Here is a 100,981-nt window from a genome sequence, read left to right as displayed (position 1 = left end):
ACCAAAAAATGAAAATTCATTTACTCACCCTATTGTTGTTTCAAAGTTGTGGAACAGAAAATGATAAATCCTCTCCAAAAAGAGCACATAAAAACAGTCCATATGACTTATTCTAGCAGATTCACAAATTCAAATAAATCCAAATGAAGATGTTTTGCCTCATCGCTTAAATCAGTTTTATGTTTGTATCATTGAGATACAATTATAGTTTTTCTTTTCTTTTTTCTTTTAATTGTAGTTAATGTTTTAATAACTTTGCTGTTTTGTCACATTTAGATTTTTTGTGTATTTAATATATAGTTTTTATTAAAAAAAAACAGAAGCAGAGTGCTACATGGGTGGAGGTAAAAAATCAAATTATATAGCCTTCTTAAAATAGCCTTCTTCAGGATGTCGAGAAGAAGGCTGTTTATTGCAAAAACTCGTAGATCTACTTTGAACCATTTTGTAATGATTTAAGCCCAGTACATTAAAGGCTTTTTATCTTACCACGTGAGTGCCTTGGAAGTATTTTGTCTATATATTAGTTTCCATTCATTTTGATTTCAGTTTTAGTTATTTTAATACAACAAGTTACATGTTAGGTATTATATTTACATTTGTTAATGTACTGTGTGATAACATGAATATTTTTATTAGCTTGTCTTTTAAGGTAAAAAAAAAAAATGCTCTAAAAATATTGTGCATTGTTAAATAATGTGAGTTAATGCATAAATTAATGTTAACAAATGAGAACTTATTGTAAAGTGTTATCAGTTAAAATTAAATGAAAATGAGAAATGTTGCCTTAATTGGCAACTACACTGTAAAAAAATCAAAAGGTGAGAGAACTTAAAGGTTTAAGGCAACCAGCTTCAGCAGATTTTTGAGTTTTCTCAACTTGTTGTTTTAAGTTGGTTTATAAACTATAAATTATACAAAAAGTTGAGAGAACTCAAAAATATCCTCAAAAGACAAGTTGAGAAAACTCAAAAATCTGCTGAAGCTGGTTGCTTTAAACTTTTAAATTTGCTCAACTTTTTTTTTTTCAGTGATAGCTGAAATAAGTTTTATTCTATTTTATTTTACTAATTTATTTCATTTTATTTTATGTTTATTTTATATTTTATTTAACATTTATTGCATTAGTTTATAAGTTAGGCCTATGTTTTTTATGGTTTTATTTTTAGTTTTAGTCAAATAACCCTGTCTTGATTCACTAAACTTAACTTTTTTTACAGGTTTGGGGTCAGTATTTATTTTGTATTTTTTTTTAAAGAAATTAATACTTTTATTCAGCTAGTATGCATCAAATTGATCAAAAGATGGTAAATGCATTTATAATGTTACATAAGATTTCTATTTAAAATAAATTAAAATGTAAGAAAAAGTTTCTTGAGCAGCAAATCAGCATTTCTGAAGGATCATGCAGCACTGAAGACTGGAGTAATGATGCTGAAAATTCAGCTTTGATCACAGCTATAAATTACATTTTTTTTTAAATTCACATAGAAAACAGTTATTTTAAATTGTAATAATATTTCACATTATCACATTATTTTTAATCAAACAAATGCAGCCTTGTTGAGCAGAAGAGACTGCTTTCAAAAGCACTAAACCCGCACAGTTTCTATCAGCAGTGCAGTGGTTTTGGTCTGCAGTACTAAGTGGCAGCTAATTAGTGCAGTATTAGCATTCATGTGTGTTCGGAGAAATTTAAAGGCCTTCTAGGGACAAGTTAGTCATAAACACTGATTCATTTCAGCTCTGTTTCAGCAGGGATGGTGTTCATCGTTTGCTTGTAATTGATTTTTTTTTTCTGCGCTGTTATTACTGGCAGACTGTAGCACCTGCGAGTGCTGCTAATGTGCCATCTTCCCTTCAGATGCTACTTCAGCGATCACTGTTGCCAGCGTAACCGTTTCATAAAATTTCACGGCTCGCCATCTGCTCCAGCCAGACGACAGCTCACCGCACCTCATCAGCAGCTCAAAGCAGCTTTAACACGGCTCCTCTCAGGTGCTTCGCATCGGCTCTTCATATGCGCACCTCGGACTTTCTGAAAGAGAGCAAAAAAATCCTTTAAGTAGATATCTCTGTAGGACATTGATTATTTGATTGATTCAGCAAAGATGCATTAAACTGATAAAAACAAAGTGATGTCTAATTTTACAAAAGATTTCCATTTTAAATAAATGCTGTTCTTTTGAGCTTTCTATTCATCAAAGAATCCTCAAAAAAGTCATAAAATCAACAACTAATGAAGCCTCATTTGTTTATTATCAATACACTCTAAAAAATGCTGGGTAAAATATGGACAAACCCAGAAATTGGGTTGTTTTGACCCAGCATTTTTTAGATATACTTAAAATTATGTTATTAAAAAGATTTATTTATTTATTAGTAAACTGACCAAATCACAATGGAAATTACACACAAATATTGTGTATAAGCAATATTTACCTTGTTTTTTTCAGTTTTATTCACACATTATCTAAAACACACAATTATATATATATAAAACTGTCTATGTATACATATATATATATATATACACATACATAGACAGTTTTATTGTACTTTTTTGACCTTGTTTTTTTTTATTTGTTTTTTCTCCACACATCACGTCTAATTCTTTTTTTTTTAATATAGTGATTAATTTTTTATAAAAAATATCTTTCTGCATTTCACTCTTCTCTAACTTGTTTCCTAATCTATCTTTCTAATAAACCTGGCAAAGTATGAATATTGTTGGCTTAGTGACAAATTGCTTGTAATTTTGTAAGTCTCTTGTGGATGAGTGTCTACTAAATGAACAAATGTAAATTATTTTCTTATTTTTAATAGTCTAAGTCTGAATCTGGCTCAAAACCAACCAGCATCAAGTATTCCAGGGAGCCATAATAAATAACTTGATAGGTGACAAAAAATGTTATGCATTATACAGTGAGTTTAATACAGACACAAAAAATGTGTTGAAATGGCCGTTTCTGACGTGAGATAAACATTAAAAGTAATGGCTGCTTCTGCTGGCACCTTCAGCTTACAATAATATAATAAAAGCGGCTGATCCCACGTGCCTTTCTTTTAATTATTCTTTGTCTTGTTTGTCTTTACCGCTGTTTGCCAGTGTTTCCTGGAAGAGCCGCGGGCTGAGCTGTGTGATAAGATAGATGTGCTTGTAATAGTCAGGCAGCGGGAGTAAAACTAATGATTATGATTATGATGATGAATGGGGAATGTAGGGAGTAAAAACTGAGTTAGAGATGATTGTCCCATTCTGTTGTTTAACACTGGGACTGTATCTGCACTGATTTACACTGAATACATTATGTTCAGTAGGTTTTGGGACCTCGTTGTATTAACTCTTTGATTGCCATGTTACAAGAAATGTTTAACTTATCAAAGCTATCAGAAACTGCTTATTGCTAGTGATGTTATGTTTCAGCTCCAAATATTGAAAGTGAAAGTGACATGACATACGGCCAAATATGGTGACCCATACTCGGAATTCATGCTCTGCATTTAACCCATCCAACGTGCACACACACAGCAGTGAACACACACACACACAGCAGTGAACACACACACACCGTGAACACACACCCGGAGCAGTGAGCAGCCATTTATGCTGCGGCGCCCGGGGAGCAGTTGGGGGTTCGGTGTCTTGCTCAAGGGCACCTCAGTCGTGGTATTGAGGGTGGAGAGAGTGCTGGACATTCACTCCCCTCACCTACAATCCCTGCCGGCCCGAGACTCGAACCCGCAACCATCACTACACTGGCTGCTATTTTATATAAAATAGTATGCACATCATCATGCATTATATATGCAGATTTCATTTTAAACAGTATTGTTGTCACATCACATGGCGTCATTTTGTTGAATGTTTAATTTTGCAAACTTTTAATCAAATATTGAGTCCAGATTAAAAGGATTAAAAATATTATTTACGCAAAAGTTGTTGGTCATCTCTGTATTTCTATGCATACAGACATACTGCTTACTCTGCACAGTACTTCTGAGAGACCTCACTTTGGCCAAATTCTAAAGTGGCATTGCTTGTATCAACTGCACAGAAGGCAATCCCACAATTCATTGCAGCAAATTTAGTGAAAAGATCAGTACAAGATGGCAAATAAAGCAAGAGAAATCTGGAATACTCATTCCAAAATGTGTACTGATTAAAAAAAAAAACAATATAATTCAAATGTTATCAATAATGTGTGTCTTACATATTTTTTTATTGTATTTGAGTATTGCATTATGAAAACTCTTTGTATGATGAGCGTCATTCAATCTGCATGTAAAGTGCTTCATATTGGATCTGAGAAAAATCTGAAATTTTCCATGCCAGGTGACAGTACAAGTATCACAACCTTACCGTCTCTGAACAAACAGGTGTTTCATTTGCATAACAGCACAGCTTGCATGTGAAAATACATGTTCCACGTCCTGCGTGTTCTTCGGTTACATTCGTCAGAATATCTTGAGCTCGACTGATAATGTGTCGCTATTTTCTTTTGATTAGAAAAGAAATAGGGTGCAGACAGCTGGAGTTTCCTGAAGAGAAGAAAGACAAAACATGCTCTTTTTTTACCGTGATTTTATGGTAAAATAATGTTAAAATCATTGTTTTATAAATAAATAGTATCAAACATTTTATAAATAAAATGCATAATAGAAAATACAATATATTATAAACAATTTCATAAATAACAATAGCATGATATAATAGCAAATACAATGTAATCATTTTATAAATAAAATTAAAAAACAAAGTTTTGTTTGCATTTTTATACTTATTATTTTTGTACTATATATTATTATATTATTCAATAGTATTAGTCATGCTATAGTCATTGTATTGCTATTTTTTATTTTTATTTTTTTGCATGCAACATGCATGCATGAGTTGCATGCAATGCTTTGTTAACAAAAACATTTTTTCCCATAATTGCCAAATGTCACTATATTATTTACAGTATGTTTAACAAGATTTTTCTATAGAATCAGCTACATTTTTTGTGCTATTTATATATAACCAAGTGACTAACAAAACAAAATATAAGCATGAATTGATAACATTTGAATATTTGCATATTGTCTGCAAGCATGCTACACACACACATTTAATCTCTTTAATTAAGACGCTAAACGGTGGCTCCCCAAGACAGAGTATTTAAGCCAATTGCAGTATTAATAACCTCATTAATTGAAGAACATAATTGCCTATCAACAGACTGGCTGCTGTGCCGGTTCAGAGGGGAAGGGTTAATTTTCTCAGGGAACAAGTCATGCATTATTTACATACGCCGATGAATAATACATAGTAGCGGGGTAAAAAATAAATTTCCCCCCACTCAGCAAACCTGCAGAAAGCAAATGATTTTAATATTCATGGCTCGCGTGAAAAACAGCAGGCTGCGGGAAACAAGAAAGACTGTGTTTCATCTCCTCCAGCTATAAATAAAAGGTGCACAGGAACAAACTTCATTTATTTAGCTAAACAAATGACTGACCTGGCAACACTTGTGGTAGAAACAAAAGAAACATTAGAGAGATAAATGGCGCCCATGATAATGGGCTGTAGAGAAGGGTGAGCGTGCCTATTAGACACGTATATTATAATGGCAGAAATTCTCAGGAAAACAGTGTTATGAGGAATAAAATGAGCAGAGGGATTTATCATGTGCTCAGAAGAGGAAATTATCATGTAAAATCACACCAGCCACAGTAACACAATCATTATTACACAGCAGTACAGGGTACATGCTAAAACAATACAAGAGTCTGCAGAATAGTGGCTAAGGGAATAGTTCAGACAAAAATGAGAATTCTGTCAACATTTACTCACTTTCATGTCATTCCAAAACCAGTCTTGAACACAGAAAGAGACATTTTCATTAATGCTCATGTTTTTTGTCTATACACTAAAACCAGTAACCAGTTGTTGTGGATCTCCAAAGGGAGCAAAATATATCATAAAATAATGCATTTTAGTCTGAATAAATCATTTAAATGTGCTCTTTATGAAAAATAATAACATTTGAAAACAGAAAGACCATATGAGCTTTGAAACAACAAGAGTGAGAGAAAATAATCATTTTCTACATTTGGGGCTATTCTTCTATTAAGGAATAGTTCACCCTAAAATAGACATTTTCAGAAAATTTACTCCCACTCAGGCTATACAAGATGTAGATGAGATTGTTTCTTCATCACAGATTTGGAGACGTGTACCATTTTGCAGTGAATGGGTGCCGTCAGAATGAGAGTCCAAACAGCGGATAAAAAAAAAAAATCACAATAATCCACAAGTAAATCAGTCGTCTTGTGAAGTGAAAAGCTTTGTGTTTGTGAAAAACAAGTCCATTTTGATGTGAGAGGAAAACAGGAGCACATCGCTATCTTCAGTGCTCCACAATACAAATCTAAAATCAGTGAAAAAGTCCCTCTCCTGTTTTCCTCTCACATCAAAATCCACCAACATATTTGTTTAGAGCTGTTTTGGACTGTTTTGGCTTGTAAACGGTGCAGATTTCTCTCCTGAGTCAGACTTTTTCACTGGAGAATGCAACATTTTGGATAGAGGACTACTATTTGGATATGGATAGATTAGAGGACTTAAAAAAACATGCATCTTTTTACTTCACAAGATGTTAATTGATGGACTGGAGTTGTGTGGATTATTGTGATGTTTTTATCAGCTGTTTCGACTCTTATTCTGACGGCACCCATTCACTGCAGAGCATCCATTGCTGAGCAAGTGATGCAATGATACATTTCTCCAAATCTGTTCTGATAATCTAAATCTTTAATGGCCTGAGAGTCTGTAAACTGTCATCAAATTTAAATTTTTGGGTGAACTATTTCTTTAAATCTCTGTTTTTAGATACCTGGAAATGTCATGAAGACACTAGACGCACTAAGAGCATAAAATGATGAATTTTTAGTGAGTTTGTTTGTGTATACTGTATGTGGTGGAGAGTCCTCCTCAGCATTAATTACCGCATATGACAAGCAACTTGACAGGCGTGTAGAGCTCATTATCCGAGCTCACTGGAAACTTCGCAACTTACGAGTGAGGCAGACCAACCATAGGCCAAATTGATCTTTGCGCTCTCTCCTTCCAGCGCAAAAAAAAAAAAACTTTCCTAATATTCTCATTAATAGGCTTGCGCTCTGCACCTCATTATGTGTCAAACATTAACCAAGGATCCAAAAGTTAACAAAGAGTGGAGGAATTCACATAAGCCTCTCATTCTGTTTTATGAGGATGTTCTCAACAAGGTCCTTTAATCATTACCAATTTTTCCTCTGAAGGAGGATCATTATGAGCTGCTGTGTTGGATCTTGAAGTGAGAAGTAAGAAAATGAGTTGTGAAAACATTTGGTTGTGTGAAATTGTTGAGCCTCGAGATAAAAAAAAAAAAAAAAAAATCATTTTTCATTTAGCACATGTGTAAATTACATCTGTGAACTTGAATATTCAGTGTTAAAATCTCAAGAAAAATGAAAGAGAAATCTAATAAATACAGAAAAATATTTGTATAACCTCCCATAATGAAAACTCATAGTTCTGATAGTACTGTAACTTTAAATTAATAAAATCAGTAATTTATTTTAAAAAATACCTTTTTTTTTAACTTAGCAACCACATAGCAACCCTCTAAAACATTCAAAAATTAAATCCAAATAACATCAAATCACTAAAGTAACAGCACATCTCCTTTTTAGTGATTAATCTATAGATGCACTAAAAGACTGATTAATCCATATTCAGTCACATGCATAATTATGGTGGGAATTTTATTACATTGCTCGATACATCCACATGCATGTCTAGTAAATAAATCAGCTCATGGATTGAAACAGCATTATATTTCTCACATATATAGATAAGTGTATTACTTGTGCGTATGGCATGAAGGAGAAAGAGCAGCTAAATTCTCAATTTCAAGGAAGTTTCCATATAACACATCTGCAAACGAATGGAAATGAAGATGTGGTAATCAGCATAACGAAAGGACTTTTGTGAAGCGTAATCCTCTGGTTTTAGAGAGCGCATGTCCTCCACACTGCATTAGCACACTGTCAGAAAGCAAGAGACGGCAGCTAATGTAGGTCAGATGGTTTACAGTGGAAAAACTTACATATGTTTTGACACCAAGTCAGGATATTGCCCTACGCACTTCAATATTACTGAAACATCATTTTAACATATTTTGAAGAGACTATGAGAAAAAATATGGGACAAATTTGAAATTTAGAAAACAAAAAATAGAATTCCTCTCAAAATTTAATGCATTAGGAAAAACCCACAACATATAGTATGCTTATCATTTACAATGTAGCTTAATCAATAACCTCTCTATCAAAAAGGTTCCTTGAAAATGTGAACATGTGTCCTGCACCTGTAGGCCTGGAAATTGCTTCCATATAGAGTTATTAAGGTTCATTTCCACAGAAATGGTGCACATCATATTTTAGTCTGTAACCTGACAGGCCCCGGACATTTTGAAATGCACTGGCCCACACAATGTCTAATGCATATGAATTTGCGCTCGGGGGTGAGCGGGACTGAACAGACAGAGAATGGTCATGATGAAAGGTCAAGCACCTCAAAGCATTTATATGCATGCTGACACATAGACCATCCAAACTCACACACCAGATCAGCTGGAGAAAATCACTTCATTTTCTTGGAAAAAAAAATTAATAAAATTTTGCAAGTTTTTGCACACATAAATTTTAAGTAAATGTAAGTATTGAATTAAGTACAATCTACTTAACTAAGTTTGGTAAAATTAGCAAAGGAAATAAGTAAATTTAACATGACCAGTTAGAGTTTGATGAGTAATTTTTACTTAATTATTTTAGGTTAAACCTGCAATACTTAAGTACATTTCACTCAGTCATGGCTTCTAAAATGTACTCTATTCCATGCAGCACTGGGAAACCACCATGCTATTAAAGCATGTGATTCACTCACAAACATGTGAGTACACAGCTTGTTATCCTTTTAAGATAATATGTCTACTCAATAGAGTTATTACCTAAATGAACACAGAGACCTCAATACTTGATGCACCATACACAATGACGGTGCCAATCAGTGGATAGTGTTTGAGTAAGAATAGGCCATTTTGAGTAGAAAATCAACTCCAGATGTCACAAAACAGTAAGTTACTAAACCTAACAACAAAAGCGATCATAAAACAGCTTGAATACATCTCAAAAACAGCAAAAAAGTTATTAATTATTCATGCCCAAGTGCATGATGGGAACAACGGGATCATGATTTTGATATTTACTTAAAGAATCCTTGTAAACATAACAAACAATTCCAAGTAAAATATACTTATAAATTCAAACTTTAATTTCTACAAGCTTAATTTGAGTAGTAATATAGAATTTACTTATTTTTTTTAATTCTTGCCTGAACTAAATTGTTTAATGTAGAAATTACATTTGTTTTTATGTAGTATTTACTTCACCAAAAAAAAAAAATTTTTTATCAGTGCAATATTTTTTTATGGAAAATGAAATTTTACCTGCTGCGCTCTATGCTAGTGGCAGTGAAATGTGAGGCAGTATTTGGTTAGACAGCATAACCCAACCCTCCCGTTCCTCACAGATTATCATTTATTTTCAGTTTGGACTGTCATTTTGTCTGGTTGATGGCTCCTCGTGCTCAGTCTCAGGTGCAGGTTGTTGAAATAGCACTCACAATTGAATGTGTGATGTCAGATTTTATCACTCCGTGACTAATAGTCACATTTAAATGGTGGTGGTACATTCAGAGCTGGTGCATAATGCAATGACAAATCTTAATATTTTGTGTATCAAACATCCGCTGCATGCAAATACTGTTTACATATCACAATATTTAAGCATTAAGCAACATAAAAGTGTATACTGGTGCATTCTGAATACTGAATGATAAGCTCAATGGATCATATATTCACAACCAGCTAGACTTCTCTCCCTATCTGTCTCTCTTTCCGTGTTAAGTCCTTATAAAGAAAGAGAACTGTATGTATACTTCATATGAAGATAGAGCACTGGCATTAGTTGTCATAAGTAATTTGTTGACCTTTTCAAAAATGCTTGCATGTAAAAGTCAAAAGTGGGTGAATGAAGCTGTACAATACACTCTCAGCCCATGGCAAAAAACAGATCAGCCTCAGAGACAAAGCACTGCTTACTTGTTGTATATAATAAGAGTGTGTCCACCATAAATATGTATATTATACTGGGATGTTTTGTAGATTTTCCAAATACAACATAATATAGTCAATAATACATTACAATACAGTATAGTCATAATTTCCTGCATGATTCATATATATTCTACTGGAAAATATATTCTAATACACTAAAATATATTCAAATACATATATTACAAATTATTTTCTCTTTATGTATTTTTACAATATGCCAAAAGTGGAAGAATATGCCAGTTTGGCCACCGCCAGCTCGAGAGAGAATATTGCTTCTCTAGAGAGAGCAAAATAAGACAAACCTTTACTGTCATTCACAAAAAGAAGCCAAATCAGAGTTCAGCCGACACTGGCAATGGGCTGCAATGACCTCTGACCTCTCTGAGCCAGACACCGGAGGTGTGATTGATAACCCCATTACAGAGCGAGAGAAACCTCTCACACAAAGTGTGCTTCACCGTGATGCATGCAAGCAGATAAAGCAGCATCAAACTAGCAAACTGGCATTTAGTAAAAGGACAAAACGATGTTTATGATCACATGATCATACGTGACTAATTTAACTTTGCTAGTTCACTAGTTCATTCTAGCTTCAAATTTACTCACCCATCACCTGTTGTGCCAAACTCGTATGCTGTTATATCTTTGGAGGAACCTTCACACAGTTATTTCCCACATCTGTCAAGATAAAAAAAAAGACAAAAGCAACATTAAAGTAGTCCATATGACTTGCACGCACATGCAAGTCTTCTACAATTGCACAATAAATCACAGTCAAGTCATGATTCACAGAAAATATTCCTCTCTGCCAATATCACTCAAAAATCATCACGTGTTTGATTAGAAGTAAGCAATAACCAATTTTCATTTTGGGGTAAATTATCCCTATATAAGACTGTCAGCTTGCAAAAACTAACCAAAACAATGTTTAAACACAACAATGTTCTCACAGAAAAAAAGCACCTTAAAGTACATATTAGTATCTAAAGAGTTCTTTTTAGTACCTAAAGACTACACATTAGTACCTATAAAGTACATATTAGTACACCTTTTTAAATGATACCACCTCAGTAACAGATTAGAGAAAGTAATTTAGTCATCAATTCATCCAGTGTATAAAATATGTATTTGGTAAAAATGTATTTGGTAATATGCATGTGTTTAGAATATATTTTAGTTACTTATTTTTCCAAAATATCTTTTTAGACACATATAAAAACTCCAATGTATGGAAAAAAGTTTATATATGTAACAGACATATTAATAAAACCTCAGGATAGAAAGAAGCTTTTAAAACAAGCAGGAATAAAAATAGGCTGCTGGAAGCCCTAACAGTCCTACATGTGTCAGATAAACAAATAAGAAAACAACAACCTACACACCAACTGGACAGTGAAAACACTATATATACACACACACCACAGCCTCTGCCAATATGACTCCACTTTACAAATGCGGTTTCAATATTCAGCGAAACACTGCTGCTCAAAGTTTGGAGTCTGTGCGATATTTTTAGAGGAATGTAATACTTTTATTGAGCAAGGATGCATTAAATTGATCAAAAATGAGAGTAAAAGACTTTTACATTGTACCGAAAATTTCAATTTCAAATCAAAACTATCCTGAAAATTAAAACGTATCACAGATTCCAAGACACTAAGTAGCAAAACTGTTTTCAGCATTGACAATAATCAGAAATGTTTATTGAGCAGCAAATCAGCATATTAGAATAATTTCTGAGTAATGATGCTGAAAATTCAGCTTTGATCACAGGAATAAATTACATTTTACAATATATTACAATAGAGAGCAGTTCTTTTAAATTGTAATAATATTTCAAATGTTGCTGTTTTTACTTTATTTTCAATCAAATAAATGCAGTCTTGAGGAGTCTTCTTTTAAAAACATTAAAAAATGCAAGCATCATTTTTACTACTCCTCATACTTAATGATTTGATGGTAACGATAACTACTAGATTTGAACAACTTCTAAAAATCTTAACCCACATACATTAATGAAACGCTAGCAACAGAATAACTATATGCCAAGAACTGCTACTGCATAGTATCAAACAGGCAACCACACACAACAGCTTATAATGTGCACACACTTTATCCATTCTCTTTTTATTTACTAAATGCCCTTTTGGGATGTTTTCTTTAAACAGTATGTACATACAGTAGATAAGCTATGAATAGCATACAGGCTGTCATTATTTTGGATGTTTGGACTCATCTAAGTTTACAGACACATGATGAGTTGATTCAGCTGTTTAATAAGACAGACATGAGATAACATGAGGAGACAGAGAGTGCAGCGCCTCACACAGCTTTACCAATGCCACCCTCCTGTGTTCAAACTGCACAATAACAAGAGCCAAAGACAGATGAAGAAGTCAAGATCTGAGCACGCTTTCAGTCTTAACCAAAGGATGAGATTTAACGTCAAGTTTAGTTTAAACCATCTTTATTTCAATCCTTTCACATCTTCATAAGTAGATAAGAATTCAAACTGAAAACTAGAAATGATGTGCGAAGCTCTAGAGCAGAGGTTAAATATAAGATATTTACTCATCCTCATGTTCCTTAAAACTCATATGCAATTATATTTTTCTGTGCAACATGAAAGAGGCATAACATCTCTTTTTTTTTGGAGAATGAGAGTTCTACAGTATTCATTATTCGAAGCATTGTAGTGTTGAAAGTAAAACTTTAAAACATTCTTGGAGACTGAAATAAAACTGCAATAAAAGAAAATATAAATATTAGACAAAAAATGTCAAATTTACAAAATAAAAATGTAAATATAAGTTTAAATGAATAAAACTAAAACTAAAATAAAATAAAGCTAAATAGAAATAAATAATAATAAAAAATTATAAATATAAAAATGACAAAAGTACAAAATGGCAGAAATTTAAACTAAACTAAAATAAAGATATAATATAAATCACATTTTTTAAAAATAATAGCTAAATTAAAATCACAAGCGTATAACAAAATTACTCAAATTGCAACTAAAATAAAATGAAAATATAAAGTAACCGTTAAATTAAAATGAAAAAGGAAAATGACAAGATGAACAAAATTATAAAAATGTGACCTAAAATTTAAATGAAATGGAAAACATAAAAATAAATATAATTATTCAAAATATTAAATAAAACTATTATATTAATAATACTGAAATACCACTGGATCATTACAGAAAACGTTAGTCATTCATCAAAGTTATAAAATTACTAAAACTAAAAGAAAAAGAAAAAAGCTAAAAGGAATAATGACAAAAACAATAAAATGACTACAATTTAAACTAAGGTAAAATATGATGTCAAATCAAATGTAAAATAAAATGAAAACCAAAAATATAGAAATATTATAGAAATAAGCTAATTCAAATTAGTTAAATAATACTGAAATACCACTGGACCATTAAAGAAATCTTTGCTCTCTACCAAAGTTCTGAAATCTCATTTGCAATTTTATTTGCAAATAAATAAATAAAAATACATACAGGTTTAATACGGTAGATGTCCAGCCTAATGAAGGCCTAATTTACAGAAACTCTGCTGAGCATCTGAACGTATAACTTTGATTTCTTGATTTATCTAACACCAGCACACACATCACACATCTGCTATAGAATCATTTATAATTTGGTGGAGCCCTCCGCTCTCATTATCTGATGGCACTGTATTAATGTAATTAAAGTGAGATTATCATGTCGGCATGGCACTCCAGATGGCTCCGTTCACAAGGCTTGCAGATCAGTGGCCAGTGCTGAAAAGGCATTTATGTATTCAGCTAACAAATATCCAACATGGGCTGATGTGTTCTCAACTTTCACATCAAATTTAAGATGACAAATTAGGCCGTGCATGCATGCAAATTACACAGCTCCTCAAACATTAATATTGATTAAACTCCAGTATGCGATTTTTAAAAAAGATGGTGCAGAGATTCACAATCTCCATATACTCCTAGTAAAGCTTTGGGCTCTGTTTACCTGGTAATCCTTCTTAAGAATGAACCGTGGGCTTCACTACACCAATCTCATTAGTTCTCTATGAGATCTGGGGCATCAAGAGCTTTCACTGTTTGTCCTCTGTGGGAAAAACACTCTCTGTCAATGAGATTTTATCTGAGACCCACAATCACAATCCCTCTCTTTAGCACTCAAACACACCTGGATATACTGTATAAAACACAGGGACTATGAACAACAAGGGTTTGCCCTGTGTAATCAGGTTGTGCTTATATCATTATCTGAAAGCTGTAATACCCAAGATCTGATATAAATAAAAAATAGTTTATAATAGTATTATTCACAGTAATAGTATTATTCAGAATATGTAACTTTTGGTCCTTTGCTCATATTAAAATAACATATATTCAGTGGCACAGTCACACTGAAACTACGCTTTTTATGTATTATAATTTCATGTGAAAATAATTCATTAATTACATGTAAAATCTTATTGGGAAAATATTAAATGTATTATTTATTTATGCATATGTTTTTATTTATTTATGAAAACATATCATGTATTTATTCATTGTAGTCACTTATCTTTTATTATTTATTTATTTTTACACTGTTTTTCTCTAAATGTTTTTGAAAACCCCATGCCTTATATATATATATATATATATATATATATATATATATATATTAAATTTAATTATTTTAAAATAAATTATTAATTTATCACATGCTTAGTTTACCTTCTAAATCTTGAATACTCGAGATTTAATCTAACCTGGACTGTTTTGCATTAGCAATAGTATTGGGCTTTTATTCCGAATATAAAACAGACATTGAATGGCAATCAACTACATCAGCAACACACACACACACACACAGAGAGAGCTACCCCTACCTCCTTTCCTTCTCAGTTTCAGTGACTGGTTGGTAATGGCAGCTGCTGAGGACCCCTCAACCACTCTGGCAATTTAAGGAGAAATGCGTCGTTTAAAATGGATTAAGTCATTAACGGGAATGTCAACAGTCCAGTCGTGAGCTGTAACGACAGACAGAAGAGGATCCAGTGGCGTATATCTTTTCAAACCGCAGCGTCTGTCAGTCTATCTGTGTGAAGTGTATTTGTTTGGGTAAGAGAGACGTCGATTAGCATTAGCGCTGTTAGCTTCGCTGTTGCTTTCGCCTGCCGCTGCTCCTCTCGCGCTCTTCCCGCCGCATTCCGTCCCTCTCCGCCCCGCTCTGCTCTGACGCGCTGCCGAGGCTTCTGCGGCCTGCTGCTACCGCTGTGTGCCGCAGGTCATGAAAAGCTGCTTTTGTCCGAAAAGGAAGGACGCTGTGCATTTTACAGTTAAGTCAATGTGGCGTTTAATGGTTGAAATGCTTTTTGCACAAATTTCGAGAGGAATAAGGAATATTGAGGAAATTTGGGTTAGCTTGTTAGCTTCTCTATGCTAACTATAGAATCTCTATGGAGTCTCCTAGCAACCTGCCGGAGAATGCTAAAGGCTAAAATTGGGCTTCAGCCAAATGATAAAACGCACTATAATGCGAATATTATTTATTCATATCATGGACTCAAGATATTACAACAACGTCAAGATAAGTGGTTAAAAATCTTAAAGAGTTCTGAATTGTTCAGCAGGGTAATAAATGTTGAGTAGTTAATGTTATGGTAAAGAATTGCTTTATGAAATATTACTTGTTTGCTTTGTATCTCGCATAATTTAAACAAAAGCGGAGATATTTTAAGATCGTGGAGTATAAGACTATTATTATGGTGATGCATATTTATTATAGAGAACATTTCTTGTCTACATGGACAATATCTAATCTATATGTTAATTAAATTTATGACATGTAGTATCAGATTTCTGTGCATGATTCAGATGTTATGCAGCTTCTGTTCAATTCATTCAAATCACAAATAGCAAGTGAGAGTGTAAACAGAGGTAATTCCTTAAGAAATAAATGATGCCTTATGATTTGGCTCTTTGGAAACGTTGAAATTGGATTTTCAGATCAGATTAACACTAAAGTGCATAATGAATTTGATAAGGCAAGACCTGAAACTGTCATTTTGTTATCAAATACTCCAGCATTAGTTAGAATAAATGACACATTATAACGGCCAGCCAGAGTCTGAATGCTGCTGTTGTTTGAGAGATATTTGGAGCCCTAGTGGGACCAAGAGCTTCTCCATATTTGTATGACAATTGTGGATGGATGTGTATATTTATTTCTATGTATATTTTTATGGCCTGGATTTATTCCAAATTTGTGTCACTGTTGTTGACTTGTTTCATTTTGAGTCGCACCGTTTTGATTTTATCTCAGAAATGAAACTATCCTATAGTAGTTGTCCTAATGTTAAAACCAGTGTTAATGCATTTGATTCGTTTCCCATGACCGTGTTTGCTTCAGCCACCTGTGCAAACAAACATGTTTTCTTAGAGAGGTGGAGTAAACTTGAACAAGCAATGAAACTAACACATGCAGGGCATGTTTTCCTTCTGGTACAGTTGGGAGAGTAGATCAGATTTTTGCTTGCCCTGTAAATTATTTCCACTGGCCCTGAAGCAAACGTCTTTGTCAACATATTTTTAACATTTACATTTAGCAGCTGATTTGATCCGAAGTCGCATACCAAAGGGTAACAAAAGCAGTTCGTCAAAGAGCCAAAAATATTTGTAATATTATACAGTGCCAGGTTTATTAGACAACTGCATTTTAATGGTTTAATTAAATTTTAATTATCGAAAAGCATTGAATTCACAAAATTATGAATATTTTATATTTATTTTTGGCAAACAAAGTGGGATTTACTGTTAAAATGTACAGTGATTAAGAAAAAGTATGCCGTTCATTTGCACAGAGACATGCAGAACATGCAGATTTTATATCTAAATAGTATTTTTACTGTTTAATGTTCACAGACACTAGTCCATATCGCTTTGATTAATTGTACATGACTTCTTTTTATGTATTCATCCAAAATGTCAAATTCCATGACTTTCTGCATTATAGAGTAAATTCCATTTTTGTGATTGGATTCGATTCCAATCCATGTTTTCCGCATTGTGGAAATCATAGGGCCCTAAATATGCACATCTGCAAGCTGAATTGACAGAAATGCAGCAGTGCTCTGATTGGCTGAATGAAGCTTATGTAAACTGGCCCAAACTTTTCTCATGCTGGCTCCGGGCCATCCTTATTGTTGAGCTCTGAAATATCTTCCAGACAGTGTGTTGACAGTGCCAGCGTCTGTGCCATCTGAGGCTGCTCTGTCCTCCTGGCAGATGAGTGATATGAAAGCAGATCTGCCCCTAATATCTGAAGGGCATCTCAGAGCCTGTCCTGCTCATGTTCCAGGAAGGTTGCATCCATTCTTTATGATAATTGCTTTGGTGTGCATTCAGATATGAATATGCATTATATTTACTGTTTACACGTAGCCTGTTGAAATACCAGTTTAACAATGCATGAATTTTGATACTATGCATGAATTTTGCATCATTGTGATTTATCCAATAGGTCTTTCCGTTCAACCTGTCATTTCCTTTTAATTTTTGGGGTGGGGATAGGAAAAAGCTTATTGGTAATACTAATGTAACTCTCCCTGCATTTGATTGTTTAATAGGGCTATATCGATTCAAGAATATGTCCTGACTGCATCTCATATGTTTACATAGATTTTCGTCTGTCTGAAGAAGTTCAATCTGACTGCAGATGCCCCCTGAATATTGCAGTGCGATTCATATGTTAATTTACATGATGTGCATTGCATGTATTCCAAACAAAATGCATGCATATATAGTGCATATAAGTATAATTGTCAATCATGCCTTGATTGAATATAAAAAGAAAGCTGGCTTTTATGTCAGAAGAGCTTTTTTGGCAGTCTCCTCCACTGACAATAATTTTTTTTCCTGTTGATCGATTATTTGAGGTCTACACCATTCCTTTCAATCCAATTGAAATTTCATTTGGATCATCGGGCATAATCGGATCAATTACAGTGTTTGCGTTAAGGCTTAGTTCAATCTGATTGAACCATCGGTCCGATTCTAAACAGACTATTTTGGTGCATGTCAACATTGCATGAACATCATAGATGAAGTTGAGCCATCAGTCCGATCATAAACTGATTATTTGTGTGCATGTAAACGTAGATATTTACATGTGCATTGCAGGTGTTTACATGAAGACTTTTTAGTCCGCTTATCAATCAGATTATAAGAAGATTAGTAGGTTTCATGTAAATGTAAACACTGTTCATTTTAACACTGATCCAGCTTGGTTTAATCTGGTTAGTAATTAGTGACCGTGCTTGTGGCTTAGTAAAATCAGCACGCTCGTTCTGCTGAATCTTGCTGATTAAACTATTGGAGGCCTGATGTGCACACCGGTAGACCAGCACAGCATTCAAAAACACTGTGTTGCTGACCAGCAATGCTGGCCGTATAAATCATATGCATCATAAAGAGAGGCTCCATATATCAGAATATCAATGAGTTATAAATGACTGACTGGCTCAATAATAATAAATGGATGTTGGACGCGTTCCACCATTTACCTCTCTCCTCGGCTGATGGATTCTGCAAACCTCTTTCAGATCCAGACCACATTTCTGCTAACTTAAGTTTGAAATTGTGGCTTTCATTTTAATTTGGTGTTTGCATTATCTTGCATAGGTAACAAGCCTCCACAAGCTTTCATGATTGTGGTTGCCAGATTTCAGGAGTTTAAATCTGCCAATCAGAGCCTTTTACTTAAATTGATACATTTTCTCCTCAGTGGTTTACTTAATCTTCCCGACCTGGCAACCATGCCACTTAACCATTATCATGCAGCCCTACATCGAACATGCCATCTCCATTATCCCAGTCTTCACTGGTTTGAAGATTTTTGTGGCTCAGAATAGCCTTTTTTGGGGTAAAAGCAGACCAGGTTGGGTACATTATAAGTTGAAAAGGTGTCTATGAAATCTCAGTGTTATCAGTCATTTAGGATGTTTTGCAGCCTTGAAGGTTTTATTCAGAAACTAATTATACAATTTCCTTTCCTGTAAGAACTGCATTCCTTCCCTGTTCACGAATGCAGTCTATTCCTGTTTGGTTTTCTCACTGTCGACTCCAGGGATCATCATGTCACACCTCTTTATAACACTCTCTCTTGGCTCCGGCAGAGTTCTCACATGCTCTCAGTTTGATCTCGCTCTCTTTCTTCGCTGCTGTCTGCTGTTTGCCCTGCTGCAAGCTGCTTCCATGCGCACCAGCGATTTGACACAGCTTCTTTGTGGCTTGTTTGGGAGATCGCGGAGGGCAGGCCCGGTTGCCAAGGTGCCTCCGCAGCGCTTAGCTCCATCCAAAGACTGCGTTTCATTTGTATTCAACTACACAACTCCTCAGATGCTCAAACAAACCCTGACTCCAAATCAGTTGATTTGTGAAGTGTCTCCTGATGAAAACAAACGCAGCATGATGGAGACGTTACCAGAATGCCTCCAGAATGTCTCTTGTGTACATCACACACACAATGTTTCCTCAGCTCTTGTTTAATCTGTTGATCTGTGATCATGCAAGTTCCCCTGTTTACATTTTAGAGGGACGTGCAAGTTCTTGTTCATTATGTGCTTTCAGACGGTCTGGAAGTGTGTTTTCTTATCTCAAAGAGAATAAACAGACTTCATTATCAGAATCTAACTAATTATAATGGTCTTGAATTATGATTTTCTTCCCTTAATGTAGTCAGTGTGTTAGATTAGAGGAGTAGTTGATAAGGAAAGGCTATATAAAGTCTTGCTCGACTGGCTCAGTGTTTCATCCCCACCCTCTTGTGCTTTTCCCACTAGACTCTTTTTCTGTTCTCCAGAACATTGTTCTCTGTTCAAACTTGTCTTGTATACAGTGGCTTGGTTTCATTTGTCAGTTTGTCTTCGTGTTTTGGCGGTGCCGTCATGTTTTATTCTGCTCTGTGTTGTCACGCTGAGATGTATTTGGGTATCCGCTTGTGTAAATGTGAATATTACAGTAAGTGCATTCTCTGAAAAAAGGTACAAAAGCTGTCACTGGGGTAGTATCTTTTCAAAAGTAGCTCTTTTGCACATTGTTTACCCTTAAAAGATGCATATTGCTATATATTAGCACATACAAATTACGTATTAGTACAGACAGCTAAATGACAGCTTTTGTACCTTTTTTTTATTTAATTTTTTTTTTTCTGATTGTTTTGATGTTCAAACACCTTTAATATTGCTAATAAAACCATATAGGCTATATTTGGCATTATTTTATGCTCTAAGAGAACCTTTTAAAGTGCCATCAATGCTGTTGAAGCCTTACGAAATTGAAATTAAAAATTGAATCATGGAAAGTAGTTGTTATACAAGCTTTTGCACTTTTTTAAGTATATAGATGATCTGTGTGTTTGGGTGGTTTTAGACAATTTTATGGAAATATGTGGTAATATGTTGTTGCTTATGATGATTCAATTCATTTGTAATATTATTATTATTATTATTATTATCATCCATTTCCAAATCTTCAAATAAATGTTGAGTTCATGCTGCGGTTTATACAGTGGCCGAGAGAGCTCAACGCATACATTTTATTAATTTTATTTGCAGTGCGTTTCTTTGTTTGGTTTTGTTGTGAGCATTTGCAGCGTGTGTGTTGTTTTCTTAATTTAAGAAAACAGAAAATTTAAGAAAGTTGTTTTCTTAATTTACAGGCATTTTTTTCTATTTGTAGTGCGTTGAGCGCTTTCGGTTACCGTAGGTTTATGTGTCGCAAACAAACATCAGTGAAAACACCTACATTTATCCCAGTGTAAAGTAAGGTTAATTTAATAATAACAGCTTTACATTTTTGCATTGATTGCATGTCAATAGCAACTAAAGGGTTCACAAATAGTAATGTTTTCACTTGTAATTGCTTTCAAGTGAGACCTGTCTCTGCAATTGATCACATTGCAGGTATAATTTTAACAGGTATAATGACAGATAAAAATGACACGGAGTACATTTTACTGAAAAATGGAAATCCCCAGTTCATTCCTATGGGATGTTCTGAGTTGTCGACCGTAACCAAGGGAGGTGGAGTCTAACAAAGAAATACATTCATCTGCTTTTGTAGACAAAACAAACACGGATCCGACATGTTCTGTCAAGTGGTTTGTTGTTTAGCGTGTAAATGTTTTAACGCTCCTGTCTCCTCAGAATTCCTCCATGATGCCTGAGGTGAGGGAACTTTCAGACGCCCTGCCAGAGATGCCCATGGACCCGATCACTGGCGTAGGGGTTGTGGCCTCGAGAAACAGAGCTCCCACCGGCTATGATGTGGTGAGTGTTAGATACAGTACACTCATACAGATAATGTAGAAAGTATTTCCTCCAAAGCATTTGTCAAGAAATTACATATGTTAGGAAGTTCTTCTAGTTCCTTTGGGGTTTGGGTTAGTCCCTATTATGCTGTTTCTACATGAGAAGCTATGGCAGTGTTTAAAAACCTAGTGAGCTGCCCACCTCGAAGGCGTTTTTGTCATAGATAAACATGGGATTTTCAGGGACGTTATGAAGCTAATATTAATATTTTACATTTAGCAGATGCTTTTATCCAAATGAGGAAAAGTTTGGGATCAGTAAGATTTATTCTTTTGGAAGAAATTAAGGCCTGGTTTCACAGACGGGGCTTAGACTAAACCAGGATTAGATCATAGATCAATTAGGACATTTAAGCAATTTTTATAAACATGCTTAGAAAAAAAATCATTACTGGTGTGCATCTTGAGACAAAACAAAGGAACTGATAAAGGCACTGTAAGTTTCTTTCAGTTGAAACAGCTCAGAATTATATTTTAGTCTAGGACTAGGCTTAAGCCTTGTCTGTGAAACCGGGGGTAAGACTTAAGATGCACTAAGTGACTGTAAAATCTTGTATATTGTTGCACATTTAAATAAATACTGTTTTTTATTAATTTCAAAATCCTGAAAAAATGTAGCATGGTTTCCACAAACGTATGAAGCCGCATAACTGCTTTCAACATTGATACTAGTAATAAAGGTTTCTTTTGCAGCAAATCAGCATATTATAATGATTTCTGAAGGATTTCGGGAGAAATTATGCTAAAATTCAGTTTTAAATAGTTATTTGAAATTGTAATATTTCACAATATTACTGTTTGTACCGTATTTTTGACATTAATAAATCTTACTGACACCACTCTCTGGGCACAGATGTGCCTTTTTGTACACAGTATATTCTCAAATAATTCTACCAAAATGTTTGAAACAATATTTATTAATTCACAAGGCAGACTAGCACTATAGTTGATACAAGCAGTGTGATAATCTAATAAATATCAGCAAAATAACCCGATATGTACAGTATCAGTGTATGGCCACCCTAAAATTTTGACTAGATAGCCAGCTCAGTAGGTTTTCAAACACTGTTATTCCAACAATGTACAAAGCAGCTATGTTTATGTCACATTTCAGTCTTATGAGGCACATGGTCTTCACTGATGGGTAAAACAGACTTATTTGAGTGCTGTAACATGGCAAGCCTCGTGGAATTGTTGATATGTAATTCAAGAACGATGTTGGATGTGTTCCACTGGGGTTTTAGAGTTGGTATCAACAAAGAGGCCTATAGATCTGCTCAGTTGCAGAAAACCCCTGATCACGGTGGCCTCAGTTCAAAGGCGTTCACAGGAGAAACTCGATCTGGATGTGGGGCGCTTGTTTTCCCAGCACCCGACTTCAAAATGCACACAGCTTTGCAGGCGAGATCTACGTAATCATACCACCAGAAATGTCTTAGGGGACCAACGAGATGTCTTTAAGAAAGTATTTGCGTGCAGTTTCAGTGTTGTGCTCTATTGTAACATCTGTTTTATTTCGTAAGATCTCCCTGAGACTGTTTTCCCTAAACCTTTTGGGAAAAGGCCACAGCATAGCTTCATGATTAATGATGCACCTCATTAATAGCCCGATGAGAATGTCACTTCACACCCTAGAAAGTACACTTCTGATCACAGGCCCAGCTGCTGACGTTTTGTGCCATTAAAACATTTTTGTACCCTTGCATTTGCATGTTTTTTAGTACAAACTCACACATGATCTGGGTGTACTTTGGCAGCAGAAGAGGCAGCGGGGTTGTTATGTTTCCTTTGGCCGTCCCAGTCATTGTCGTCACTTCAGCGCAGAGCTTAACAATGCTTCCTGTGTGGATTGCGAGAGTGTGTGAAAGCGGGGTCTGTTGATAGCACCCATTCCACCCCCAAACATCTTCTTGAAACACAGAAACACTGTAGTCTACCTGCAAAGCATCAGAGGGAGAGAGTAATCTGTTGTTTCCAGCACTAACAGTGAGCTTCTTTCTGTCTGTTCAGTATCAAACTACAGAAGTCTGAGGTTTGACCCTTGGAGAACCTCTAAAGTCTGAGCTCTTCGCTGACTTTTTTGACTCATCACTTATCAAATATCCTTCCAAGTTGACTTTTAATTGATTAAAGTGAATATGGGTTTTTCTGTTTAGTGTTTACAGTGAAATGCCTTAAAAGATAGGCAAAAATTGTTTCAATAATGATCCAATTAAATTATACATTTGTCTAAATATTATGAATCTTATGAGGGTTCTAGGCCTGTGCATCACTAATGATAAATTTAGTCAATTAATGGTGCATTTAAAACCAATTTGGGGTTATTATTATTATTAATATACTTGGTTTTGAAAACGCCATTAATTAGCTAAATTTAATAAAAAAACAATTTAATACAATTTTTTTTTATTTTTAACAAAAAAAAAAACTGAATAAAAAATATTTTAGAACCCTAGAATTATTATAGCCAAGTACAATAATAATCAGGGCTCCAGACAAAAAAATCGAGTAAGGAGCCATTGGCTCCTATAAAAGAAAAACTTAGGCGCCAAATTATTTTTTTAGGTGCCACAGAATAAAAGTGGTTTATTTTATTATTATCATTTTATTTTTCCCCCCTATTTTAACATTTCAATCATTTTGTCATGTGTTTATGTCTTATCTTTACTAGGCTTTATCAGCATTTTAATCCATCTTGTAGATGATCAGGTCGACCGGGGGACTAAGGTTCACTTAAAGTGTTAATTAAATGTATTTTACAACTTGAAATATACAGTCACAAAGAATTGTTTGTTACACAGAATCTGTACCAATATCATGGACCATAACCATAAGTATCACTTGGCAACTGAGTGCAGTGCATCCTATAAATGTTGTCAGATCTTTCACACATTCAGTCTGTTTTTCTTCATTAGTAAAATGCAATTTTATAGGAGTTGAATCATGTACAACAGAATAAGTAAAAATAATATGCAACAGCGCATAAATATAGCAAACCGCTCCTCTTTATAGTTATTTTTCTAGCTGACTGATGAGTTTATGGACACTGAGTGGTTATTCTGAGGTAAATGTATTACAATGCAATGTTTACAAGCTTTATACATTTCCTCAGTTTGAAACACTGAATGAGTTGTACACTGAATGAGTACAACAGTAAGTTGTACTATAGGCTTTCTTATTGCCCACCTTTTGATCATGTTCATTTCATACTATAGTAGTAAATCGAAATATATAATGGGTTCACTTGCTGCTTTAACTGAGGTGCTAAAGAGATCGCGCCTGAGCATTAAGTGCGATACTCTCCGCTCGCGCGATCCGGACGCATACACGGACCGTGTGGACTCGGGGTGCTGGTGTTTATATTACCCAAAGTGTGCGCTTGTGGTCCGCATTAAAGAGCACCCAAACCGCATCATTTGAATTTCGTAGCATTTTAAAGCTGATACTTTGTTTATTAAAAAGTAAGACAGCACAAAGCTTTTTGCGATTACTGGATGGCAAGTGCGCTTCAAATAACAGGAAGTCTATGCATTAACAGAACACAGCATATAGACTAAGATCTCGATAAGAAGATCTGTGATATTGAAATTAGCTGATAATTAATAAAATTATCCATTGCTTTCATTGACGTGAACTCCGTTATATTTGCATATGAAGCGGGAATTGAAGAACGGATTTATATCCGTTTTGCGAAGACACATTTATGTGGCCAAGTGTAAATGGGGAAACGTTTTAACAAATCATATAGATATCCGATCAGAGAAAATGCATGAAGTGACCAGGTGTAAACAGGCCCTTTCAGGTCTCTCTCACTGCGTTCAGCAGACTGTGTGCGGCAGAGACGAGGACTGTTTGAAACTCTTTTCAGTAAAACTTTGATGCGCATCGTCTTATGTAAGTTTAATAGTGAACATAACAAAAGATGTGAGCGCAAAACAATCGGGAAAAAAGTCCTTTCATGCAAATTATATATAGTCGCCAGTGGCGACCTCAGCAAAAACTTCACTCGCAAATTAATATTTTTGGTCGCAAATGCGACCATTTTAGTCGCAGTTTGGAGCCCTGATAATGAATGCTGTGAAATGAATAAACAAGGGAATAAACAATGAATAAATTCCATGAAATTAGTCCCAATGTTTGAAAAGCAATTTTACCATTTTATTACAACAGGAAACAGGAAATACAGATTTTAGATTCAGATTGTTTTATCAAGCCTTGACGTTACCTTTAATCCTGCTCTTACCCGCTAGCCTTGAATGTATGTTTCCTTATTTTTTTTTGTGTTTGTTTTACTACTATGGCATGATGCTATGAGCTCTGACCTGGAAAAAATGAGGGCAGCAAGTTGTATCACAATGCCAAGCAGGTAATCGGCGGAGACAATCTTTTAGGATCTTTACAGTGGGGTCTATACAATGTGAAATTGTTTTTGCATAAATTTGTTTTTAAAAATGCAAATTATATCATTTGAATTAAAATTAAAAATTAGGTTAATTTATTATTTTTGTCATTTATAAATTATTATCTGCATTAGAATGTGAGTGAAAAATTTTATTGAAAATTGACTTGAATTTGAGAATGTCTCAGTATTTGTATTGTGTCTGTTTTGCTTTAATGACAGCAGAACTGAAGCTACATGAACATGTTCTCCAGCATGATTTGAGATTTTTCAAAGAGCATCTTGAGCTTTAACAAAAGCAAGAACATCTAAATTAATTCACATGGTCAGGGTCACATTTCCTTACATTTCAGTTACTTCATTTCAGAAGAATCTGAAATATTCCTTATTAATTTCTTCAACTTTTCTAATTCCAGTTTAAATAAAAAAACTATATATATATATATATATATATATATATATATATTAAAAAAGAGAAAAAATCCCTAATTTCAGGTCTTAGACATTTGGATCCATTTGGACAATGTATATCCCTCAGACTTATTTCCTGTGTATTCTCTTGTTGTATTTTATCTCATATTATACTCTTATCCTCATGCTGTTTCGTCTGTCCAGAGGAGGACTGACCCTCCGACTGAGCTTGTTTCTCCCAAAGTTTTTTTTTTCTCCTTATTTGTCACTGATGGAGTTTGGGTTCCTTGCCGCTGTTACCTTTTGGCTTGCTTAGTTGGGGACACTTAGTATTTGGCAATATTTCAACTTGATTGCACAGAAACTGTTGGAAGAGAACTGAACTGAACTGAATGAACACATCACTGAATCGGCGATCAACAATGAAGTGACATTAACTGAACAATTTACTCTATAGCTGCTTTACAGCAGAATTGAATTTTGTAAGCATTATTGAAACATTATTTTCTTGTTTAACGCTGTAAAGCTTCTTTGACACAATCTATTGTATAAAGTGCTATATAAATAAAGGTAAAAATTGGTATACAACATATTTGGTGTATAAATGAGTGCATTTTCATGTCCAATCCGAAGACTTAATGCTGAGTCATTTCAGACGGCAGTCTTTCCGTAACACTGGTGTCAAGTCTAGCTGCTCAGTGTTTGTGATGTTTGCCGAGTGGGCGGGCAGGGCGGCTGTTTGTGTGGGCAGCTCAAGCTGTTAATTGAGCAATCATGCGTGTAGACCGCTGTTGAGATGGACATCAGACTGAGAACTGCACTATACAGCTAGCGCTAACCAGCTTTTAGATACATAACTTCTCAAAAAGGTTTTAATAGCCATTCTAAGAGGGTAGGAATTTCCCAGAAGCCCTTATGAAGCTAATTAAAGTACATTATAAATGACCAGCCTACTTTAGAATCCTTAATTAGGGACACTTTTTCGACTAAATCAGGGCTATTTTCCGATTATTATTAATGTAAATGAAAGTTTTGTGATGTATTGGCTGCTGTACTGCATGAATTATAATTTTTTTCTTTAAGAAGTTCTTTACTCAGATAAACCAAAAGAATCAAACCAGTTACCTTCAGCACATTGGGGAAAAACACTTTTATAATACTTAAATCAAATCAAATCTTTTCATTCTTTGTAGGTTGCACAAACCACAGATGGGATTGATGCAGACTTGTGGAAAGACGGTCTGTTCAAATCCAAGGTGACCCGCTATCTGTGCTTCACCAGGGCTTTCTCCAAAGAGAACGTGAGTCATTTCTTCAGCTCTTTATTAGATACCTAAGGAGGTTTCTTTGAAGTGTGGTTACAAGTAACAAATTGATACTTCTAGTCCTAGATGCTGATTCATTAATGCAGCGTTCCTGCGATGCTTCTAGACGGATGCTTAATCATTTCCTTAATATAAAAAACATTTTAATTAAAATTTACGTCCTTAATATTTATTGCTTGTTTCTGTTTTTTTATTATTATATTTCATATTTATTTTTATGATTTTTTATTTTATTTTATCATTAAGGCACTTGAGACATGCCTAACAACACCCTGCAGTACTGAGTTACTTCAGTCTGAAGGCCAAAAAATGAAGGATGTTTAAAAGATCCAGAACAAGCTCATGCTGGAGTGTTTATATATTGTAATATGTTGCTGGAGTTGAGGAGCTCACTGTAATGTGTCACAGGATCTCATCTATTTGTTTTTTTATATACAATTTGTTTTTGTTCATGAAAACAAAGCTGTTTCCGCTTGTGCCGTCCCTGCGGTGTTTAGATTCATTCTTCTTTCTTGGACAAACCTCAAGCAGGAAGAATTTTGCAACAATGTTCATGGTATTATTTTTTCCCATTTAAATGTTTAGTGGTTCAATAGCTGTTGTTTATTGTAAAATTTAGTCTCGATGAAGTCATACAGCAGAGCATTTTGACAGAAAAAAAAAATCTTGGGAAAAAACACAGGACATCCTGTATTGAATTGTTATATGGCAAGTATAAAGCCATGTAAAACAATCCAGTACAAACTCAAAATAAATAAATAACAAATTATGAAATTATACTTTGACAAGACTGTTAGAATTTATACAATTTATTTTGTTAAATCGATGCATTGTGATGCATCTGTAATGAACATATGACTGTCAGTGTTTACACATCAACACCTATTTAGTGCCTTGAACTGCCCTGATATGACAATATACACTGTTAAAAAACTTAAACGTTTAAGGCAACCAGCTTCAGCAGATTTTTGAGTTTTCTCAACTTCTTGTTTTAGGTTTATACAACAAAAAGTCAAAGTTTTTCTTTAAAAATCTGCTTAAGCTAGTTGCCTTAAACTTTTAAGTTCTCTCAACTTTTGATTTTTTAAAGCATTGTAAAAAAAAAAGAATAAATAAAAAGTTAAACCAACTTAAAAAGTTTAAGACAACCAGCTTCCGTAGGTTTTTGAGTTTTCTCAACCGCTTGTGTTTAAACAACAAAAAGTTGAAATTTCCTAAAAAATAATTTGAGAAAACTCAAAAATCTGCTGAAGCTGGTTGCCTTAAAGTTGGCTCAACTTTTTTTATACACTTTAATCACCTTTATACAAAACAGATTGTGCCAAAGCTGCTTTCCAGTGTTAAACAGGAAAATAGTTTATGCAATTCCTCCTCGGTGTAAACTATGCTGTTTTGAAAGTAACAAACATCCTGTTTTATAGTTCTAATGTTCATTCCTAAAGCATGCAAACAAGGGCACCAGTAGACATGTTGTCTGTTCACATTCCCCTATATGTGCTTCCTGTGTCTCTCCACAGAGTCATTTAGGAAATGTGCTCGTAGACATGAAGCTCATCGACATCAAGGACACGCTGCCTGTGGGATTCATTCCCATTCAGGAAACTGTGGACACACGTAAGCGCCGCCCATATCTCCGCTCATTCATTTACTGCATTCTCCAGCAATTTCAGCCTGAACACTGCAGCTGCATCTTTAAAACTATATTTTGATGTTAGTTGATATGCATTGTTATAGCTTTAATAAACCAGTGACACTCCAGACTGGCGTTAAAAGGAGTTTGTTTTCCACTAATGTATTTTCTTTTACGGATGCAGCCTGATATGTGGCGTTAAGAAGCTTGTGGATTTAGTTTCTTGTGTTAAATAATTAATCGATTGTGTGAAACGATCCTCTTTTAATTCCAGCGCTGACCTCGTTCTGTCTTTTTTCTCTTTCTATTGTAAACTCCATCTCCCTTTCACTTTCTTCAACATGTCCTGTTCCTCTCTTTCTCTCTTCAGAGGAGCCGGCGTTCAGGAAGAGGAGGTTATGTATTAAATTCATCCCGAGGGACTCCACTGAAGCTGCCATCTGTGATATCCGTATCTTGGGACGCTCTAAACAAGCCCCACCACAGTATACGTTCATTGGGTCAGTTACGTCACACAAAGTCTCTATACACTAGACTGTCCTACTAATATTTAAGAACATTTTGTTAATATTCAGTGAGAAAATTATTTGTATTCTGTAGATGGGCAATAGGCAATATATCAAATATTAGTTGTACTTGGGATGATTTTTATTGACAGTATAAAATTAAACAACATTAGTGTTACCTAACAGCTTTATATTTAGTCAGTGAAATTTTCAAAAGAAGTCACCAAATTTTGTATGAATTTAAATCTTTTAAAGTGCGTGTAGACCTGTGTGTGTGTGTGTATATATATATATATATATATATATGTATGTAATATATATTTTTTTAACTTCCAGTACTTCTTTCTAATCTAACTTTGTAAATTAAGGTTTCTTTAGGGTGGAAAATAATTATTTTAAACAATATATTAAACGATAAACAATTATATTATTTTATATTATATTTTATGTAGTTCCATTAATATTTTTTCCCAATATATATTTCCTCAAAATATTTATATATTTTAATAATAATAATGTTTAATAGATATTAATATAAATACTATTTATTTCATATGTTATTTTAATGTTTGTGTATGAAGAGTTTATTTGCAAAAACGGATAAGTCTGTTTTTTTATTTATGTTATGTTTTATTGTGTTAGTTAGCTGTATTTTTTTTAGTTGTTTTTTAACCTAATCAAAATAACCCAACTCCAGTTTGATTGAGATTAATTGGAATTCACAATGAAAAACATGATTTTTGAAAATTGTTAAAAACGGAGCAAATAAACTCTTCATATGTTAATAATAGTTTAACTATTTATTTTTTTTATAGTATTTTACTTCTGTCATTAAACATTTCTAATTTAACTTTGTAAATGATGGTTTCTCTGGTTACCATTTTTATTAATGTTTTTGAATTTAAAATGTTTTACTTTTACTTTCTCTATATTCAACATCTTTAATATATTGTCTGAGGCCGGAATTGATTAAGACACCATTGTTTTGACTTGTCTTTCTCAACCTGCGATATCTGTGAATCTCTGGCTGTATTTTGAGATCCGATAAGCACTCGCTGTGTTTTGTGTTTCCGGGTGATGGAGTGGTTCTAGTTTGGTGGAATGATTTAATTCTGTATTTCCTCACAGAGAGCTGAACAATATGGGGATCTGGTACCGTATGGGAAAGGTGCCACGGGCCCAGGACTCTTCACCTGTACAGAACAACTCCACAACCAACAACACCAATAACATCCAGACTGTCACCAACAACTCCACTCCAGCGCCAGTCTTGCCCAAGTACGTGTTTGTGATGTCTGAGGAAGTGTGAACTGCATTTGTTGCAACAGCTGCGGAATAGAAAGAGTGACTAAGACGAACCGAAAGAAGGAAGGGTAAAAACACTTTGTTAAAGGGTTAGTTCAACTAAAAATGAAAATTAGTCCATGATTTACTCACCCTCAAGACATTCTAGGTGTATATGACTTTCTTCTTTCAGACGAATCCAATCAGAGTTATATTAAAAAAATATCCTTGCTCTTCCAAGCTTTAGAATGGCATGGGTTTGTGTTTTTGTTTTGCTTGGATGAGCAAGGACAATTTTTATAATAATGATGACGATAACGACAATGGATTCGTCTGAGAGAAGAAAGTCATATACACCTAGGATGCCATGGGCTAATTTTCATTTTTGGGTGAACTAACCCTTTAATAGGCAGGTCCAGCACAGCATTCCTTATATTCTGGAATAAATTAGTTGTGGTCTGTTAGGAATTCCCATATAGTTCACAGCTGCGCTTGTAGTCGTACTAACAGGCAAAATATTCAATTCACTAGCTGAATCCTAAGTCAGCATGACATTGCAATTTACACTCCTCACAGGGTCAGTTCCTAATGGATAAAACTGAATCCCGACAAGTCGTGTTAATAAGCTCATGCTTGTGCTGTCATAATCATGGCGATTCAAAAGTTTGAGGTTGGTCAGATTTTTTTGTTGTTTTTAAAGTCTCTTCTGCTCACCAAGGCTGCATTTTATTTGATCAAAAATGAAATATTATTACAATTCAAAATAGCTGTTTTCTATTTGAATATATTTTAAAATGTAATTTATTATTGTGATTCAAAGATGAATTTTCAGCAGCTTCAGTGTCACATGATCCTTCAGAAATCATTCTAATATGCTGATTCTAATTATCTATAATTTATCTTATTATCTGTTTTTGCTGCTAAATATTTCAATATTAACTGACCCGTTTTATTTCAGAATTCTTTGAATAGAATGATGAGTAGAATCTTTTGTAATATTATAATGTCACTTTTGATTAATTTAATGCATCCCTGCTGAATAAGCGTATTAAAATAAGCAAATAAATCCTGTTTTCCATGATATAACTGGACTAATGAAACTATTTAGAGTGTTTTCGCATGCTACACTTGTGTAAAATGTGTACGCTTTCTCCCATACTTGATGTTTATGGGCTTGTTCGTGTCTCAGGGTTTTGTACGCCCCAGGTGTTTCTCCGACACAACTGGGAAGTGTCTGTTCCAGCTGTTTCCCCCTCACGGTTTCCTCTCTGTCTGTCTGCTCTCTTGATACTGTCCGTTCGTGATCTTATTATATATAACAGGATACAACTGTAGTCAAGTCACAGAAGCAGAAATGCATCTCAATGAGGCAGTGGCCATCTCATCTGTGGCCCTGAAACACATGTCTGGACTCTTTCTCACAGCATTGCACAACGATTCAAGGGTCGTATCATGGAAAACACTATCTTTCTTTTCTGGCAGAAAAAAAAAGCATACAAAAAGTAGAAGAAGATAGATTAATCATTTGACTGTTTGACGAATGGCAGTGTGGACTACACCAGTCTGTGGATGTTAGCCAGTCATAACAGCTGTTATTTACAAATCGAAATCTAAAACTGGAAATGATCTTGTAAAACTAAATTTAGTGCAAGAAACCCAGACTAACATAAGGGAACTTCTCGTTCCTGTAGTGGAGACTAGAAAGTCTGTGATATCAGTCAGTGATATATTATATGTTATATTATTAATACTGTTATTCAGCAAGCATGCCTTACATTGTTGAAAAATGACTAAAAAACTTTATAATGTTGCAAAAGATTTCTGTTTCCAATAAATGTGTATATATATATATATATATATATATATATCAAAGAATCTTGAAAAAAATGCAGAAATTTAGGGTTTTCACAAAAGTATGAAACCGCACAAATTGCTAATAACCACAAATGTTTCTTGAGCAGCACATCAGCATAAGAATGATTTCTGAAGGACCATGTGACACTAAAGACTGGAGTAATGATGCTGAAAATACAGCTTTGCATCACAGGAATAAATGACATTTTAAAATATATTTAAATAGAAAATGGGTATTTTAAATTCCAATAATATTTCTCAATAGTACTGTTTTACTGTATTTTTGATCACATGAATGAAGCAGAAGAGACTTCTTATCGAACCACAAACTTTTGAATAGGAAACGTTTTAATGCTATGTGTTCAAGCACTATTCCAGACAGCTATCTTTTCCAAATGACAAAGGGAGAATATCAGCAGTCCAAGACCACCAAATTCTATTCATATACAGTTGCTTTGTTCCTCGTGATTTGTGGAGTTTCCCTTGCAGCTGCCAGCAGAACACACACAGTAGATACTGAAAACATCAACTGGGTAGAGCATGTGTCATGTGTGCGGTGACTTAGTCATGTTATGAGTGTGTTTAATGGTGGGTGTTTCCCATAAAGCCTACAGCATTCTCCTGTTAATGAGTGGATCTGTGGTAAATGCACAGCTTTATTTGAGTGTGTGCTAACAGCAGTTATGTGTAATCGCAAAAAATCGAGTTTCTAATGCATAATATTAGTGAGGATATGCAGAACTACATTTCCAAGTAGTTAGTTCAAATTAGTTCCCTGAACTAGTGGTTCATTGAAGCTCCAACCCTGATCGGACACGTTTCTTAGGGGGAATTTGCATAAAATATGTTCTGCCCATTGTTGTCATTAACAAAACCTAGTAAAATACATTTTCTATTTCTAATCTATTCAATTTTTCTATTTAAAAAAAATTATTAATTGAAAAAAAGATCAAATATAAGTATAAGATGAAAACTAAACCGAAAAGAGAGAGAATTGCCTTGGCAACTAACTGAAATAAAATAAGTGAAAGTAAAATAAGTTGAAGTGCTAAAATTACAAACAGAAATAAAAATAAATTATAGCTTAAATTGAAATATTTAAAAAATCTAATGAATTACAAAATTACTAAAACTTAAAGATCAAAATGAAAACATAAAATTAAAGCTTATTCAAAATATCAATGAAAAAACAAAAACATTGGTTCTTGCATGAAAAAAAAAAACAGCTATATGGAACGCAACAATTTTTTTATTTTTTTTTTAATCAGTTGGTATTTTTAGCTTGTCTTGCCATTATAAAACACAACACTCGTGACAGGATGCGTAAGATGTGCACAATGACCAAAGACATTTTTCTGAGCGGTTTTTACTTTGCAAGCTATCTTACAGCTAAAGCAAAGCACGTTGTTTGGTGTGCTATTTAAAGAACCGCCACTCAAAATATCAAAACTATTTTTGACTTTCTTTAAAGCACAACTGCTAAAAATAAAGCTTAAAAAACTAAAAACAATTCTGTATTTAAAGGTTCTAGCATCATCAGGCGAACAGTATGTTTCATTAGGATGTAGATCTCATCATGCAGCCTGTGAGGCTGAAACAGACACAAGCTTCAGTCTTCTTTAAGGTTGTCAGTCAGATGACAGATTGCTAATGACATTTGGTCTGAAAACAGCTGTGATGATACACAAACCGCAGTGAAAATAGTGAGGTCTGAGAAGGAAGATATGTTGAATATTTATTTGATTAAGTGATAATTGGTTTCCTTTTGTGTTTCTTTGCAGGCACATATCCATGACCCTGCCGGCATGTTTCAGAAAAAGCACAACCAGACCAGACTTTGAACACCAGAACTCCAACCTCTATGCCATCACTGGTACCAAAACCACACAAAACACACCTGACCCAAACTGAACACCTTCAAGATCACATGAACATTTAAGTAGAGAGGACTGTAACATAAAACCACCAATGAATGATTGTCTTAGAGGGGTGTCATCATCATTTGGGGAGGTCTGCAGCAGCGCTCACATGGACACTCTCGATAAAATTATTTAGGCTAAGCATCAGCATTCACAAACCACTGTTCACTGTTATTTTTAATAGAAAAGAATGCAACAAGCTCGTAATTACAACTTCATAAGTGGGAAATAGGAAGTTTCCGATAGCACATGAAGACAGCAGAGAATCGCTCTCGCTTAGCACAGTAGAGTGCATCGTTTTGTTAACTTTGTGGTTTATTATTTTGAGTCGTTTGAGTCATGTGGTGGCACACGGCCCTCTCACAATATATATACGCAATCATGCTGCGCGTATCAGAAGTTAGCACTCACACTCACTGATCTATATATAACTGAACCGCGCTGTGGCCCACCTCTTCCAACTGAGCCAGGGATGGCTAAACGAACCAGAGAGATCACACTAGTCAAACGAACCAGGCTTTGGGGGTCAAACGCGCTCGGGCACAGTAAAGATTGCATAGTGTACACCCTTATTCTCCCCGCATCCCGCACACACACATCTCTACCCACCCGCACTCGCCCTCGTCCATCAAGTGTTGTCCCGCACCGCACTCTGCTGCATTGGGTCCCGTGATAGTGCAGGTCTCTTATCGGACGGTGCCTGTTATAATGTCATGATCGAGGCTCTGGACTCTGAGCATAACTTGTTTTTATAAAAATGTTAATGCCCTGGAATTGGCAAATAGCTTTGGTGTTATATTTAATTTGATTACATTAATATTATAAGGTTAAGATTTATTTTTAACTGTTACTATGTAAAAGGAATACTGCTGGAAAAAAACACCTTATTTGTTTAAAGTGTTTGCAAGCTGAATGTTATTGCACTTTTGTTCAAATAGCCGTACTTTTAAATCAAAAAAGTGCACAATACACTACTTTAATCGCGATTTAAAAAATTTTAATTGTTGCACAGCACTATAAAATAGTAAAAAAAAAAAAAAAAGGACTTTGTTTTGTAGGTTTACTCTATAAGTTTGAGTTAGAAAAAATAAGCCCTGATATTATCTGCTTAATACTACTGTTCAAAAGTTTGGGTTAATGTTTTTTTTTTTTTTTAAGAAATAAAATCTTATTCAGCAAGGATGCATTAAATTGATCAAAAATCACAGCAAGGACTTTTATAGCTTGGAAAAGATCTCTGTTTCAAATAAATGCCTTTCATTTGAAGTTTCTATGCGTATAAGTAACCTGAAGAAAAAAAAAAAGGTGGTTTTTCTACAAAAACACGAAAAATTTCTACAAAAATACGAAACAGCAGCTGTTTCCAACATTTTATAATAATCAGAAATGTTTCTTGATCAGCAAATCAGCATAAGAATGATTTCTGAAGGATCATGTGACACTGAAGACTGGAGTAATGATGCTGAAAATACAGCTTTGATCGCAGGAATAAATTACATTTTAAAATATATTAAAACAAAAACAGTGATTTTAAGTGTAATTTAATTTTATTTATACTTTTTTTTGTGGATCAAATAAATGCAGTCTTGGTGAACCAAAAAGACTTCTTAAAAAAAAAAAAGAAAAAAAAAGGCAGATTTTCACCAACCCTAAATTTTGAACAGTGGTGTATTATATATCAGCTATATTGTGCATCTCTAGACTGCTTGACACGAGAGAGCACCTCACATTTGAGATGAAGGCCATTGCGTGTAATAATCCCATCGGTGCTCCAGTGACGTGTGGATTCATGACTGCTGTCGTTAGGGATGTAATAATAAACCCTTCTGGAGGTGGAATCTGTTTAAATATTCCAGATGGTGTTCAGTGATGAGTCCGAATATCTCTCCTTCTGTTCTGAGCTCTCGTTTCTTTCTACAACCTTCTTGTTTCTCACACATTTGTGGGAAAAAAAATGTCTCCGTTTAATTTTATTTACATTTATTAATTTAGCAGATGCTTTAATCCAAAGCCACTTACAAATAAGGAGATCGTTTTATTTCGTAGATGCAATTTTTGGCTTTTTGTGCAAGGCAAAATATATTATGTCTGGTGAACTCTGATTAATACTGACTTTTTGACTTTTCAGCTATGGATGGAGTGCCTTTCATGATTTCGGAGAAGTTTGCGTGTGCCTCCAGTGATGTGAGTCTGTTTTCAGCCAATCATGTGCTTCATATGAACTCCAATTAACCATACTATTAGATGTAGATTGTTTAGGTATTTTAAACCTAGCATAAGAACTGAAGTGGACATTGAGGAGGAGTTTGTGTTGTCAGTCTGACCGTCTCTGTGTGTTTCAGCTGCAGCAGGTGGATCTAATGGGCATCAGAATCAAATCACTTGCAGAGATTGAGAAGGAGGTGAGGATCTGTTGAGTTTCAACCATGACCAGTGGTACTTTGTTTGTTGCTTTTGTTTCCAAGCAGGTATTTTTGTTTTTCGAATTTGTGCTTTTCACATAATTTTATAAAAAGGACTAATCTAAATCTGATTGAATAAAGTCATATGAAATATCCCTTACATGCACATCAGTTAAATCAGTATTAATTTTCCTATTATCCACAGTCAGTTATAATTATATATCAAGTCAATTATATATTATATTATAATTATATTAAGGATAAAGGCCTGTTCACACCAAGAACCAAACCAATAATGTTAACTACAAATGTAAGATTTTAAAAAACTGATTTTTGGTGTCAACAGATGCACTATATTTTTGGTGGAAGAATTGTTTATTGTGATTATCAATAATATGTTTAATCATTTTATGTAAATAAAGAGGTATTAAAAATAAGTTCAGTTGAATTTCACATTATTATGTGTTTTTGTATGTTTATTATTCTCGTGATGCTCAGTAAACAAATCAGGATTGTTATAGTTAACTAAAACTAAAACCTTAAAACAACTTTAATAATAAATGTATTACAAGTTTTCTTGTAACTTAAAATAAAATAAATGTTAACTAAAATAAAATAAAATATAAAAAGCTTAAACTTATTTTAAACTAATTGCCAATGCAACGTTTATAGTACGTTTATAATGTTTTTAGTACTAAAGTAACTAAAATTAATAAACTATATAGACATTAAAAAAATAACAAAAACACAACAAAATGACAAAAATTATAAATGAAAGTGAAAAAATTAATTTCAGTGAACAAAAAACTATAATGGTATAATGATTTAGTGTCAGTCACACTAAAATAACATTAGAACATAATATATAATTTTCTATATTTGCCTAATTTGTATTTGGTATATAAATGATATTATGCTGAATTCAGCTTTAGATCGGTGGAATTGTGAGCTGTTTTTGACTGATCCACTAGAGGTCAGTGTGTGCTGTGACACTCTCTCTCAGATGGTGTTTAACCCTTTCTGTCTGTGTCTGTGTCAGTATGAATATAGTTTCCGGACGGAGCACAGCGCCGCGGCCCGTCTGCCGCCCAGTCCCACCAGAACATCTCTGGGCTCCGAGGCCTAACGCTCACGTGCCGGATGAAAGAGTTCTGGCTTCTGAAGACCTGATCTGAGCAGAGACTCATCCGCCTCTCTGAAAGTACAACTGAAACCTACTAGTTCAACGGAGGGAATAATAAGGATATTGTTGGCTTTTTTTGCATACAATTAACAAATATTACATGTGGTCGAGTTCAGTCTGTCTTAAGTTGATGCTGCTTTTACCTAAAGCGCTTTGGACATGAGCAAATCTCCATCGCTACAGTGATCAAATCAAAACCACTACCGTGTTTCTTTTGGTATGCGACAAGTATTGCATCTGAAGTTGCGTTCTGACTTATTCTGGCTGCTGGACTGAGATGCTGTTACCGCAATGACTTTATATGAAGGGTCACACTTGGATAAACCCTTCTTTGAGCCCCAGAGTCTGTGTTCGTGCGTCATGCATAGAGTTGGAAGAGGTTTTTTCGTTCTCTTACTCTGTTATATAGATGGCGGTGACTGCATGACTTCAGTTTGTTCTTTTGTTTGGAAATGGAGCCCAGTTAACTGCACTGTTACAGGACTTCTGAAACATTTCAATATTTTTGTGTTTGTCTGGAAAAAGAGATTAGAACAAAAACACTCCGACTCTGAACAAACCCTTGTACATAGACAAGCGATGTTTCGGGAATGCGTTGTTTTAGGTATTGTGTTTTTCCCTTTTTGTCTTTGTAACGTCTCTCTTGAACTGATCTCTCACTCCAGTCACTACTGCTTAAATTTTACTGAGATTTTACTCTCTTTCAGTCTCATGTTATGATGTTCAGTGGTGCTCAAGCACTTGGATAGTGTTTCTTCCATTTGTGGCTTCTGACATTTATGGTGGTATTTTTTTGAGACTTTTTTTTTTATATATAATAAACAAGTTAATATTTCCACAGTCATATTTCATCCCAAGATTTGAAGAAATAAGAAATCAAATTTTGCTTAGAAGACAAACAAATTGTAACCATAAAGATGTGAAATTTTCTTGAGATTGAAACGTATTTTACGCTCAAATACTCAATTCTGTAATACAAAAAAGTTCATGCCACTTATTTAAATCAATTCTGTAAAACAAAAAATATTTTTTTTATTACAGACTTTGTGATTTTAAATAATGTGCAGTATATCTATTCTGCCCTGGCAGTGGTGTTCCAAACCAAAGCGTTGACAGATAGTTAACAGAAATAAAGCACCATCACTCGTTCTTCCTGCGCACGAGATTAATACTTTACTTGATTTTCTTGTAAAACTAAAAAGAAATCACAAAGGTACAAATTACAAAATGATTACAAAATATCGTAAATAATATACAACTTCCATGTTTCTAAACATTCGCTAACATATTTAAACAACTAAATAAACAATCAAAGTGCGTTAGTGACGTGCACATATAAGCAATTGCACAGCTATGTTAGCATGTTAGCTATCAGATTACAATGGATTTCAGGACCGAACATCAATCTTTTAAACATGTCAATATTGACCCTTTTTCATCAAACTAAAACAAAGGAAATATTACAGGTGTTTTCAAAATAAAATTAGTGACTTACGGTCGTATCTACCACAAAGCCTGAAAGCAAACAACAACGCGTCCCTAGATGCCGATCACAGTCTCTCCTTATTAACTTTTTAAACTTCCGGTTACGTTCTAGAGAAGTGCAATAACATTTTTTACCACTAGATGTCACAAACGGACCTCTTAAATAAATCAAAGCACAGCTTACAAAAATGAAACATACATTATACAGAACACTCCCCGTCTGGTATGTCTTAAGTTATACCACTATGCATCTTGATTGCCAGATAAAAGTAAGGTTATGTCACATATAGGTCTTAAGTACTCTTTGATGACCCCTTGCTTTGCAGTCTTCACCATGACCTTACGAATTTTCCCATCAGATGAGGCTACAGTCTTTGTTATGAGACCAGTTGGCCACTCACTGCGCTTAGCTTCCCCATCCTTCAACAGAACAAGGTCTCCTTCTTGAACATTCTCTCTCTCCTCCGTCCATTTCCTTCTGGATTGTAAGGTGGACAAGTACTCCTGCTTCCATCGCTTCCAGAATGAATCCGCTAACATCTGGACTTGTCGCCACTGACTTTTGTGCAGGTGACCAAACTCAAAGTTTCCTGGTGGAGCTGGAGCAACACTTGCTTTCTGAGTTAAGAGCATCGCTGGTGAGAGAACTTCTGGCATACCTGCATCTGTTGAAATTGGGGTTAAAGGACGGGAATTCATAATGGCCATGACTTCTGCCATTAAAGTTGTTAAGACCTCATGAGTGAGTCTTGTGGGAGTTTTCATCAAAAGCGCCTCCAGAATACGTCTGGCTATCCCGATCATCCTTTCCCACACCCCTCCCATATGAGAGGAGTGTGGAGCGTTGAATGTCCAGGTGCAGCTTTGATTCCGCAAGAAGCCTTTCAGCTCTGAGTTGCTACTGTCGATTTGAAGTTCTTTCACTGCTCCAACAAAATTCGTCCCCCTGTCTGAACGAAAATGCTTCACTGGCCCTCTGACAGCCAAAAAACGTCTCAAAGCACAAATAAAGCTTGATGCTGATAGGGACTCCATAACCTCCAAGTGAACTGCCCTGGTACTCAAGCAGCTAAATATGACGACCCATCGCTTGTTTTCAATGCTGTGTCCTCTTGTCTTGCGTGTCGCCACAGTGAAAGGTCCGAAGACATCAAGACCTGTGTATGTGAAGGGTGGATCTACAGAAACCCTGTCTGGGGGCAAAGCCGACATCTTCTGACTCTCCATCTTACCTCTCAGCTTCTTGCATAGCACACATTTGTGGATGATATTTGAAACAAGTCTTTTGCAGCTGACAATCCACAATCCAGCACTACGTATTGCGCCCTCCGTAAAATGACGGCCTTGATGAGCCACTTGATCATGATAATGCTGAATTAATAGATCAGTCACATGATGGTTGGGCGGAAGTATCAAGGGATGCTTCTCTGGATCTGAGATGTCAGCATAGTGAATGCGACCCCCAACTCTTAACAGACCTTCCTCGTCCACAAAAGGGTCAAGTCTTAGGAGTGTGCTACGCTGCGAGATTTTACCATATTTGACCAGACTCTCAAACTCCTCTCTGTACACTTCTCGCTGTACAGTTTTAATTATAGTCGACTTAGCTTGTGATGTTTCTACATCTGAAGTCTTTGCACACCAATGCCACTTTCGACAGAGACTGTTAGGTAGAGATTGTGAGAAAGATTTTGCGATGTGAGTAAGAGTAGTGACAGCTCTCACCAAAGATCTCCATCTCGAGAAACGTTGGAATCTGCTTGAGTCTAAAGACTGCTCAGTAATGCCAGTTGCCAGGGCGTTCACTTGAGGGCGAATTTCAACATCCTCTTCTGATTGGACAAGTCCATAGGATTCCTCCGAGCTACATCCTATAGGACGATATTTCCTAAGGAACTCTGGACCTGAAAACCAGTTGGTAAGAGGTAAGTGGGCTACTGTCATGAACCTGGTGGCATGATCTGCTGGATTCTGCTCAGAACAGATGTGGTGCCATTGACTAGGTTCTGTGGCTTTCCTTATGCGTGCAACTCTATTAGCCACGTACATATAGAATCTGCGTGTTACATTGTGAAGGTAACCAAGCACTATGCGACTATCAGTATAAAAATGGATGTTGTGAAGCTCCAGGTCAATTTCTCCTTTTATGAGTTCCATCAACTCTACAGCCATCACCGCTGCGCATAACTCAAGGCGCGGAACAGTATGCGCTGGAAAGGGGGCTAACTTGGATCTTCCCATTACGAACCCCACATGAGGCTGTCCATTCAAGTCTATAACTCGAAGGTATGCTACCGCAGCAATGGCTAAAGTAGAAGCATCCGAGAAGATACACAGCTCTCGAAGTTGAGCTCCACACACTGAGGTTGGGACATAAGCTCTGGGTATCTGCAATCGATCAAGTTCTGCCAAAGATGAAGTCCATGCCTTCCATGGACCTTCTTTGTCTGATGGAAGAACGGTGTCCCAATCCTCCTGGATTGTTGAAAGTTCCCTCACTAGAGCTTTGCCTTGCATAGTGATTGGACAGACAAACCCGAGAGGATCATATAAACTATTGACGGTGGAAAGGATCCCTCTTCGGGTAAAGGGTTTGCAATCCTGTGAAGCTTTAAATGTAAAGCAGTCTGTCTTGAGGTTCCAACTTATACCAAGGCTGCGTTGGAGAGGTATTGTGTCTTTACTGAAATCCAGGTCTTTGAGATCTTTGGCTCTTTCGCTAGATGGAAAAGCTTCCATCACCGAAGCACCGTTGGAAGCCACTTTATGCAGATTCAAGCTTGACTTCAATAGCATTGCCTGTGTGCGCTTTAGGAGATCAATGGCTTCTCTTTCGGTAGGGACAGATGTTATACCATCGTCTACATAGAAGCTGCGCAACACAAAGTTCTTAGCGTCCGTTCCGCACTCCGCTTCGCCGAGTTTTGCTGCTTGTCTCAGGGCATATATTGCGACTGCTGGCGACGGACTATTGCCAAAGACGTGTACGGTCATTCGGTAATCAATTATCTCCTTTTCTGCACAGTTGTCCTTGTGCCAAAGGAAGCGAAGATAGTTGCGATGTTGCTCTTTTACTTTGAAACAATAGAACATTCGTTCTATGTCTGCCATCACAGCCACTTTCTCCCTACGGAAGCGCAAGAGCACACCCAAAAGTGTATTATTGAGGTCAGGACCGCTCAGTAAAACATCATTGAGGGAAACCCCCCCGAACTGGGCGCTCGAATCAAAAACCACCCTAATTTTATCAGGTTTGTGGGGGTGGTAAACACCGAAAATCGGCAAATACCAACATTCTTCCCCCGATTGCAAGGGTGGGGCTAGTTCTGCTTGTTTATCCTCAATCACCTTTTGCATGAAGTCAAAGAAATGTGTTTTCATTACTGGTTTCTTTGAGAGAGTGCGCTGTAAAGAGCTTAGCCTCTGCATAGCTTGCTCTCTATTATTTGGGAGTTGAACCCTTGGAGAGCGGAATGGAAGTGGCGCCACCCAGTGGCTTTCCTTGTCCAGGTAAACCTCTTTGTTCATTATGTCTAGAAAGACTTTATCCTCCACAGACAGAGCTGCTTTATCATCTTCTGGAGAACTGAAGAACACATTCTCCTTCAAACTCTTTGAATACCTCTCATTAGATTTGAGAGAACATGGTGGGTCAGGTATGTATGACAAGAGAGGTGTCTCACCTCGTTCCACAACGTTAATGCCCTTCGTGCACAAAGAGAAGTATGAAGTTCGTCCATTGAGAAGTATGTTTGTCTTGTAAGTATTCACGCCGGATTGATGATGAATACCATCAAGACAAACTTCTCCCACTATCACCCAGCCCAGATCCAAGCGCTGTGCATACGGTGTGTTTTGGGGTCCATTGCGTTGTTCACGCACTTTGTGCACACTAAGAATATCTCGCCCCAACAGGAGAAGGATAGGAGCACCAAGATCTAAAGGCGGGATTTTATCTGACACCGCAGTGAGGTGGGGAAAATGCACAGCTACCTCAGGCGTAGGAATTTCAGATCTATCGTCTGGTAAGGTGTTACACTCTAGCAAGGGTGGAAGAGCAACTACTGTTTTCCCATCAAGCGACTCGACGGAGAATCCACTCACTTTCCTCCCCGCCGTAGACACTATGCCTGAACACGTCTTCAATGTGTAAGGGGAAGAACTGCTAACAACGTTGAACAGATCAAAAAACTCAGACTTCACCAAAGATCTATTACTCTGCTCATCCAGTACAGCATAAATGCGTTTGGCCTTCTCACGCTGATTAGAGGGATAAACTTTCACGAGACAGATCTTTGAACATGATTTGGGCTTACTAGAATCTCCGCAAATCTCTGTACACTTGTTGGTGACCTCTCCAGTGTCCTCACCTGTGTTATTCTCTGACTCCATAATTTGCTCTGCCTTTGACTCAGGCACTTCAACAGACCATGGAGCAGGTCCTGGATGCATGGCTGCAACATGTCGATCACTATTGCATTCTCGGCACTTAATCGACGCCTTACAGTCTCTTGCTACATGCTTAGTGGAAGCACAACATTTAAAACAGATAGACATTTCCCTCAGGTGTGCTTTCCTTTCATCCAAATGCTTGCCCCTGAATGTGCGACACTTGTGGAGTGGATGAGGTTTATTGTGCATAGTGCAGACCTTGTCTGGTTCTACATTTTTTTTTGAGGTTCTGTCTTGGTTTGATTGTGCAGCCATTATTTCAGTTTTCTTGACGAAGACAGAAGTTCTATTACTTGACCGGGCAGCTCCGTCAGTTTTCATGCTGTTCAAAGAGCCAGTTGAAGCGAGTGCAAAACTAGGATCGTTTCTAGTTCTTGCCTGTCTACTAACAAATTCAACAAAGAAGCTGAAAGGAGGAAAATATACGTTATGGTCTTCTTTGTATCTGGAACCTTGCGTTATCCATTTGTCTTGAAGACTGAATGGGAGTTTTTCTGCAATGGGGTTAACTCCTCTTGCTGTATCGAGGTAAGCAAGTCCAGGTAAACGGCCACTCTCTTTGGCGGACTGCAGCTCAAGCAGCAAATCTCCAAGGTCTCTTAGACGATGGGTGTCTTTGTTTGTGATGCGAGGGAAAGCGTCAAGTCTTTTTAACATTGCCTGCTCGATGACCTCTGGACATCCATAGCAGTCTTCCATGCGACGCCATATCACTCCAACTCCTACAGTAGGATTACTGACATAAACTGCTTTAATCCGTTTGGCATGACTGGAGGAATCAGGACCAAGCCATCTGACGAGAAGGTCAATCTCCTCCCTACTAGTTAAATTAAGTTCACTGGTTACAGCTTTAAAAGACGTTTTCCACGCCCAGTAATTTTCAGGGCAGTCATCAAATTGAAACAAGCCGGAACTAACCGTTTCTTTCCTAAGCAAATATGTAGTGAAGTCATTTGTGTGTGGCGGTGCTGGAGCAGAGCACCCAGCAGGTACTTGAGAGGATGGGTCTGATTCACGCAGTGTACATACATGCCTTTGACGCATAACCTCATCATCTCCATCAAATGGCTCAGTCTTAACTTGTGAAGGAGTTCCTTGGTGGCTATGTTGAACTGTGAGTTTCTGCCTCATAGGAACGGTCTCTGCATTAGACTTCTCTTTCTCCGTCGGAAAGAGGGAACTATGTGAGCCTGCAACATAACTCCGCGTCACATAACTAGAACTCTCACTTGCATGTTGTGGTTTAGAAGTCAGATCAGGAGCATTCAGTAGCTGAAAATGTGTCTGCACATACTTTCTGGTGCGTTCAGTTCTGTTGGAGACACACGAAAGTTTTTCCAGGTCGACATCTAGTCCATCTTCTCTGTGAATTGCAGCCTCATAAACTTCTGCTTCTGTAGATGCTGCTACAGCTTCTTTCTGAACTTTCAACACATACAGTTCAGCCTCAACCTCTGCTTTCCTCCGTGTCGTTTCAGCTAGTGTTTTTTGTTGATGCTCTTCTAGTTGAGCTCTCTCTTTCAACATGATGGCTTCCTTCTCTGCATAGGAGGCTTTTACCTTACACGCTGCCGCTATAGCTCTTGCTGTGGTAGCAGCGGCGCTAGCTGAAGATCTCTTAGACCGATGTGATCCGCCTGACCGTGATCTTATTTCCAAAGCTTGGTCAGCTTCCTCTGTTTTCTTGCAAGGCTGTGACTCGTCCATCCTGGTGCTACAGTGTAACTTGATAAGATTGTGCTTGCTTGTCTTCTCCCGTTGTGCAGTCGACCTTTTACTATTCTGCCCTGGCAGTGGTGTTCCAAACCAAAGCGTTGACAGATAGTTAACAGAAATAAAGCACCATCACTCGTTCTTCCTGCGCACGAGATTAATACTTTACTTGATTTTCTTGTAAAACTAAAAAGAAATCACAAAGGTACAAATTACAAAATGATTACAAAATATCGTAAATAATATACAACTTCCATGTTTCTAAACATTCGCTAACATATTTAAACAACTAAATAAACAATCAAAGTGCGTTAGTGACGTGCACATATAAGCAATTGCACAGCTATGTTAGCATGTTAGCTATCAGATTACAATGGATTTCAGGACCGAACATCAATCTTTTAAACATGTCAATATTGACCCTTTTTCATCAAACTAAAACAAAGGAAATATTACAGGTGTTTTCAAAATAAAATTAGTGACTTACGGTCGTATCTACCACAAAGCCTGAAAGCAAACAACAACGCGTCCCTAGATGCCGATCACAGTCTCTCCTTATTAACTTTTTAAACTTCCGGTTACGTTCTAGAGAAGTGCAATAACATTTTTTACCACTAGATGTCACAAACGGACCTCTTAAATAAATCAAAGCACAGCTTACAAAAATGAAACATACATTATACAGAACAATATCCATATCACATTAATTAAACTTTTGGTAACACTTTACTTAAAGCCTTTATGCGTAATGCATTATAAAGGTATTCATAATATACGTCGTAATGCATTATCTTTTCATAAATAATAATTAAAATGCGTTATTATATTTGCAGGTTTGTTCGTTATACTCATACAATGATTACAATTGTTGTAATCGTACAATACATTATAATGTGCATTTCGAGGATAATTAATGCATTACAACTACTTTTATAAGGCTTTAAAGTGATACCAGACATTTTTTTATTGCGGTAATGGGAAAATTAAAATGTTAAGATGCAAAAGAAAAAAAAAAGTGCAACTCTTTTGCTTTTTTTATGCAAAATTTTTCTCATTTCTTTCTTTTGATTTTCGGGGTGAGCTGAACATTTCTTGACCGTTTTCGTGAGATTCTGCTGAATGTACAGAACAAACGTTATCGTTAGCCGTTCAGTTTTAGTAAACCGTGCAGTCCAGAAGCAGTTCACACAGTGAAGTTTTGATTTATTGGTGCAAGTACAGTGTTATTTCAGAACGCCCTGCTGAAACGGCCATCTCAGGTGAAAGTGTTCAGCTTGGAAACATTAAAGACAGTCCATTCAGATGGTTTGACACCTTCACTGTGAGGCTTTAAGCAAACACTCAGATGAATTTTCATTTTCTTACAGTGTGGATTATAATGTTCAAGCAGCTATATTATTGTTACATGTTCTAACCACTATTTTGACTCTTTATTATGATTTTTATTTAAATTCTGTTTTTAAATCTGAAATTAACCACAAGTCTGATGTTCTCTTCATGTCTGTGGCAGTCAGTAGACTTTCAAAACTGATTTTTCCAGCATCAGTCAAGTCATTTAAAATCCAAGAATTTGTCTAACCTGTCTGGAAAACCAGTCCCAGGTTTATACATCTAGGAACCATAATTATAGTTTAACAACATATCTGAAGTTGTCCAAAATTACATGCTTATGTTGATGTCAGTTTTCATGTCATTCGTTTATTTAACTGAAAGTCCCATAGGAATGCATGCAGAGTTATGCTTTTTTTTCAACATTAAAATGAGGATTTGATTTGCTATTTCATTGTACTCGTTCATCTAATTATTTAATGATTTTATATGAAGACTAATTTAAGTGTTTAGGAATGTAGCTAGTGTGTTTCCCCAATATTTTTATGTTATATTGGGAATAGTGTTTGGTCACGCGATCAAATACAATAAAACATGTTTTACTGCGCAAATAAACGCCTGTTCCCAATTTTATAAACCGTTTAGTGTGTATCATCCAGTTCAAGTCATTGTTTTGCCTCTTGATGAACCTGCTGTGTGTTTGTCACATGCATTGTTAACTGATTTGAATTTTCTTTCTTGTATAAATGTGATTACCATTGTTGAATCCTGGTTGAATTTTGTGTTTTATTATTCTAAAAAAAAATCTGTGAACCCTTCAAGAGAAAACTCTTCACAGAGAGAAAAAAAAGGTTTGTTGTCAGATGCTGCTTTACGAAAGCTCCACCAAAATCTCTCTGTAACCATGTAATTTTCTTGAAATGATCTTTAAAGAAATAGTTTACCCAAAAATGAAAATTTGCTTAAAACTTACCATCAGGTTATCCAAGATGTAGATGAGTTTGTTTCTGCATCAGAGCAAATTTGGCAAAATTTAGTGTCATATTGCTCACCAATGGATGCTCTGCAGTGAATGGGTGCCGTCAAAATGAGAGTCAGCTGATAAAAACATCACAGTAATCCACACCACTCCAGTTCATCAGTTAACATCTTGTGAAGAGAAAAGCTGCATATTTGTAAGAAACAAATCCGTCATTGAGACGTTTTACTGTTGCTTCCAGCTAAAATATGGGTCCTCTATGGCTTTATCATTTTTCATAACTTTGTCCAATTAAAAAAATAATCTGCTCTGAATCTGAACAGCTCAAGTGCCATTTACAAATGAAAGCATTGAAAGAATTTTGATGTTACGAGGACAACAGGGATTGGACTTTATCACTGGATGAAGCATTATTTTGGATTATGGACTCGTATTTTGGCATTTTAAGGTTAAAATGTGTCAGTTTCATGTTAAAATGCCTTAATGTTGGATTTGTTTCTTTCAAACAGCTTTTGGCTTCACAATATGTTAACTGATGGACTGGAGTGGTGTATTATTTATGGATTATTGTGATGTTTTTATCAGATGTTTAGACTCTTATTCCGACGGCACCCATTCACTGCAGAGCATCCATTGGCGAGCAAGTGATGGAAGTTTCTTTGGCAGTATGGCACTTTCAAATTTTTGCATATAGCTCCACTGACAAATCTTACCCCTATTCGTAAGTGCAAGCGGGATGGTTTCGCCACAGAGTAATTCATGTTTACTGGAAATCTGCCTCTGTTTTGGCTTCACAAAAGCTCTGAGCTTCCCGTGGCCGTTTGACAAGTCACTTTATTTAGATCCAACATGCGTACCAAACCACAGGGAAACTTTCAAGACTTCAAGCATAAAATCCCCTCAAATGCTGCAGATGGGATTGGGCAATGTGTTACTGTTTGTGTGGCTTTTAATGACTTCTTAAGAGAATGAGAAGTTCAACAAGAAGCGCAGCAAAGCATGTTTATAGACAATGATTGAGCATTTAAGAAACCGCACAAAGGTTATTTAATTTTCTCTTTTAATTGTGACAGCAAGATGTTAAGTGTGCAAGCATCTCATTAACGTACCAAAAAGTTCCTTGCATAATATCTTTTTTTTTTTTTTCAGCTTTGAGTTTTTGTTTTTGAATTTCTACTTGAAAAATATGTAATATGTCCTGCAAATATCTTTATGGTGTAAACCCTAGTGCACTATTACAAGAAGCCCCTAAAACTACCCTTGAGATCTGGATTCATATCCAAATCAGTATCTGGCGGTCAACTGAAATAGATACATTTATTGCAGCATTCATTTTAGAATTTTAGTTATTCAGAGCCATGGGATTCTGATTCAGATCATAATGGTGAAGAACAGACTGCAACGACCAGTAATTGAGGTATCTTCTTGTGGGAAGTCGTGGCCTAATGGTTAGAGAGTCGGACTCGTAATCCAAAGGTTGCGGGTTCGAGTCTCAGGCCGGCAGGGATTGTAGGTGGGGGGAGTGAATGTCCAGCGCTCTCTCCACCCTCAATACCACGACTGAGGTGCCCTTGAGCAAGGCACCGAACCCCCAACTGCTCCCCGGGCGCCGCAACATAAATGGCTGCCCACTGCTCCGGGTGTGTGTTCACTGCTGTGTGTGTGTTCACTGCTGTGTGTGTGTTCACTGCTGTGTGTGTGCACGTTGGATGGGTTAAATGCAGAGCATGAATTTCGAGTATGGGTCACCATACTTGGCAGTATTTCACTTACTTACTCACTTCTTTTAGTGCATTAGAAATTGATCATCATATCGTATTATTATGAAAGGCAAGATCCTGATCTTTGTTTTTGGGAGCCACAAGTTTGTGGCTTTTGCATTAGCCTACATTCACTGCAGCTCTCAAATCTTATTATCCATAATACATATGGATAATGTGTGGTGATTAATTGCAACAAATGAAAATCTGAATGTATGTGAAAGCGCTTCAGAGCTTTCAGTGGAGGGCAAGGTTATCAGTGAAGAATGACTTTGGGTCTGTTCTTCACAAAAGTGTTTATCAAATAAAGGCCTTGCTAGTGCACTGGCTCATTCAAGCTATACCATGATTTTAACGGTAAAAAACTGTTAAATGGTAAGTTCTTGTAAAATTTACAGGAAAAAAAACGTAAACTGACGTTCCCAGAATTCCCTGCGTTGCATTTCAAATTTAGTTTGAATTTGATGTTTTTTCTTTGAAATATTTATGTTTCTTCTTAGTTTTTTCTTATCAGTTATGTTTATCAGGGTTGTACGTTACATCTAATGTTGTTAAATTAATGTTTATTGCATATTTCAGTTTAATGAGTCTCACCATGATGGTGTTTAGTGCTTGTGTGAATGACACTGTGCACTTTCTATATATGTTATTATTTAAAAGCTGCTTTGGTTCATCATGTGACTTTCTCAGCACCTGCATTTGGTGGTTATCAGTGTATTTCAAAGGTACAAAACAGACTTCAGTACTTCAATAGGTTTGTATATATCCGTTAATGAAATTACTGCATTTAACTGTAAAATTAAGTTAGAACCATAAAACCTAAAATGTTGTTACAATAGAATTCCGGCAACCACAGCTGGCGTTTTTTTTACCGTAATTTGTTTTTTTTACAGTGTAGCCTAATACTAATGACACAGAGGAAGATGGTTGGAATCACTTTGAAAACGTTTTTTATTTTCGAGCTGATGTACGATTAAAAAAAAATCAGAATGCATTCTGCTTTAAAGAGCGCGCAAATCTGGAATAACAGAATCATATTGTGTTGGTGTGGGCATAATTACTGTTATAGTTATTTTTATACTTTCACACCAAGGACAATAACTGTGAAGTTTTAATAAACGATATTGTTGGAATGACTTTCATATGAACGATATAAACATTAATAGCCAATCAGAATTCATCCATCTTTAAAGGCGCAAACATTTAAAGCCGCAGGCAACCAAACTACAGTGTGTGCTTTTTATAAACAGTCATCATTATAAGCACATACATCTATAGTTGTTGTTCTTTGTGCCAATGGGCCTTTAAGATCCTTTAAATGGTGTTTTTGTCTTTCTGATAGACATCAAGACAGATGTTGTATGGAATAAGCTGCCATGGATTTTGTTTTTTTTACATTTCTCTTGTGTTTCACAGAATAACAGTGGCATATGAGGGTGAGTAAATGATAACAGAATGCTCTTTTTGGGAGAGAAATTAGTTATAAACTATTCATTTAGGATGTCAGTTTCTTTGTAAACGTTACAGGTTTGATCACAGATGTACTGAGACTTGCTGGATGTTGATGTTGAACAGACTGTTTGTGTTGGTGTGGCATGTGACAAAATCTTAGCATTATGGGTAACAATGTCCTTGACTCAATTAACTACTGTATTGCCTCTGAACACTTCTGATGTCTAGTTCTGCCGTCATGGAAAGAAAGTTGGGCTTCCTACCAGACGTTTACAGCACAGTCTGAAGACCTCCCAGTCAAATCAGGCTCAGAAGCACGTGTCATTTCATCTTTGATAGAGTCTTTTGAAGGTTGTTTTTCCATTAGCTTCAGAGGAACCTTTGCCACAGGACAATAAAACAAGTAAGGCTGTAAATAATGAAGCCAAACCATGAAAAAAAGAAAATCATTTAAAGCAAAACCTCTCAGCTAAGAGATCTTATCAAATGTAAGACTTGTCTCATCTGAAATGTTTAACCTTTAGAACTCTCAGGGCGACAAATCAACATTTCGGATACATCGGATACACTCTTATTATTTAATTCATTATGCACCAAGAACTACTATGCAGTGTCAGTTTTATAATATGATTGATGATATTTGAACTAATCTGATGGCAAAGAAATTTTAAAGTAATAGTTCACCCAAAACTTAACATATGCTGAAAATAAACTCACTCTCAGGCCATCCAAGACGAGTTTGTTTCTTCACTGGAACAGATTTGAATAAATGTAGCATTGGATCACTCGCTCACCAATGGATGCTCTGCAGTGAATGGGTGCCGTCAGAATGAGAGTCCAAACAGCTGATAACATATCACACAAGTGATTCACACCACTTAATTAACACCTTATGAAGTGAAGAGCTGTGTGTTTGTAAGAAACAAATCCATTGTTAAGACGTGTTTAACTTTAAACTTCTGGCTAAAATATGAGTCCATAATGTTGAGCCCAAATATTGCTTTCTCTAGTGAAAAAGTTGCCTCGTCTGAATCAGGAGAGAAGTACAGTATCAAGCATCGTTTACAAGAAAAAAAAAAAGGGTCCAAAATAGTTCTAAATAAATATGTGGTTGATCTTGATGTGAAACAACAACAGGGGTTGGACTTTTCACTACAGAAAGCATTATTATGGATTATGGACTCACAAACATGCATATTTCGGATAAGTTGTTATCTGATGGACTTGAGTGGTGTGGATTATTGTTATGTTTTTATCAGCTGTTTGGACTGTTTCATTCTCACGGCACCCATTCACTGCAGAGGATCCATTGGTGAGCAAGTGATGTAATGCTGCATTTCTCCAAATCTGTTTCCATGAACAAACAAACTCATCTACATCTTGGATGAACATTTTTCAGCACATTTTCATTTTTGGGTCAATTGAACTATGGCTACATTCAAAATGTTTTTTTCTTTTTGTACTTTTTCAAATATCTTTTAGCAGTCCAATCAGATTTAAGCTACATGTGGAATAGCATACAAACATAGTCTACTAGTCTTCCTATTTCTGAATTATATAGTATGTGCACAGTTCTCTGTGTGTACATCCGGATCCTGTACATTGGCTGTAATGTGCAATGGAAAACAGATCACAATGTAATGCGCTCAACTTGACCTTCCATTGGCAGTGTGACGAGTGAGCTAGTAGAATTATTCCACAAAGTCTTTCTTTCTTTTTCATTTATTTGTATGCTTGCTTGTGTAGCAATGCCAGGGTTATGGGTTCAATTCCTAAATGTAGAAACCTAAAAGTGCAAAATAATTTTTATTTTCAAGCTGATAATTTAACACATGCATTTTTATGAGAATAATGTGCAAACTACTGCTGTTTCACTTAGTATTTTTTAATACAGTATGTACACTGGATTTATCCGTAGGCTAAATATTTTATTCTGTACATAGTCCGATTTTTGTAAATATACAGTATATGGTTTTTATTTTTAAAACGATTCTGTTTTGCATCATATGCGCAACACAAATTTGTTGTCGCTGAAGAAGGTTTCGTCTGAATCCTGTTGCCGTACAGAACCTATTAAACGTAACCACAATAAACAGTTTAAGAGCTTGGTTTGTTTTCCCTGCTTGTATTTACATGCAATATTTTCCATTTGGAAGAAAACGTGTCACATAAATGGAGATTACATGAATTAGCTTTAATATCGTAAAAGTCATTTGATCAGGGCTTTGATGAGATGTGCTTCTCTTTCAGGAGGGTTTTTAATGAGGTTTTCCTGAATTAACATTCATACCAAACATCCTCAACTTAATATTCAGAGTCCACCGGTTTCCTCTCATAACATGTTGGCAGATGAGATGGAAGTATTGAAGTCACAAAACATGTTAGATATAAAACTGATAATGGCTTCAAGAAGAACTCGCACATGTGCTGGGGACAAATTAAGATTTGTTTGATTTTATTTACATTTTTGCATCTCCAGGTTTGCCATTCAGGGGGGTTTCCTGAGAGGAGCATCACTAATAATGGGACTAGAATGAGACCAGACTGTACTTTATGGTGAACTCTTTGGACTTTCGACACATATGTGCAGGTGTGTATAGCTGTCAGATTGATAAAAGGTGCTATTAAAGCCACCTGAGTTTAATAAACCGCTTTTCTGAAGAGGATTTGCTCACAATTAACTTCATTCTTATCAGTGTCACAGACATCAAATGACACTGCTTTATGGCACTCTTTGGTCTTGCCTCAAATTTTTCAGCCCTTTCGGGTAATGCTTCACATGACTTAAAACAAAAATACATCCCAAGAGTTTTGTATTCCTTTCATTATATAGAATGCAATAGGACTAAATATCCAATAAGATTTCAATGCAGATCTTCAAAAATTTTCATTGCTGTCTAACCAGAAAAAAAATCAAATTTGTTTATTTTCTGCAAACGTTTGTGCATATTTAGTGTCAATTAATTGCAGAAAAGAAATTTCCTAGAAATGATAAGTAGCGTGAGGTGGGGTAAGATGACCTTAATTTTTTAAATCTTGATCATACATTTTGTCATTTCATCTGAATATTTGTCAAATTTAGTCAGTCAAAACAGTTTTGATTATTAACGCGGTTATATGTTATTTTGTAATAGTTATTGCAATTAATAGGGTTATCATTCAGTATTTCCATGAATTAGATGCACATTTCAGACATCTTCACTTTTCATTAAAACCTAAAGGCTAATTGAGGGAAATAATTTAATTTGCATTCCTATTGTTGCAATTATGACATCTTTATGTAAATATCCATATGCCTTTATATAAGTCATAGATTAAATTGACCATTCAGATGAATTTCTTTTACTGGGATTCTGCTTTTTCTGTCATTTGTGATTCAATTATTCAAAAGACAATTTTAAATAAAATAGATTATATACAAATGGCATCAAAAATCATTCATAGCCTACATTATGTAAAATTTCAGCCGGTGTTTATAAGAAGGCCTCTTTGAATAATTTTACATCTTGTGCTGTGACACCTAATTTAGCGAATGTTTCTGTTTATTTCCTTTAATAACATGCACCATCATCCTGCACACACGCTAAAATTAATCTAAATGTGTTATAATTTAAAAATAAATGCACATTCTTCTTAAGAGGGTGCATTTTTCCCCATTTAACCTTAATATTGACCGTATTTTGAAGTATTTTATATAGACACCACTGAATGTGGAACACTGGCCATAATGTTACAGTACAGTGCTATGTAAATAGCTATTAATTAGACACCACTGGCTGTGTGTTATGTGGTCTGTTGCAGTGAGGACATAATGACAGACAGAGATTGTAGTCCAATAGCAGGTGGATTGACGCTAGAGGGCACAAGAACACAATGTGCTTCAGTGTTAGAGCTTTTAAAGACAAGATTATTAAAAACTAACAGTCGCAAGCAGTGCATTTACAAATCTATGCATCGTATTTATTTATTGATTGATTGTATTATTATATTATGCATGCATGCCGTTTCGTTTCGTTTAAAATCATTTATGCTTTTGTCTAAATATGGCTTAGACCAGTGAGCTTTTCTCCAGAAGTACCAGAACAAAGTGGACGAGTGTGTCTTTATATAAAATCAGAATGAAAAAACTTACGTTCATAACGTTTAAGGAAAAAATTAAAGTCGCTGAAAAAATTCGCACACTGAAAAATACCATAGAAGCCTTATCCTGAAGATTTTTAACATAATTTTATTCGCTAGCCTAAATTTATCTTTAAAATATCAGTGGGACATGAAGCAAAACTGTCTGAACCTTAGGCTCTTATACAAACACGAACAGTTTAGGCCTAACGTTTAATGTTAAGATATTTGAATGCGTTTAGGCTAATTAAGAATATGCATTAGTTTTAAATAATGCAGTTTAATTGGTAGAAATAATGTTATGTCGTGTGTGAATAATTTTACTCATTTTTATTTTAGGCTATATAAAACAAAACCGTATACATATAAATCGTTTCTCTCAGAAGTGAAGGGGACACAATAAAAATAAATCTCCCTTGTAGGTTATAAAAAAAAGGCATATTTGATCTACAGGAGACGTAAATCAGCCTGTCATAATTAGAAAAGAGAAGAATACTAATGAGGAAAGTAATAAAGATACAAACTCCCCCTTTATCTTTCTATATTCCTCGCAGGTTTATTGCTCTGAGATGTCTGTCTGCGAAATGAATCTGAAACACAAAAGATTCTCCTTATGAATTTTACATGGATATTATGCGCAGAGAGATTAAATCAGCCTTTATCTGGGTCTTTATTAATCATGCAGATAATGTCACTTCATGAAGATAAAAGCAGCGCAGTTTTCATAGCAGCTGCGCGAGAAATGAAATGATTCTTTGAGAAATATCTGACTTGAGATTAGACTATATTGTCCCGATTTCACAGCTGAATGCTTTGAGAATTTATGACAAAAGCAATAAAAAAAAATTAAAAAACGCAACAAAAAGGGCAAAATCAAACGTAACGATATTCGATGATGACTATTTTAAGATATAAAAAAGTTACATTATTTTTAATTAGGCTATAGTCTGTATTCATGTACGTCGTATAGAAAGGCACTTTCGTGATTGACATGAATTATTGTAATAGAAGAAACAAAAACAAAAATATTTTGAGACTTAATATGGTTACATGCTGATTTTTTCCTGATTTTTTATTTAAAATATGGTGACGAAAAATGTTAAAATATTATATAGGCTATACTTTTTTTTCTAAAACGTCTCGATTTAGTTTATAATATTAGACACAATTAATAATACTAATAACCATCGCCATCATTTGTGTCTTTGTCGCAGCTGAAATCATCGCATTGAATTCTGTAACCTATATTCGCAAATATTGAGACTGTAAAAGATGAAAATGTGTCGTTATTGCCTGAAGGAGTTTTTTCTATACCTGATCTGACTTCTAGAAATACTACTTCAGTTGGAGTCACTTAAACTAGTAAGGCTATAGATATTTCCATATACTGTTTTTTTCCGCGAAACATTTTAATAGAGTTTATGATGTCCAGATACTTTTATGTGAATACTTATTGCTGCGCGTTTGTCCTCAGCACATCTGGTGTTGTAGGCGGTTCTGCTGGGATCCAGCACCAATAGCATCACATGCAGCTCAGGAGAATGACGCGATCAGCTCCACGGGCTCCTCAAGAGGAGCACAGGACTCATGAACCCTCAGTGAGGAGCTCACAGGATTATCAGAGCCGGTTCCCCGTGGATGTGACTTCACTGGACGCTTTCTCTCGAAGGAACCTCAGAATCAAGCGTCAACACCTCGTGCTCTAGACATAGAACTTGCGAGACTAGTTTACTTTTAGTTTCTGTCTCGTTCCGGTCCGCCTGCTGCTGCTTCTACACTCCTCTTTCTGGACATTGCAACAGGTCAGTAGAGAGCCGCTGTCCTGCTACACTTCAGAGATGCTGGACGGAATCAAAATTGAAGATCAGTTCAGAACAGGAGCAGAGTCTTTGGGAGTGATGCTGGGTGAGTTCCAGTTACGCGCTTTACACTCGTTTCAGAAATGGATCTTAAAGTCTAAATTATAATTCGTATGACACCAATGAAAGTTTACGAGTAGTCAGATCAGATACAAGTGCACCTTTTCGCGTTTTTACAGCGCTTGTAAATTTCCCATGAATATTAGCCTACTGTCTTATAATTAATTACAACAACGACGCTGTGCAATTAAAAACAGCTTCACAAAATAATTCTATATTACATGTTTTTCATCTACTGAGTATGGACACTAATGTAACGTGTTTAGCATTTAATCATTATCAGATTGTTGTTGGCGTTTCACCTGCAAATCAGTTGTTTTAGTTAAACAGAATAGAGCAATTAAATAGAATTTAGAATATAGAAATAGAATAGATTTAACGAATATATTTAGAAATAGAATAGATTTAATACAATTAAATAGAAATACGATTCATATTTTGTAACTGCCACTTCTGTGGGTAAATACATTTTTCTCTTTATATTTTTTGGTAAAAAAAAACATTGTTTTAAATAAAACGAACCTAGGTAGAAAATGTAACACAAATATTTCGATTAATAGACGTATATTTTAAAGTAGGCTACTTGCATGATCATTCAAAGTGAAAAAAAAACAACAAAATTTTCTTTCTTTCTTTCTTTCTTTCTTTCTTTCTTTCTTTCTTTCTTTCTTTCTTTCTTTCTTTCTTTCTTTCTTTCTTTCTTTCTTTCTTTCGAAGCCAGTAAATTAGATTTAATATTCTATAGTAAAGCATTCATTAACGTAAAGTTTTGAAATAAACAAATAAAAAATATATATTTTTAAATAGGCCTACAATTTCGCATATTAAATTCAATGCCTGAATCAACCTGATTACGTCAACAAAATAATTTTTTTAAAGTGTCAAAACTGCGCATTTTCACTCAGATTATGTTATGATACTTATGGAAGTAATATGCATATTGTGCAGTGTAGGCCTAGAAAATGAGTTCTGGCGTTTATGTGTTTTTTTAATCGTCCAGTGGAAGTATCTGATGTGTATTGGTGTGTGTGTTCAGGTTCAGACTGCGTGCATCAGAGTGTGTGTGAAGGATGCCACAGACCGATCTCTGATCGCTTCCTCCTGCGCGTGAACGACAGATCGTGGCACGAGGAGTGCTTGCAGTGCTCGGTGTGTCAGCAGCTTCTCACCATGAGCTGCTACTCCAGAGATCACAAACTCTACTGCAAACACGACTACCAACAGTAAGAGCTGCTTCATTCATTCATTCATCTCATCGGTTACGCGTCGTTGCAGCTGCGCGGAGCTTCAGTTTGCGCTTTTAATAATCATAACGTTTTGAAGTGAGGGCGAGTGTGTTTATTTAAAGGGAAGCGAATATTTCTAAATTTTTGTTTACACACACACACACACGTTTACTTAGCTATCTAAGTGGGGACATTCCATATGCGTAATGGTTTTTATACTGTACAAACTGTATATGTGCTATTGCCCTACACCTAAACTTAGACCTCACAGGAGACTTTCTGCATTTTTACAATTTCAAAAAAACTTGTGTTTAGTTTATTTTTAAACCCCTTTTACAAATGAGGACGTCCCCAAAGGGAGGTTTTTGGAGATTTTGTCAGGTTTACCGCACTTTTGTGTACACATTTGTCCCCAAAATATGGTTAAGTAGGTACACACACACACACACACACATACATATATATATATATATATATATATATATATATATATATAATCAATATTTAAGGCCAATTGCTATTTCGATATTATAATTTTTAGTGTTTTAGCAAATAACGATAACGGCAATAAGAACAAGAATGCTAATTATTATTATTATTATTGGCTTTTTGCACGTATTGTAAAAGGAAACACTGCATCAAAATATAGGCCTAGATTAATTATTTGTCTGTTAAAGTACAACAAAAAACATTGAGAATTACGATATAATGCGAAATAAATAATATAATAATAAATCAGTCTAGTTCTTATACTGGCGTTTTCGTGTGCGTCAGTAGTAGCCTAGACTATGCATAAATCACGGAGCTCGTGGTGTGTCCAGTGTTCAGTAGCGGTCATGATGCTCGTCTGCTTTTCATGCTTGTCTGCAGGTTCTTTTGAATTTTTGTCCAAATCCTCTTCTTCATGCATCGCGACATTATCGCGTTATTAGACAGCGTCTTTCACAAGGCCCCCTAAGCAAGAAGTATTTCTCTATCCCTGCATCCCAGTGTGCATACTATCCATCCTATCTGCCCTAAATAGTATTGAAAATGACTAATATCACATAGCAATGTTCTCTCTGTCTAGGGTGTTACATTCAGGAATTCCTCTATTTTGGGCATGTCAACCACGCAGACTAGAATTCAAGAAATATGATTTAAAAATGCCAAATTTCTTTTTTTCTTTTTCTTTTTTATTACAACGTTCCTATCCCATTAAGTTATAAAAAATATGATTAAACGTTCAATAGTTACGTTTTTAAAATGTTTTATACCGTTTTTATTTGTTATGCGAACGTGAAGAGAACATTCCATTGTATAATTTTGCAAAGATTATTAGAATGTTACTTTTAAATGTTCTCTGAACATTCTGAAACAAGTGGTAACATTTAAAAAATGACAGACAGGTGCCCAACTAAACAAACATTCCATGAACAATGTATAACGCTTTTAATGTTTTGAGAACATTATTAAAGACCATACATAATGTTCTATTAAGGTTAATGGAAGAACATTTGTTTATATAGATAGATAAACAGACAGATAGGCAGTTACTCTAGACACTGAGATAATTGTAGCACAATTGTAATGTAGATTCATATTTATTTGTCAATTTTAAGCAGTCAACAAACTACATATCCGTCCCCAAACTGTATGAAGTAGCTTTAACAGTGTGTTATTTGTAAACGGTGTGTTATTTGTCTCTTAGTATATAAAGCAGCGATGAGGTACTTAGTGCTCTTAATTCACACCCCGGCCTGCTTTTTATGACTCTCATTTAAGAGAGATTAACAAGCACCACAGACAGCCACAAAACACACTCACACACACTCACACACACCTCCACACTTAACTCTCTCTAACTGAAAGACGCACATGTAATGAGTGGAACAGTAAAGCTCTGCACTGACACTTATGAGATGTATCTAGATGAAATAACTGCAGTTTTTACATTACATTGCTTATGTTTCAGTGTTAGGTTTTTGAAAGATAAAACAGTATAGTATTCAAAATGAAGTATTTGGACACTTCTATGGTTGTCAGATGCTAGTGGAACATGTTAATGTGATGAAAACTAGAGGTGTTTTGTGTGTGTTTTACTGCAGACGCACATATTACCATTGTTTGAGGGGACAGTGATGTAATGGTTTTCAAATGGAAACATCCTCTAAATATCGCTCTGCACCATGCTTGAGGAGAAAGTTTGCAATTGTGTGTTTGACCTGTGGTGTATTATTGGAAGAGAAAGGAGATTTTCTGCCATTCATGGTTCAATTTGTTTACTGCTAAGTGAATGTCTGATATTCGTCTTATCAAGCATCTTAAGGTAATAGCTGGAACATGTGGCGTTTTGTGTTGATTTCACACTCAGCTCATGACATGATATGGCACGCTGAAACTTAATATAGGTTTAGAAGCATATTTTGTCCCATAATAGCCAAGATCACAGCGATTATGAATATGATTCTAGTCAGTGTTGCTAATTTTAAAGGAGCTTGTTTTTAGCAGTTTAGCATGAAAATCCAGTAAAACAACAACAACAACAAAATTGGTTTGCTTGTGAGCTTGTTGCAAATACATGTATCTAAATAATTTTATTCATATGGGGATTTTGATATTCTGCATACATATAAAAATATATAAAAAAAAAAAACGTATTTATCCCATGGCTAAATCTAAAACACCTTTTCCTGAAAAAAAGTTTGTTTATTTATTTATTTTAATGTGTATGACATATTTAGTATTCATATAATCTTACATAAGATTCTGATCTCACATATGGTAACAGTATGCCTTTTTTGCTTATAATTTCTTTTCATAATTTGTTTGTGATTTTGTTGCATGTTGCTGTAAAGCAGTTTATTGTTGGGTATTGTAGAGTATTTTTCACATACAATTTAGTTTTGACTAGAAATGCTCTAAAGAACAAGTTTTCCATTAACTCTGACATGGCAGAAACCCAATCCCAAAGGGGCTGTAATCAGAGCTATAGGCCCCTGTATATGAGAGAAAAAATATTTGCCACTTTACAACCGCTGGTGGACCCTTAGGAAACATATACATACACACAAAGTCTCTTTCAAAATCCTTTAATGGCCTTTTTTGTGGCTTTGGTTATTTGTTAAACAATTCTAGACCGTCAATGGTTTTGGTCAGGTCTAGCTGAAGTTGAGAGCAGGAATTCTTCAACTCTCCTCTTTCTATGTTTAGATTCTGATGCTCAGAGAAATATCTCAGTTTACAGAAACAACAAACACACTTATTAGCCCTTCAGAAATGATGTGGGAATTAGACGTTCGCTTCTCTAGCCTGTTCCATCATTGGCCCTGAAAGTACTTGTGCACTTAAGTCAGCATTTACAAAATATCAAACACATGCAGTACTTCGAACTAATTCCCCTTTTCTACACCATTTTTGCTCATTTACTTTGAGTTGGCTGCTGTGGCAGTGATTTAGTGGATGGATGCATGAAATTGAACCTGTTGACATTTAGTTTTTTAATGCAATAACATTCATATGAAGCGTGTTTTAATCGACATCATTTTTAGGGTACCTTAAAATTAAAACTCCATAATCTGTAGACATATTTTGAGTGATTCCCGTTATTTTGTGTTGACAAGCAGATTGCTGTTCTGCATGAAGTAACAAAGCTTGACAAACATTTACATGTCAGCTTTCCAATGAAAGCTCATTTAAATACGGGAGAAAAGACAGTGCCATGTTGTACAACATAAACATTCACTCTTGGTGTCATTGGCATAATTCAGAAGATGTACAAAATTATTTAAACAATTCTCGCAGATATATACAGTATATTAATATTATCTGTAATAGATTATGTAAAGAGTTGTAAAAGATTTTTATTGAAAACAGATATGATTTGAAGCAGGGTAATTAATAGATCTATATACATGTAATAATGTCATGTTTAGGATTGTGCTTGTCTCCCACATGTACCTTATTCTTTTTATTTTAAGCTGTTTTAGTGGAACAGTGCGTTTGGTGAGAGTGTGCACTAAAGCATGAGCAAGAAACAATTTGCTAAAAGTCAGAACATTTAGTCTGATCAGATAAGCTGAAATGTGCTGGCAGAAATTATTAAGAAACAATAACTAAACGAAGCATGATTTTGCAATATCCTATAAATGTGATAACAGATGTGTGTGAGCGCAGGCAGGAGCTGAGTGTGTGTGTGTGTGTGTGTGTTCTCATCGCGTGTATGTGAGATCGTTCACTCTGCACACTGTGGCCTCCTTTGAGAGAGAGTGTGAAATACCCTCAAATAGGCTACACACACCCTCTGCTTCTTTCTTTCTTTCTTTCTTTCTTTCTTTCTTTCTTTCTTTCTTTCTTGTTAGGCTGACAGTCAGGTGTAGTTTATTGTGTACATATAAAGATTGAAAAAAAAAATGTCAATATTTATTTACCTTATATTTATATCCCATGGCTATCTAAAATTATATATATAAATATATATATATATTTGTATTCATCATACGGATATTTTTATACATATACATTTTATACATAATGCATGCAATATGTATATGTATGTGTGTGTGTGTGTGTGTATATATATATATATATATATATATATATATATATATGGCCCTGTAGCATTTTGATTTAATTATTTTTCCATTAATAGGTGACTTTGATCTGGTTGATGTTCTTGGTCTGTCAGTAGTGCTGGTTGGAGACTGTTGTGTGTTTCATCAACTAAGCGACTTTTCAGCACTTAGATTTATTTTCTGTTTCTCTTGCACTTGGATTATGTGGCGTTGGATGCAGAATTTCCTTCTGGTGCTATTCTGAATCGTTATGCCTCTGTGTTGCTCCGTGTGTCTCTGTGGTTTCTGGGCTGGAATGTCTGCTCAAACATCACCTCTCGCTGCTGCTGCTGTCACCCAGCTGTGAGGAGAGGTTGGCACGGCTCTGTCAAGTGCTTCCACCCAGGTGCTGTGTACCTGCAGGCCTGCTCTCACATCCTCCTCTCACATTCTGGCCGTGCGCTTGAAGCATTTGAGGAGAGAGAGGCTCTCAGGAGCATGTGAGAGTCTGCAGACATGCAGAAACACACGTGTCTCAGTGTGGCTCGACTCACACCAGCACATTCCCCATGATGACTTACAGTGTTTGCAACCCACTTTTTTACCACTTCTATGAGATCTTGCAGTTCTTTCTCCTGGGCAGCAATGACATTAAATGGAGAACAAGGCTGCGTTTATTTGATCAAAAATACTGTAAAAACAGTGATATTGTGAAATGTTATTACAAGTTAAAATAAAGTTTTTCTGTTTTTAAATACTTTATAATTTAGCAAATGAATTTTTTGCATCATTACTCCAGTCTTCAGTGTCACATGATCCTTCAGAAATCATTCTAATATGCTGATTTGCTGCTCAAGAAACATTTCTGATAATTATCAATGTTGAAAACAGCTGTGCTGCACAATATTTTTTGGAACCGTTGATACTTTTTTCAGGATTCTAAAGAACAGCATTTATTCAAAAATATAAGTCTTTACTTTTTATCATTTTAACTTCTCCTTGCTGAATAAAAGTATTAATTTCTTTCCCAAAAAAAGCATACTGATCCCAAATTTGTGAACATCAGTGTATATTGTTTTAAAAGATTCCTATTTAGAATAAATGCTGTTCTTTTTATCTTTTTATTCATCATAGAATCCTGAAAAAAGGGTTAAAGCTTCCACACACACACACACACACACACACACACATATACACATTAACTTGTTTAATCACATGAAATACTAAAATACTTCCTGATATATTTATATAGAATGAATTGTATAATTATTTTTAAATTCATATTTAGGTAGAATGTGAGTCTCTGATTCAAGATTCTTTATATGGCTCTGTAACATTGTAATTTGAGATCTTCTCTGACAGAGATTTCAGTATGAATTCAAACATTCATCATCGAATTCTCCCAAGATCAGATAGTCTGTGCTGCTCTCCACATTCATCTCATTTGCATCTGTTTTTACTTCTCCAAAGAAGTTTAGTTGAACCATACAACAGTGTTGACATATCTGAGGCCTCTAGTCTGCTGATATCTCCAAGAGCAGTACATTTTCCCTCGTCGGACCCTAAACTCTTTCTTCTGTCGTGCAGTACCCAGATTCCCTCAGTCTTTCTTGTGGTCTCTTCTTCCTATAATGGGATTAGCGGTGTGACCCCCGTGTTTCCGCCCTGGCTGTAGAGCTGAGCTCCACACTTTTATCACGGACTGTGACACTGAGCTCCCCATCGCTTTGTGCCCACCGGAAGCCTGTTCCCTAATCCACTTATTCGTGTGGAGAAAGAGGCGACCAAACAATATGGAATGGAAGAGGAGGGGCTCTGGAAAACCCCCCTGCGACTCTGTTGCTAAACCAAATAAGAGAACATGAGATTGATATTATGAGGCTTAAGATGCACACACATGTGTGTTTAAGCTGTCTTTTGTTTTTCAAGATTTGAGCACATAGGCACAGTTTTTCAATTTAATTACAAAACTCATTGTAGTGAATGAGCAAATCTTTTAACGTCACTTAAAACTTTAAATATTCTCATTTTAAAGAGTTTTGGAGGTTTCCACAAGGGCTTGATTATTAAAAAGTCTTTAAGCACAGTTTGGTTATAATTTCAAAACAAAAACAAAAAACTCGCAATGTGAGTTCTAGATTAAAGCATTTTACATAAACATTTTCCTTATTTATTATTTATTAATTACTTTATTTTTTGTTGTGATATTGATGCAGTCCCTTACAAATGATTGTTCTAGCTACTTCCATACTGTGCATTGTTGCAATCACCGCATTTTACCATCTGAAAAGTAATATTGCTTTATGAAATCCCCTAAAAAGAGTCTAAAATAAAAAACGCAATTTTTGTCCCATGCACCTGCTAAAAAACCCAGTGCTCGTAATTTGCAGATGCTTTGCCGTGTGAGTGTTTTTAAAGAATAATTTTTAATCATTGGTACAGTTTAATCAGGCAGAACCTTGGTCGTAAGATGCATCTTTGTGTTGTTTTGCTGTCCTTCTGTCCTGTGTAGCAAATCGATCTCGTAGCAGGTGGATTCCAGCATCAACGGGCCTATATATACTCAGCCAACTGCGGGTGGACGTCTGTTAAACAGATGGAGTGAGATGAAGCTCATTATCTGGAGCTCAGGTGCTCCACAGCCTCCCCCTGCATTGACCTCCAATGGGTCAGAACTAATGTGGGGCTGACAGGTGGTCTGCAGGAGACCGGCTCAAAACCACATTCCCTTACTCTTCTGAGCTTCCTCAACCATCCCGTCCCGTCCCACAACAGACGAGGCTTTCATCATTACAGAACAATATCAGGCCTGCGTTTCAAAACGCTTGGGTGTTCATGCAGTACAATGATCTGTTTCAGTGACGTGACTGTTCCTGTGTGTCTTCAGGAATTATCACAGATTCAACCAAATCATTCATACACTACTGTTCAAAAGATCTTTGTTGTTCTTTTATAAAAAAAAATACTTTTATTAGAGCACGGATATTTATCAAATGTATCAAAAAAACAATACAGTGTAGATATTTATAATGTTACACAAGATTTCGGTTTCAAATAAATTCTGTTTTTCCACAAAAATATGAAGCAGCACAACTGTTTTCGACATTGATATTAATCAGAAATGTTTCTTGAGCAGCAAATCAGCATATTAGAATGATTTCTGAAGGATCATGTGACACTGAAGACTGGAGTAATGATGCTGGAAAAACAACAAAAAAACAAGTCTTTTTATGCCCACTGTTCGAACCCTCCATAACTCTGCTCAAATGAGGAGGCAAGCAGGGCCGTCACGTTGTAAAAACCAAGCGCTGCGTTTTATTAGAAACCGCAAGTTCTAGTCTGTGCCCTGTCTATCAAAGGGATCAGGCCGTCCAGGGCCATGTATCCGGGTGTAAATCCAGGATCCCGGGCACAGCGGGCCGCAGGACCTGAAAATACTCTTCAGTTTATGGAGAGGGGAGGGAGAAGGGGTAAGTAAACCACAGCCTGCGCTCTGTTTTGATACCGCAGCTGATCGCCGGCCATTTTTACCGTCCCGGGTGCAAAAACAACACTCGTGAAAAGTGTTCTGAGGATCGTGTTTCATGCCTCCCGTGCAAAGACCCACTCAATGCACCAGTGCTTCTTCAGCTCTCCTGACCCTGCAGGAGCTTCACACAGAACAGTGTTGGCCGGGATAGGAGGCTTTAAACTTCTCCATCGACACTCAGCACACCTCAAAGTCTTCATTAGTACTCCATTTAATCTCTTTGATGTCTTGGAGAAACAACTGAGTGTGAAAATATGTCATTGGGAGCTCTTCTTTTATTCTAATTCCTTCCTAATTTTCTTTCTCTGTTTATGTTGTAAAATTAACCATAATCAGTTTTATTCAGTAAACAGTTTATTGACCGTAAAGGATTATAATGTTACAAAAGATTTTCTATTTCAAATACACTCTTTAAAATTACGATGCCATAGAAGAACCTTTTTGTCTAAATGGTTCCATAAAGATCATTTAACATCTGAGGAACCTTTCTGTTTCACAAAAGGTTCTTTGTGGCGATAGAAGGTTCTTCAGATTATGAAAAGGTAAGAAAGAGATGGTTCTTTAAAGAACCTTTGACTGAATGGTTCTCCGATGGCATCGCTGTGAAGAACCTTTTAAGCATCTTTATCTTTAAGAGTGTAAATGCTGTTCTTTTGAAATTTCTGTTCATCAGAGAATCCTGAAAAAAAAATGCATCACGGTTTCCACAAAAATATGAAGCAGCACAAATGTTTTCACCATTGATAAAAATCAGAAATGTTTCTTGAGCAGTAAATCAGTATATTAGAATGATTTCTGAAGGATCATGTGACACTGAAGACTGGAGTAATGATGCTGAAAATCACAGAAATAAATGACATCATACAATATATTTTGTGCGAGAAATTATGATCCGCAACCTTGGTTTGACATCAGTGGGTTTATCTGCTCCACATGCTCCACGACTGTTGTTGCACAAGTTTTGGGGGTAAATCTTGTTGATTTAGGGTCTTTTGGCAAACTCTTCTCCCTGTTCTCCATGACCTTACAACACCTCGCAGTGAGTTTGTGTATGTGAGGGGATTGCCTGGTACTGATGATGACCAGCTCAAAGTAGGGCATGTCTTCCTCCTCAGCAGCCCAGAAATAGCCTGTAACTCCCCTCTGCTAAATTTGAAGGTTGTGCGTCAAAACTGATACATGCAATCGAAAGTGAGTGGACTTTTTTGACACCAGTACAGTCCTGAGTAAACCTCTTTAACCATCGCTACAGAATGGTTTAAACACATACACAGGATAATGTGACTTAACTAAATAGTTCATTGCGAAGATTACACATTACTTACAGGTGGAAAAAAAAAGAGTTTATTTGACTTTAAGGATTGATTGAATGCAGTACATTTGTTTTGTTTCCATACGTGTTGTTTGTGTGTTTATTGCAAAAACATCATGTTGTCTGTTGTTTGCTAAGATCTAAGAGAAATTGGCTGCCAACTGAACAACTTACTGCACTAATCAGAACTGAATTTAGAATTCATTTTCTGAATTTGAATTGAATTTGAATTGATGTGTAAAACAGAATGTAGAACTGCATTTCAAATTTGAATGCAAGGAAGAAGACATAAAAAATCCAAAAAATCCACAAAAAAAATCTAAATTTGTGGTTGTTTAAATGATAGATTCAGTCTTCATTCTTATTTTAATATTATTTATGTACAAATATAAATATTTATTCATATTCCGAATTAGCTTTTTTATATTCTCATTTTGAATTTAGATAGTTAATTTTTTTTAATCATTATTTTATTACATGTTTTATTATTTCTGCTTATTTTTTCTTAACATTTTAATTCATTTTTGTTTTTTATTTCTATTTTGTTTCAATTTTTTTATTTCAGTTTTTGCCTTAGTACTTTTAGTACTTCAACTTCAACTTGAGTAAAAGTTTTTCATATATTATTTACATTGTATTTAATTTCAACTTTATTTTAGTTAATGACAATTATTTTAATAATTCTAGTTTTAGTTAAAAATTACAACACTGGACCAATTCAATTCAAAGTCACTCTCATTAAACTTCAACTTATTTCAGTTGGTTGAAGACAACATTTCTAATTTTCATTAAAAAAAAATTGTAACTTGAAGTGTTTCATCTAATATTTATATTTTATTTTATCTAAACTTTATTTAAATTAATTAAAATGATTTCAGTTTTAGTTAACTATAACAACACTGGACCAATTTAATTCAAATTTACACTCATTCAATTCTAAAAAAGCAAATTTTTAAATTCTGAATTTTGTGAAACCCGGTCAGCTCCACACACCTAGGGCCCAAGTTCCAAGAAACTCCTAGTTAGGAAAAGTGATAATACACATAAAGAAGCCCTTTAACTTAAGGGCTTTTCAGCTCACAAAGTCTTTTTTCCCTAAGGCCGTGGCACTTTTCTCCTCAAAGAAACCTGCTGGAGGCCACTGGCGGCCCCATCCCTATCGAGCCGTGGTGCTTTAGCTGCTCGTCACCTTGCCCCGCTGGCTGAGGTCACCCGGGCTCTCCGCCGGCCGCGGGCCCTGCTTGGGTTTGTCTCTACTCGGTAGTGGGTCCAGGCTGGAGGTCTGCGAGAAGAAAGCAACGCAGACTCCCTCCCCAGGCCACAGCCCGTAATCCGAGCCCTGTTCTAGCCTTCTGCTCCCAGCAGGGCTTCAGCATGGCGCTTTGACGGAGGTGGATGGAGGCGCTTTGGGGAAGATGTGCGGAGACCTGCCACTGTGCGTGGCGCCTGTGTGATGCTCGGGGCTGATCTTGGGTCTGTGCGGCACATGGTTTGGGTCAGTTCCTTCCCACTATCTTAAGCAGCAGCATCCACATCAAAGCATCTTGAGTTGGGTCATCACATGCAGCTTACGGTATGAAGACAGCCATGTCATAACGTGATCTCTTAGCTGTTTTAAAGCAGGACACTACAAGCAAAAACATGTTTTTTCATGCACTTGTCATTTTTGAGAGTTTTGGCTATTTTGTTGTTCCAGACTAGTGGAAAGAAAACATCCAAAACAGAAATGTAAATGTTTATTTTATTACATTTCATCTATCTACATCTCTAGATTAAAATTACAGTGCATATCTGTAAATGCCGTTTTTCCTCCACTTCAGCTGAACTTACATACACCGAACTTTTTTTCCTGTCTACCTATCCTACCTATCAGTTTTATTCCTATCTATATTCTGAAGGTTTTTACTGAGGGGTTTGTTCATTCACACCGATTTTCCGATTTTTATTCATAAAAACATTGTTAAAATAAATAAATAAATACTTTTTTACTGTAATTTTAAATAAATAAATAATAGGGTAAATAAATAATTAAATAAGGTTTTTACTGAGGGGTTTGTTTGTTCATTCACACCGATTTTCCGATTTTTATTCGTAAAAACATTATTAAAATAAATAAATAAATACTTTTTTTACTGTAATTTTAAATAAATAAATAATAGGGTAAATAAATAATTAAATAAGGTTTTTACTGAGGGGTTTGTTTGTTCATTCACACCGATTTTCCGATTTTTATTCGTAAAAACATTGTTAAAATAAATAAATAAGATTTTTATTGAGGGGTTTGTTTGTTCATTCACACCAATTTCATTTGTCAACTGTCATAAGAATAAGATTAAGAATGAATGTGCGCATTGTGTTTTTTTTTTCAACTTTCTTATACTTTCAACTTTTTAGTAAATTCACTAAACAGTAAAAATTGTGGCTTTGACAAGTGTGTTTTTGTGGATAGGACAGTCATTTAGCTGTTAAAAATATTATTTGCAAATAGATCAAATGCATTGCGTTAAAGTAAATCATAGTTCTTTAACTATTTTTTTCTTTATTTGTTACCTTTATTCCTTTAGTTTTAGCTTTTTGACAAGAAACCAAGAAAAATGTCAAATTAATTTATCATTCTATCATTCAAATTTTGTTATTTCAAACTCAAATGCTATATTTTATTCAATTTCTCATGACCGTGTGTTTACTTTTATCCAATTGCCCCTATTGTTATCCCATTTTTTCCCTCCAGACGTCTCAAATTTCTGTTCCTCATGCTGATATGCACTCAAAAGGCCCTCTAAACAAGACTGTCCTCATTATTACAAACCAGCTAAGACCAGAAAACCACGTAAGGCTGGTTTTCTTAAGCATACTCTCAGGCTTCAGTAACTACAGCTACACATCAGTGATCATTCACTGTACAACATCCATCCAATTTCTCAACTAAATAAACACCACAGCTTTGACAGTGCGGTTGAACTTTGCTCCCCAAGACGGATAATTCAATTTCCTTTTGTTATTATTTTTATGCTGATACAGTATCCAGATTGCTTACTTGTCTTGTGTCTCCCAAAAATATTTCCCTTTGACCTCGCTGTAGTTTATAGCCTCCACCCCTCGTGGTGTATGTCCCAGATGTATGCTGTTGTTCTTACCTGCTTTCTTGTCATTATAAATCGATAATGTTCCACTCTCAAGCTCTGTGCTAGTACTAGTCTTACTAGTATTCCTCACTTAGAGCGGTACTTTTGATTTGGTTTTGGAAGGTGTTGTTAGTTTTAATTAAGTTTATTTATAATCAGTCCAGTTTCATTTGAGTTTGATTCAGCAACACTCATGTGTCGGATTTAGCCTCAGATTTATCTGGAATCTCTTGAAACTGTTAAGACCTTGTTCTGGTCGTATTTATACCGTGTTTTTTTATGTGTGTTTGGGGGCATCTTTAGAGAGTTTCTCATGTCTTGCATTGTTTTATGCAATGAATTATTGCCAGTAATACTAATCAGATCCTTCTGTTTGTCACAATGATAATGCCTTGATGCACAGTTGTTTATATCATGTACATATTTGTTGGCAGATACTTTTACTTTTTTAGTTTAGGACTGAGTGCATCTGATAGTTTCAGCATGAGTGAAATGCAAGCGCCCGTAAACATCCTCTGTCACGGGCCGTTCCTCGACAGACAGCTAAGCCTCCGCAGACTCTCCCCCCCGATGGGACTTCCGTCCCGACGTCTAGAGCGGGGCAGAGCGGCACTTAAAGTGTCCGTGAGAAACAGCCGTTTATGTGCTAGATTCATAACGGCTTTAAGGATCAAAGTCTCATCAGAGCGAGTGTGTGAAAGACACACAAACAGCAGCCCAGCTGACATTACTGCACAGATTTATAGGGTATCTCTGGGTGGGAGAGCATGTCGTGGAGAAAAATAACGTTTGTTGAATTAATTATTTTTAATTACACCAAAGCACCAAATGAGATCCAGACTCGAAACTGGGACAGAGAAAGAGAAATGTCAAGCGAAAAGACTTAGACTAAGCCTAAAACTTAGATGTCTACCATGTGTTTTTTAGACATACCTGTAAATAAGCTGATAATCATTCACATATTCATATATATTTGACTATATCAGTGTCTGCCATTATATTATTGTACCATGGTGCAAAAATGATTCTATCACTTATTATTTTATTGTATCCTTTGATGCCTGAAGAGAAAGTAAACATATGACAGAAGTCTGACGACAGTGCGTCTTTACAGTTGGTCTGATGGTTTGAATGTGTGTGTGTGTGGGGGGGGGGGCTGGTGTGTTGTTGTAGTGTCAGATGAACGCTTTGCTCCAGAGTGCTGAGATTTGACAAGGAAAATTTGTCACCTAGGGCTCATGGGAGACAAGACGCTTTATTTCCAAAAGCTAATGTTGTGGAAACGCTGTGTGTGTGCACACACACACACACACACACAGTCTGGTCAGCTATCCTTGTAGGGACTCTCCATGGTTTTTATACTGTGCAAACCGTATTTTCTATCGCCCTACACCTAAACCTACCCCTTACAAGAAGCATTTTTACTTTCTCAAAAAAACTCATTCTGTATGATTTATAAGCTTTTGTACCCATGACACCGTGACACAAGTCCTCATGAGTCTGTGTGTATTCAGGTTTAAGTCCCCTCCAGGATATATAAACCTGTATGCACACACACACACACACACAGTATACAGGCAAAGGTAAAAATATCTCTATCTAAAAATCTATCTATCTATCTATCTATCTATCTATCTATCTGTCTGTCCGTCTGTCCGTCTGTCTGTCCGTCCGTCCGTCCGTCCGTCCGTCCGTCCGTCCGTCCGTCCATCCGTCGGTCTGTTGTTCTAGCTATCATCTGATTAGTTTATCTCATTCCATCGATTATTATATTGTTCTCTTTTTTTAATTTCTTCTGTAATCTCCTTTTTCATTTAATTTCATTCGTTAATTTTTTTATTAATTTTCTTTTTTCCTTTTCTTTCTCTTTTTTTTATACGTTTCTTTTCTTTTCTTTTCTTTTCTTTTCTTTTCTTTTCTTTTCTTTTTCCTTCCCTGTGCTGTTCAATCATTTTATCTGTGCTGTGGGCTCCTGTAGGAACCCGAGCAGCCATTTAGCAGTGTTCAGATGTCTGCGGCCCTCAGGGAAGCTCTTCCTCCCAGACACTCACTTTATTAACTCTCTGCCTCTTTGTGTGTGTGTGTGTGTGTGTGTGTGTGTGTGTGTGACAGTGATCTGGGGGAAAGACATCGGCCCGTCGTGTAACAGTAATTACTCCATTGATATTCCTCTTGCAATAACCCAGCGGTGACTCATTTGCATAAACTCTGCTCACCAGCAGAGAGATGAATGCCCATAATTTCATTCAGACCCCACTGCACGCTCTTTCTCTCTGTCCCTCATCATGTCTCCAGGAGCAGTGTGACAAAACTACAGACACTGACCTGACTGACGCCTGTGCATCACACTTGGCAGGTTACAGCACAGGTACAAAAACAATAACTCTGACGCTCACAAAGCAATGCATCCTGGGAGATGAACTCCTGGCTTCCGTGTCATATCACTCACACCTGAGGAGCTTAGAAGCAAGCACGTTTTTTCACTCCTTCAAAGCGCTGCGAGCACAACGCTCACTCGCGTTAGCACGATTGAACCTGTCTGCACCTGACGCAGCAGGGAATCGCACGCATAGCTCACATTCGGCCCGCGTGCGCTGGAGGAGAGGTTAGTCTCCCAGGATCATTACAGCCGTGACACAGGCATTTTCTAATCTGGACCCAACGTGAGGCCGGGGTCCCTGAGGCAGCGGAGTGATCGACACACAGACAGAATAATGACAGCACTGAGAACACTTCAACACGAGTAAATGATAGAAAAAGAAAGAACAAGCAGTTTTTGGTTAACAAAGTGTGGGAATATTACATTTTTATCTACAGTTTTGTCAAAATTACAAAATGATCAAACAAGAAAAGGTTGTAGGTGAACAAAGTGTGTGGGAATGTGTGTGTGTATGCATTTATATAGTTATTTTAGTACATCAAGTTAAACTAAATTAGAATGATAAATGTTGACTTGACAACTATCTGTAATAAATACAAATAATTTTAAAATAAAAATTTGATTTCAGTTATTTATTTCAGGTATTTTTATGTTTTAGTTTTTAATTTTTAATTTTAGCAAGTAAGTATATATAAATATAAATAATGTTTCAAGTTCGTTATATTTATATGCTAATTTGTTTTTAGGTTAAAAGAAAGTGTGTGCATTTGTATCATTTTTTATTCTTGTCTGCAATATTTATATTATGTGTATATATATAATTTATAATTTTATAGTTATTTGATTAATTAGTTATTAAAATGAAAATAAAGATAAAAAAAAAAAAACTTTTTTTTTTTCACTTCAGAATGTTTGTAAAAATATGAGTGGTGCTTCCTATGCTAAAGTAGCTTTCACAGTATTGGGACGTTGAAGATTTGCTATGTGGTTGCTAGGAGTTTTGTGTTTGTGAAACACCTGTGTGAAATTGAGGACTTCATACATTTACTGAAAATCACCAAAATACAGTTAATTAAAAGACATTGAGCAATAATGATGAAGTTAGTCATGAGAAAAGATCCTGCAGTAGTTTCGTCTCTGTATGGAGTGTGTTTTTTTGAGTCATTTCTCTACCGCATTATTTGATTAGGTAAGTGTGCATAAAACTCTTATCAGATTTGAGTGAGCGAGTGCTATCATCCGCGTCTGCCGTGGTTAGCGCTGTTCAGCTTTATGATATCTTTCAAAAATGTACTTCTTCCATGCCAATAATGCCATTACGGTCAGTGGTGCCGTTAGATGCGTCAGATAGAGCCGTGTCATTTCAGCGAGCCCTGGGTAAGAGATCCATCCTTTCATGACAGCACTGCACTTAAACCTTTCATTCCTACATGGAAATGTTTTCCTGTGAACGGGAGAGAGCAGAACTGCTTCGAGCTGTTTCCCTCGTTGGCCTGTTTTTGAGCCACAGGCGGTTGGGGATTTGCTTGTGTTGGACTTGCATGAGTTTCCACTTCTTGACGTTACTGTCTTACTGTACATCAGTGGTGCTCAACCCTGTTCCTGGAGATCTACCTTCCTGCAGAGTTCAGTTCCAACCCTGATCAAACACACCTATCTGTAATTATCAAGTGCTCCTTCAGATCCTAATTAGTTGGTTCAGGTGTGTTTGATGAGGGTTCTGCAGGAAGGTAGATCTCCAGGAACAGGGTTGAGCACCACTACTGCACATGCTATATAAGAGTCTGTAAGCCTGTAAAGTGTCATTGTGTCTATATGAGGGATTTTTGTTGTTTTAAAATGCCCAATAATGGAAAAGGATGCTTCTTGCTTTACAAAAATAAGAATATGATGTCATATATACACATAAAGAGAAAATTGTTAATGTATGTATGTGTATATATATATATATGGATAGATAGATGTTTATGAGTTATGTTAGTGATATTAGGCAGATATTCAAAAGGGGACTATAAATAAATATAAGTATAAGCCCTGTTTTTGTATGTCGTTCTACTTGAGCTCTTCTTATAGTCCTCTGATGAACATCTGTCTAATTTTTCCTTTTCCTTTTTGCTGGTGGTACTTGCATGAATTTGAGTGGTTATGACAACTGAAGTGAGTAGTGGAGTGAAAAACAGACTCAAAGAGACCGGGCAGCGTTCACATCCACAAATCCTTAACAGATGTGAGTGTGTGCATGTGCCAGGTGAATTTCACCCCTAGATACACTGAAATAAAGCCTCGCTCTCTCATTACACCTCTACACTTGCATTCAATATTTTTACAGTTTCTGAAGAAACGTGTTTAAGTGCGAGACTTCCATCCAGTCTAAATCAGATCTGCTACTCATCCTGGTCTAGAAACCTGTTAGAGACATTGGTTCAGGATCCAGAGATGTAATATAAAGCACGATGGCAGCTGAATTATCGCTCTGTTCTGTTTTGAGAGCATAGAAACGGGACCTCAGCGCAGCGTGTTCAAAATCACATGCGTTTGCCAGAACAGTATATATGGAGAAAATAAGAGTACGAGGCAGAAGAGGGGAGTGAGGGAGGCACAGACAGTCATCTTTTATTAGGTCTGTGGGTGTTAAGAGCGCAGTGAATAACGCAGTGTGGTTTATGGCCCCGGCCCCGCTGTATGAGAGCCCATATTGTGCACAGAGGCGGCCGGACTGAGATTCCTTTTGGCCCCTGTCGCGTGTTTTCTTTCCCGGCTTTTCATCGCACGGATTATGACCCCACCACAATTATACTCACTTCCAATCTCTGTTCAAAAGAGCCACGTATGAGTGTGCTCTGCTTTCTGGCTCTCTGTATATATACACTGAAGAGAAGAAAAAAAAACTGCTGTAGGATTTACTTTGAAGCAATCTTCACTCAGAAATTGCTAGTAAATTTGCAAGTGCACTCTCAGTCACTGGGGTGGTACCTTTTAAAATATCTACGAGTATGTACTACTGATATGTACCTTTATAAGGTACATTTTTCTTGTAAAACTTTCATTTGCAACTTCGAAAAATCATTTTTGACTAAATGTATTTTAGTGCACTTTGCTCTGTATTCATATGCAATGATTTGTTTTGTTTTTATGCTTGTTTTAGCATCCTACAATTTGTAAATGATTCTGATTCACTGTTTGCATGTTGCAATATCCTCATAAGCATAAAAACGCACAGTACACACAGCATTGGGCAAAACAGTCGATTCGATTAAACTACCTTTGTCTACAATTTTCTGGCTTTATTTATTTATTTATTTAGTTAGTTAGTTAATTTTTCATTGAGTTCATTGCATTTCGTTTGGTGATTGTGTTCTCCATAAAGGAGATGTGTGATTTTCCCTAGAATTTGGTAAGGATTTGGAACAGAATATTTTATATTTTATTTGAATGTACTTTATTGTAATTTTATTTTTAATTATTTTCCTTTTTCTATATTCAATTTTTTTTATTGTGATGTATTTTATTTAATTTTAAAAAAATATTTTCCAGTGTTTTTTTTTTTTCCTTTTTGCCCCCCAGCATTAAGTATCTATATTATAGCAGCATTATTTTCTAGCGTGGCACATCCTCAGGGCGAGGGCCAGTCCAGGGCCACAGGTTCACCGAGGTCTAATAAAACCCATAACCTGCCGGTCATCTCTGATTATCTGTTGGAGATCACTGTCAATAATTAGATAACTAAGACATACGGAGCGAGAGAGCTATTCCCGTGGGAAATAATGTTTATTACTTCTGCCTGTCCTCCATCTGATTGTTTTGAATGAGAACATGTTCACAAAGAATATTACTACAATAGAAAATTACAGTTAAAATAATTAAGTTAAAGCGCTTAATTGTTTAAAGGACAGTTCTGGGTTTAATCAATGTTTAGCTTTATTGACAGAGCTGATCTTAAATTGAACCTGCTACTTTGCATTGATCAGCCATAATTCACAACAAAATCAAGTTGATGATGTTGGCATGTTTTCTGGGAGTTGTGTCTTGTCTGGTTTTATAACGTTTTATTTGAATCTTCTGTCTGAGCTTTCCACATGATTGGGCAATATGTGAGAGATCTGTCAGATGCCTCACGACTATCGCGTCTAGCAGTTGACATGATCAAATATGCTGATCAGTTTGATGAAAAGGAAAAAAAACAGCGTGTTGTTTACAGTATGTTGTCAGATCACATACAGTCAAACAGAGAGTTCAGATGTCGCACAGTTTTGTTGATTGTCAAAACGACACCGATCTTTATTTCATTATCAGTCATCAGTCAAAACATACAAAATAAACAGCTTTCTGTAACATTTAGCTTTACCCAACAGTTACTGTAGGCTACATTACTTGGTGAAATATCTTTTTTTTAAATTCTGATAATAATAACAGCGTTATTCAGGTTTAGCATTAAAAAGACAGGTTCATCATTCTCTTTATTTAAATTAAGGCGATTTGAACTATTCTTCAACTTTAGTATGATTGCACGACTTGTAGAGATTTAGTTTAGTTGGACTGCTGGTGTTCTCCCTTGAATTAAATGCATCTGCTTATATTCCCATTTTTACATCACTTTGGATAAAAGTGCTAAATAAATGCAAGATGCTTATCATTTATTAAAAAAAAAAGTAAGAGTGATCATAAAAATTACATTTTTAGTATTACCTACTTAAGGTATTTCACATAAAAGGGGCTTATATATATATTACACAAGAGACAATAATAAATGAATTTACACAAATGTCTGAAAGTCATTTCTGAAGTAGCTTCTAAAGGGCAGTACTAAAAAAAAGGATATTTTTATATTTCAGTTGTTTAAATTCTGCCAGCAGTTTATAAACTTAAAAGTATGCAAGTTTGATTTATATTTATATTATTTATATTTTTATATGCAATTTATAATATTTGACTTTTGATCACCCCAAATCTTGATTACTTGGTTACATTTGTGCTTTTTTGTGTGTAGAACATCATTTATTGTATAATAATTTTTTTTTTTTTTAAATCATCATAATGGGAGATGTCTCACATGAACGTTATTTTGTTTTAGTAATTTTTAAAATTTTATTTTTTTTAATTTTCGAGTTTTAGTGTTATTTTAGTACAACTGGTAACACTTCTATAAGATCCCATTAGCTAAAATGAATTGAAATACAACTATTCATTGTTAGTTCATATTAGCTCAAGTCCATTAAATAATAGAAACGATAGATAATATAATACAGATGCAATTTTTATTTATTAATGCAATAGTAAATGTTGCATTAGTTAACATTAACTAAGATTAATAAATGTTTTAGAATTGTTTTCAATTTTAGTTCATATTAACAAACTAATGTTGAAATAGCTGAAATAAAATCAGTTTAAGTTTTTTAATATTTTACTTTATTTCAGTTCTGATTGTAGTGTTAGTTTAATAACGCTGTCACACACACACACACACACACAGAGAGCAGTGTTGAGGGTGTGTGTATTGCGTGCGCGTGGCCGGGCTCTGTCCTGATTGAATTAGACACCCGTCTGTCATCAGCCTCTCAGCCGGCAGCTGTGAGCACACGCTCCTCTGAGACGCCCCTTTGTCCCGCCCACACAAAAGACACCCTGGCACAGAGAATAAAGACGCAGCGGAGCTCCTGTCACTCCGCTTGTGGCTCATAGTTAATGCAGGATGTGTGTGTGTGTGTGTGTGTGTGTACTTTTTTATGGTAAATTGCAGGGACCAAATGTCCCCACAAGGATAGTAAAACCTGAAATTCTTGACATTGTGGGGACCGGCCTGTAAAAAAAAAATATGTAAATAGTAAGTGATATTTATCTGAAAGTGTAACAATGCAAACAGGTTTTCTGTAGGTTTAGGGTTACATATAAACATATATATAAAATCTGCTTGCAAAATGTGAACTATATTTTTGCTCAGCTCTGGATCAACATAGATGACATTAACATCATGATTTTCTGTAAAGCTGCTTTGAAACAATGTAAATTGTGAAAAGTGCTGTGCAAATAAATCTGACAAAAGAAAAGTTCTGCTGTCAGATCCTGTCCATGCATGTGTGCGGTGTGTAGTTTAAGAGCGAGGTGGTGAGCGTCACACATGGGAGTCATTCAGACTTGAATCTCTGTGTGTGAACTGTGAATGTTGTGGGTGGGGAGCAGGTGAAGGACTGCCGGAGGGAGACCGTGGGTGTCAAACACCTGCACCCAGTTCAGCCTGAGGCCTGAGGCCTGATACTCACACTGCCTGCAGGAGCCGAGCGCTCAGAGCTTTGACGAGTCTTTACCGCTGAGCTGAAAAGAACGACGTCAGGAGCGATCCATGGGTCTGTGCTGTCAGCCTTTGTGCTGGAGATTTGCATACGGCTGCTGTTTATGTTTGTGCTGTAAATACCAGCCTCATCTCTCTTCAGTTCCTCAGGTATGGCAGCCGTTCCTGCCTCAGAGTAAACAAATAAAAAGATAATTGTGAGTTCATATCTCACAATATTACTTTATATTTTAATTTATTTATTTTTTTAAACTCTCAAAATGTTACTTTTATATTTAATTTAAATAATTTAGATTTATTTAAACTTTATCCCAAAATGTATATTATTTTTTTTTTTTCTTCTGATTTTTGAATACATATCCACCAACTGGATTTTATTTCCCAGTTTAAAACTCAAATTAATACCTATATTATTATTATTATTATTACATTTATTATTATTTAATTTATTATTATTTATTTACATGTATTATGTAAACAAATAAATAGAAAATAAAACAATCAGAATGTTATTTTATATTTTAATTATTTAATTTTTAACTTTTTCTTTTTTTTCTTTTTGCTTTGAAATGGAAAGAAGCTTCAATAAAAATACAAAAAATTAAAACAGAAACAAGCTACAGTTGATGCATTCATTTTTAAATTAACATTAAAAAGTAAAAAAAAAACTATAAACATTTTTGTAAATCTTTTTTTTCATATTGAGGAAGAAACAGTCTTTCTTTCTATCTTTTACATTTAAAAAAAAAACTTTTTTTCTCCATTTTTAAAATTTTAAAATTTGACATTTTCTGGAGAATTTTTGTTCTGGGTCTTTGCCAGGGTGTTGCTATGCAGTTGTGTTATGGGTGGTTTCTAGGTGATGGGTGGTTTAAGTTGGGGTTTGCAGTGCTCCAGTCGTTTATCATTGCACTCTTTGAAGTCTGCTTGTTTTTGTGATGTAAACAGTGTCAGTTGGACACACACACACACACACTGATGTTGTGCTGTGTGAGTAATGAGATCAGCATGAGGAATTCAGCTCAACCTGTTTGCTGATGAACGCTGGCCGTATTAAAGATCCACTCAAATGTGAAGGAAGTCTTGAGAAATTTCTATCAGCAGATAAAATGATTTGCATGTTTCAGCACGTAGCGCATATTTCAAAAACTGTTTTGTTCTTCCTTTACTGCTGTTGTTCAGGGTTTGTTCTTTATAGCGTCTGAGTCTCGCCAGGATACAGTGCTTGTGTGGGAGAGAGAGAGTGTTTTATTCGTTTGTCTACTATACGTCATTCAGGCCCACGAGTCTGACCCTCGTCTAATGTTTCAGAGCCTCCATGTGTTGTTTGCTTTAGTTAAAGGCTGTTGTTATAGAAACTATATTTGTGTTTTTTTCTTTTTTGGTTGGAAACATCAGAGGAAGTTCTGTAGGCTATGTGAAAAAGAAGATGATGTTAAAAAAATTATATATATATATATATATATATATATATATATATATATATATATATATATATTGGATATCATAGATCAAAGTTCTTAGTGTTGTATGACGTTCAGGTGTTGTAATGGCAGTTTTTTTCATTTTTATTATAAATATTTGTTTTTAATTATTAATTTGTTATAACAGTTCTAATATCTTCTGTTATCATTTTAATTTTAGTTCAAGTATTAGTAGTTTTGATGTTTATTTGTTAAAAATATATGTATTTTTTATTTAATTTTATTTAATAAAGCAGGGTAAAGCACCCTTTAGTTATTTTATTTCTTTTTTGTACATCAAGTGAATATGTTCATATTTATATTTTATATACATATTATATATTTTACATTTCATATTTTATGCTTTATTTATTTAGTTTTTTTATTTACAGCATTCTCTTTTTTAAATTATTAAAATAATTATATATATATATATATAATGTATATATAATTTGTTTTTAAACAGTTTTTATATTTAGAATTTTTATTTTTATTTTTATTAAAGTTTTAGGAATTTTGTGTGTTTTTGTCATTTTCCTTACTTAATTGTTTTTTTAATAGATCTATAGTTTTTATTAAATTTATTTTAGTTTTAAGTATTTTAGTATATCCAGTTTAACTAAATGAAAATGAATAATGTTGCTTTGGCAGCTAGCTGAAATTAAATATTTTTCATATTTTATTTTATTTCAGTTAACATTTATTTGTACACTAATGTGTTTTATGGTTTAGTTTTAGCTTCTGTGAATTATAATAACCCTGTTTTGCGGTTGCTAGGGTGTTCTGGGTGGTTGCTAGGTGATCTGTAACTGCAAAAGTTTGTGTGTGTGTCTTTCTTCTGCCGTTCTTCTAGTTCTGTTGGACTGTAGGTGATCTTTTCTCATGGTTTCTATGGTAATCTTCACTTTTACTGTCTGAGCGTCTGCTCTCCAGATCTCTGTTTGTTTAGGAAGTTGAATCACCTCATTCTAAAGGGGCGGGTTTTCTGTAAAGCACCTGCTTACCCTTTACTGCAGGTCACAGCATTCCCTTATGTTTGCTCATGATTATATTTATATATTTATATTTATATATATATATTTTTTTTTTTTTGCAGCATTCCCTTATGGAAATTTACCATGGCTTTACTATTTATTTTTATTTTTATATTTATACTCTTAATTTATATTTATATTTTGATATTGTTATAATTGTATATATTTAAAATTCATATTTAATTATATTTTCAGCATTCCCTTATGAAAATTTACAATGGCTTTACTATGTATTTATATATATTTATATTTAGTTTATAATTTTTATATTTATATATATTTTTTTGTAGTTCTATATCTAGTTTTTAAATGTTTAGGCTGCTATTTTAAATAAATTGTAGTCTGAACTAGAAATACATTTTGTTTGTTAGTTTGTTTTTTCCTTTAATGAGAGCTTTTTTCTGTATCTAATGCTGGTCATGGCACATACGGTGGTTTAGATGCACATTTGTATTTAATTGTATGTACATTTTACATAAAAGCATAAATTGACTCTAAAAAACTTGATCTGACACTAAAGGTCTCACATAATTTTTCTGTCTGGCCACCACAAACCATAGAAGTTCTCGGAGCTGGACTTTCCTCCGTTTCTTTCAGTCTGCAGGATTCAGCCTTCATCAGGATCCAGCATCCCACAATGTGCCAGCGCTGCTATGGAAACGTGCTGCTCTGACAATGGCCTGCGCTCCGCTTGGCTCTTTTGTTGTGGAGTCAGAGCCGAGTGTCTGAGTGTCAGCGCACATCCAATATTTACTCTTAAAGCTGAGACAGAGTTGGCTCTCGGCTCTCTGAGCTCCAGTGTTGCAGCCTGAGGACCAAATCAGACAAAACTTCATCAGTGTTCGAAAATAATAGTGCGTTAGTGGGATATATGTCAGTTCATGTGTTTCTTAAAGCAGAAGAAAAGGCGATGATGTTACGTACTTTTAAAATCTTTTGAATAATTAAGAAATAATGTTCAATAATGGTATAAAGTACATCTTGCCAAATATAATAGACATGAAAAGTTGACTTGAGCTTAAAAGTATTTAATTAAAAAAAAGATAGCAAATGATATAGTACAATAACACAAATACAGTAAAAATAAGAAATTTGTTTTCATAATTTTATATCACAACAAAATGAAATGTATACGTATATAAAATCTTAATATTTAATATTATGATGAATATTATTATTAAAATTAATATCAATATTTTATTAATATTATTTACTCTATAATAGGAATTTAGCTAAAATTGATATTAATATAAATTAAATAATATTAATAAGATAATTATATATAGCCATAATTTTGTCTTGTTTTTCCAATAGAAATATTTAAACATATTTAAAATAAGAATAAAATAATTTAAAAATAATAAAATAAAACTTTATTTCATAAATATATTAATATTTTTCAAAAATGTGATTCATTATTATTTTTTCCCCTTTGTATTCTAAGAATAAACATCTAATGTGAATGCATGAATTTATCCAGTCTAGCTATTAGAGATTGTTAGATTTATGATGTAAATGTTTGTTGACATATATATAAATTGAGATTTTTTTTTAAAGAGAGAATCAAACGAATGAGGAGTTTTAAGGCATCAATAATTAATTAGGCAGATATTTCGCAGGCTTTGGTCAAGCAAACATTCCAGACCTCAGGTCTAATAATCGAAGGATTACCAGTGCTAATTAAAACTCAAACAAACATCCCTTTGCACAGCCAAAGGTCTGTAAAACGGTGGGAAAACACACACTCTGATCCAGCATCACTCTCAGATGTGGCTAAAGCTCCTCTAAGAGGGACTGATGGGGGTCGAGGTGAGGCACTCCAGACTGGCCGTAATCTCTCAGCCGGGTCACCCACAGATTAAGGGCTCTTGTTAAATAGTCTCCAGCGCAGTCCTCCTTTCACATGCTCGAGGACCTCCTCTTCAAAACGCCCCATATTACTGTTTGTTTAGTCTCTGTGGGCTGAGCACGAGGGTCAGCGGTAATTTAAAACTGGACTGTGAGCTGACCCAGCCTCGGGCGAAAAGACTCACCCTTATTTAACGTTTGTGTTTCAGTGCCGTAACCTCATGCTTGCTAAACTGGGGTCTGTTCCAACAGCTAGTGAGCTGCCTACCTAGACAGCATTATAAGTGCCAAGACGGTTCCCGATGGGAGGCATAATTATCCTTCTAAGATATCTTCTTCTTCTTTTTTTCCAAATTCAAAGGCATAATCACATCTATACTTTATGGAGAAGGCAATTGCAGAATGCATGAGATACTTATAATTCTACTGTATAAAATATAATTTTATTCTTATAATAATTACAATATATAATTAATATAAGCATAGAATATAATTCTAAAAAATATCATGCATATTAATACACATGCATATGTATATTAATATGTATAATAAATTATGGAGAATTTTGAGATATTCTCAAAATTGTTTATATATTTTCTATTTTATATATAATTCTAATTTCTACTTTTTTATTCATATTCATACATCTATTGAAGGGGCCAGATTTATTTCTTTCATATATATATATGTATGAAAGAAATAGAATAGGCTCCTTCAGTAATATGCATAATAAATCATTTACAATAATTTATATTCTTTTTATATTCGATTTATTTTGTATACAATTTATATCTACAATAGTTTATGGATACATATATTGAAGGAGCACATTCTATTTATTTCTATTATATTTAATATATATATAAAATTTTTATTTGTATACTTATAATTATATTTCTGTATTACATTATATTTATTACATACATATTCATATTACCTTATATTTCTGCTATATACATTATATTTTATATATCCTATGCTTAAAATGATCAAGTATCATTAAATTATATAATCCATATACATTTACAATAAAATTATGAATAATGCATTATAGATATGAATATACATATTAAAACACACACACACACATATGTATAATATGTACATATGTAAAAAAATATACATTTATGTGTATGTGTGTGTAATAAATAATTTGTAATTTTTATAATATTTATTTTTATATATAATTCCAATTTATATCTATATATCTATCCATATTATATCTATCTTTTCTGTGATTGTCATAATTCTATTTATTTATATATATATTCTATAATAATATAACAAAATTTGTACAGTTTTTTCTTTTCCTTTAAGATGTTTTTGTCCCTGTAAATGTGCATTTGAGCAATACATGTTGAAAGAAATGTATATTTGTATGCATAGTGAGTCATTTTGATAGCTTAACTATACTTTAACTCTGCTGGAGCACTTTGCTTTTGTATAATTCACAAAGCATGTAGTATGTAGAGCTATCATGTAGTTCTGTTTGGGTTGTTATGCTCCCTATGTAGGAGATAAACAGCTAGGCAGCTCACTAGTTCTTGGAACGGAGCCTAAAGGCAAGAGCTCTTCACTTCAAGTAGCTTCCACTTAATTAACTCTCCGTCATGATCTCTTCACTTTGATTCCCTCCAGAAGTAGTTCATATGGTGTATACTGGACAACAATGGCCGCACATCTGCTCCGGAGGCCGCGCTGGCCTTTTGACATCTGCGTTAAGCCAGAGATTAAGCAACGCTATAGATCTTGAGGAAAATCTGGCTCGCCACTCATGTGCTTCTACCGGGCTTTATTGGTTTGCACAGATGCCCCTCATGTAAAATAAACCCAGTGTTCTCTGTGTCAGCCAATGGGACGCTTCGGGAGGTGGGGGTAGTTGCAATATCCTCCCGTCAATCATGAGCTGGCCTCTTTCTGATTGGTCTGTGTTCAAGCCAAACAGCTGCAGGCCCTAGACAGCAATTAGCAGCCACGTTACTGCAGCTCTGGGTATATTGTCAGATCGCTCACTTTAGCAGCGAATAGAGTCCTGCTGAGCTGCTAAACAGCGACGTCTGCTTTACATCAGCCAAACCAACATGGAAACGGGCCAGATGAGGAGAGACACTCATTAAACTGCTCCAGATTTAGGGGAAAGGAGGGTTAGGTCAACGCTTAGGTTACTAAATTAGAACTTTGGAACTTTGTGTGTAATTTTGAAAAGTATGTAATTAATAATAATTTTATTTATTTTATTTTTTTGTGTTTGCCCATTCAAACCTGCTGCAGGGTGTTGCCATGCAGTTGCTAAGGTTTTCAGAGTAGTTTTTAGCACATTGATATGGTATTATTTCATTTTTTATTATTTTATTTCTTTTTTATTTATTTATATTTTGCTAGCTTGCCTACCTACAGTAGACAGCATGTTTGGGCATGAATATGCCTGTGATGGCAAATAATACTATCTAGACTATATAAGACCATTATTATTATTATTATTATTATTATTATTATTATTATTATTATTATTATATATTTATTTGATTAATATAACAAATCAATTTTTACATATATTTTTAAATGTTCTATTTATTATTATTATTATTATCAATGATATTATTTTGATGAAAATTCTGCACATTTACCCCCAATTGTTTTTTTTGTTTTTTTTTATTGCTTTGATGAAAAATCACTCTATTTATTTATTTGTTTGTTTATTTTATTTTATGAATATGCCCATGACACCCAATAATGATGTCTAGCTAGGCTACATAAGACTATTCATATTTTGTTATTAATTTTCCATATTCATTTTATTATTATAACTCATTCATTTTTAACATTAATGTTTTAACATTCTTTTTCATTATTATTTTGATGCAAATTTAGCACATTTTCCTCATAGTTCATCATTGCTTTGGGGAAAAATTTGCTTTCTCATTATTTCAACGCACTTACACTTACTACCATGATGTATATTTACAACTGTAGTTTGCAAATTTATTATTTTATTTTTCTGTATTCTGCTTAATTTTCTACATTATTTTAAAAATGTATTTAATTTAATTTAATTTAATTTAACTTTATTTTATTTTATTTTATTTTTGTAAGTTTGCCTACCTCTACTGTGTTTTTGGGCATGAATATGCCTGTGATACCCAATAATGTTGTCCAGCAGGGTTGCTCAGCACTCGGTTTTGAACCACAGCCAATAAGAAGCTGAGAGAGAATGGACTCATTCAGGCCTGTGGTCAGATCTGGCTTTGATAATGTGGCCCGATACTGCACAGATGCTGCGGCCAGGGTTTCTTCTACTACCTACACAAAACCTGGACTTCTGAGAGACCATATTCAGACCATGAGCTAAGATCTGTTCTGGTCTGTAAGAAATTACCCTCTAATCAGCTTCTAGGCGCTTCTATTTCCTAATAGACGCTGAAAATGAGGCTTCCAGTAAGGGTTTTAGGAGCACTTATGTCATTTCAGAACTTTTTAAGCATACGATCTGTAGAAAACCATCTGTTTCAGTGCTTAAAGATCTGAAGAACTTACAAAGTCTCTAAAAGACTGTATAGCTCAACTCAAGAAACTTTTACAGCCACAGATAGCTGTAAAGCAAGTGTAGCACAGTGTTGTGTGTGTGTGTATGTGTGTGTGTGTGTGTTGTATTTTGTATTCATGCTCCATTATTCGCTCATACTCTGTTTGCTGTTGTGGTCGAGCTGAGTAAACTCCAGTCTGAATAGAGCTGCCAAACTCAGGAAAAGCAGCTGTCCAAACACACACACACTGTGTACCTGCTGTATTCGATCGCTCCCTTTCACACACTCTCTCTCCTCTTTCTCATCTGATTACATCTGTCTTCTTCCTACCCTTCACTGCTGTTGCTACTTAAAGGGACTTTTGTATATAGCCTAACTACTTTTATTATAGGGTATTATTGTATTATTGGGTATGCATATTCATGCCCAAAAATGCTGTCGAGGTATGCAAACAAACAAACAAACAATTGGTCAATCAATAAATGAAGATGTTTTCCCATTAAAGCAGTGATAAAATTGGAGGAAAATGTGCAAAATTTGCATCAAATTTATAAAAAAAAAAAAAGTAAAAAATGCATGTTAAAATCAATTACTTGTATTAATTTATATTAACTAATTACTATACAAGACCTATATAATGGCTATATAAGACCATTATTTTTTGTATTTATTTATTGCAATTTTTAATCTTTTTTTGCACTATGAAAAGTTTATTTATTTTTTCTTAGCATTAGGCTTAATATTCACCATCCAAATTAAAATGATTTGTATTTAATAATTTTTTTTCTGTTTTTATTTAGCATGGACATAGAGATTTTATTATTCATCCATATCTAATTTTTCATGGTCTTTTTTTGAAAGATAACCCTGACGCGCTTCCTTTCTGCTTCTCTGTGTTTATGTTTTGATCTTAATCAGGAATTGAGCATGTCTGTGAGCGATTAGCATGCTAATATGTTTGGAGCGGTGAGGGATGAGCTTCAGGAGATGTTGTATCGGGGCCGGAGTTTACTCTGGGGCCACAGACAAACACTCTCTCCCTTTCTTACAGCTATCTCTCTGTGTTTAACTTCAGTCTCATTAGACACAGCTAGTGCTAATTCACACAGCCGAAAGCAGAATAAATGGTCTACATGATTAACTGTGTTATGTTTGGAGCGGATGTTGTGATATTAAATAGATCAGCCTATTAAAGCTAGTTGTAATTGAATAAAAGAGACAAGAAGCATCATATTCAGAGAGCTTGATCACTTATTTTTTATTATGCAACAATAGTTGAATACCTCTCTAATCATCTTCCTAGATTGGGGTTTAAAAGGAAATTAATATTCTTTTAACTGCACTCAAATGAGGACAAACTGTGAACTGAATTGAGGCTAACTTTGCTGACACTTATTGAACTGAATTTGAATCATCATTAAACTGAATTGAGCTGAATAATAATAACACTATTGTATTCTGAGCTGGTTTACCACTGACATTTATTTTGTTTCATAATTTATGTTTTACAGCCTTATTTCCCTGTTTTATTAATGTCAAGCTGCTTTGAAACAATCTGTATTATATAAAGTGCAATAGAAATAAATGTAGTGCAAAAAAAATATTTTCTTCCTCATTATTTTTGTTTTGTTTTCCAGTGCAAATACACATTCTTAAATCAAGATACATTTAGTTAAGAAGCAAGCTTACTTTTCTGAAAAATACATAAAAATTAAGTGACTTTATGTTTACATCAAAACAAAAATGGGGTCAGAAAAAGAAACTTGTTTAAATGTATTTTTCTGACCCCACTGGCAGATATTTTTGTCTTGTTTTAAACATAAACTTACTTAATTCTGATCATTTTTTCCAAACAATCAAGTCATATTGCTTCTAAAGTAAATGTGTCTTGATTAAAAAATGTTTAGATATTTGTACTTGAAATCAGGAAAATCTTTTTCAAGTAAATTATTACTGAAGCAAGAGTTGCACTTCCGACACTTGATACATCCGAGACCTTTTGAATTTTATAGAGGAGAGTGGATGTGGTTAATATGCTTTGATAGGACCAGAATACAGTAAAATGTGGTAAATGTGCCAGGCTTGTGTGGACTACAGGGTATTTTCCATACAGTACCTTCAGAGGAAGGCTCCAGTGTTTAATGACATCTTTAGCTCTTTTGTAGTGCACATGCATCTGTGCTGTATGGATGTGGAAGAGACGGTTGGAAAAATTAAACACTCCCACACACACACACACACACACACACGCACACACACACACGCACACACACACGCACACACACGCACGCACACACATACATTGAGAGGCCTGCAAGTCCATAATGGCATCAAAGGGCAATGTAAAAAGACTGGTTAAAAAGGATATAATTACTTTCAAATGACGTACCAGTTACAATTGAATACATGTGTATGCGGAGACTGGCGGATTTTAGGGGATTGCTCAGGTGAATCTATTTATGTATTTTTATATTCATAAGTAAGAAACATAACTAATGAGATATTTTTTTCTCCTAGACAGTAGTGAGTATCACTTATTTAATAAAAATAAATAAATAAGTGAACTCAGTAGTGAGTTCACTTATTTAATAAAAAACAAATAAATAAAATTGAATATTATTTTTTAAACATTATTTAAAAAAAAAAATTGCACTATTGTTTTTTTATTATTTTTATAAACTATAATTATTTATGTGCTCAGATTTGCCATTTAAAATATTATTGCATTTTAATGCAAAATTTGTTGCAGTATTATTAAAATATTTATTATTACATGCACATTTAAATGATCAATTATTACATTTAGATAAAAAATATATATAGAAAATTAGTTTTAAATTGTTAAAAATATTATTACATTAATTAAAATATTATAATTAAAGGCCATTAAGATAATTAATTTTTTATTATTTATATTAAATTAATTTAATGTGCAATGTGCTCAAGATGCCAAAGTCTTGCAATCAAAAGTAAGAGATAAAATCAATCATTTCTCATCAAATTCTCCAAGGAGCGAATGATCAGAGCTGCTCCACATTCATTTTATGAATTTGTGGAATTGAGACAAAGTTTATGCTTAAATTAAAAACATTAACCTCCGAGCAACACATTTTTCCTGAATATCATATTTTCCCATATATTTTGTCACCTGTATTGAATTGTATGTGATATCTTCATGTTTCTAACGCACTTAAAGCAGATCTTAGAGATGTTGTTATGAGTGATCTCTGGTCTTAAGCTCTGTGTCTCAGTCGGCTGGTGTTTGGAGATGTTTGCTGGTTCTCCGTAAGCCCGATCAGACACGTCTGCGCTCCACAACTTTGGTGGCAGCAAACGAGGGATAAATTATTGTTTGTGTTTGTTACATTTCTGGTCTATAGCAAACAAATAATGTGATGTGACTGACAGAGGAAGCAGGGAAACTTCCACATGTGCGATTACTAAAGATCAGCAGAAGATGGAGAAAGAAAAGAGGTTTAGGTGAGAGGACTGAACTCTTTGGACGTGGTGTTGCTCAAAGGTTGCTCGTTTTGGCTCAGTGGAGTCCTCTCTTTAATTTATTCTCAACATTGTATCAGTTTCTTGTAAAATACCTACTGTTTAAAGGTTTGGGGTCTGTACTATTTTTATAAAGTTGAAAGAAGTTTCTTCTGCTCACCAAGGCTGCATTTATTTGATCAAAAGTGCAGTAAAAACAGTAAAATTGTGAAATAGTATTACAATTTAAAATATCTATTTACTATTGTAATATATTTTAAAGTTTAATTTACATCTGTGATGCGAAGCTGAATTTTCAGCAGCTTCGGTGTCACATGATCCTTCAGAAATCATGCTAATTTTGGACTTTTTTATGTTGAAAGCAGTTGTGCTGCTTCATATTTTTGTTGAAACCATGATGCACTTTTATTTTCAGGATTATTTAATGAATAGAAAGTTCAAAAGAAAAGCATTTATTTGAAATAGAAATCTTTTGTAACATGTCTTTACTGTCACTTTTGATCAACTTGATGCATCTTTGCTGAATAAAAGCAGTCATTTCTTCAAAGACAAATATGTCACACATTGATAGAAGAGCTACATTTCTTTCTAGCTCTTATAGCTCATATTGAGATCTTTGACTTTTCATTGCAAACTTTGGGATTCTGGCATAGTTTGAGATCTGAAAACTGAGGTCTTTTCTCAGGAGAAACATCTGAGAAGCAGGAGGTTTCAGCAGAAGTCTCCTTCAGTGCTGTCTGAGAGAAACAATAGAGATATTAAAGAGATCTCACCTGTGATTTTCTCTTCCCGGGGGGTCCGTCGCTGAATACTGACTCCTCGGTAAAACTCTTTTGTGCGCCTCAACTTCATATCTTGAGGCTTATTAAAAATCTCTTTCAAAATCATAATCAGGAGCGTAGCACTGCCAGAGCGTCTGGTGTCAGTCACGCATTGATCTGTGCGCCTGTGATATTTATGGATGGACTTTATTGGTGTGGGAGAAGGCCGAGCTCTGAGGGAAGATCTGCTTAATGCTTCAGAATTATTGAGCTTTGCAGAGAGTCTCACGTCAGGGGGTTTGAGTATTACACCAAGAAATTACTAGCTCTTGTGCTTTGCTGTTTCACACCGTAGCCTACTTCGTATGATTAGGACAGGAGGTCCTGCTGTGTGTCATATTCAAATCTGTTTTTTTATTTACTTGGTTTAGCCCTTATTTGTGATTGATGGTCTAACCTACAGTACTGTACACAAGTTTTTTAGGCTTATGAAAGCTCTTCTCCTCGCCAAGGCATTTATTTGATTAAAAATACAATAAAATATTGTGAAATATTATTACAATTTAAAATAACTGTTTTCTATTTGAAAATAATGCATAATATAATTTATTACTGTGATCAAATCTGAATTTTCAGCATCATTACGCTAGTCTTCAGTGTCACATGATCCTTCATAAATCATACTAATATGCTGATTTGCTGCTCAAGAAACATTTCTGATTATTATCAATGTTGAAAACAGTTGTGCTGCTTCATATTTTTGTGGAAATTGTGATACATCACTTTATTTCAGGGTCCTTTGATGGAAAGAAAGATCAAAAGAACAGCATTTATTTGGAATAGAAATCTTTTGCAGTCACTTCTGATCAATTTAATGCATCCTTGCTGAATAAAATTATTTAAAAAAATATCTGCTTTGCAGCTAAAAAAATGGTTTCAAACATATTGACATGAAACCACTTTTGGAATGCATTTACCTTTATTTATATTAAGTTATCTAGGCCTATTATATTATTGGCTAATGTTATTTATCATCACCTTAGACATGGTTAACTAAAAAAATGTATAAAAATTTAAATTTTAATATTTTGGCATAACATGCACAAGGGAATTGTGCACAATAAGACCAGAAACATGTTTTAAGGATTTAAAAAGCAATAAATGTATGTTTTGTTTCTCCTCATCAGGTTGTTTGCAGCCAAATGCAGCGGTTGTCTGGAGAAGATCGCTCCCACAGAGTTTGTGATGCGTGCACTAGAAAGTGTGTATCATCTAGGCTGCTTCTGCTGCTGCGTGTGCGAGCGACAGCTGTGTAAAGGAGACGAGTTCGTCCTGAAGGAGGGACAGCTGCTGTGCAAGAACGACTACGAGAGAGAGAAGGACCTACTGCACTCGGTCAGCCCGGACATGTCTGACTCTGGTGAGAACAGCGCTTTCCTATCCTCTCGGCTCAGCTGCTCTCCATAGAACGGTGATTTAAAATGCCTGTTTCTGCAGACAAAAGTGAGGATGAAGATCTGGATGTGAAGCCAGAGAAAGGAGCAGGAGGTCAGGGCAAAGGCGGTGATGACGGCAAAGACCCTCGCAGACCCAAGAGACCTCGCACCATCCTCACCACCCAGCAGCGACGTGCGTTCAAGGCCTCCTTTGAGGTGTCATCCAAACCCTGCAGAAAGGTGAGACCTTCTTCAGAAGATTTCTAGAGGGAATACAACCAAATTAAGCCATTTCAACTTCTTCAATGTGAAACCTGTGCTTATCTACCTGTAGAGGAACATTAGATACTTCTAATCCAGTATTATACAGCACTCTATGGACTATTTGATACATATTGCATGCAAAAGTAGCAAAACTATCAACCATCTGATGCATATTGCATGTGAAAATGGCAGAAACTCTGGACCACATTATGCATATTGCATGTAAATATGGCAAAAAAAAAACTATGGATCATCTGATGTGTATTGCATGTAAAAATGTAAAAGCACTTCATTCCGTTGTTCCAATGTCTGGGTATGTGAGACGACTTTAAATGAAATAATATATTGATGCTTGTGTTATTTCAGGTCAGAGAGACGCTGGCAGCTGAGACCGGTCTGACTGTTAGAGTCGTCCAGGTGTGGTTTCAGAACCAAAGAGCAAAGGTGTGCATGTCCTGAGACCTTACCTGAGCCAAAGTCAGGGGATTTCTGTCCTTTAATGCCACGAATATCATTGTCCTTGGATAAAGAACACACATCCTAAAATTTAAAAGGCAGCTATATATTTTCAAAGACCCAATTTGTACTGTAAAAAATAATATTATAAATCTGTGTTTGTTTGTTTATTTATTTAAATGTTTTTATTTATTTATATTATTCAAATTATATATTTATTTGAATAAAATTGACTTATTTGAATCAATTTATTGATTTATTGATTTAAATCTATGTTTTACATTGGCTACATTTTTATTGCGTGCAAGGTTTTTATGAACTAAAACTGAAGTTATTAAAACATTCCGTAAATTGAAATAAAGCTGAAATAAAATAAAACATAAATATTAGATGAAAAACTAAAACTTATTTCAGGTAGTTCCCAAGGAAACATTTCTGATGGTAAACACATGGTATTTGGTCCAGACCAAAGCAAGTAAATTAGCGGACTTTCCCAACTAAAACTGAACTTAAACGAAAATGAAAAAATAAACCTAAATAGTAAAATAAAAAAAATGACAAAAAAATAAAAATAATAAAAATAAAAAATTGAAAGCACAAAAATAATAACTAATTCAAAATATAAAAAATCAAATAGTAAATTTAAATACAAATAACAGTGCCTGAGTGTCCCTGAACCCTGGTTGGTAAACCCCTGGCCTAAACAACTCTTTAATATAATTCATTGCCCATACAATCATTTATGATTTTAAAATGTATTTAATACTTGTCTGTTCCTCTTTTTTCCCGTCAGATGAAGAAATTAGCACGCCGACAACAGCAGCAACAAGAGCAGCAAAACTCTCAGAGACACGGACAAGGTACTAAACACACACACACACACACAGTCTCTCAACATATGCCAGTCTTTAGCCATTTTAACCCTGTTTTCTGTTTCCAATAACTCATCTGTTTTCTGCAGATGTGATCTCAAGCCGAATGGAGAATCTGATGAGCTCTTACACGCCGCTGGCTCCGCCTCCACAGCATCAGTTAGTGTCCATGGAGGCCAGCGGATACAGCACAGACCCGTTCCAGCAGGGCCTGACCCCTCCGCAGATGCCTGGAGATCACATGAATCCATACGGTGAGCTTTCTCTGGAGTAAAACTCACATCCCGATGCATTTCTCTGCTGTGATATTGACCAGAAGCGGCTGCTAACGCCACGTATGGGCCCAATAAAAATAAATGTGCCATTAAACTGTCTTCACCCTTATGTAACAGTGTCAATTAGTTTTTGAGAAGCCTATAAAATTACACTATAAAATTACCCGCGGCACTCCCGAGAAAGCGAGCGTGGATCTGTGGCCTGCAGACACACGATATCACATTGATGAGTGCGCTTTGTCCTGCTGCGAGTTGACGCAAATGAGTAGTTTATATGCACTTTTATGTAATGCTTTATGGGCCATTACAGCTTTGAAAAGCAGATGAGAGTCTGCTGGGTAATCATATTTCTATGGGTACGGTAAACTGCGTCCTTGAGGACTGAACAAACTTTTGGACTAAAAGCTTCAGTTCATATTTGTTTATTAGCATGGCCAATTCCAATTATATTATGGCTAAATAGTTGAAAACCAATATCCAGAATCAATTTGTAAGGTCTCATGAATATTATTATACATAGTAGTGCTATTATATTTATGAAAAATATATTTTCTCACTTGAGAATGAATGTCTGTGAAAAGTTTTGTAAAGCAGGATATTAAATAACTTAATTTGCCTGTAAATATTCCAAATAGTGGCATTTATTGGTTGACCTAATATTAAGACATGGAAAAAAGTGAATGTTGGTGAAACATTTTGCTCAAATTAATTATGTCTGTCTCTAATCACTATTACTATTACACTTTTTATATTATCATAATGCACATTACCATTCAAAAGTTTGGGGTCATGGTGATTTTTTCTTTTTTTTAAAGAAATTAACGTTCATTGTTAACGATGGTCTTTGGAAGAAGGAAAAGAAAAGAATATTGAATGTAATTTAATTTTATAAAGTAAATTTTCTTCAAATTAGCGGTAGATGTAGATTTTCTATATTTAAACATTCTTAGTGGTTTTAAATAACTATTGTGTAAAATGTTATATTTTATTAAGGATTTCATGTTATTTATTTTATTCAATTCAACTGGATTTTATCACAAAGATAAAATTCGCTTTTAAAGAAGAGTAAAGACATTTTTAATTTTACAAAAGATTTTTTTTTTTTTTTTTTTTTTTTTTTACTTTATATTTGTCAAAATATCCTTAGAAAAAAGTTTCATGGAAGCAGCACAAATTTCGCCATTGAAAAGAAATATTTCCAAAATCAGCATAAAATGAATTCTGCAAAGCTGCTGAAAATTCAGCTTTGTGTCACAGGAATAAAATATATTCAAATAGAAAACAACTATTTTAAATGGTAATAATATTTCACAATATTACTGTTTAAACTGTATCAAATAAATGCAGCTTTGGTGAGCAAAAGAGACTTTTTAAAAAAAATCGAATCGAATTTAAAAATCAAACCGATCTCAAACGTTTGAACCCCAATCACATTTTCTTCGAAAATGCTGTTTTGTGTGACTTTTTCGGGTACCTAGACCTCATTTTTGTTGTTCTTCTTCAGGAAACGACTCGATTTTCCACGACATTGACAGCGACACGTCTCTGACCAGTCTGAGCGACTGCTTCATGGCCGCGTCAGAAGCCGCGTCCCTCCAGACCCGCGTGGGAAACCCCATCGACCGCCTCTACTCCATGCAGAGCTCCTACTTCGCCTCCTGAAACCAAACCCTGAGACTAAACACCCACAAAAACTACCTAGCAGCCAGTCAAACCTCCAGTAAAAGGCCAACTAGAAAGACGAGGCTGTAAGGACAAGAAAACCAAACTAAACCAAACGACTCGCGCTACAGATGAAACCAGACCTTGGCTTTGCTGAGGAGGTCTTGAGTCTAACCAGGTTCAGAGATGTGCTGGCCAAGCCTATGTGAAGATGGGATGAGATGGTTTTCATCTAGACTTTGTAGAAAAAAAGTCCTAACCAAATATTTCTAGAGGAGCTACAGGACATTTACTGCAGTATATTGAACCAACAAAACAAGTTTAGACCGTAAATAGACAAATGCAATACATGCAAAAAGTTGGAAACACTGCATACGCTACAACAAATGTTGTTGTTGAATATGGATTTCAAAAGAAACTCCTGCCGAAACAGCTGTGTGTTGATAAAGACGACTCGCTATTTATTACGTACATGTGCCAAGTAAACCTGCAAAGCTTTATTTAAGACAAATTGTGTTAGAGTAAGTACCATAAACATCTCCATGTAAGTCCCTGAAGAGAGTGTAGTATTACTGTTGATGTTTAAAGATGTATATGTTTATTTCGCTGTGCTATTTATTTGTCGTTTGCATTCTTGGGCATTGTAGAGGATGCATTTTTGCTCAAACTTGCTAAATTTACCAAAGTTTGTTGGTACTAAAAATAAAGGAATTTTAAAAAATCTTGAACTTTTTAATTTTTCTTTTAAAATCTTGTCCGTTTCACACATGTATGGTTCATTTTGGCCTGTAAATATGCTTTAATTTTACATTTGCGATATTTGAAATAAATAAACAATGAACAAAGAAACAAAAAATAAGTTGTAGAAAGAGATGTGTGTTAAGAAAATAACTTGTAATTTTTATTTTAAAATATTGTTCTTTTTACTCACTTTGGCCTCAAAATATGCTTTAATTTCACATTTGAGATATTTGAACTAAATTAAAGCTGAACAAAAACTAATGTCAATTGAAAATAGTTCCAATAATAGATGATGTTTGTATAAAAAATATTTTAAGTTTTAATCTTTTCTTTTAAAATATTGTCCATTTCACACATATATGGTTCATTTTGGCCTCAAAATATGTTTTAATTTTACATTTGAGATAATTGAAATATATATATATTTTTAATTAACAAAGAAGAGTTCACTTTGGACTCAAAACATGCTTTAATTTTACATTTGATATATCTGAAATTAAAAATAAACAGAATAATGTGAATACTAGGTTCAGTAAGAGAAGGTGTCTGTATTAAAAAACAACTTGTAATTTTAAAATTTTCTTTTAAAATATTGTCCATTTCCCACATATGGTTCATTTTGGCCTCAAAACATGCTTTTATTTTACATTTGAGATTATTTGAGAATAATGTGAATTGAAAATAGTTTTAGTAAGAGATTTTTGTGTTTTCTTTGTATTTTAATCATGATTATTACGTGGATAAACCAGCCTCTGTTATTCTGAACTTCAGCAGGTTTCCATGTCTCATGAGATCCACGTTACAAAGCAACTTTAATGAACAACACTGCTGAACTTTGACCCCTGAAAGCCCCCACGAGGACCTTCAGCGCTGTGTTTTTCAACCTTTAAGAGGCTCTCATGCAGAGATGTTTGCCTTTGGGATTTTTCAACTCAAGTGCGCATTCCTGTGTTTACAATAACAACAAATTTATTATGCATATTATTTCAATATTTATTTTACATATTCAGAGATATTTGTATGTTTTCATTTTTTTATTTAATATTTTTAATAACAATGCCAGATGCAAAAAGAAAAAAACTGTTCTGTACTGCAAGGTCAACTCTTTATTATAAATATTGATAAATTGACTATTCAACTTTGATTAATTTTGTCCAACAAATTTGGTTATTTCCATCATGTTGCTTACATAATAATCATATTTGCATTAATAATTATCCATTTTGTTCCCAGAGATGGGCACAAATACATCAAAATGTATTTAAAATAAAAATAGAAAATGCTGTGTGGAAAAATGTATTTAAATACAAATACAGTATGTGGTATTTTGAAAATACACAAAATACATTTGAAATTAGCCATCCAGTGAAGTAACACTATTAAGGCCTGTTTACACCAAGAGCAATAATTATAAAGGTAACTATATTAGTGTACAATGCAGTTGTGTCATCTGTCACTAAATGCTCAAGCTCTTTAAAGCAGATTCCGATTGGCTGTCAATGTTTTTATCATTCATCGTTTTTTGTGCTGTTATGGTTATTGTGGTGTGCTATCTTCTATTAACTTAGCTTTAGGATGTACTCACACTAGGGGATCTGATCCGTGCTTGAACACGACTCACCCCCAAAGTCCAGTTCATTTCACAAGTGTGTCTGCTCTGTACCGTGTCCAGTGCGGTTCGTTTAACCATGCCCTGACCCGCTTGAAGAGGTGGCTCGGGTGCAGTACACATGTAGTAGATCTCTAACCGTGCCGGAGCATGGAACAGTTAAAGGTGGGGTATGTCATTTTTCAAAAGTCGGGGCCAAGTACCAAAACAAACTTGTAGCCAATCAGCAGTAGGGGGCGTGTCTACTCATGATGTGGCGGAGAGAGCGTTCAGTGAACAGCCGAGCCGAGTGACAGAAAGAGATACATATCTACGATTTTGACTTTAATAAGATTTTCCCAGGAAAAGCATGAAAGTGGCATGTTTGAGCTAGTTGATACAGGAAACCAGCAGTCTAATAAAGAGATTGATTGGCAAAAACTATTTTATGTATTTTGAAAATACAAAAATACTAAGCTTAAATGTATTTAAATACAAAATACATTAGATTTTTTTCAAAGGTATTAAAATACCGCCCATCCCTGTTTGTTCCTAATGTTTTGGAATGTTGATAGCTGCTAAAAGGATCTTCTTAAAATTCAGGAAAGTATCTAAAAAATGGCAAACTATTACAGTTTGAAAGTTGACATATAGTTTTAACACAATATCGGCGCTGTTTTCTTAAAACATTAAAAACCAAGCAATGTTAGGACAAAAGACTATTAATTTCATATAAAATACACAAAGTCTAATAATGATTCAACCATTATTCTAGTTTGTAAATCTATCAAAAGCATCTGATTTTGACCTAAAACACAAAAGTTTGCCTTTATTTTATGGCATGAGCCAAATGCTCATAAGGAGCTGTTTCCGTGGAGTTTATTGAGCATATTTTAATTAGACGGTGACACACTACTTTGATCTTTTTGTGTAATTATTGTAAATTATATAAGGTAATATTTACCCTTCACCAAGCCAATATCTTCCTGAGTTTTTGTGTCTCAGTTTGATAGGAATAACCCAATTTGCCACGGTTGGTTTAAAGCAAACAAGCATGTTATTGACTAATGAACTATCTTAAACAAAGAGTGCACACATTCACGCCGAGCTTTACATGCATTCAGCTGGAAATTACAGTACAAGACAGATGTCAATGTGTTTTCCGCTTCACAGAGCACAGCAAATCTTCACATGTCATATGCAGGCCAGACTGAGATTCATGAATGTCAGACTCTTGATTTTGACAGTGTTCCAGCATCAGATCATATAGTTTTTATCATTGTGTTTTTTAAATGAATTATTTAAAAAAAGCATCAAAAGCGTTAAGGTCCTAAATTTTTACATGCATTTTTTTCATCATCGTCACTCACAGAAACCTGGCACACTGTGTCAAAATGCTTGCTACGGATGCGAAAAATGCTGAAAATCTATCCTGATCCAAATTTTTTTATGACGGACAAAAGTTTCAGCGGCAGTGTGTA

General features: G+C 35.1%; 2 protein-coding genes across 4 annotated transcripts; both read left to right on the top strand.

Moving 5' to 3' along the window:
- The first annotated feature begins 15,040 nt into the window (after positions 1-15,040).
- Positions 15,041-48,229, top strand: LOC306871639 (multivesicular body subunit 12B-like). Of its 3 annotated transcripts, none has more exons than XM_079419704.1 (11): positions 15,041-15,534; positions 21,404-21,526; positions 27,571-27,678; positions 29,220-29,316; positions 29,703-29,832; positions 30,967-31,116; positions 34,758-34,849; positions 37,024-37,079; positions 37,238-37,297; positions 38,337-39,546; positions 46,816-48,229. In XM_079419704.1, exons 1-10 carry the CDS (start codon positions 15,487-15,489, stop codon positions 38,421-38,423), a joined length of 951 nt encoding a protein of 316 aa, XP_079275830.1. In that variant the 5' UTR covers positions 15,041-15,486; the 3' UTR covers positions 38,424-39,546; positions 46,816-48,229. The 3 variants fall into 3 exon arrangements, with proteins under 3 accessions (XP_079275830.1, XP_079275831.1, XP_079275832.1); XM_079419705.1 differs by having other exon boundaries at positions 15,050-15,317; positions 46,816-48,227; XM_079419706.1 differs by having other exon boundaries at positions 15,050-15,317; positions 37,244-37,297; positions 46,816-48,223.
- A 9,064-nt stretch (positions 48,230-57,293) lies between these two features.
- On the top strand, positions 57,294-97,886 carry LOC306871638 (LIM/homeobox protein LMX-1.2-like). The gene is made up of 8 exons (XM_079419703.1): positions 57,294-57,674; positions 58,725-58,911; positions 93,394-93,626; positions 93,704-93,882; positions 94,273-94,350; positions 95,156-95,222; positions 95,324-95,488; positions 97,014-97,886. Exons 1-8 carry the CDS (start codon positions 57,608-57,610, stop codon positions 97,169-97,171), a joined length of 1,134 nt encoding a protein of 377 aa, XP_079275829.1. The 5' UTR covers positions 57,294-57,607; the 3' UTR covers positions 97,172-97,886.
- Positions 97,887-100,981: the final 3,095 nt, after the last annotated feature.

This window comes from Barbus barbus (genome assembly GCF_936440315.1).
Source record: "Barbus barbus genome assembly, chromosome: 6".
Classification (NCBI taxonomy): Eukaryota; Metazoa; Chordata; class Actinopteri; order Cypriniformes; family Cyprinidae; genus Barbus; species Barbus barbus.
This window is presented reverse-complemented; position numbering and strand designations above follow the sequence as displayed.

Excerpts from the sequence above, each read along its gene's own strand:
- LOC306871638 (XM_079419703.1), top strand. The coding sequence starts at position 57,608 with ATGCTGGACGGAATCAAAATTGAAGATCAGTTCAGAACAGGAGCAGAG. Across the intron at positions 57,675-58,724 it reads GTCTTTGGGAGTGATGCTGG|GTTCAGACTGCGTGCATCAG; the intron begins GTGAGTTCCAGT and ends GTGTGTGTTCAG. Across the intron at positions 93,627-93,703 it reads CCCGGACATGTCTGACTCTG|ACAAAAGTGAGGATGAAGAT; the intron begins GTGAGAACAGCG and ends CTGTTTCTGCAG.
- LOC306871639 (XM_079419704.1), top strand. The coding sequence starts at position 15,487 with ATGAAAAGCTGCTTTTGTCCGAAAAGGAAGGACGCTGTGCATTTTACA. Across the intron at positions 29,317-29,702 it reads TCAGGAAACTGTGGACACAC|AGGAGCCGGCGTTCAGGAAG; the intron begins GTAAGCGCCGCC and ends TTCTCTCTTCAG. Across the intron at positions 37,298-38,336 it reads TTGCAGAGATTGAGAAGGAG|TATGAATATAGTTTCCGGAC; the intron begins GTGAGGATCTGT and ends TGTCTGTGTCAG.